Here is a 137,095-nt window from a genome sequence, read left to right on the forward strand (position 1 = left end):
GGAACCACAACAATACAAAATTTAGCAACTTCTACATTAAAATATCAGAAAGCTTAGATTATGCTATTCTGGAGTGCAAAAAAGCTAGGATTACAACCCAAAATCACCTGCCTAATAAAACTGAGTATAGACCTTCAGAGGGGAAAATGGACATTCAATGGAATAGAGGACTTTCAAGCATTTCTATTGAAAAGATCAGAGCTGAGTAGAAAATTTGACTTTCCAATACAAGTTTTGAGAAAAATATAAAAAGGTAAAGGAAAGAAAAATCATAAAGGATCTAATAAAATTAAACTGATTACATCCCTAGATGAGATGATATATGTAATTCATAAGAACTTTCTCATTCGACTTACATCAACTGTTGCTGAGTGAAATGAGCAGAACCAGAAGATCACTATACACTTCAACAACAATACTGTATGAGGATGTATTCTGATGGAAGTGGAAATCTTCAACATAGAGAAGATCCAACTCACTTCCAGTTGATCAATGATGGACAGAAATAACTACACCCAGAGAAGGAACACTGGGAAGTGAATGTAAATTGCTAGCACTACTGTCTATCTACCCAGGTTACTTATACCTTTGGAATCTAATACTTAACGTGCAACAAGAAAATTGGATTTACACACATATATTGTATCTAGGTTATACTGTAACACATGTAAAATGTATGAGATTGCCTGTCATCAGGGGGAGGGAGTGGAGGGAGGGAGGGGATAATTTGGAAAAATGAATAAAAAAAAAAATAAAAAATAAAAAAAAGAACTTTCTCATTCTTAGGGTGATTAAAAGGAGTATACATAAAGGGTACATGTATAATTGGATGATTATCTTAAAAAATAAATTAAGGGGTGATAAAGAGAAGTGCATTGGGGGAAAGGGAAAGAGAGCACCAGAATGGGATAAATTATCTCACATAAGAGAATTATGAAAGAGCTTTTACGGTAAAGGGGAAATTAGGAAATGTGGAGGAGGGATAGCACTTGAACCTTACTCTCACTGGAATTGGCTCAAAGAGGGAGTAACAAACATTCTCATTTAGGTATAGAAATCTATGTTACTCTGCAGGAAAATAGGGGGGAAAGGGGATGTGAGAAGTGGAGTTAGGTAAAAAGAAGGGAGGGTGGATTTGGGGAGGTTGTGATCAGAAGCCAAACATTTGAGGATGAATAGGGTAAACAGAAGAGTAGAATAATTAGGAGGTAGAGGAATAGAATAGAGGGAAATACAGTGAGTAATCATAACTGAAAAAAAAAAAAAAAAAACAAACTATGGCAAGTATCTTTGATAAAGGCCTCATTTCTCAAATATTTAGAGAATTGAGTCAAAGTTGTAAAAATAAGGGCTCTTCCCCAATTAATAAATGATCTATAAACAGACCCTTTTCAGACAAAGTTATCAAAGCTATCTATAGTCATATAAAAATGTTTTAAATTACTTTATTAGAGAATTGAAAATTAAAACAATTCTGAAGTACTTCCTCTTACCTATCAGATTGGCTAATATGACAGAGAAAGAAAATGTTGGAGAGGATGTGGAAAAAGTGACACACTAATTCTTGGTGGACTTGTGAACTGATTCAACCATTCTGGAAAGCAATTTGAAATTACGCACAAAGGGCTATAAAACCATACCTACTCTTCAGTTCAATAATACTACTGCTAGGTAAATAACCTGAAAGAGGTGTGTTTGTTTGTTTGTTTGTTTTAAGGAAAAGAACCTATATTTATAGCAGTTCTCTTTGTGGTGGCAAAGAATTAGAAATTGAAGGGATACCCATCAATTGGGGAATGGCTGAACAAGTTGTGGTATATGACTGCAATGGAATACTGTTTTGCTATAAGAAATGATGAGCAGGAAGACTTCAGAAAAACCTGAAAAGACTGACATGAACTTATGCAAAGTGAAATGAGAAGAACCAGGAGAATATTGTACAGAGTAACAACAATGTTGGAAGATGATCAGCTGGGAATGACTTAGCTGTTCTCAGCATTACAATGATCCAAGACAATTCCAAAGGACTTGTAATTTTTAAAAAATTATCTAAAAATATATATACACGCACACACACACACAGACACACACACACACACACACACACACACACACACACACACACACACCTCCAGAGAAGCAACTGATGGACTCTGAATGTAGATCATAGCATGCTTTTTAAACTTTTTATTTTTCTCTCCCCCCAATTTTCTTTCACAACATGACTAATAATAACATATTGCTATGTGTTTTGCATGACTGCACATAAATAACATATCAAATTGTTCATCTTCTCAATGAGGGAGAAGAGGGAAGGAAGGAGAGACTTTGCAACTTGAACTTAAAAAATTTGTTTTGACATGGAATGGCGAGAGTAATACTAATAATGATAATCTTTTCATTTCCTCTCAGACTCTTCATAGATAAGTTAAAATGTCCTATTTCCAGCCTCGCTTCTTGGGAACAACGGCTAGGCTGTCATTCCCAAAGTGCCAAAACCTTTGAAAGATTCAGCAAAAGTCTCTACCTTCTGTGTAGGAGCGACAGTGGAAGCTGGTGTGGAAGAAGGAAGAGAAGCTGTCTAGAAGGGGCCAGTCAGGAAACTACACAAAGTGGGTAAGTCAAGGCTGCTTCAACAAAGGAAACCTAGAAGGCGCTTCCCTGGCAAGAATGGCCAGGCTTGCTCCCCCCGGCCTCCCGGTGCCAGCCTCTCACTGTGCCCAAATCCATCACGACTTTGGCTGGATTCTTCGAGTTTTCTGTGTGCTCTTGGCCACTGACCCCATCACATCTTCATGGAGAAGAAAGTCCATCCTCTGAAACAGAAAAGGGTCTGATCTAGAAACCCTGAAGAAGAGAAGAGCCAGAGGGAATGTTGTAACTATTCCTTCAAGTATCTGAAGGAAGTACTGGGCTTATTCCTAAAGAACTGGATCAGGAAAATGAGCAGGAAAGGCTCCCTGATACCTGGAGCTGCCACAGAGTGGAACAATTTGCCTCAGAAGAGAGTGAGTTCCTTATTCTTGGAGGTGTGCAAGCAGAAACTGGCTCCTCATCTGGTAGGCCTGCTGTGGAAAGACTTCTGTTTCAGGTAAGTGTCCCTCCTGCCTCTGCTAGTCCAGGATTCAGTGATATTTAGAAGTAGTGGCTCTCCTTATGGCTTCACTTTCTAGGACTTCAGCTCTAGGGACTCATCCTCCAAAGTCTGGCTTGTGTGGCTGCCCTGGCCTCCAACATCATAGAGCACCTCCTGCCTCTGCTAGGAGGGAGTCCTGAGGACCTTCCCTTCAGCCAGGGCTCTTGTGGAGGACCAGCCTGAGGTCAAAGCCCTGCCTTTCTCCTGGCTCCCAGGCTGATTTAGCCCCTTTGATTTTAACCCTTTCCATCCTTCTGCTGCTGAGCTGCCAGTTCTAGGCCTCTCCCCTTTGTCTCCCCTCTCTTTGCTTGCGAACATCTGTCTCTTCTCAGAATGGGGAGTAGTGCTCAGGATTCCATCCCAGCAGCTGACTCACACTCCAAGATGAGAGAGACATCTCTCTCTTGGAATGCCCAGGACCCCGCAGCCTGGGCTCCTTTTCCCTAGACGAACACTTTCTGTGTGCTAGAAGGAGACCCCGCCTGAGGCTGGGCAAAGGCACAAAATAAAGGGAGCAAAGTCGTCAGCTTCTGTAGAACACCCCGGAGCTCTATTGCCAGCCATCCTCTGGGGTCTGAACCCTCCCCCTGCATCTCTCCCAGCCCCTGGGATCACACAGCTCTGTCATCAGACCACGTGTTCCTACCATCCCTCTCTTACCCTCATCACCTCCGTGCATCACTCCCCTCCCCTATTCCCCTATAACATCCCTCTCCACCACCTCCCATTGTTTGCAACCATATGCTTACCAAAGACCGGAGCAGGGGAAGAGAGCGCAGGACCCTAGTGGGATGAGATTTCAGCTGCCCATTGAGAAATGAACTCAGGAGATGAGCAGAGCTCTGGACCTGGAGTCAGAAAGTCAGAAGTTCAAATCCAGCTTCAAATGCTTGACACCTGTGTCACCTTGGGCAAGTCACCTCATCACAGCAGAGATACTATTCACACTGTCCTCGTAACCCTAAATATCTCTGGAAATGCCAGTCATTGTTATTATTAGCAACCCATCCAACAGAGATTACACACTCTGGGAAGAGCCTGGTGCCACAGCAGCCTGCCCTGATTTCTCAATCTATGGCCTGCATGGCCTTAACTGCCCAGTAACTGCCCTAGCTCAGGCCATCAACAGGCTGATCCAGACCACTAAGGCATGATGACAGCTGAGCCGTGAGTCCAGAGAGAAGCAGAAGACAGAAGATGGACAGCTCTGAAGGCAATGTGCTGGACAGCTCTGAAGGCAATGTGCTGTATTTATTATATAGACTTTCTTGAAATGGAAGTTTAGTGCTTTATATTTTGAATCCTCTCATGTTTTGCTGTGTATGTGATAGTGTTGTTTTTTTTTTTTTCTTTTCCTATTTTGCATTATTTGAGCTTAAAATTAATTAATTAAAAACCAAAAGATTATCTCATTTGATCCTCACACCAGTACTGGGATATAGGTGTTATTATTTCCACTTTACAGTTGTGGAAACTGAGGTAGAGAGTAAATGATCTGTCCAGGGTCACACAGCTAGGAAGTGTTGTGTCTGAGATCAGATTTGAACTCAGGTCCTCCTGACTTCCAAAGATTTTAAAAAGAAAAACATTCAGAAAAAACAGTTGACTGTGCCACAAACTTTTCCCAGCCACCCCAAGCTCCCACAGTGGAAAGCCACCTTCTCTCAGCTCCTCTCCCGATTGGGCGGCTCCATTCTGATTAGAAAACATTCAGTTTCCATTTTTGGTCCTAACATTTACCTGGCCGCAGAGGGCTCCATCCTCACTGGGCCTCCCTTCCTCCAGGCAGTGCATGGCAGGCCCAAGGAGGAGACTCTGAATCCAGCTCCTTGCTGCCCACCTTGCAGCTGGGCTGAATTTAGTGCTACAATTGTCTCTGTGGGTCTGGCTGTCTGCCGGGAAGCTGAGAAATGGCAGAGAGCCTGATCCCTCCTCTCCATCTTCCTGCTGTGCTGAAGGCAGAGCTACAATCGTCCCGAGGGGCCAAATACTGCAGCAGGACAAGGGTGGGCCCCCAGCCCCTACATGGTTACACTGCCGGAACCTCTGGGAGAAGCCTGGAGAAGTATGGACTGGTTGGCTGGAGCGTGTTCAACATGTTCTACTCGTCACAGACTGGCCAGCCAGCTGTCCAGAGAGATACTGACCAGGGGCTCCGGCTCTGACACAGATCAGCTCTGGCCAACTCGGAGAGGCCTATGGGGACACTTCCCCTCCAGATGTGCTCTCCCTCTCTGGTCGGTCTCTCTGTGTCACCCTTGTTCTCCCTCTCTGGTCTCTACATGTCACCCTTGCTCTCCCTCTCTGGTCTCTATATGTTATCCTTGCTCTCCCTCTCTCTGTCACTTCCTTCCCCCTCTGCTCCTCCCCCGCCCCACCCTGAGCCCACATTCCCTGACCTTTTCCTTGGGGAAAGAGTCTCACACACACAGCTACAGGAAGTGTTCCCAGGCTGGGCCTGGGCAGTCAGTTGTGACTGAGGAGTGAGTCAGATGGGCTGGGACTGTGGGGAAACCTTCAGTTCCTTCCTCTTAATCAAGGAGGCTTCTTAAAACAGGTGGAATTGAAGGAACTGTTTGGATGAGAGGGAGATGAAAGCAAAGGACGATCCAGGTGGGTGGGAAGAAGCTCCTCTCCAGGAATGAGGGCGGGCGGAGTGCCCGGGGCAGGAACTTGGGCTCAGTGCCTCCCGGAGATGTGGTTGGCAGCACTTCCCTGCTAAGCAGCTAATCTGGACGCCTGCCCAGGGGAGATGGCACCCGGGGACTCCTGCCCTCCTTGGAATTGACACTCGAGTGGCCAAAACATTCAGCTGGCCCAGGTGCCGCCATCCTTCCGGGTCTGGCCCTTCTGTCGCTCTCTGCCCAGACTGTCACCAAAGCCCCTTAAGCAAACCCCTCGCTCCCCCTGCCTCCAGTCCCCATTTTATTTCTCAGCTGTTACAGTTGTTTTTTCAAATCCTGCTCTGCCCGTGTCACTGGCACTGCCCATGTCACTCAACCAACTTCAGGCGCTCCACAGGACTTACTTCTAGGATCAAACACTAACCTTTCTAGTCAGAACCTGGTCCCAACCCAGCTCCCAAGGATCCTAAAAATTATTTGTCTTCACACTTTATAACCAAACCGACCCCCTTGTTGGTCCCTGTGTAAGACAGGAAAATTTCCTAACACTAAGTCCAGACCTACCTCTGTGCCATTTTTCCTCAGTTCCCCTCATCCCTCCCTCACCCTTTGCTCCTGATACTTCCAAACAACCTCTCCAAAGGACAGCCCTTCAAATGTTTGAGGATGGCGACTAAATCCCCTTTAAGGCCTTCCTTCTCCAGCTCCTTCCATTTTTGGCACCCCACTCTGGGTCACATCCATAACTGCTTCTCAGTTTCATGGACTAGTTTCCCAGAAGGCAGCTGACTGCTACTCTCAATATTCTAGGAATACTCCTGAGGGAAATGGAAGTTCCAAGCAGAAGCCCCTAGATGTGCTCTGTGTAGAAGACATTCTTTCCATCTCAAAACTTTTGACCAAGCTTTCTCTCTTCCTGGAATACCCCTTTTCCTCTCTTGAAATCCCCTACAGGAAGCCTTCTGAGGTAGCTGAGGGGCACAATGGATAGAGTGGGGGACCTGGAATTAGGAAGACATCCCAGACATTAACTGTGTAGCCCTGAGCAGGTCACTTCACCCTGCTTACCTCAGTTTCCTAATCTATAAAATGAGCCGGAGAAGGAAATGGCCAACCACTCCAGTGCCAAGAAAACCTGAAATGGGGTCAGTGAGACATCACTGCATAAAACCACAGGGAGCCTTAACTGATTTTCAACCCCACCCCCACCTCAAGCTGTTGGTGCCCCTTTCTACTAAATTACCTTGTATGTATTTTCTAAATCTTTTGTATCTATTTATAGAAAGCCTCCCGAAAGCCTGGTTTAAGACAGGAATAACTTCAATTCTATGGGAGAGAAAAACCAGGATGTAAAATACAAGAAAGGTAATGTGTCTGTTTTTGGTTATTTCACTTGAGAGACTTGAACCCAGTTACCAGAGACCATAACTCCCTTTTTCATTCTTTACCAAAAATCTTCCCCCAAACCCAAACTTCATGAGCTTTCTGAAAATTGACGGTTTTATAATTTCATAATCACTCTATGTCTTTCATTTTACAGCTCGTTTTTCCTCTCTCCAGCACTCTTTTGGATTTTGATGGGGCCCCTGGGCCTTCGGGTAAACCTATGTATGCACTTGTCTCATTTTAGTCTAAGTTCCCAAGCTGCCTCACTCAAATCCAATTCACCAGCAAGTCAAGCTATCACCCTTGTGATGTCATTGGTTCTCTTTGAGAAAGAAGAATGAACAAAATCAGCCGGTTAGGGATCTCCCCTTCTTCCTAGGGCCCTCCATCACCCACCACCCTCAGCTTTAAGGGTTTCTTCTTGCTTTTGCCTTTTTGAGTTTTGGGAGCACATGCTTGGTCAGGGCTTTCCCTCCATAGATCTTCAGAGGTACTAGGGGAGATGGCGATTGCTCCGGAATCCCTCCCCATCCCAATGCTTGTCCTCGCTCCCCTTTCTCTGGGGATTGTCTGAGGTCTGAGGCTTTAAGGAGTACCTCTGTGCAGGTGATTCTCCACTCTGTCCTTCAGAATCCTAAGCTCCTGCTGCACATGTTCACCTGCTGTCTGTTGACATCATTTGGAAGCTGGGCTGTCACCTTTGAGGCAAAATATTTGAAACTGATCTCATCATCTTCCCTGAAAAACTGGTTTCCAATCCTGAATTCCCTCCATCAGTGGGCCTTTCCTCACACACAAACCTAGTCAAACCCGCCAAGGCATCTTGGATCACCTTTGACTCACTGCACCCACTCCCTCTCTCTTTCCACACCCCCTTCCCGGTACACATCCACAAATCCAGCCAACTGAGAGGGTCTCAGAGTTGGAAGTGACCATTTCATTCAAAAGCCGCTTAGACAAGAGTCACTTGTACAGTGTCACCGACAGATGTCCAAGGATGGAGAACCCATCACCTTCCAAGGCAGCCCAGCCCATCTGGGGACAGCTCTCACTGCCAGGAAAATTTTCCTGACACAAAGTTCAAATCCACCTCTTTGTAATTTTTCCTCAGTCCTCCTCATCCCTCCCTCACCCCTTTGCTCCTGATATTTCCAAACAACCCCTCCTCGAGACAGCCCTTCAAATGTTTGAGGATGGCGACTAAATCCCTTTAGGACCTTCCTTCTCCAGGTTAAACGCTCCCAGCTCCTTCCATTTTTGGCACCCTCCCTCTGGGCCATGTCCACAACTGCTTCTCAGTTTCATGGACTAGCTTCCCAGAAGGCAGCTGACTGCTATCCTCAGTATTCTAGGAATACTCCTGAGGGAAATGGAAGTTCCTAGTAAAAGCCCCTACTCTGCTCTGTATTGATTAATCAGCCAGACACTATTAACTTTTAGAATGGGTATTATTTAAGCCGGAATAACAAAGATAGTTGTTTTGATTTTTTATGCAAACTTCTCCCTAAACTGAATATACATTCTATCCTTACATATACAAGTCCCCTAGGAAAGTAGGCTCAAACTTAATACAAGGGACAAAAAGAAAAGACAACTTTTTTTTTTTTTTTTCCCTTTCATGGATTCCTTAGTGGGAGATGGGGGATGGGGAAAGGATAAAGACTTTGAAATGGGAAGAATTAAATAGAAGAGATTGGACCTCTCTCACCTCTTGTTTGTAAATATTAAATTCCAAAGTGAGCGACAGCAAATAAGGCAAATAAACCCAGCCTCCTAGTTTTCTTCATGGGTCAGAGACACACGTAGCTTGCAAAGATCACTGTCCCGATAAGCAACAGTGTCAGGATCCCCGAGAAAGGTCGAGAGATCAGAAAGCCTGACAACTTTGGAAATTCCAATGAGTAGCAATTGTCAGAGCAGGAATGGTAGTGCTCACGCCAGGACAGCCCAAGGCCAGGAACTCCAGGATCTCTAGTACTCTGTTCCCAAAAGGTGTCTGAAAATCCAGCCTTCTGAAGCTCATTAGAAAAGAGATTTCGATCAGGATAAGACATCTGGAGACTCAGAGAGAGACAAAGAAAGGCCACTCCTCCCCCCAAAAAGTCAGGTAGGGGACATACTCTCAACATGGTACAAATCCCCTATTCAGGAACTGAAGCTGGAGAGAATAATAGTAAATCAAAGAAAACACTGACCCAGTATCAAAGAATACTGTAGATCTAGAAATCCCTAAAGAAAAGATACCAGTAATTGAGTCAGCTATAAGCAGAGACTCAAAAAAGAAAATTGATTTCTTCGGGAACTTCATGAAGACTTCGTTTCTTCTACTACCTGGAAGACATAAAACAAGAAACTGAAAAAATGAAATAAAAGCGCTAGGAGTAGGAATAGAAGGAGAATAACTTAGAAAAGAAAGTGGTAAACTTTACTCAACTAACTGACCCTCTGAAAACAAAAATAGAACAAAAGGAAACCAATGACTTCATGAAATGAGAAATAGTAGATAGAAGATAATGTAAGGTGTTTGGTATTAAAAAAAAAATAAATAAAAATTGACTAGCAAAAGAGATCGAGAGAGACTTTAAAGTAAAGCCATAAAAAAATAAGTTAAAGTTCTGGTGATCTGTTAACAGATCCAGTTCATCTACATCCCTCTCAAGATTTCAGGATATCCCAAGGGATTTGTGAATGACTTTTCCTCTACTGCCATTGGGTCAAATTCCTATCAATTGTGTTTCCCAACACTTAGGGCCTAAACCTTTCAGTTCCATTTAATCACTTGCCAGCCATTTTTTACATAGGAATATTTTTGTTTCATAGAACAAGAACAAAATAGAATTATTCCCAATACCTCTGGGGCACACACTCCCCTATGCCATTTTGGTCTTTGGGGAAGAACTGATTTAGCTCAGTTTCTAAGTAGCACTGATCCTATCTTGGGATGGGACATGGTTGCTAGGTGAGTCCTTCAGCTGTGCTGGAATCCTGAAGATCACTCAGAAAATCTCTAATTGTCCCCTTTACAGAACATAATAGAATTTCTCTGGGAGTCCCTATACCATAGGAATCCTTTGAAAGAACAATTTTTAACTGGGGCCTAGTACCAAAAGGCACTTGAAATTTCCTCATTGGCTCTCTCCCACTGAAAGGGCAATCCAAACAAATTTTCAAGAGTGAACAATAAGCTAGGTAGGCTCCATTTGTCAAAGAAGAAAATAGAGTCATATAAGCCCCTAACAGATGTAGAACTTCCCATAGGGATTGCGTATTTGGGGTTAATTACTGGGGGAAGGGGGTTTCCTAGACCAGGAGGCAAACCTTGTCCTAAAGACCGTTATTCCATAAGGATCTCATTAAATTAAGGGAAGCCTTCTAGACTTAACCAACATCCCTGTCTTCTCCAACATTTACAAGCCATGCATGATCAAAGAGTTCCGGTGAACAAAAGGATACACAAATATAACAGATATTAATATCTAAACATTCAACAAGCAAAAGTTTCCTCAAAGAAACTAGTCTGACTTGTAAAGGGAATACATGGGGAAAATGACCAATGAATTATAAGCTACAATTAAAAAGGGAAAAGTACTAATTTAGCTTTCATGGAGCTCCCCATTCTCATTTTGTTCTGGCAAACCTATAATGCTCCCTTTAAAAAACAAAAACAGGGGCAGCTAGGTGGTGCAGTGGATGGAGCACCAGCCTTGAAATCAGGAGAGACCTGAGTTCAAATGTGATCTCAGACACTTAACACTTCCTAGTTGTGTGAACCTGGGCAAGTCACTTAACCCCAATTGTCTCAGCAAAAATAAAATAAAAACCAAAAACAGTTCAGCTAAAAGCAACTGATGTCAGTCAATGAACATTTATTAAGTTATATGCCAGGCATTGTGCTAAATGCTTAGGAAAACAAAAAAAAAAATTCTGTTCTCAACTTTGCATTCATTCGATCATTTCTTAACAGAAAGGAATGAACCCCAACAGTGATCATTGCATTTAACCTAGTTTTTAGCCTCTGTTTCATTTTGTTCTGACAAACCCATAATGTTCCCTTTAAAAAACAAAAGCAGGGACATTGTCATTAATATATTGATATAAACCTACTTTCTGCCAAGTTACTTTCATTTGACAATCACCATATATATATATATATATATATAAAATCACTGTATGGTCCTCTGAATTCCCTTTCCTCTGAATCAATTCATATAACTCTTCTCATATTTCTCAGAATTCTTCATATGCACCATTACTTGGAGTGAAATTATATTCTATCACGTTCTCATTTCACAATCATTCCACTGTTCCCCAATCACTGGGCACAGTTTGGTCCAGTTATTTTGTTATTCTAAATAGTACTGCTATCCATGTTTTGGCATCTGTACCACCTTTATGTCTATGATTGACTTCCTTAGGGTATAAACTCAGTAGTGATATTGCAATATCAAAGGATATTAATGGGTGTGGTAACTTTTTTCACATAATAGTAAATTGTAAATTGTTTTCTAGAATGAAAAATATTCCAGAAAAATTCTAGATCAATTCACAATTTCCCCAAGGGCATTAATATCAGTTGTGTGCTGCTTAAAGATCTGCAAAGTGCTTTATAAATATGATCATTTGGTTCCAGCAACAACCCTGTTATTGTATCATTAGCCAAATTTAACAAAAGAGGGAACTGAGGCTGAGGTTATTTGACTTGCCCAAGTTAGTCAATACCTGAGGCAGGATTTCATCTCAGGCATTCCAGCCTTCAGGACCAATACTTTAATGTTAGTGTGCTAATCTTCCTCCAAGCCCCAAATAACAGTGACTTGTTCCCACTCCTTGCTATCTTTGCCAATTTGATGGCTGTGAGGTCAGTCCTCAAAGTTATTCTTACTTGCATTTACCTATTTGCTATTTGGAGTATTTTTTCATATGGTTGTTGATAGTTGGAATTTCTTCTTTTGAAAATTGTTCATATGACAGAAATAACTACACCCAGAGAAGGAACACTGGGAAGTGAATGTAAATTGTTAGCACTACTGTCTACCTACCCAGGTTACTTATACCTTCAGAATCTAATACTTAATGTGCAACAAGAAAATGGTATTTACACACATATATTGTATCTGTGTTATATTGTAACATATGTAAAATGTATGGGATTGCCTGTCATGGGGGGGGAGGGAGTGGAGGATAATTTGGAAAAATGAATACAAGGGATAATATTATTAAAAAAAATTACTCATGCATATATACTGTGGGAAAAAATTCTAAATAAAATTTTAAAAAAATTGTTCATATGACTGAACCCTCTCATCCTTTGTCTTGTGTTCTAGCCATGTCAATTTTTGTCAGTTCTCTATAAACTGTGGAAATCTGACTTTTATCAAAAATATCTGTTGAAAACATTCCCTTCACAACACTTTTATAAATTATCCTAGCTGCACAGATTTTGTTTGGGCCAATATGAATTCTCCCCTTCTCCCCCTATTAATGAAAGATAAGAGTTGTAAAAAATTCTCCTTTAGGTTGTTGTTGTTTTTAAATGTTTCGAGCTTTGATATTCAGTCCCTTTTTACCATTTGGTAGAGTTGAGAGACAGCAGGCATAGTGGATAGGGAGCTGCCTCAGAATTAGGAAGGACTGCATTCAAGTCTCACTTCTGACCCAAATTGGCTAAATGACTCTGGGCAGACCTTTAATCTCTCAGTGTCTCAAGTAACTCTCTATGATTACAAGTTGAAGAGTAGATGTCTATCTACAATTGCAGAAGGAGTCTCCTCATTAGGAACTCAAATCCTGGGTCTGGACCAAAATTCTTTTGAAACTTATTACGGTGTATGTTGTAATTAATGTGTTGGTATAAACCTACTTTCTGCCAAAGTGCCTTCTAGTGGTTCTTGTCAAATAACGAGTCCTTTCCCAGGAGTGTGTATTTTGGGGTGTTTAAAACCCTGGGCTTTTGAATTCCCTTTGTTCTCCTGTATTTGGTAAGATACATTTTAATAGGTGACATTTTAGAAACACCCGGCTTTGAGTCAGGAAGATATGATTTCAAAACCTGAAGAGGACACTTACTAGCTACATGACTCTGGGCAATTCCCTAAACCTCTTTAAGCGTCAGTTTTCTTGCTACAGAATGAGTATTTAATAAGAACAACTATCTCACAGGGTGATTGCAAGGATCAAATGATATGTGTTATTAAGTGCTATTCAAACCTTAAGGTTCTGTAGAAATGGCAGCTCTTACACTAGTAAGCCTCTTGTAATTGGTTAAAACAAGAACATTGGGAAGATGTGACTGCGGTAAGAGTAATTCATGCCAAAAAAAAAAATCGGCAAAGAGAGACGAGGTGAAATAGTGGCTAAAGAGCAGGTCCTTGTTTTAGGAAGGTGGATTCTTGTGTTTTATATGTTACTGGGAATATCAGCCTCAGTTCCCTCTTTTGTAAGATTTGGATAATGATACATCTACTCACAGGGTTGATCTTTGAGACAGAGTGGTTGCCTATCGGCTTTGGTAGAGGGAGTTTCCACACTGGGAGTGGAAATTACAGGTTTACACCAGTAAAATTATAGGTCGGGCCCAAAACAAAGAGGGAAACTTAAGGGTTGTGGCTGACTGCTGGCTTACTATGCTTCAATAGGCTCTATGGGTCAAGAGACCAAGGGAGGCCGATCCTTCCTCTGGCTTAGTCTAAAGCCTCATGTCCCTAGCCAGGGTGCTAACGGCCTTCACAACTCTGCTCAGACCGCACGTTCGGGACACGTCCAGATGCCGGCGCCTTATTTTAGGAGGCGCTCTGGCTTCCTGAGAAGTTGGCCAGGAGGCCCAGAGTCCTTGGGTTCGAGGGTTGGAAGGGACCTCGGAGTTATCTAGTTTAACCCACTTGGCAAAAGAAATCCCGGCTCCAGTGTACAAGAGGTTCTTCTGCTTTGAAGATTTTAAGGACTGGGAACTCATCGCCTCTCCAGGCAGCCTCAGAGACCCCTGGATGTTGGGAAGTTCGAGGCAGCCTCAGGGACCCCCGGGGAAGTTGGGAAGTTCGAGGCAGCCTCAGGGACCCCCCGGGAAGTTGGGAAGTTCTTAATAGACTGAAGCCTCTCCCCAGCTCCTGCTCCTGTCCCCGGGCCAGAGAAGCACAGGAGAGCCCTGTGAACGCTTAAGGCTAGCTCAGACTTAGAGTTAGCAGTTTGTTCTCCAGAGTGTGTTCCAAGCTAAACAAGTGCAGCTGCTCCCAAAGACCCCCTCCCCCAACCCCAGCCGTAACAGGGTCAGACATCCGAGTCTGATGAGAATAGCTCCGAATGTGGTTTGGGATTGGCCTTGACCTTGGAGATGTTTAAGATCACAGGCATCTTGGCCTTAGAACAGGAAGGGGCCTTGAAGGCCGTGGAGCCCACGGCTCTCGCAGTTCAGATGGAGAAACAGGCCCATGGAAGGTCCCAGTCGGGTGGGCCAGAGCCTGGAGCTAGGCGGCGGTGGGTGGGTGGAGCGCAGTAGGCTGGACCGAACCGTCGGGGCAGGGCCATTTCGGGGGGGGAAGGGGGGGCCGAGGGGTGCTCGGCTAAAGCTTCCGGGAGGGCGCAGTTCGTACCCCCTTCCCTTTTAGGCCCCTCCCCCGAGGCCGGGGAGGGCCGGGCCGAGCCGGGCTGGGCTGGGCCGGGCTGGCCGAGCTGAGCTGAGCTGAGCTGAGCTGAGCTGAGCTGAGCTGAGGCCCGCCCTCCTAGCCCTCCCAGTCCTCCCTGGCCTGCCAGGCCTCCAGGCCCGGGCCGGCCCAATCAGCGGCGCCCCCGCCCCTCGGGCCCGGCCTCGGCGCCCTCCCCCTGGGGTGACAGAAAGTCGGCGGCAGCTCCGGGAGCTGGAGGAGGCGGAGGAGGAAGTGGCGGCCGGGTTGGCCCTGGGACTGACCGACGGACGTCCTGACCGACCGACCGACGGACTCCCCTCGCTCTCGCCCTGGTTCTGGGCGCGCCCTCCTCCTACTCTCTCCGGCCTGGTCCTCCGGTAACTGGTCCGCCTCCGCCCCCCCCTCCCCGCCCCCGGTCCCTGCCAGTCCGGCCGTCCCACCGCCCGCCCCGCGGAGTTCTGCGCGCGCTCGCACGGCCCGGTGAGTTCCTGGGCCCGGGCGGGGCAGGCGGGGCTCGGGCTCCGGGCGCGGCTCGGCGGGAGGGCGGGGTTTTCCGTCTTGACCGGGATCGGGTCCCCTTTCCTTCCCCCTCCCCCGATCTGGTGACCCCCCCCCCTTCCCTGGAGCCCTCCTTCCCTCCCTTCCCCATTCTTTCCGTCCCGAGTCCCCTCTCCCCGGCCAGCCCGGGCCGGCCCGAGCCGGAAGGGGAGAGCGGAGGGGAGCAGGGGGAGGGGGCCCGAAGCTCGCTGCGCCGTGGGGGGGTGGGGTCGGGCAGCCTGGTTCCCCACTGGGAGCGGCCCTCGGCCTTCTCCAAACTCAGGTGGGGAGGAGCACGTGTGCGTGTGAGTGTGACCCTGGCCGTGACTGGCAGTGCCAGAGCGGGAGTGAGCCCGCCGGGGCCCGCGCTGCGGGCATGTGCAAGCGGACCGGGACCCGCCCCGAGGCCGCTGGGGACACCAACTTCCCCTTGGAAAGTGGTGCCCGCCCCCACTGCCGAGGCAAACTCTGGTTCGGCATTCTAGGCCTCCGGGACTCCCCGCAGGCCTCCCTGGGCCAGCTTGCTTTCTCCCTCTTCATACCGGGGGATGAGGGAAGAGGCAGAGAGGCTGGCTGCTGAAGGAGGGTGGTCTGGCAGTCTGCCAGGGAGCCCAGCCTAGGCACCCAGCCTCTGACTATCAGTTGACTGCCCACAAGTTTTACTTAAGTACCTGCAGCCGCTGCCTCCGGAGGACCCAGAAGGGGCTGAGCCCACCTGACCATCAGGCTGGGAGTCACCCTCCTCTCCCCTCATGGGGGTCAGGGGTGAGGCAGCTGGGGAGATGTTTGGGGCCTGCCCTGTTCTCCCACATATTGGGTGCCAGTGCTGGGGTGTGCAGGTCTGTGGGCTTCATTCATTCATTTGTTCATTCATGAGGGCGAGCATGGGTTCCTTTAGCGTGTCCTGTGTTCTGTGCCTGGCACTGTGCTGGGGTCCGCAGGGGGTGCAGTGGGAGGAGGGACCCCAGCAGCTGGGAGGATGGCCTAGCCTTTCCAGCTGGAGCTCTGGGGTCCATCCCCTGAGCGAGCTGAGCCTTGAAGGCAGTTCCCAGTAAGAGGTGGAAGTGCTAACAATGGCGTGGCCATAGTGGGTGGTGCAGTGGCTTAGATGAGGAAGCCCAAGGCCAGCATGCTAGAACTAAAGAGAAACACACAGTAAAGGGGGAGGCTGGAGCCATATTGTGAAAGACCTTTTGAAAGGGCTAAGTGAGGATCTGTCTAACTTGGCAATAGGGAGCCAGTGCAGGGCATATATCCCTACGTGTGTGTGTGCCTGGTGGAGGGAGGGGCAGAAAGGGGGTGACGTTACGATTTTCTGCATCGTTTATGGGTTCCCTGCATGTATCTGCAGCCCACTCGTGGCTCTACAGCCCACTCGTGACTCAATTTGTCTTTGTTCTGGGTATCTGGCCTGGCTGGTGGCCGGCCCAGGGTGACAGCCCTTCCTCTGACATTCCTGCCCGCTCGTTGGGACCCCTCCCTCCAGGCAGGGGCGATTTGGGGGCGGCTGCTCCCCTCCCCCTTACATGCCTCCTGCCACCCACTCAGAAGAGGGAGCTGCTCAGGGCAGGGGCCGGCTCAGGGGGCATCGGGAGGGTGTTGGCGCTCCCCGCCCGGACCGCGCTGGGCAGGGCTGCCCTGCGTCCCCCTCGCTGCTGGGCAGGGCTCTCGGTGTCTGTCGGGACTCGCGGCCCTTCCGGCCTGCCGGGCCCCCTTCAGGTGAGAGCCTGTCTGGCCAGTTGGGAATGGGGATGGGGAGGGGGCCGGGAGGCCTTTCCCAACCTGGCCACGCCCACCTGCTCCCCTGCACCCCGCCCACAGGCGGCTGACCTGTGGCCCGGATCCTCCCCGGACCCGCCCTGCGAGGGTGGAGGGCGGGGCCGCCGCCTGATCTAGTCAGACAGGTGCAGCTGCCGGCCGCCGGCACCTCAGAACGGCCGGGACAGCCAGGAGGTGCGGGAGAGCCCGGCCCGCGGGACGGGCTGGGGAAACCGGGGGGAGAAGGGCCCAGGCACCCGGGAGGCCCGGGAGCACAGCTCCGGCCCGGGGAAGCCGCTGGAGCCAGGGGAGGAAGGAGTCTTGGGAGGCGAGCAGAGAACCGAGGGGAGCCAGGGGGAGGAGGCGAGCAGAGAACCGGGGGGAGCCAGGGGGAGGAGAGGAGAGGACCGGGGGGAGGCGAGCAGAGAACCGGGGGGATCCAGGAGGAGGAGAGGCGAGGACAGAACCCGGGGTAAGGAGAGGAGGAGCCGGGGATAGGTGAGGAGGGAACCGGAGGGAGGCAAGAAGGGAAGCAAGGAGAGAATCAGAGGGAAGGAGAGGAGAGGAGGAAGCATGGGGGAAGGGAAGAGGGAGCCTGGGGGGGGGGGTGATTAAAGAAGAGCACTAGGAACCTTGCAGGGGGGAGGATGGGGACAGCAACACCCTATCTTGGCAGGAGAATGGGAAAAGTCCCCTGGAAAGGAACCCCTGGAGCGGCCCCCTGCGGTCTGTGCCCTGCTTGGGCTCTTGTGCGCTCTCCCTTCTCCCGTGTTCCTCAGATTTGCATCTCTCTCCTTCCCTCTCCCCAAGCTCCCTTGCCTCTGCTTCTTTTCCCCATCTCTCCCCCCTCCTTTCGTTTTGCACTTGGTTACCCCAGAGCACCTGGGTATCCATAGGCAGCTTGTTCACAGCCTTCCACCTATATAGGGTAGTGAGATGTCTGTGGACTCCGTCTGACCCTCCTAACTTTCCTTCCCAGAAGCCAATCCAGCCAGGATGGAGTCCTTAATGAACTTGTACCATGAGGTGATGAAGAGAGCAGGTGAGACTTGAGCCCCTTTGACCTCTCCCCTCTCCCCAAGCTTCCCTAGGTCCTGACGTTGTGCTTGTGTCTCCCCAGACCCCCGGCTCCAGGGCTACCCTCTGATGGACAGCCCGCTGCTCATGACCTCCATCCTCATTGGCTATGTCTACTTTGTGCTGTCCCTGGGGCCCAAGTTGATGGCCAATCGGAAGCCGTTCCAGCTTCGTGGCTTCATGGTCATATACAACTTCTCCCTGGTGGCTCTCTCCCTCTACATAGTCTATGAGGTGAGGGGAGGGCCTGGGATGGCACTTGGCCCTGCTGCCCACAGTAGCTCCAAAAGGGGTGTCTGCTGCTTGGTGAGAGACAGGCAAGCAGGAGTGGACAGGGCAGAGTCCCTGAGGGCCTTGGGTTGTCTGGGGGAAATGGGATCTGACCAGCTTCTCCCTCCACCCCCACCCCAGTTCCTGATGTCTGGCTGGCTGAGCACCTACACATGGCGTTGTGACCCTGTGGACTATTCCCAGAATCCCGAGGCCCTCCGGGTGAGTGATGGGTAGGGATGGAGCCGGGGAGCATTGGCTTGGGGAGCTGGAACTGGCCAGGGGCCTCACTGGCGACCTCCTTCCTTCCAACTTACAGATGGTTCGTGTGGCTTGGCTCTTTCTCTTCTCCAAGTTCATCGAGTTGATGGACACGGTGAGTGAGTGGGCTTGGGGGTGGCCAGGGGCAGGGCTGGGGGAAACCAGGCTGCAGTCCTGACCCTCAGCCCTTCCCCTTCAGGTAATCTTTATTCTTCGGAAGAAGGACGGCCAGGTGACTTTCTTGCATGTCTTCCATCACTCTGTGCTGCCCTGGAGCTGGTGGTGGGGCGTTAGGGTGGCCCCAGGTGAGGAGGGGATAGGACGGGCCATGGGGGCCGGGAGGCCGCTGGCTCTCTAGGAGCCAACATTGCATTCAGCTCTCTCTATTCTGATCTGCTTCCTACTTCACAGGAGGAATGGGCTCTTTCCACGCCATGGTGAACTCCTCCGTGCATGTGATCATGTACCTTTATTACGGACTGTCTGCTTTGGGCCCAGCCGCCCAGCCCTATCTCTGGTGGAAGAAGCACATGACAGCCATCCAGCTGGTGAGAAGCGGCCCCTTCCCCTCCTCCCCTTGCTCCTGCTCAGTCCCTTCCCTGTCTGAGCCCACCTTCTCGCCCTCCAGATCCAGTTTGTGCTGGTCTCGCTGCACATCTCTCAGTATTACTTCCTGCCCAGCTGTGACTACCAGTACCCTGTGATCATCCATCTCATCTGGATGTACGGGACCATCTTCTTTGTGCTCTTCTCCAACTTCTGGTACCAGTCCTATACCAAAGGCAAGCGGCTGCCAAAGGCTGCCCAGCAGAACGGAGTGCCCAAAGTCAAGGCGAACTGAGCCAGGCTGGCCTCACCCCGGCCCTCGCCCACCACCGAAGTGCCTCGGGGCTGCACTGAGGGCAGCCATTCCATTTGGGCTGGGGGTCTGCGGATCACGTCTCTGCTGGTGGGCCACAGGACCTGGCTAGAGCAGGGGCACGGACCCAGACCCTCCCCTCTTCCTTCGAGCTGGCACACAGGGACCACGACCACCCCCCTCCCTGTACCTTACCCCTAACCACAGGGGCTCCCTTGCCCTCTGCCACAGCACAGCCCTGGGGGTGGGGGGTGCAGCTTGAGCTGGACATGCCCCCTTCCCCCCCACCCTGGGCCAGCCTGTCTGGGGAAAGGGAGTACTCAGGGCTGGCCCCAACCACAGGCCTGCGGCCTTTTAACTTTTCTCACACTGAAGAGGTCAGCAATAATTTTCCCCTGGTCACCGGGGACTTGGTTCTCACCCCACATCTGCCCCACTCCAGGAGGGGCGGGAGGGGGGGGGCAGGGAGAACACGGCCCACAGGGGCTGCTCACTCACACGTGTCTTAATTAAAGTGACAGGAAACATCAGTGACTTGGCGGTGTGCTCTGTTCTGGTGAGCGGGTGCTCGGGGGGACGGGCGGGCCACCAGTGACCGAGCATGTCTCGGGCCAGTGTCTGAGGACCCTCCCCAAGGCCCTTAGGCCCTCTCAGGTGGGGTCTGTAGCAGATGCGAGAGGACAGACTGAGGCAGGGGGACAGATGTCTTTATTAGAAAAATAAAACCCAGTGGGTCAGGGTGGGGCAGAGGGAAAGCTGGGGCCAGCCTCAGCGGATGCCCTGGTGGATGATGCTGCTCTTGGCTGCACTTGCCTTCTCCCGCTCTCGCCGCTGCGCAGGGTCCAGCTCGAAGCAGCGCCACAGGCGCAGGGTCTCATCAGCAGCAGCCGAGGCCACGGTGCAGCCGTCAGGGCTCATGGTCAGGCTCAGGACCCGGGCCGTGTGACCTTTGAGCTCAGCCACCTTGGCCATGCTCGGGTACTTCCAGATGACCAGCTGGTTCTGGGCAAAGCCATGGCCAGAGATGAGTTCTTTATAGTGTGGGGACCAGAGGATGGCACACACCTGGGACTGGGCATCCACGGCACTGAGACACGCTCCCGAGCAGACATTCCAGATCCGGATGTGCCGGTCACTGGTGCCGCCTCCGGTGGCCAGCACATTGGACTGCCATGGACACCAGGCCACAGCCTAGTGGGGAAGGCGAAAGGGAAAACAGTCAGGAGCACGCCAGCCCCTTGGGGTCAGGCTGTCCTCACCTCTGGCTGCCTCAGCCTCTCACCTTGACTGCGCCCACATGCTGGGTGAAGGTCTGCAGGGGACCCCAGCCCCCATCACTGGGGGCACTGGGCCACACATTCACCAAGTTATCGTTGCCGCCACTGGCCAGATATCGGCCATCAGGGGACCAGCGAAGGCCGCACACTTCCTGGCTGTGTCCGCTCAGTGTGGCTACGTGGTGTTCAGCCACTCGAACGTCATGGTGGTGGACGTGGCCAGAGCGCGACCCACTGGGAAGAGAAGATGGCTAAGGGTGGGGCTCTAAGACCCTTGACTTCCTGGGGGAGACGGTTCCCCATCTGCCCAACAATGCTCCCCTCCCTTCCTGCAGAACCATGACAAGATGTCAGACAGGGAGTGAACTGAGGGGGCGGTGAGCCTTTGGGGGCCGGGCTCAAGTTCAAACCTGGAGAGGATGTAGCTGTTCCAGGCCAAGGCGCCCACCCGTGCTGAATGGCTGCTCATGTTCCGAAGCCGTTTCTGCTGCTGGACATCCCACAGCTGGGGAGGGAGGGAGGGAAAGAAGGTTTGGGAGTCAGACGTCCTCCTGCCTTGGATTGATGGTTCCTCCAGATCCCTGCTGGAGGGGTATGTGTGTGTGGGGGTATTTCAGAGGTGCTGCCTTGCAGGGGAGCCCTCACCTGAACCTCTGCACTGCTGGTCCCCACGGCCAGGTAGTTCCCCTCCTTGATCCAGGCCACAGAGGACACATAGTCCCCCGGCCGCTCTGTCTGCAGCAGCTGCAGGATCTCCCCAGAGCCCGCACTCCAAAGGTACACAGAGGTGTCCAGAGCCACAGCCAGGACATTGCCGCAGCTCCAGTCCATGAGGTTCAGGTCTGAAGCAGAGAACAGAGGGCAGCTGTATCCGGGGTTACCCAGCTCTCCTGGCCCCCCACCCCCAAAGCTCCTAGAGACCACTCACAATAGTCATTGCGAATCTCAGGGGCGTCTAGGATGCGGTCAGGAAGGGAGGGGATATAGCGGCAGGTCTTCTTCCTGCTGGACCCCGGGGTGGCCTTCTGACTGTACAGCACCCGAAGGCTGTTCTGATAGCCCTCAGGGGCATTCTGGGGCTTTCCGCTGAGTCGGAGGATCTTGGCTTCCTCCACATCAAAACCATTCAGATTCAAGGACCAGGCTTTCTGCTGCTCCTAAGGAGGGCAGGACTCAAAAGTCAGGAAGATGCCGGACTGGCTCTTTCACAAGCCAGGGCTCCCTTTTCCCCTCAGTCCCACCCAGCCCATACACATCACACACCTTCCTGGTGGGTGTGTGGTTGGTTGGCTGATTCTCCTTGCTCAGTAGGAAGCTGGCCACCTCCATCTGGGCTGTGCTTCGATGGGGGATATAGCGATCCCCGCCCGCCTTACTGGGGGTGCTTTGTGTCTTAGAACCCGATTTGCCTGAGAAGACAGAGGCTAGAAGGGTTGACTCCTGCCTGGACCCCTGGACCAGGTTCCCCAGGAGCACATCCCCTTCCCACCCCGCCTCCCCTCAGGCCCAGTCCCCGGCTGTCTTCACTCACCAGGAGTCCGGCCTGGCGTTCTCCCAGAACTGTGTGACCGGTTGGCTGTGCGCATTGGGGAAGGGGGGGGCCCGGGGGTCTCCTTGGCTTTGCGTTGCCATCGAGCAGGAGGCGCGTTGACAATGGATGTGTCCAGCTGGAGCAGGGAGTGCAGGTCATTCTCAAACACAAACTGAGCCATGGTGCTGGACCTGGAAGAGAGGAGCCGTCAGCCGTCACTCTGGGAAGTCCTGGGCCTTTGTGTATGGCACGGGAAGAATGAGGCCTGGATTAAAGTGACCACAAAGGGACAGGAAAGGGGCAGAGTGAATATGGTCAGAGATGATGGGATGGCAACCAAAAGCTGAAAATCACTAAGATTAATTTTAAAGGGATAAACGTCAAGTCCTAGAATTGGGTTCCAAAGAATCAACAAAAAGCACAGGGACAGGAAGCAAGAGACGCAGGCCAGAAACCAGCTCAGAGGGCTGTGGGAGACAGCAGAGCAAGGGAGGGCCCAAGGGTGGATTTTACCTCCTAAAGGAGGATTTGTCTATGGGAAGGGAAGGTTTCAGGCTTCTTCAAACTTGTTCTGAAAACTACAACTACCTCAGTAGAGCTGGTTTCCTTTGTAGGGCTCTCATACCCGCGTACATTTAAAAGGACGGAGGCCTCTCTTAGACAGAATGCCCAGGAGTCCGTTATCACACACACACAACATAACTCCTGGCTTTTCAGTTCACACAGGAACTGAGCACTGGGAGATTACAGCTGGGAACACAGCTCACAGGCACCCCTGAAGGCCAGGAAGCCTAGTGGACTGGCCCGCGCCGGGGCAGCCGGACCACAGCACACACCCCGAGCTGCTCCCGTAGCTCAAGCCCCCGCAGAGCTCCCGGCAGGTGCCCCGACAAGGAGGAGGAGACAGATCAGTGCAGTGGGGAGCACGGGGCCTGCAGTGGGGAAGCTCAGACCTTCCTAGCTGGTGACTTTGCCTCATTTGCCTCCGTTTTCTCCTGTAAAATGCTGAAGGGAATGGCAACCTCCTTTGCCAAGGAAACTCCCCAAAGGGTCGAGATCTGACTGACCAAATTCTCCCTGTCAAGGATAGGAAGTTCAGGACAGAAAGTGCAGAGGGAGCTCTGGATGAAGGGCAAGACCCAGAATTCAAAGACAAGTAACGAACAGTGGCCAAGAAACAGCTGGTGCAGGATGCGGGCAGGGCGGCCTGGCAGGGAGGCCGAGGTATCTAGGGCATCTGGGCCCTCAGAGAAGATGCTGGGGGCTGGAATGGGGGCGGGGAGAACAGCCAGTGCAAGGACTGACTCAGGAGGGGCAATAACAAAGGGGCAAAAGAGTCCAGGCCTGGGAAAATCAGCGGAGGGCGAAGGACCACGACTAAATAAATGTCCGAGGGGCCCCAGGACTTTAGCACAGTGAGGAACGGGCAGTGCCAGGAGCTTCCTGAGTGGGGGGTGAGGTTAGTCCAGCAGCTGGGGGAGGCCAGTAGGAGGCTGGGTCGGAAAGGATAGCTGGGGCCCACCCTCTGCACTCAGACCCTTCTGGCCCCCACTACCTCAGGCCGGGGGAAACTACTAGAACCTAAATAAGGCAGCACTTGAGATCTGCCACGGGGGAGGGGGCGCCCTCACTTTTCACTCCTTAGGGGGGCGCCCATCAGCTCCCTGGGCCATGGGAGCCCGCCGTGCATCTCAGAATGAGCTTGCCCGGGACAGAATGTGCTCTCCTCTCCCTGCGAGGAATCAGCCCAACTCATCCAGGCCTCTCCCCCCTCTCCACTTTCCGCCCCTGGGTCTCCCCAAAGATTTTCCTAAGCTGACAAGGGTGACAGTTTCCCTCTGGACCGGCCTGGCTGGGCTAGGCCCACACACAACCGTCCCAGGCTGGCCTTGGTCCAACCCCCTGCCAGCCCCGCCGGGCACCTCCTGGCTCCCGGCCCTCTCCATTCTCCCCCTCCCCCCTGGCGGTGAGGGGAGGTCTCCAGGGCTTGCCCCGTGTTTATATCCCCAAGCCCTCTCCTAACAACCGCCGCCCCCAGCTCCCCCGTGGTCAACCTCCACCCCTTCTCTCCCTCCCTTTCCGGAGCCCACGGGGAGAACCAGGCAACTGAGGCAACCAAGGCCAGAAGATGCGGGGGAGGAGCCTCTCGTCAGGCCTGCCCCTCCATGTCTGGGGCTCCCCCCGGGGCAATCCCCGCTCCCCGGACCCCCCTTCTAGCGTTTTTTGCTCGGACGCTGCCCCCCTCCCCCGCACGCCTCCCCTCGCCCCACGGCCATCCCCCAGGCCGGGCCCTGCGGGACTTGGCCCCCATTTCCCAGCAGGGTCCTCCGCGGACCCCGAGAAGCCCCTCAGTCTCCCCCCACTCCGAGCGGCGCCTTCCTTCCTCTCTCCAGCTGACACCGCAGCGGCTCCCACGGGCTCCACCATCCCCCACGATCACCTCGGAGCCGCTGCCCAGCAAGCCCTGACCTCTTTCTAACCCTGGCGCCCGCCGCCGCCCGCGGACCGCAGACAATCCGCCCTCAGTCCATGCCCGGGGCTTCACGCCGCTCCCTGGCTTCGGCTCCCCGGTTCCCGGACCGCTCATACCTCTGGCCGGTTTCACTTCGTACTGGACCAGCACCGCAGCCACCTCCTCCACTGGCCTCGCAGGCTGGGCGTTTCCGGCCGCCGCCATTTGAAGGCTCCCGCCGCGCTCCTATTGGCCGCTTCAAATCCAACGGCTGGGATCGCCTTTCTCCATTGGCTCCAGCACTCGGGGCGGGACTTCCTCCGAGACCCGCCTTCCTCGCGAGAGGCCAACCCCAGCTTGGTCGAGAGCACGATGAAGAGTGCTAGAGGCTGAGGCGCCGACGAGGGCGGGGCCTGGCCGGAGACTAAGGCCAGTGAGGGATGGGGGCTGAAATGAGGGCGGGGTCTTACGAGATAGAACCAATAAGGTTGAGGCTAAGGCGTAGACGGGGGCGGGGTCACATGGGGATGAGGCCAATGAAGAGCCGGATCTGAGGCAGAGGCGGAGCTCGGGCAGGTGTGTATGTCCACATGTGCATGCATCTAGGTCTCTGGGTGTGTATGTGTATTTTTCTCTATGTGTGCGCCCAAAGGAGGCCCAGGGGACCCCAAGAGGTGGGGCCAGAGGGCGGGGTCCCCACCGGCTCGGAGAGGAGCCTGGAACCCAGGGGGCCCCTTTAACTTTCTCCAGCCCTGTCTCTGCAGGCATTCGTCCTGCTGCCAGGTAAATCCGCAGGCCCAGCCTGAGTACTCCTAGGACGGGGAGCTCTTCCCCTCCCGTTTCAGCTCGGGCTCGGCGCCCGGCCGTTTCACTCGCGACATCCAGGCCGCCTTCCTGCCCTCCCTGGGGGACCGCATCCGAGGAGTCCCCCCTAGGGGAGGAAGGAGACCTCGAGGACCCGGGTTTCAGGCCTGCTTCTGACGTTGAGAATACCTCCTTTTCCTCAACTATAAAGGGAAGGAGTGGGACTGAGGCCTCCGGGGTCTCCGCCCGCTCTAACAGAGCTTCCCACGAGTCCCTTCCCGCTCGGAATTCCAGGGTCCTCAACCCCCCTCTTCCACCACGGAGACGCAGCTCCCAGCGCCGGGAGTTAGGGCAAAGTGAGCAGAAAACCACTCTGGAGAGCTCCGGCCGCAACTGACAGGGGGAGGGGCTGATCCTCCCGGGAGAAGGAAAGGAAGGGGCAGAGTGGGGGATTTGGGTTTTTTAGGTGGGTCCGGGGATTTCTTGGCAGGAAACTCCCCGGGCGGGTAGTCAACTACTCAGAAAGGAACAATCCTAGAGAATGCCTGAGGGAATGGAGGAAATCATTCATTAATGGATAAAAACAACGAAAAATGAAAAAGAAAAGAAAAGGAAAAAAAAAGTCTTTCCCCCCAACAAGCTCCACTTCCGGTGGAGCAGAAGACAGGGCACAGGAGTGGCGGAGGCGAGGGTCAGGCAGAAAGTTACTGGGAGACTGAGGCCCCGCGGCGCTGACCGATCTTGGCTCCAGAACTGGAGGGGGGAGGGAAGGACGATGGGCTGGAGATGGGGAGGAGGGCAGGGAGGGACTGAAGCCTGAGTGAGCAGTGATACGCCAGGAAGGGGATGACCGTTTGCCCAGAATCCTGCACTTGTCTCAGAGAGGAGCCTTGAGTCTGCCGTGTCCCACAGCCGCTTCTGTGGCCAAAGTAAAGGGAACCTTCCCACGAGGGCGCTGCCCAAGGGTGGCCCCAGTAGGTGGTGAGTTTCTTGTCACTGCTGCTCTTCCAGGGGAGGGGTCTTGGTGATGTTATACAGAGAGCCATGGAGATCCTGGAACTCTGCCTAGCAATGAGCAGAAGGAGGGAGTCCTCAAAAGTCAAGGCCAGATCTGGGGGCTGTGCCAGGAGGCGATAGACAAGCCGGGGGAGGGCCCAAGTCAGGGCCTGGTTGCAGGTGGAGTCTGGACTCGAATTTGTGGGTGAAGGGGGGTGGGAGATAACAGCACAAGATTTCTGAGTCAGGGCATAACATAATCCAACCTGGACTCAAGATTAACCCGTTAGCATCAGCAGCATTGTCTGGACCTATTTGGTATGATCCCCAGGCCCCTAGACTGAACTATTGACCCAAGATCTTGGGAGGAAGTGGAGAATCACAACACAGTCATAAGCCAATCAACAACAAGCATTTATTAAGTATCTACTATACTATGTACCAGGAACTGCTTAGCTCAGTGGAAAAACAAAGACAACAGACCTGACCTCAAGGAGCTTACATTCTAGGGGAGAGAGAACAATTGACTCCCCCTCCCCAACTCTGAGCAAACTAGATTGGTTCTCCCTTAAAAGATCTGAAAACATTCTGGAGGGTGACGGACTCATGGGCGGTGGTGGGCTTCGGTCCCTGGCACCTGCCCAAGAAGCTGACCTCCTGAAGCAGTATTTATCCTGGGTAAACAAACATCTTTCTCCCGCCACGGCTAAGGAAACTTCTTTTGTTAGCTGCTGGATGGAGTACAAGAATTTTACTACTTGCTCCTTGTGGTCTAAGCTAGCAAGGGATCAGCCTGGGTGAAGCCCAAGGACACCACAAATGACATAAGCAGCCAGGGCCTGCTCTGTGGGGGAGGACATCTGGGCTGAGAGCTAAAGGGAATCAGGGGGTTTGAAAGGTGGAAGTGAGGAGAGAGAACATTCTAGGCTTGGGGAGGTGGGCGGGGGATGGCTAATACAAAGACATGAAGTCCACAAAGAGAAGGGACCTTCTCAAGGAAGGAATGTCACCTAGCCTGGTGGAGAGCATGTCAAAGGAAGAACGACTAGGCTGTGGCAACTGATTCACTGGATATGAAAGGTGAGGAAAGGAGTCTGAGGTGACTGGGACCAGGAGGCTGATGGGTGACATGAGGAGGCTGGAGGGGGTGCTGAGAGGAGAGGGCCGCATACAGAGTGTGACGCTGGAGGGGACTGAATAGTGCACAAGACCTGAGAGATGGGCTGGAAAGCAAGCATAGAAATAGATGGTGTGAGCACACCGGCCACGTAGCCAGACCTCCCTTCAGCATCTGCCCCAGCTCTGAAAGCTTCCAGGTGGGAGGCAGGGTGGAGCTTGGGGGAATGGCCAGCTCTCTGTTGTCAGAGCCAACCACATTGGGCTCTGGCACCTTCAACATTGGCAGGAGATGAAAAACTTCTTCACCTTCCAAACTGCCCAGGAGACCAAAGGGAACCATGCCAGCCATCTCCAGGGACAGAAAGAGCTGACATGCTGATGAGGGGCTAGGTGCTTTCTCCTTAGCCTCATGGGGATGAATCCAAAGGGGAAGAAGCAAGCTGCAAAGACACTGACTGAGGAAGCTTGCCAACAGCTGCCTCCAAGAGGCACAGGCTGCCCTCCTTGTGAAGGTCTTCCACTAGAGACTGAATGGCAAACTATTGGATGCACCATGGCGCAATCACAGTAGAAGGTCCAGATACAGTGTTCTTTTGAAGGGTTTCCCTGCCCATGGGTCTCAGAAATTCAAGGATTCTTCTAATTCTCCCTGTTCCTCCACCTGACGTTTCAGGTTCTCTATCATCTGGCTTCCCCCTATTAGTCCACGAGCATGTGTTGAGGGAGGGCAACTCTGCCCTGAGTTAGCCTGGAAAGTCTGCTCTCCTCCCCATCCCCCTGAATTCTCCCTTCAACCTTGTTAGGCATCCCTGAGGTGCCCCTCGGGGGAGTGGGGTGGAAGGGGCTGAGATACTGCTAGTGGTTTTCTCATCATGGCTCTTGGGGGACTTAATTGAGACATGAGCAAGCTGGAGAGTGTCCATGTCAGCCTTCAGGGTCCTGCGCATGTGCACAGCCTTCCTGCCTCGGGTGTCCCTCTGTGCCTAGCCCAGTGCTGGGACCCCAGCAGGTGCTCAGGCCACAGGGAAAGGATTTGGCTTCCCCAAGGTCATCTGCCTAGAAGCCAGAACTGAAAGCTAGCTAGCTCTTCCTCATTCCTAGCCTGGTAGCTAGCTCCAACAAGAGAAGAGGCCTGTAGCTTTCGCCAAGAGCTGGGGGCAGCGCCTCTCTTGCCTGCCCTTGAGGGCCTCCCCCATAGTCATTTGGCAAAGCTGTGGACTCCTCTCTGCCGCCTGGCAGCAGGGGGCCCAGGCTAGGCCCTTCTCTCTGTGACAGTCCCAGGGGCCTGGCCATTCGTTCAACTACGTCCCTCTCTGCCCCTAGTGGAAGAAGCCCAAATGGTCATTCCAGGAAACCTTTATTGAGTGGCTGTGTACAATAGCTAAGGAGCCAGGTGAGTCACTGACGCCAGGGCTCCAGGTGAATGAGCTACGCCATAGGCCGAGGATATGCGGCTATTTCCAATTCTGTACAATGAAGGTGGCAGAGACTTTGGGAAAGATTCAATCCCTGGGTGCTGGGAGAGACCTCAAGTGCTTTGTGATAAAGGCTCCAGTCCCTAGGGTTGGTTACTCTGGGGATCAATGGCTACCCAGGCAAAGCTCAGGCCCAGGCTTGCTCAGGCTTCCATGACTAGGAAGTAAGGTTAGGGCTGGGTGCTGGGAGAGTGGGGTGCAGCTTGGCCCTAACTGTGCTCCATGGGGCTTAATTTGGGAGGGTAAACAGAGGCCTTAAGGTTTGTTCAGGAGGCAGGGAGGTGGGCAGGGCAAGGGCCCCACTCAGGAGGTCAGTAAGCTGAGCTTGGGCTCACTTGGGAAAGCAGTGGGGTGAGGGGGGTCACTGGCAGGTATTCGGGCCTGGGGGCTCTAGGGAATGGTACTTTGTCCAAGGGCTGGTGGCAGGGATTTGAGGTGGGGGGAGGCTGGGACAAGTGAGGCAGATAGGAGTAGTTGTCGATGTGGGTGGTGGGGTCAAGCTCAGAATGTGAAAGGGCTGGGGCTAAAGGTGGGGACCAGGAGGAGCCTGGGCAGCCAGCCTGCAGTAACACGGGGTAGTCCAATTGGGACTGGCCATCCACAGACTCAGAAAGGACCTCCAAGATGCTCGGTTCCTCCTCTTCAGTTATGGCTGGGGCCTTGGGCTAGGAGAGATGAGATCAGGGACTGTGAGAGGGGACGTAGACCTGATCAGGAAGCCCAGAGACAAGGGCATCACTCACCTGGCTCGTGGAGGTGGGAGGCTCAGTGAGGAAACTCCCAAGGACCCGATGCAGGTCAGGAAGTGGAGGCCACAGGGTCTGCCGCAGGGCCCTGCACAGGGAAAGAGGGGGGGGGGGGGAGACAAGCATTGCTGACAGTGCTGGGACTCTGTTAGGGTAAGCGAAAGGAGCAGTGGGGAGGGGGCTGCAGTGAGTATCCAAGGCCCTCCTACTGATGCCCACCTGGGCAAACAGCCTCTCACCAGGGCCTGCACATGATGTGGCCTGGTGTACTTCATTAAAAGCTTCAGAAGTTGCCCCTTTGGTGTGTTCTAGGAACAGGGTGTCCTGTCCCTCCTCTGTTAGTTGGCCTGGAGCCCACAGTCCTCTCAAGCACTTCCACAATCAGAAGTAGGGCAAGTCAGGGCAGGACTGCCTGGGCCAATGGCAGAACCAGGAACTAGGCCCATCTTAGAGGGTCATGGCCTTGTGGGACTAGGGCTAAGCAGTCTCTTAGTCCCTCGCCAACATGGAATTGCCCCCAGAAAGCAAGGGCTTACTTGAAGCTCCTGTCCCTCAAACCAAGATAGCAAGCTCTTCCAGATTTCAGGCAAGCCCTTCTGATCTAGCCCGAGATGTCTCGAGTCTCCCACCAAGCCCACCCAGCATCCAAGACAGGGGCCAGGTGGCAGATTCCCCAGGGAATCAGAGGGTATCTTAGATCCTTGGCTTCTCTGGCCATCAAATACTGGAAGCAGCCCTGTTAGCATCAAGGGAAGCTTCTAGAGAACAAAGAAAATGAAGGGGCAGCTTACCTTTCCCTTCTCAAAAACAGGAGGCAGATTGCCATTTTCCCTCGACATTCAGGCCTAAACTCCTCTTGGCCTAAGCTCCCATTGCTGCTGCTTCTATCCTCTGGGGCCAAGTTTGTCTTTCTCCCTCCCACAAAATCTTTTTCCCTAGTAGCTCAGGGACCTCATTCCTGGTGTCTTTTCCCAATTTCTTGGATGATCCTTGATGCCTGGATTCCAGGCCCTTTGCTTAGCCCTTCCTGTAGATACCCTCTTCTTTCTCAAAAGCTTTCTTAAACTCCTGAGCTCCTTGATGTGGGCCCATTCACTTAATTGGCTGCCACATCCCCGCTAATGCTCATGCTTGCCCTCTGAGATCATCTCCAATTTATCCTGTTGAAATCTTGTTGCTTCATACTTGTCTGCCTGTGGTCTCCCCCATTAAAACCTGAAATAGGTTTTGCCTTTATATTCCTGGGCCATCGTACAGTGCCCAGCAAACAGCAAGCAGTTATAAATGCTTATGGACTTGAGACTGTTGACTCAGATTGACCTCACAGTAGGCTAAAATAGTAATAGTGGTGGTGGTGGTAATGGTAGTCTTAGAACAAAGTGCTTTACCTAGGTTATCTTATTTAATCCTCATAATAACCTAGGTAGATGCTATCATTGGCCCATTTTACAGTAGACAATTGAGGCAGAGTTTGAAGTGCCCCCTATGAAGCCACATCTGAGAAGGGTCTGGGGGTTTGGCACTCTGATCCAGTGCCTCAGTGCACCTCCAAGCTGCTAGAGCTTTGTCAGACAAAGTCCTGTCTAACTCTGAGCCTTCCTCACCTTGTACTTGGGAGGCTGATTTTTGACCCCAAAGCAGATGTTGTATTTATCCCCCTGAGCAGTGAGCCAGTCCAATGTGGATTCTGACATCACTGTCCTGGTTGGAATTATTGCCATCACTGCTGCTCAGGCTACTCTCCGCCTACTTATATACATGTCCTCACCTTCCTTAGGATAGGGGTTCCTTGCTGGCAAGCATCCTGCTCATGCCCTCCTTAGAATGCTAGAAAAAAGCAGGGCCTGGCGCAGTTCACACATGATAAGTATTTGTTGACTGATGATACCCTTGATTCAAGTCATGGGTGAAAAAAAGAAAGGCGTCCTGCCCAGGGCCAGGCACAGAGCATTTATTCCTCCAACTGTCAACCACAAAGACAATTGCTTTCTGAGGGTGTCTGGCCACGCAAACTGTTCTGAATCCTTTTAACTGATGAATCCTATAGGAGTCTATTAAACTCTTCTCCCTTTTATCAAGTTTACATTTCTCCATCTTCTCCACAACAATGTTCAAAGGCCCTGCTTGGAAGCCTTTCTAGAATCTAGGTAAATACTATCTCCAAATCATCCCCATGTCCACCAGTCCAGTGACACCTCGAGAAACTGCTGAGTACTGGCCACCAAGCCTGGAAAGCACAGAAGTGGAGAAGTGGACCTCTGGTGCTGATTCGAAGGGGAAAATTCAGGAGAGAAAGGAAGTCAGGAAAGGGAAGCAGCAGCTTAAGAAGGTGCTTTAAAGATGAGCTTTGGATTCACTGGTCCTAATTTAAGCTTCCCTGTTCAGGAATGGAAAGCAACAGAATAAGACCAGCATCCTAATAAATTAAAGGGGGAAGCTGCCCTGCAGCTCAGACAACCTGTGTCCTGCACATGGGACATGCAGCTCCAAAACAAAAGGACCTTCCTTTGAAATCTAGTCCCATTTCCGACATCCTTGAATTAGTTATCTCCTTCTTCTGACCCTCAGTTGCTCTACTTTTAAGATAACTGGTTAGACTAATTGCCCTTTAAAGTCCCTTTCATGGCTGAATCTATGATCCCATGACCAGTATTTAGTATGAGTTATAAAGTAGTATCAGATCATATTTAGTGCAAACCAAAGTTTTTGCATGTAGGTGGAGTGTGCTGTTAAGTACCATATTATCAGGATTTGAGTTAATGGTTTTTAAAAAGCCCTTACTACCATCCAAGTCGGGAAAGGACACACAGGTGCAGAGTTTGTAACAACTCTTTTATGTTATTTATGTTTTTAAGTTATGGTCTATGGATGTAATGGAATATTATTGCTCTATAAGAAATGATGAAAGGCTGACTTCAGAAAAGCCTGGAAAGCCCTACATGAACTGATGCTGAATGAGGTAAGCAGAACCCGGAGAAAACCATTCACAGTGGCAACAAGACTAAGTGATGATCAACGGTGACAGACTTGGCTCTTCTCAGCAGTGAAATGATTCAAAGCAATCAATGGACTTGGATTGGAAAATGTCACCTGCCTCTAGAGAAAGAATTGTAGACACTGAACGTGGATCAACATGATTTTCACCCTTTTTTCCCCCTTTTCTTTTCTCATGGTTAATAAATAAGGGGAACAAGAGCTCTTACCAAAATGGACAAAAGGAAGACTATGTGAGGTGGAAACACTACAGGCACAAAAAAGAAACAGCTTGCTAAAGCGTTAAATGATGATGTAATCGAATGATATGAACATGGTTCTAAAATAGGGTATGATGTCAGAGAGGCTGAATCTTATAAAACATGCAGATGAAACAAGAAAAAGACAAAGTTGCAGTAGGCTTTTGTGGTTTTCAAACAACTACAAAGAACAGAAGTGTTACAATGATCAAATGGAGTATCTTTTAGCAATCTGGATTTAGGATTACAATCATCAATGCATTCCTTTTAGTACAGCAGCCATCCTGCAGACAAAAGCTTCAGATATATTTAAGGCAGGGAGAGAAAATGGAAATGAAGTCAATACTGAAGGAACTTTTATTGTGCTTGGCTGATTGCTTTGAAAATTGAGTTCAAATGTATAACCTATATCAAATCACTTATTGTCTCACGGTGGAAGAGAGAAAAATTGGAACTCAGAATTAAAAATGTGGAAAATTGTCTCTACATGTAACTGGGGAAATAAAATACTGTTTTAAAAAATTGAGCTCACTTGCATGTGGTAGCAAAATATTTTGATGTTTTGAAGAAGAAAATGAAGAGTGTGGAGATATATATATACATAAAATTTTTTTTTGGCTGAGGTAATTGAGTTGTGTGCCCAGGATCACACAACTAGGAAGTGTTAAGTGTCTAAGACCACATTTGAACTCAGATCCTTCTGACTTCAGGGCTGGTGCTCTATCCACTGTACCAACTAGCTTTTCCTGTGGATATACTTTTCAACAAAATTTTCAGGTGAATGAAACAGGCTTATTCCAAGAAAGGATACCTTCCAGAATTTCCATTTTTATGACATAAAAAACATTCCACCTGGATTTAAAGTGTCTAAGAACTGCCTAGCACTGTCGTTTATCAATACTGAAACCCTTTCACTCGATGAGAGGCGACAATCATTGATTACTTTAAGCACGAGTGGCTGAAGTTATTTCTAAAGTCTGCTTTTCAAGTTTATTTTAATGAAGCTGTTGAAAAATATTGCAAGGACAGTAAAAGCATTATTGATTTTAGAAAATGCTTTTTGTTATTGTGCTACATTGTTTATTATGTGAGAATGCGAGCATGCAAATTCATGAAATGTAGATAAAACGCTGTACACTCATTAGCATCCCTATGAAAACTTAAAGAGAAGACTTGGCAATTCACACTGCTAAAATATTTTAACTGGCAATACATATTCAACTTAGCATTGTAAACTTATCTAGAAATATGTGGCATATTACCTATATAGCTAAATTCAGGGATTAAAAGTTTCTTAAAATGTTGCTTCCTATAACTATTCTTTTTACTTTGTAATAAACCTGAATGAGAAATATATTTTTCTAATTCTTTGCTATTATGCTACATTAATACATTTATTTTTAAACAAATTTTCACTACTTTTCATCAGGCCCCAATATTTGGGGGCAGCTAGGTGGTACCAGAGATGGAGTGCTAGGCCTAGAGTCAGGAAGGCCCAAGTTCCAATATGAGAGACCTTACTTGCTGTGTGACCCTGAGCACTGTATTTGCCTCAGGTTCCTCATCTGAAAAATGAGCTGAAGAAGGAAATGGCAAACAATTCTAGTGTCCTGATGGGGTCCCTGTGACTTGGGATGAACTCTGCCAGGATGGAGAGAGTCCCTGGACCTTAAGATCTATTCAGGTGAGGAAACAGACAGCTCAAAGGGAAAGCATGGGGGGAAAGCACAGTCACACACTGGGAGAAAGCCCTGGAGTACTGGCTGGCAGGACTTTGTACAAAGGCCCAGGAAGAGGAAACGACCTGGTCTGATAGGGCAGAGGCAGGGTGGTGCAGTGGCTCCTGGCCATCAATGCTAGATTCCCTACCGGCCCCTCAAACTCAGCACGCCTCAAAGAGAACTTCTCTTTCCCAAATCCTGCTCCCTTCTGTCCCCCTCTCCATTATCCTCCCAGATTCCATGTTCACACCTTAGGTATGTTCTGCAATGACTCCCTAGCTTATTTTCCCCAGTAACCATGGAGCATCTTTTGGATCCAAAGCCTCTGTTCCAGTGGTACAGCTGCCACTTACCTTCCCAGTGGCCTTCCTGCCCGCCTCCTTTTTCTCCTTTCTTGCTCCTCCATTACCCAGCAGCTAACCTGATATTGCTAAAATTCAGCTCTGTCCCCATTACCCCTTACTAAAACTAATACCTTTTACCTCTGGGATAAAGAGCAAACTCTTTGGTTGGTTTTGAAAATCTTTCCCAACCTAGCCTTCTGTTATTTCCCTCCACACACTCTAATCTAGCTACCTTGGCTTTCCTCACACAACACTCCATTTTCCATCTCCAAGCTTTTGCCCAGGCTATGCCTGATACCTGGTATGCCTTCCCTTCTCATCTCCACCTCTTAGAATCCCTACTTTCCTTGAAAACTAAGCTCAAGCATCTTATCCTTCCCAGATCTGAGCCCCCAGTTCCCAAGTTTTTTGTGTCTGTTTGTCATTTTCATCACTGATCCTTTTGACAGTGTGGTGGAGGCTCTGGCCTCTTTCAAGAAGGCAGTACTATTTTTGAAATTAAGTACATAGGATCACAAAGGTATTGAAATACAAAACAAAACAAAAACAAGTTCTCGACCTCCCTATCATTAACTGAGAATCCTTGACCTATGATGTTTTTCTCTAAAGATACCTTGTGCCTGCTTGGTTTGTTTTTTTGCTTTGGACATTGCCAGGTACACAACAGGCATGTAATAAATGACAGCTTGATAGGGCCTGTGATTTCTCTGCTAAAAGCAATAATTTTGGAGGCTACCTGACTGGTGGTTCATCCTGGAGGAGATGGCAGAAATGAGGAGGAAGCCACATGGCCCCGCCTGTCCTGATCACAGGCCGGCCCTTCCTATGTGGGGTCCAGTGGGGATGAGGAGGTCTGGCTGGACAAAGGATAGCAAAGCCCAAAGCAGCCAAAGAGAGGAAGGCTGGGTTTCAAAAGCACAGGAAGTCTCTCCCAAACAATGGGGCACAACCTGGTTTATAGAGATCCCCTGGGGCCAGCACAGGGGTACAAAGAATCAAGCAGCAGGCCCTGCCCTCTGAGGCTCAGTCTGGGGCAAGGAGTGCAGGGGGAAGACCTAACACTTACAAGATACTTGGAGAAGGCAGCTTGGGCAGCAGGAATAGATGCGGGAACAGGGACCGAAAGATGCTAAGAAATGAAGGGGAGGAGGTGGCTCCTTCCAGGAACAGGAGACGCGTGGGCACAGAAAAGGGGGAAGTTACCAGCAGTCAATGGGCTGAGGAGGAGGAACGTTCCCAGGCTGGAAGGATGGGGGCAGCCAGACTGAGTAGTGGATCCTGGAGGCCCTGGGAAGCCCAGAAGCTTTTCAGAGAATGGGAGTGCTCAGACCTAAGCTTCAGCCAGCTAACTTGGGGGATGACTGGAGAGGAGAGGAGCCTGGAATATGGGGGAGCCAATTAGGAGGTTGTGACAATAGACCAGGCAAAGAGTAAGTCTGGTGGTGATAAGTCTGGTGGTGACTACCAGGAGATGATGAGGCCTGGGAAACCCTCGAAGCCCTCGCCTTGTACAGAGAGAGTTCTACCGCCCAGCGGGCTCCCACCTACCTTTCTGTCTCTATTTCACATTGTTCCCTGTCCATTGTTCCTGTTTGGCAAAATAAGGCTCCTTCTCCTCAACACCCCAACTTCAGCAAAGTGGCCTCCCTGGATCTCTCAGTATTTATTTGCTGAGGTACACCGTGACATTCTCTGCGGACCAAAGATACAGGATGGCTTTTGTCTGCATGGTCCTTAGCCGTTGGCCTCAGTGCCAAGAGCACCAAGAAGGATGGAGCATCTGGCAGCTAAGACTGCTCTAGATTCCTTCCAGGACCTAGGCCCCGAGTGGGCAAGAGAGCAACTGTCCAGACAATTAGCAAATAGAATTGTGGAGTGTCTGTCAGAGACCCAGGAGAGAGATGCAAAGGATTATTGTCTGCAGACCACAGCTGGATTGATTCCTGGGGAAATCAACAACTTACCCTGGGAAGCTAGGCCAATTCCTGGTGAAAGCAACAAGCAATGATTAAGCACCTACTATATACCAACCATAGTGCTTACTCTTTGAATCTAAACAAAAACCATCCCTGTCCCATTCTAATGGAGGTGAGAAGTCTTTATGGCTCATGGCGTAAAAATTGGACCTCAGAGCAAAAGAGATGGAGCTGTGTTCAAATGTTGCTTTGGCTATCCATTGGCTAGGGTAGGATGGGCTCTCATCAAGGGAGAGCACTGACCCCCTCTTTCCCCCTCCCCCAACTCTAGGATGGTGAATTGCTGAAAAGATGAGCCTTTCTTTACCAAGTAGTTGCCTATTCAGGACAATGACATCACAGGCCAGTCCTCTAGTTAAGAAGCAACACAGGCCAGCCTCCCCTTCATTTCACATCCAACTTTACTCCATCTGGCCCAAGGGAGACCTTCTCTCCATCCCTAGCTTCCTTTTACATAGAGTGTTAACTCCCAGAAGACATGATGTTTCCTCAGCACTTAGCACAATGCCAGACACATAGCGAGTGCGGAATAAATGTCTATACACACTCCTATACACATGGTACTCAGAGTAGATACCAGGAGAAGGCACAGGCAGCAGTTTGGGGGCCTCCTGAGATTGGAGCTGAATCCTGGAAGATGAAAGGAGGTACAAGCAGAGAGGGAAAACAGTGTAAATGTGGGTACAACCTGGGCAAGGGTACAGTCAGCCAGCATGTGAGAAACAGGGAGCCAAGCTGGGCCGAGTGGAGAGAGAGATCTTTGAATGCTCAACAAAAGGTTGATGTTGGATCCTCTGAACTTCTGGAGGTGGGGGGGAGGGTGAAGGAGATGTCCTGGGTTAGACCTGGCCTTGTGGAGGATCATTCCGGAGGTTGATTAGAAGGAACAGAACGGGGAATGAGAACATCAAGAAGACCTCAGGGGATGAGGTGGAAGCAGTGTCAGAGAGGGGTCAAATCAAGACTTGGGTCCGAGAGATGGGGTGAGAGAGAATGAGTTCCAAGAAGCCCACAAGAGACCGAGCATTTAAATGAGAGAGGGAGTCGGAAAGGGAGGAGCGTTTGGGGGAAGCTGATGAGTTCCGTGCCCACGGGACTTCCGGTTGGAGCTGTCCAGCTCCAGTCAGACATTAGAGGCCTGAGAAAACAGCAAGAAAGCCTGAGGCTGGATCCTAGCGGGCTTGTAATGGAGACTGGGCTCAGGAGGGAGGCAGGACTGGGTAGGTAGGCTTGGATCACCGAAGTGCCTTGTAATTGGCTAGAGTGAGGATGGGGGCTCCAAAGAGCCAGCCTAACCATCAGGAGCAGGTGGGACCATTAACCCTCCCCAGAGAGTTCTACGGCCAGCAGGGTGTCTAGTGAGCGGCACAAACCTTCCCTGGATCATGATCTTAAGAGCAAAAAGTAAGATTACAAAGGAAATAATTATCAAGATATTAAAAAAGAAAACAAACTCCGAGGAATCTAGGTTTATCTGACCATGACATTCTTGTCTCCACATCCACGGCTCCCTATTACTCCAGGAAAGCCTTTCAGCACCTGCTTTTTTCCTCCCGGGCACTATGGCACAGCCTCTGCCCTGCCTGCCCCACGTGCCTGGAACGCTTTCCGCCTCCCCTGGGCCCTTCAAGCCTCGAGGCTCGGCCCTGTGGGCCTCCAGGACACTGGGATCCGCCTCCCCAGCGGGGCTCCTCCCGCCGCTACTTTGTATCCATTTGTATCCAACAGTGGGGCGGGGAAAGGGTGGGAGAAGAGTGGCAAAGCACGCGCACGCGCCTGAGGGTGGGGCCTATACCTGAACCGCGCCGGGAAGAGGCGCCGCAACACGAGGCCCACGAGACCGCCGAAGCCCAGCGTCAGCACCGTGCTCGTCACCACGGAGACCCAGCCTGTCCGGGGGTCGCGGAGGTCAAAAAGACTGGGCCCAGAGCTCCGCCCTCTCCCTCATTGCGCAGACGCAGTCCCTGTCTCATCTCCCACCCCAGCCTCTCACCACTCTCGGGCGCCATCTCCACGAGCGCAGGCGCAGACCAGGCACTCCAAGGTCCGTGATAAGCGGGGCCGTCCCGCCGCGCGCGCAACTGGAGTCGGTATAGGGCCCCGGGGCGGAGCTCCAGGGTTTCTCCCAGCGCATCCCGCGGAGGCTCCAGCACCTGCATAGACCCAAGTGGAGGGGGCGGGGCCAAAGACCTTCTATGGCCTCTGATTGGTCTGCGTGTACGCTCGTCCATGGCGGGGGGAGGAGTTTGACACACCTGGATCCCGAACTACGAACTTACTGCTTACACTACCCCACGTCCCTTCCCCGTACGCGACTTTACACTCGCGCCCTCCCTGAGACAGTCACGTTGCCACACGCACTCCCACGCGCCAGCAACTCGCCGCACTCACACACCCCTTCCTCGCGTGAATGACCCTAGTGCACTTCCCTGGTTAACGCCCTACACTGACGCCTCCCGTAGCCTCCCCAGGACTGACCCGACACACTGACGGCGAGGGGGGGGGGAGGGAAGAGGGGCAGGGGCGCGCGAAGCCCTCACCTTCCAGGTCCCGTGGCTCTGAGCAGAGTAGCGGATCTGGTAGTGGGTCCTCCCCGGCAGCCAGGGCGCGGGGGCCCTCCAGGAGAGCTTGAGCTGCCCCCCGGGCCCGGCTGTCCAGTGCAGCTCTGGAGCGTCAACGAGCACTGGAGAGTCAGGAGAGGCGGCGCTCAGAGAGCGGGGGCCAGGGGACAGGGAAGGGTGCAAGGTTGGGAGGCGGAGGACGCCGCGGGGGAGTCTGGGAGAGGGGCCTGGTGTCAGGGCGCACTCTCACCGATCTGGTGCATCCAGAAGGGAGCGGCGAGGTACTGGCGGATGGCGCCGCTGTCGGAGGGGATCTCCACCAGGACGTGGATGGCGCTCCCATTTCGAGACTGGAAGTGGCAGAGGGAGAGCGGGGCCTCCTCGGGCGCGGGGTCCATCTCCTCACATTTCTGCCAGACTGGGCCCCTGTGGAGAAAGCCCCACCTCCCCCCACGGCCACGAGCCGGGCTAGGTGACCAGGTTCCTGGGCCCCGGGAGGATCATCAGGCTTCCCTAACCTTCCCCCTCCTGGCACTGGAGTCAGGCTGTCACCACCTTCATCTATCATACATGCGCATACATAATACACATACATACAGAGACATAAATGTATATATTATGTAAATGGAGGATCTGTCTGTCTGACCATGTTTCCTCTCCATTCACCAGCCATCACCCTGAGACTGAGACCTCGCGACTCCCACCTGGATGATTGCAAGTGTCCTAATTGGATCTTCCTAAAGCACAAGTCTAAGAGTCACCCCTTTCTCCCTCACAGAGTGCCTCCTACCACTTCCAGGATCAAATATGTCCTCGCTAAACTCTAACCCTTTCCAGTGTTACATTTTACTCCCTTCAGTGCACCTGCGATGCCGGCACTCTGCCTCCTTAACTTGGCGCTCCGCCCCCTCCCTATGCCCTGTCCTGGCTTGGTCTGCCCCACTCCTGGGATGGGCTGCCCCCTCATCTCCTTTTCCAGGCTCAGCTCTGGTCCTCGAGCCTCCCCCTCTCCGCGGACCTGCCATCTCCTCTGAGGCCCTTTTTGTACCGCTGCGGCTGTTTGCAGGAGAGCCCTCCGAGGGGAGAGGAGGATGCCAGGATGCAGCGTCCGTTATTGAGCTCCGCTTACAGGCTCGGGTGCCTCCAGAGAGGGCTCTAGAGCCCCCTCATCTCCTCCTCTGTGGATTTTTATGACAGTCTCTCTGGGCTCTCTTTCTATCTGCGCGCCTGCATGTTGTCCCCTCCAGCAGGAGGGCAGAGGTGTGTATCCCAGGTGTATCCCTGGCACACTGAATAAGAGCTAGTTAACGGCCCAAGGACAGAGAAAACTAGTCATTTCCCTTGGTGCAAGCCAATACTTAGGAACAATTATCACAAGGAATTTCAAGGATTTCCTTCTCTAAAATCTTTTTTAATAAATTCAAAGTCCAGGACAGCTAGGGGGCGAAGTGGATAGAGCCCCAGTCCTGAAGTCAGGAGGACCCGAGTTCAAACCTGGCCTCAGATACTTAACACTTCCTGGCTGTGTGACCCTGGGCAAGTCACTTAACCTCAATTGTCTCAGCAAAAATAAACAAACAAATAAACAAATGGACAGATAAATGAATGAATTCATAAACAAACAAACAAATAAATAAATTGGAAGTCCCAGGCTAGCAGTGTCTCTTCCAAGATCTATGACATTAGTGGAGAAGGGCCCCTCCCTACTACACCAACTCCAACTGAAGAACAAATGCAGCAAGACATTCTCTGGCTTAAGACCTTCTCTCTCTAGTCTATCCTCCACTGCCAAAGTGAATTCCCTAAAATGGGGTCTGACCACCTCATGATACCTTTCCAGCCTTTGAACGTACAGCTTCCCTCCATGCAGTCAATGCTCCAGCTCCACCTGCCTGCTTTGGGGTTCCTCACATGGGTCCCCCCCACCTTTGGACTGGGTCCCCCCCCACCTAGAGTGCAGTTTCCCCTCATCTGTTTCTTAGAATCCTTGTCTTTAAGACCCCACCCACGCTCTGGCTTCTCCATTTGAGACTTTTCCTGGTCCTGTGGCTTTTCCTCTGAGGTTACTTTGTATTTACTTTCTATCATGTCTTTTTGCGTGACTTATTCGTCTGTCCCATCAAACTGTGAACTCCCTGAAGGCAGGGATCATGTTTTTGGCATCCCCAGCACTCAGCCCAGTGCCTGACACAGCACAAATGCTTAATCAGTGCTTGGTGATTGATTGATTGCCCCTGCAGAGGAATGGTAGCTTTAGTTTGATGATGGTTTGGGTATAGATGGTGTCATCCATGTCACCAGAGCAACTCTGTGGCCTAGAGCTCTCCTCAGTCCAGACTGCCAGCTCTGCTGACTCAGCTCCTGCCTGCTTACCTGTCTCTAGGACAGCTTCCAGTTGTCCAGTGGTAGAAGTAGCCATAGGAGGCGGTGGGATGGGCTGGTCCTCGCCACTGGCATGTGATACGCTCCAGGTCCTGAGTAAAACACTGAAGCCCAATCTCCCCTGGACCAGGAGAGGAAAACTGTGCTGGGCCCCACCTGAACCTCTCTCCCTCCCTTCTCCCTATCCCTGCCCCCCCCACCAGTAACTTCTATTGCATTGTATGTGAGAGTGAATAGGGGGGAGGCTTCTGCTCTTCTCCCCATACCTGTTCCTTTACAAAATTAACCTGCCCTCCCCTGGTGACTCACTTGCATCCCGTGGCAGGGTGACGTTCACAGGAGATGACCACGGTCCCCAGAAACCCTTGAGAGAGATTCCATCAGGCTTGCTCCTGAGCTGGAGCCAATATGAGGTCCCAGGTTGAAATCCTGAGATGATACAACTTTCACCTATTAGATCTAGGGGCTGAAGAGGGAGGATCATTGAGTCAGAGACTCAGAGATTTTAGAATTCCTCTAGTCTATGCCTTCCTTCTCCTCCAAATAATGTCCCACCCACCATATCCTTATTATAACCTTGGCTTGGATAACTACCATAATGGGGAGCTTACTACTTTAGTGAAGGAGGCTATGTGGATGATTTTCCCCTCAAGACCAGCCTCCTGGGTACATCATCTCTCATTCGTGGAGGAGCTCTTATACTGAGTTCCTTTATCCTTCTGGCATATTGGAGGCTTATTAAGGGAAGGATTTGTGACTTATCCATAATGAAATTAGCCCAAAGTAGCCCCCGAGAAAGCTGATAATTCCTGGGCTATGTAAGACCTCAACCTCTAAGCTCTGAACACGGCATCTTGGGAATAGAGTAGGGAAAGAAAGCTTTGGGGATGGGGCACTAGGGAGCTTCATGGCCATTTCTGTTCATAATCAAAGGAAATGTTCTGGGCCTAGGGTGAGAGAAGATAGAGACAGAGAAAGCCAGATACTTACTTCTCTGGTGGCCCCAAGCTGCTCTGACCCAGCCCACTGTGATACTGTGGGTCCCCTGACAGTAGGTCCCTGGCTCATAAATCCTTTTCTGGAGGGTCCCTCGGTGGCAGGGTACTGCTGTATAGACTGACTCCCTGGAAGCCGAGTTGGAGTCTGATTGGGTCTGGGGGTTGCCGTGGCCTGGTGTGGCTGGGTGTGTGGCCACTTCCTGAATGGGCAGCACATGGGTGCTTGAAGCAACACTGTGACTGTGGGCTGAGCAGGGTGGCTGGGATCCAAAGGGCCATATTGAAGTTCATGCTGCATGAAGTCACTGATATCTGAGGGCTGTGCCTCCCATGTGACTTGCAGCTCCCCAGACTGACCAGAAGTCACTGCAGTGATGCTCTTAGGTGGTGCAGGCAGGCCTAGGGCAGAGGACCCAGCATCTCAGTGCTTCCCCAACCACTCCAAAGGCTTCTTCCCCACCCCAGACCACCATGAGCGCTCCCTAAACCACCTTAAAGGATTCTTTCAAAGGAGAGCAGACAGAGCTATCAGTAGAAGGCTGAAGAATAAAATACCCAATTCTGTGAAGAATGAGGACAGGATTGGGAAATGGCCTAGAGCCTTGTAAATCTAGAGCTTTAATTGAAAAGGGAGGGGAAGGGAGAAAATTAACCCACTGTCTCCAACAAGCCAGATACCACAGTAAGTAGCCACAATGTAGGAAAGGGAAAAGCAGTTTAGTCACTCAAATATTCACAAGAGACAACATCCAGGAAGGATGCTGGTAGGAATACACATGACCTTAGATGTCCATACCCAGAAAGGCACAAAGGTAAGGTAACAGATGGGGCGAACTAGTATCATGAAACTTGGTGGGATGAAATCCATGATAAGAATATAGATCAGGAAGGAGATACTTTATTAGAAAGACGTGGGGGGAGAGGCTGGGTGGGATTGAGCAGAAAGATGAAAAGTTCATGGTTGAAAGTCCAGGAGGAATGCACGAGGGAAGATGAATGGAGGCAGAAACTGAAGGGAAATTTTCACCAGACAGCTTGAATAGAAGCAGGAGAGAAAGTAAGGTTCAGAAAAGAGTTCATAAGACTGGAACAGAAACATGATATAATATAATGATAATACAATGGGAGATTTCAATGTATACAGGGAATCTCTCTTTCCAAAAACATAGAAGCTAATAACTTTGGGAGGGGAGGCAATTGCCCAAGGTCACACAGCTAGAGAAGCTAATTAAACTTCTTGATGGATTGATGGTAATTTCATCTTTCAAAATGTGAAAGCACTGATGTGAGTGGAGAGGAATTTACTCTTGAGGTAGAAATAATGAGAAATGTGAAGAAAAGTCATCAATGACTCTTAAAGTTTGTGAAAGAGGAGAGAACATCTGGGCATACCACAGATTTGGGGAAAGCATAGGGTTCATAGTGAAAGGGTTCAGAGAACTAAACTCCTACTGAGGAAATCAGTCCACTACTAGTTGGCAAGTCTAAAGAATTCATTAATAGGGACATCTAGGTGGCCCAGTGGATAGAGCACCAGCCCTGAAGTCAGGAGGACCTGAGTTCAAATTTGACCCTAGACACTTAACACTTCCTAGCTGTGTGACCCTGGGCAAGTCACTTAACCCCAATTGCCTCAGGAAAAAGCAAAAAGAAGAAGAAGAATTCATTAATAACTCTAGAGAGGAAGAAATAACTCTAGTGAAGGAGAAAAGTGAAAATATTTAAAAAGACCAATGTGGATATATGGGGAATTTATCAATCAACTCCATTTTGAAAAGATACATACAGAAAATGGAGACAAAGGAAGGAAGATGAAGAAAAAAAGACTGAAGTAGCCCTATAAGAACCATATTAAAAGAGTGAAAGCTCAAAACAAATTGAAATTGGCAAAGAAAGCTAAAGAAAAGGAGAAAATTGGAGGTGTCAGGTTTTTGTTTTAATTAAGTTTTGCTCTGTTGAGAAAGAGAAAATAATCAGAGAAGGGATAGAAGGGTTGATGATAAATGACAATCAAGAGAAGACTGAGGAGCTCAAGTCTAGTTTTACTTGTTTTTCCCTCTGCCAAAGATGATGACCTTTGCAATATAAAGGACAGAACTAAAGTAGTCACGTGAGATTTGAAATGGAAGAAAATTAAGGAGATAACTAGCGATTATTGTATTGCCCAGAGATTCAAGGTGTGGTCTGGATGCTGTCTCAGCAGAATGTAAGCTTCTCGAAAGCAGGGAGTTTGGGTGTTTGTCTTTGCATCCCTGATGCCTGGAACATTATAATAAGTCTCAAGGAATGTTTATTGAATTGAATTGGATGGGATTACCAATTCTCTGGTAGTAATATTTGAAAGATGCTGAATGGGAGAAATTCTGTATGACTGGAAAAGTGTAAATTTTTGGAAAAAGAAAGAGACTTTTTTTTTTTTTTTTTTTTTTTTGCAACATGGGTAATAAAGATATATGCTTTACATGATTTCATATATATTCGAATCTATATCATATTGCTTGTCTTCTCAATGGGCAGGAAAGGTGATCATTTCAAACAAGATTTAAAACAATATATAAAATTTTTTCTTAAATGTAACTGGGAAATATTTAATGATTGCTGATTAATGAATTAGGTACCAATTAATAAAAAATAATAAAAAATAAACATAAAATGTGCATATAACAAAATGTATACAAAATATGAAATTAATCCGATATCTATTTTTAAAAGAAAAAAGAACAAACTCCTTACAAGATTGAGGTCAGTACATGTGATTTCAATTCTTGGCAAAATTTTTTCATGAATTATTAATGAGGTGACCACTAGAAAAGGAAGCATTAATTACAAATAAACTGCCTAGCTTCCTAAAGAACAAGTCCTGCCAGTCTCACCTTATTTTCTCTCTTGATAGGGTTACTTGACTATTAGGTCCAGGGAATGGCATACATGTAATTTATCTAGATTTGTATTTGATAAAGCATCCCATGCTATTCTTTGGGGAAAAAAAATGAGATGCGGAAATAGAGGAGAGTACAATTAACTGGATTAGGAACTAGTTGAATGACTAGACTCCAAGAGCTGTCACCGATGGTTCAATGGCACCTTGGCAAATGTCTTCTGTGGAGTGGCTCAAAGATACATCCTTGACAATGGGGCTGCTAAAACTTTTTTTAGCAATAGCTTCTAAAGGCACAGAGGGCAGGCTCATTAATTTTGCAGTGGATGGAAAACTGGGAGAGTGAGAATTGCATCATGGAGAGCACCATAGTGTAGCTGAAAGAATTTTAGATTGCAGTCAGGAACATTTGGGTTCAAATCCTGCCTCCATCACATAAGAGAAGTGTGACGCTGAGCAAATTGCTGAATTCTTCTCAGCCACAGTAATACCTTCCTAACAGGGGAATGGTGATGATGATGTTAGCTGGCACATAACTATAACTGATATCTAACAATAACTAATGCTATAAAGATCGCAAAGCAATTTATAAAGATTTCATTTGATCCTCATAAGTACCTTGCCATAATGGTGCCAGATGAGGAAACTGAGGCAGCAGAAATTAAATGACTTGCCCAGTGTGACACAGCTATTAAGTGTCTGATGCATGACTTGAACATAGGTCTTCCTGGTTCAGGATCCAACAGGTTCCATGGGATATATGGGTGTGAAGTATTCTGAAGACCTGTAAGATCTATCTAAATGTGAGTGAGGAGGAAGAGAAAGAAAAAGAAGAGTTTTACAAAGGAAGAGGAGAAGGAGAAGGAAGAAGAAGAGAAAGAAGATCTTTATAAAGGAGGAGGAAGAGGAAAGGGAAAGAGAAAGAAGAAAAAAGGTAAGAAAAAAGGAAGAAAGAAAGAAAAAAGAAAGAGAAGAGAAGGAGAAAGAAGAAAAAGGAAAGAAAGAAGAAGAGAGAGAGAGAAAGAAAGAAAGAAAGAAAAGAAAGAAAGAAAGGAAAGAAAGAAAGAAAAGAAGAAAGAAGAAAGGAAAGGAAGGAAGGAAGGAAGGAAGGAAGGAAGGAAGGAAGGAAGGAAGGAAGGAAGGAAGGAAGGAAGGAAGGAAGGAAGGAAGGAAGGAAGGAAGGAAGGAAGGAAGGAAGGAAGGAAGGATGATGCTAGGGACCCAAAAGATCTGGACAGGCTCTTACTAGACATAAGCCTGATAAATAAGTTGCTTAATTTATCTGAGCTTCAGCAATGTCTTCTTTATAGGATTTTTGTGGCATCCTATGGGATGATTTCGTAAACTTTTGTAAAATTTAAATGTTATCTAAATGTCAGATTATTATAATTTTCCCCCCCTGAAGCTGGGATTAAGTGACTTGCCCAGAGTCACACAGCTAGGAAGTGTTAAGTGTCTGAGTTCAAATTTGAACTCGTGTCCTCCTGAATTTAGGGCTGGTGCTCTATTCACTGCGCCACCTAGCTGCCCCACAGGTTATTATTAATAATACAGAGTCAAGAGCCCAAGAGACCTGAAGAGACTAGAAGGGGTAGCTAAGTGATGCAGTAGATAGAGAGCTACACCTGGAGCTCAGGAAGCCCTAAGTTCAAATCCTGCCTCAGATACTTGCTAGTTGTCAGGCTCCCTCTTCTCCCATGTTCACCCCAAGTGCTCTTGATAAGTCACTTCACTTTTGTCTGCCTTAATTTTCTCATTTGTAAAATTAGGTGATAATTACATCTACTTCCTCGGGTTGTTGTAAGTATAAAATGAGAGAATATTTTTAAAGCACTTAGCAAAACTTAAAGCACTAAACAAGCTGGCAATGCTATTCTTTTTAGTCACATCTAATAAGATGAAATTCAGATGGCACAAATGTGTTCTAGGGTGAAATTTTCCAGGTATAAGATGAGTCCAGAGGCAAAGGGTTGGTATAGGTAGGCCAACCGAGACCTAAACATGCCGGGTACTGAGAGCCCCCTGAACACCTCCTCTGGAATGTGGAAGCCAGAAAAACTTCTGGGTTGCATTCAGAAGAGTAGGCCTCCTGCTCAGCTAATAGCCCCTCACCCTGTCTTGCTCAGATTCTACCTAGAAGGTAGTGTTCAGTTCTGGATGACTTGTTTTAAGGAACATGTTGACAAATAGTTGAAGGAACCTCAGATGGTTGCTGGGAGAAAATAAGGTTCCAGAGAGTGACCTTCAAGTATCTGAAGGACTTCCATGGAAGAGACTTGTTCTGCTTGAATAACCAGGAGTGGAGAAAAGGGAGAGTTGCAAAGAGAAGTTTAGGCTGAATGTCAGAAAAGAATAACAACTTCCTATCAGAATAATCCCCAAATGGAAAAGGACCTTCCCAGGAGATGATGGGCTCCCCTTTCTTGGAGGTCATTAAGCAAAGGTTGGCTGGTCACTGCTTGGTATGTTGGAGCAGGGGTTCTTTTTGGACTGTGCCATTGAGACCCCTTCTAGCTTTAAAATTCTGTGATTCTGAGTGAGGAAGGAGAGGACTAGGAGGAGAGAGAACAGGATCTGAGGGAAGAAGGCAGGACTGAGAGAGCAGCATACCAGGATTGGAGGGAGGGAGGGAGGAGGGTCAGAGCTGTATGGAGGGACAGGGCTGTTAGAACAGAGGAGGGTTAGGATTGTGGGAAGGGAGGAGGGACAGGGCTGTGTGGAGGGAGGAGGGTCAGAGCTGTATGGAGGAACAGGGCTGTTAGAACAGAGGAGGGTTAGGATTGTGGGAAGGGAGGAGGGACAGGGCTGTGTGGAGGGAGGAGGGTCAGAGCTGTATGGAGGAACAGGGCTGTTAGAACAGAGGAGGGTTAGGATTGTGGGAAGGGAGGAGGGACAGGGCTGTGTGGAGGGAGGAGGGACAAATCTGTGGGAAGGGAGGACTGGATTGTGAGGAGAAAGGAGCTTGTGGACTGGGGAGGAGGGAGGAGGGACCGGGCTGTGCCAGACGCCAGCTTTGAGCAGAGAGGGCCTCACCCACGTTTTCCAGGCTGAGCACTCGCTGGGTCCGGTTTCGGCGGTTGGCAGGGTCCCACACCCAGAGCGTCAGCTTGGCAAACAGGCGCATGCCCTCGGCGGGCTGGATTTGACAGACGTGGCGAAGCCCTCCGGTGGGCAGCGTCTGGGAGCTGAGTGCACACACTTGGGGCTCCTCCCTGCAGGCCGGGCACGGATCTAAGGGACTCCGGAGGCCTGTGCTCTCCCGGCGTGGGAACTGCCAGGGGAGAGGGTGCTGCCATCCCGCGCCCACCCCGCCTCGGGTTGCCCGGCTCCCCATACCCTCTCCCCCTCCCTCCTTCCGGCCTCCACTGGGGGTGGGGGAAGGAGGTGGAGAGCGGAGGGGCTCTACTTGGAGGAGAGGATGTGCCCCGCCCAGCCCCCTCCCTCCCCTCCCACTCCCCAGCCCGTCCTTTCCCCCTGTCCCCCCATTCCCTGGCGGTTGGGGCCGCCCGGGACTACATCTCTGCGTGGGACGCACGCACCCGGGGTAGGCGAAGAAAAGTTGGTAGGGCCCTCGGTGGTCCTGGCCACCCTCCTCTTCTTGCTTAGCCCGCTCCTCCTCCTCTACCTCGTCCCAGAAGCACGTGAGGTCCTCAAACTGCCTGGAGAAGCAGCGCAGCGGCTCGGGCTCTGCCGCCAGGAGCGAGGCGTCTGGGAAGGAGCCGAAGGCCGGCGGTCAGGGACATGCCAGCTCCGCCAGGGCCTGCCCGCCCTTCCCCAGGCTGGCCTGGCGAGGGTCACGGGGCTCCCGGCTGGATCCCGGGCCACGTGGGGGGGGGGAGGGGGTTGCCTGGGATGCGGCCGTGCCCGGACAGAGGCCCGGCTCCTTCCCGAGGGGGCACCGCTGCCGGAGGTTGAGTGGCTGCACAGGGCACCTCTACAGGTGACACAGCAGCGTTAGCCAGCTGCTGAGCTCCGGCCACCGGCTTCCGAGGAAGGGGGCAAAGGTGGGGAAGGCCCTAGCCCTCTGCTGGGCCCGGGAGTCGCGGGCTGATGGTACTGCAGCTAGACCCCCCTCCCCCCCAAGCTCCCCGGAGAGCTCTTTGGCGGCTTCTGGGTAGTCTGGGAGGCCTGTGGGCCTCTAAGCCACCCGGAATCTCCCATGGAGGCAGATCTCACTGGCCCTGCATCAGTTGAGGAGGGTCCCTGACTCGTGGGAAAACCCCCTTTTAAAAAGGGGACTAGGAATCTCCAGGATGGCAGAGGAAGCCAGAGGAAGCCAGAGCTGGGCAAGGGGAAGAACTGGGGGCTCTGCCCCCGCTCCCCCCACTGGCAGCTCATGCCCTGTCTAACTTGCCCCTAAGCATTTGTGTTATGTCTCTGCCAGTGGATTGTGAGCTCCTTGAGAGCTGGGTAGCAGTTGTCTTTTTCCTTTCTTTGCATCCCATCACTTAGAAGAGTGCCTGCACACAGTAGGTGCTTAATAAATGTTTACCAAGTAGACAGAGAAATTCAGTCTGGGGCAAGCCCTGTGGAGAGGATAACTGGAGACATCTAATCCTGCACCAAGCTTTCTCCAGTGTTTGTAGCCAGGATGCAAAGGACTAAGGGGGAGGGGACACCAGTGCCAGCCAGCTTTCTGGAGTAGGGGCAGCCCTGACCTTCCTAGAATAATAGATCTTGTCCAGAGATTGAATCAGGACACTCCTTTGTTAACAAACAAAACCCCTAGATGGCTCCCTATTGTTGTTCAGGCGGATGGAACTTTGCCACCCCGTGGACCATGACACATGGAATGCTGTCCACAGAGTTCTCTTGGCAAGGACACTGCAGTGAATTGCCATTGCCTTCTCCGGTGGATCAAGGCAAAAAGGTTAAGTGACTTGTCCAGGGTCACATCACTCGTGTCTGAGGTTGGAAGAATTGAACTCGGGTTTTCCTGATTCCAGGCCCAGGCCTCTAGTCACTGAGCCACCTACTGCCTCAAAAAGGCCAGGAAATGCCTGCAGGTCCTGGATCGTACCAGGATTCAAAAAACTGATAAGACAATATAAGAACAGAGAACTACTTAGATGTCAAAACAACTACTGACTTAAAGCAGGCTCCCTTTTACCTCCCACTTTAGATTCAAATTCCTTTGCCTGGCATTCGAGGCCTTCACTTCTGGAGTCAGTTTAATTTCCTGGCTTTGTCTCTCCTGGCCCTGAATAAAACATTCCTGTGAAACCTTGTCCTTTAACTTATTAATAATAATAATAGGGATATAAAAACGTAAAACAAATAATAATGTAGAGTAGTGATTTCATTGTCTAGGGTATTCCCAGATGAAGAGATTCCCGCTGCCAATAGAGCATGGCACTTCTGCCACCAGTGTTAGGTGACCTGTCCAAAGTTATCCTCTCATTAAGTGTCAGAGACAAACTCAGGCTTTATTGGCGTCAGGGCCAGCTCTCCAGCCCCCAGGCCCCACGATTGCCTCTCCTAGCTTACCCTTTAATCCTTAAGATTCATCCTGAAAGGCAGGGAATGTAAACATTATTGTCTTATTTTACAGTTAAGGAAACTGAGGTTTGAGAAAGGTGTCTGAGAGGCAGAGTGGAAGGAGCTCAGCTTTGCTCTTTGGCTGGATGACCTTGATTGGGGGCCTTTGTTTCCTCCTGTGGAAATGAAGGACTAGATGAACTTTGAGGTCCCTTGTTACCCTAAATCTTGTGTCTCTAAAGCTAGCTCCTCCTCTGCTATGCCCTGGGCATTTGAGGGGCAGCCTGGTGTAACAGCAGGACTGGAGGGACCTGGGTTCAAGTCTCCCATCTGATGCCTTCTGACTGTGTGACCCAAGGCAGCTGTGTCAGACTGCATGATTCGGAGAAGGGGCTAGCCCCCATTGGTAGGGAGAGGTCCTCACATGAGGGGACTTAGAGATCTGGCTCTCATCCTCTCCTCACTGTCCTGCCCTCTCGTCTCTCTGGGCCTGGGATGCTGTCCTCCCTTCCCTTTCCTCTGCTGAATTCCAACCCATTCAAAGCTCAGCTCCTGCCAGATGCCCCCTCCCAGGATGCCCTGTTCAGTCCCAGCTTCCCAGAGTTCTTGTTCCTATATTAGCCCTTCTTTGATGAATGGATATATTTTATGACTATAAATCTCCCCGAGTGTTCTGCACACAGTAGGCTGAATTCCTGGCTGAATATTCCTCACCTCCTCACCGATGCCCCCATCCTGCTTTCTCTCCCTCTCTGTAGGCTTCCTCTCCCCTTCCCCTTCCCCCCTTCTCCATATCTTTCCCTTTCCTCCCCTCATTCTCCCCTACCACCTTCTTATTCTCTCTTACTCTCCCCTTCACTTTCTTCCTTCTCCCTTTCCCCTTGTGTCCTTCTGCCTTTCCAATGTCCCCCTCATCTTTTCCCTTTCTTTTCCCCCCTTACCTTATGATGCCAGGCCTTTGGGAGGGGGGTTTTAGGCTCTGTCCCCTTACCTTCATTGCTGACCTGGGTGGCGTCCTGGCTGGGCAAGAGGAGGAGACGGCAGGTGACCAGGATGAACGCCCAGGCTGGCATCCCTTTGGGCATGTGGGCTGTGCGACCCTGGTCCTCCCCTCAGGAAGCTGGGCCCCAGCTCGCTCTCTACCCCAGGCCCACAGGTTCCTGTCAGATATGGCCCTACGTCCTGTCCCTTTCCCTTTCCCAGCCCCAGCCCCAGCTCTGGGCAGCCCAGGGGCCGGAGAGGAACTGATCCCTGACCACACTGGGGCCCCAGGCTCGGGGTCTGGGAGGAGGAAGTCTGGGGACCTGTGAGGGAAGGTGGTGTAGACTTGGAGAGGAAGGGGGTGGGCACTGGGATAGCTAGTTCTCCCCCCCTTCATCCCCAACTCTGTACTGTAGAGCCCACCCCCCACCCACAGCAGCTGTCCAGGGAGGTCCGGGTTAGCATTCGCCTTGCTCTTCTGTCCCATTCTCCAGGGGTAAATAATAGTAATAGCTAATATTTATATAGAACCTACTATGTGCCAGGCATGGCGCTAAGCACTTTTACAATTATTTGATCATTTGAGCCCCACAATAACCCATGGAGAGATGTGTTATAATTTTGTAGCTGACGAACCTGAGCTAGATAGAGGTTAAGTGCCTTGCCTAAAGTCACACTGCTAGGAATTATCTCTGGTCACATTTGAACTCAGATCTTCATGACTTCAAGCCCAGCCCTCTTTTTACTTCGCCATCTGCTGAGGGGATCCCGAACCCTCTTCCCAGATTTCCCTAATGCTGCTGGCCCAGATGGAGATGTTGGCTACCTACATGCCCTCTCCTGGTCACCTGTAACTGTCCCTGGAGGTCTTCAGGTTGTTGCCTGGGTCTTTCTTAGTCAGTCTTTTGCATGACATCCCTTCTCTGGCTCTTGCAAGCTGTGGAACTCTGGGCAAGTTACTTCCCACTTCAGAAGTACTGACCCAAATGAAATGGGCCTAATGATGATGTCTATGTTGAAGGGCAACTGGGAGATCCAAATGGGTCATTTTGGTGAAATCATTTGCAAACCTTGTTTCTCTAAAACATCTCCTGCATCTGCCTCCCCCTCTCTTTTTTGGGGGGGTTGGGGTGATGATGCATCAATTTATTTTTTTATTAAAGCTTTTTAATTTCAAAACATATGTATGGATAATTTTTCTTTTTAAAATTAATTTTATAATTATAATTATTTTTGACAGTACATATACATGGGTAATTTTTTACATTATCCCTTGCACTCCCTTCTGTTCCGAATTTTCCCTCCTTCCCTCCACCCCCTCCCTTAGATGGCAGGCAATCCCATACATGTTAAATGTGTTACAATATATCCTAGATACAATATATGTGTGCAGAACCGAATTTCTTGTTGCACAGGAAGAATTGGATTCAGAAGGCAAAAGTAATCTGGGAAGACAAAAGTGCGAACATATCCTTTGACCATTTATTTATCAATTAAAGACTGGTTTGAATTCTTATAAATTAGAGTCAGTTCTCTATATGTTTAAGAAATGAGGCCTTTATCAGAACCCTTGAATGTAAAAATGTTTTCCCAAGTTATTGCTTCCCTTCTAATCTTGTCTGCATTAGTTTTGTTTGTACAAAAACTTTTAACTTAATTTATCTATTTTGTGATCAATAATAAACTCCACTTCTTTGGGGACAGTTTCCTTCCTTCTCCACGGATCTGTGGGGTAAACTATCCTTTGTTCTAATTTGCTTATATTATCACTATATCTAAATCATGAACCCATTTCGACCTTATATCTTGGTGTATGGTGTTAAGTGTGGGTGAATGCCTAGTTTCTGCCATACTAATTTCCAATTTTCCCAGCAATTTTTGTCAAACATTGAGTTCTTATCCCAAAAGCTGGGGTCTTCGGGTTTGTCAAACACTAGATTATTAAAGTTATTGATTATTTTGTCCTTTGAACCTAACCAATTCCACTGATCAACTAGTCTATTTCTTAGCCAATACCAAATGGTTTTGGTGATCACTGCTTTATAATATAGTTTTAGGTCTGGCACAGCTAGGCCACCTTCACTGGCAATTTTTTCCATTAATTTCCTTGAAATTCCTGACTTTTTGTTCTTCCAAATGAACTCTGTTGTTATTTTTTCTAGCTCTGTAAAATAATTTCTTGGGAGTTTGATGGTATGGCACCGAATAAGTAGATTAGTTTAGGTAGTATTGTCATTATATTCGCTCGACCTACCCATGAGCACTTAATATTTTCCCAATCAGATCTGATTTCATTTGTGTGGAAAGCGGTTTGTAGTTTCCTATAGTTCCTGACTTTGCCTTGATCTGTCCCTTTTTCACTGGGCTACCACCTTCCTCATCTCTACCTGGCATTATTGTAATAGTCTTTTAGGGGGTCTCCCAGCTTCAGCGCCTCCTCCTTTCCATCTCCTTTCCATACTTGCCCAAGGGATTTTCCTAAAGCATGGGTCTGAACAGCTCTCCTGCTTGACATTTCAGTGGTTCCCTCTTACCCTTAGGATCCCGTCCACACCTGTCTGACTTCCTAGGCTTAGCCACATCACCTTCCTCCTTCTCCAAAATGTGATGGAGATCACACTGTTTTATTTCAGCCCAAATGGCCAACTTGCCCATCCCCCAAACTGGGACTCCATCTTCCATCTCTCTGCATTTCCACAGGTAGTCTTTCCTATGCCTGGCACATAGTAGGTGCTTAATAAATGTTGTACTTCTGTCCTCAGAATTCCCAGCATCCTTCAAGACTCATCTCCTATGCCCTCTCCTACCAGAAGCCTTCCTGGATTCTTTTAGCTGTCAATGTTCTTTCCTTTCTCCCTTAATTAGTATATGTCCATGTGGATGTGTTGTGTGTGTGTATGTGTGTGTGTGTGTGTGTGTAAAATGTACAAAAAACTACACATATTTTTATATTAAATAATCCCATCTTATATAAATGTAATACATAGTAAGCATATTAATTTTATATTAAATATCAATATGACATAAATAAAACATTTATGTATATGTGTATATCCATCCATACATATGTAAATCTGCATGCCTATGTGCACACACTTATACGATCTGGTGTGTGCAACTCTTGAGGGCGACATGATTGTTTTCCTTGTCTTTGTGAGCCCTTGGGCAGGACAGGCTGAGCTACTTGAGGCTGCTTGTATTGGATCGGGCTCTAATATGTCTCTGCTTCAGGATGGAAACCGCTCTCTCTGCTGGCCCTCAGTAGCAAAATCCAGGCTTTTCTTTCCGTCCTATCCTTTTGGACTCTGTGACTTTTGCTCCTTCCTCCTTTGTTCCCTCCCTTTCTCTTTTCTTCCTCTCTCTCTTCCTTCCCTCCTTCCCTTCTGTCCTCTCCTTCATCCTTTAATGATAGGCCTTCCTTCCTTCCATCTTTCATTCCTTTTCTCCCTCCTTCCCTTCCTCCAGGAACTGCTTCCATGTGGTTTTCTTCCTGCCTCCTCTGCCCACGGTATGTATCATCCTCAGGCTCCTTTGCAGGATCCTTGCCACGAATGACCTCTGTCCATCCTTACGGTGGGGTTCTCTCCTCCACTCCTCTGGACACGTTTTCTCACTTAGTCCACTCCTTTCCACAAGTTGTGACTCCCAACCCTTCTCCTGAGTTTGCTGTACCTTTAATGGCGGCCTGGATACCCCCAACTGGAAGTTCAGTTGGGAGCCCAAAATGTCTAAGAGGAAACTCCTGCCTTTTCTTCCAAGTTTCCCGCCCTACCCTCTTCACCAACCTCCCTTGGGTTTGCTATTTTGGAGTCCCCTTTGACTCCTCACTGCCTCTCCTAGCCATCCAATCAGCTGGGAGATCTTGACCATTCTGCCTCCAGAACATTGGTCTCCATCCTTAGCTTCCTCCCTAGTCCAGTCTCTCACTGCGTCTGTCTGGATCATAGTGACCATGTCCCAGTGGCCCCCAGATTTTCCATCCATCCTCCATGTGGCGGCTAAACTAAATTTTCCAACCTGATATAGAGGAGAATCATTACTGGGGAAGGTGATGGTGTGAAACAGGGCCCAGATTCAGGCCCCAGGTGATCCGGGATCTATCCTGGGATCATACCTGACTCATTTAACTGCCCTCCTCACCCCCAGTTTGCCTGAGGACACAGAAGAAATCCACCATAACAAGACTCCCACTTAACCAAATGTTTAATTGTCCCTATTTGCCCAAGAAGGGCAGAGGAGGGGGACAGGGGACAGGTATCTACAAGAGGGGGGAGGAGTAGCTACAGTGAGGGAAGATTGCTTGGGGTGGGGGGTGGGGGCAAGTAATAACTCAAAGGAGGAGGAGTGACTGTACTGGGGAGAAGGCTGGCGCAAGGATCCTCCCACCACTACCTGTACTCCATCTATACACTGGACTAAAAATATGATTCACTGAGGCTGGTCTGGTCTGAGAGCCCGGCAGGGCTCCCCCTTGCCGGAGGGGGTCAGCCTGTGTGTGTCCGTCCACCAGGGAGCCGTTGGACCAGCAGGGAGCATGGAGCCATCGGCTTTCAGGCCTCCTCTGCAGTAGCATCGATACCTGCGTAGGTGAAGTTTTCAAACAGCGCCATGTTCACGTAGGCCTGAGAGAGAAGGAGAGAGGGAGGTGGGGCATGAGAAGCCGCCCTCCGGGAGACATTCCTGCCGCCCCCCAGGAAGGCCCGGGCCACGGTCTGCATCCGCTAAAGGCCTGGGCTCCCTTCCAGCCCAGATTCCTTCATTCTGCCAAGGAGGCCCATCTGGGGATGGGACAGAGTCTAAGGAGAGAGCTGGAGAAAGATTAGCATTATGGGGAATCCTTATAATATTAATGAGGTAACTATTAACATAATTAAACGCCTGATAGCCTTCAACATAGACATTCACCGGTTGCTCACCAAGTCCTTGGGGACAAGATGGTAACACGGGGGGCTGGATGAGAAGACAGAAAGTCAGACAGAACTGAGGAAGCAGCTGTGACTGGGGGACGGGCTGAGGATTTCTGGGTCTGCGCCTGATCTGGTGCCGGTCAACTTTTATCAGGGCCTTGGCTGAAGGCCTGGAAAGGCTCATCGGGTGCACAGAAGGGTATGAGCTGGAGAGAGAGCTGACGCTCCAGAGGCAGAGCCAGATCCAAAGGTACTGACAGAGTCAGAGCCAGGATCCCAAGGTACTGACAGGCCTCGGAACCAAGCTGACTAAGGAGAGGAAGTGGCAAAAGAGAGGTTAGACAAAGGACTGAGCAGACAGAGCTGCTGCCCGGTACCAGATATCTGGGGGTGGGGGTGGGGGTGTGTGGATGGGGGTCGGGAGGGTTTCCCAATTTTGATGCAGGCGCGCACAGAATTTTATCATTTGAGAGCTGGAAGGGATGTCAGCAGCACTTGGTGCGACTTGTACATCAAAGAAAACTCCTGCACAGCCTACAGGCTTTGAGGATTTCTAAGGAGAGTTCACCACTTTTATGGGAGCCCCTTCCACGCTGGGACGGCTCTCAAGATTAGGGAGTTTTTCCTGACACTGCCTGAAGTGGGTTCCTTCTTTCTTCCTCCCTCTCTCCTTCCTTCTTTCCTTCCACTCTCCCTTCCCTCCCTCCTTCCCTTCTGTTTTCTCCTTCACCCTTTAATGATAGGCCTCCCTTCTTTTCCATTCTTCCTTCCCTCCCTTTTCTCTTCTTCATCCTTGAACAGACCTTCCTTTCTTCCTCTTCCTCTTCCTCCCCTACTCCTTCCTCCCTCCCTCCCTTCCTTCCTTCCTTCCACTCCTGTGGACTTACTACCCAGTGCCCCAGGTCCAAATCCTGGCTGTACCACTACTAGTAGATGACCTTGGACAAGTCACCCCCTCCCCCCAGCCCTTTTGTTCCTCTGTAGGATGAAGAAGCTGACTGAGGTTATCGCCTGACCCTTCTCAGGAGGTGGTCCTGTGAGAGGGATGGAGAACTAGGGGCTGCCCAGCTTCCCCCTTGAAGCTGCCACAGGGACAAGGGAGGGCCCTGAGACTGGGCCGCTCAGTGAACAGAGAGGCCGGCGCTGCTCTGAGCCTCAGTTGCTCAGCCCGGCTGGTACAGAATGGCAATGGGAGGTGGGTGGAGAGCCAGGTGGTCTTAAGGGCCCCATCTGCCTCTCTGTCATCCCCAGCACACACATCAGTAGAGGGGGAGTGGGTCAGACATTGCTTCTGAGAAGGTCCTGGAGTCAGTCAAGGAGGGGGAGGTAGGGGAGGCTCTGAGACCCCCAGCGGCCAGGATTCCATGGAGAAGGGGGTGCAGTGGGATAGCCTGGGTGGGCAGCAGGGGAGAACAGCTAAAGATAGGTCAGAACTGCTGCTGGGACTGCTGGTGAGCAGAGGTTCCAGAGCATTGTGAGTTCAAGGCCCCCATGGCTCTTCAGCTACTTCTCTGACTGGTCTTTCTCTGTTTCTGTAGACACCTTCCCCGTTCCTATAGTTCTTCAAAATCTGCAGAGCCCTTTTCCCATTTTACAGAGGAAAGAAACTGAGGCAGGCAGAGTGTGACTCGCCCAGTGTCCTGAGGCATGATTTGAACTCAGATTTTCCTGATTCCAAGTCAGCACTCTGCCTGATTTAACCCCTATCTGCCTCTTCTCTCCTTCGGCCCCTGACCTCAGGAGTCTAGCCCCGATTGTCCTGCTGAGTCCTAAAGTTCGGTACTAAATGGGATTCATTCCCCGCCCCCGCCCCAAGCCTGCCTCCCCTCCCAACGCCCCTAGTCCTGTCAGCAGCCCCACTGGGCCCTCATCTCTCCCTTTTCCCACAGTGGGGTCCCAGCTCTTGCTGAATTGCAGAATCACAGAGCTGGAAGAGACCTACGAAAGTCCGGGAGGTGGCAGCCCCTTCCCCAGTGGGCCCCAGCGGCCCCCTCTGCGCCACCCTTCTGGGCCAGAACCGCATTCTTCCCGTGACACTGGTCTGCTCATTCAGAATATCCATCAGAAACAGCAGCAGCTGCTGATCTGCCATTCAAGGCCTCCGTGAGCTCCAAGACCCAGACTAGTCGTCTCACCTTTTCTCACAGTTCTCCCCTTTGTCTATGGCTGTTGCTCTGCCGGCTGCTCTTGGGCTTTTTTCTCCCACCTCCAGCCCCAGGGCATCCCCATCTTGGCCTGGAACAGCTTCCAGCTCAGGAGGCACCTCCCCCCTCCCTGCTCTAACCATCTGCTCTCCTCTCCCTAAGCCATCAGGTCTTTCAACTGGAGCCAAGGGCCCGACTTCTGAGAGGAGCTGAAAAGCCCAGAGGTGACCGAGGAGGGCCCCAGCAGCCCCGGCTGCCATGATGCCAGAAATCACCTAACTTTCTCCTCCCCTTCTTGTGTTTTAGCCCCACTCTGTTCACTGGTTTCTATTCTGAGTTAAGACCCTCAGAGCTCCCCAGAGGGCTGTGGGCTCATGGGATGGAAGGGGAATGGGAGAGCCCAGAGCCCAGAACCTGGAACCTGCAGCCAGAGCCTGGAACCTGCAGCCAGAGCCTGGAACCTATAGCCAGAGCTTGGAACCTTCAGCCCAAAGCCTGGAATTTGCAGCCAGAGCCTGGAACCCACAGCCCAGAGCTGGGGCTTGTGACCTGTTCTCCAGGAGAAAGGGAGCCCAAGAAAGACAGGAGTGTAATAAAGCATCCTGGGCGTCTGGCAGCAAGGACAGGAAGCAGGCTGGGGTGAGGGGTGGTGCTGAAGGAGACAAAGGGGTTCCAGGTTCCCCTCCTGGGTCCGGCCCCAGGCTCTCACCTTCCTGGCCTCTAACATACGGCCCAGCTGTACAGAGATCTGCGCAAAGGGCGGCCTTTCGTAGGGACGATCCCTCCAACACTGGCGCATCAGCTCATACCTGCGGGGTGAAGGTCACCAGCCCTCAGACTGGGGGGCGTGGGACATGGCCCCCCCAGGATTGTGGAGTGCTTGTGTGAGGGGCATCTCTAAATGGCAGATGGGAGGTCCCTCAGATCTGGGGTGAGGGGGGTACCTCAGAGGGTTCCATTAACTCCCAGACCCAGGAGATGGGAGGTTAGAGGTCCTTGGGCCCTGGCAGGTGGGAGGTCCCTCAGTTCTGTGGATGGGGAACCACTAACCTCAAGCCCAGAGTGGACAGTGTGTGTGAGTGCGAGCCATCGCTGGCCCTGAGACTGGACAGTGAGTGGGAAGGCGTGGCCCCTCGGCCTGGGATGGGGGGAGCCTGGCTCAGTCTGAGGAACCAGAAGTTCCCGGACCCTCGAGTCCTGGACCATTTTCAGGCTCGGGAGCGGCCCAGCCCTGACTCAGCCATGGCCAGCACCCAGTCCAAAGGCCTGGGGCCTTGAGGGTGCGGGGAGATGGGGTGGGGCTTCACCTACACTTCGTCATCACAATTTCGGGGTTGCTCCATCCGGTAACCCTGAGGCAGCTTCTCGTAGAGCTCAGCACAAGTCATTCCGCAGTACGGCGTGCCCCCTGCAAGAAGAGGTCGGGCCCTGCAGTATCCCCCAGGCCAGTACTTTGGGGGGAGATCCAAGCAGGGGCCAGTTGAATGTCTGGGGCTCCCATGCTGGGGGGTGATACAGGGGCTGGAGATAGGTCTCCAAGGCAACAGGTTTGTTCTGGGGCCGGAGCGAGGGGGCTAGGGCGGTGATCCACCACAGGCTTTTGGGCCTGAGATGGGAGGGGGGCACATTAACGGGGGGGGAGCATTAATAGGAGGGGGGGTTTACCAAGGCTCACGATCTCCCAGAGCAGAACCCCGAAGGACCAACTGCAAGGACAAGACAGCAGCCTCGTTAAGCCTGGGTGAGGCAAGGTGGCCACACAAGGCTCGTCCCTGCCCTTTCCAGGACAGCAGCTGGGAACCACTGAGGGACAACAATGTCACAGTGTCCCAAAAGAACAATGGGCTGGGTGATGTCACAATGAGGCCTTCTCTCCTCCCGGCCTCTGGGCGAGGGAGGGGGGGCAGAGGGAGGGCGAGAATCCTGAGGAACCCCCCCTCCCCACCTCCTGGGGCAGCTCAGCACTCAGTCCCAGGGAGCGGCCAGCCTTCCCCAGCCCCCTGACCAGGCTCCCCCACTAGCCCCAAATGACCTCCCGCTTTTGACCCAGGATGTCTGCCAGGCTAAGGTCTGCTGAAGAAGCAAGGAGAAGGGACCGGGTCTATCCTCAGGGACTTCGGGCCCCCTAGGGCCCCCCTGGATCTCTATGCCCAGACCTGCCTGGGGCCCTTCCAGTCCCATCACGTCTCCCCTCTGGCATGCTCTCCCTGCCCCCTTCTCTCCTTACGCTCCCTCTGTGCCCTTTTTCCTCTCCCCCACCCCATCCCCCCTCTCCATCCCTCCCTTGTCACCCCTTTCTCTCCTCAGAGCCCGAGTCCTGGACCCACTTCTCCCCTGCCCTTCCTCACTCACACATCGCTCTTGGTGGTGTAGACGCTGTAGTTCAGAGACTCGATGGCCATCCAGCGCACAGGGAGCCGGCCCTGGGCCCGAGGAGAGACCAAAGGAGAGCGTCAGGACCCCCAAGGACAGAGGGAAGAGATGCATGTTGCGGGTACGAGGACTGGGGCAGTCCCAGGGACCCAGACTCACCATGGTCTTCTTCACGTAGACCTCCTCCCCCCGGGACAGGCCAAAGTCTGCAATCTTGGAGGCCAGATTCTCCCCCACGAGCACATTCCGGGCTGCCAGATCCCTGTGGATGAACTTTAGGGAAAAGAACACTGTGGGTCCAGGGAGAGGGCAGAGGGGCACAGGGCATGGGGGCATTGTGCCAGGTGTGAGAGGAGAGGGCACAGGGCATGGGGTTCACTTGCCCGTCTAGGAATGAGAACAGGGCCTTGTTTGGATTCTGATGGCACAGAATGAGTACAAATAGCAATCGTTTCTGTTTTGGCCAGAAACCACGTAAAAGAGGACATTCTTCATCTCATTTTCCCCTAGCCTTAATCGCTGATTGAGCACTGCCCCAGACAAACAGGCCTGGGAAAGACCTTAACTTAAATAGGCCAAGGGCTCCCGCTGCAGCCAGGACCAGCTCCTGTCTTTCTGATCTCTATGGGGCCACAGGAACTACATGGCTCTGGAGAGGAAACTGAGGCAGGTGCCCTTGCACAGCCCTCCCTCCCTCCACTCCAATTCACTAGCATGTCATGGTATCACATCCCCAATGTCATGGTCCTCTTTGAGAATGAAGGACAAACAATAACTTGTAAATAGTAGTTGCCCCACTGGGGACCCAACTAGTCATATGCTTACCTTCCTCCCTCCCTTCCTTCCTTCCTCCCTCCCTCTCTTTCCTTCCTTCCTTCCTTCCCTCCCTCCTTCCTTCCTTCCCTTCCTTCCTTCCTTCCTTCCTTCCTTCCTTCCTTCCTTCCTTCCTTCCTTCCTTCCTTCCTTCCTTCCTTCCTTCCTTCCTTCCTTCCTTCCTTCCTTCCTTCCCTCTCTCTCTTTCCTTCCTTCCTTCCTTCCCTCCCTCCTTCCTTCCTTCTATTTCTTCCTTCCTTCCTTCCTTCCTTCCTTCCTTCCTTCCTTCCTTCCTTCCTTCCTTCTTTCCTTCCTTCCTTCCTTCCTCCTCCCTCCTTCCCTCCCTCTCCCTCTGTCTATATAGAGAACAATACCCTTACCTACTGGTATTCTGTCCAAAGGAATATAAATTCTCCCTGCTGAAATCTACATGAAGGACAAATAACAATAGTCCACTCAGTGCAGAAGGGAAACTGAGGCAGGTGCCCTTGCACATGAAGGACAAATAACAATAGTACTCAGTGCAGTGCTTGATACTATTATTGATTCACTATTAATCTTACTTGATTTTCTTTTTTTCTTTTTTTTTTTTTTTTTTTATTCTTTACCCAGTGGCCAAAACTGTTAAAAGCACCGGTTTGTTGGACCTTGTTGTTCCTCTGCTCAAGAAATTTCAATGGCTCCCTATTGCTTCTAGAATAAATTGCCAGCCTGGCCTTTAAGACCATTGTCCACAATCTCTCCCCCCTTCCCCAAATTCGATTTTCCCTTATTCCCTTTCATAGAGTCTCAGCTCTAGTAGAAATGCAAAGCTTACTGAGTATTCTCCAAAGAGGAGACATTGCACGCCTCCTTTCCTCCATGTTTTTTAAAAGTTTCACAGACGTCCCGACCCTAGCTTCTCATAATCCTCACCTCCCTTTAAGGGCTCAGCTCAGATGCCCCATTGTCAGTGATACCCTCCCTCACCCCAGTCCTTGCCCCCACCTAGGACTCGGGCTCCCAGGATTTGTCTCGGAAATGGTGGCCAAGCCCTTCCCAGCCCCAACCCCATCAGAGTCTAAGTTCCCGGAGGGCAGCGACAGAATGAGCCTGGTCTGGATGAGATTTAGGGAGCTGGGAACGTTTGCCTGGCCAGAGGCTTAGGGGCTTTGACCCCCACCTGCTCACCCGAGCCAGGCAGGCTCAAAGGCTGTGCTAGGGAGCTCACCTGTGGCGTGATCCTGAACAGACTGATAGTGGAAGCTGATAGTGGAAGTTAGTGAAGGGAGCGGCCATTATTAGAGCTGAGGGAAGCCCGAACACAGAACCCTAGGACGTGAAACCCTTCTACATTTGGGCTTCTTCCGGAAGCAAAGATTGGGTATTGAGGAGAAGTTGGGCGGGCTGCCGGAGCGGCTACTCCCGGGCTTCCCAAATGGAGGAAAGAAATGTACCCAGAAGGAACTAAGGAGAAAAGGGGAGAAGTAGGAATATGCCCAGTGGAGGAAGAAAGGAAGAAGGGAAACTGAGTCACTGGAGACAAGAGTTAGGCAAGAGGTTTCCCCTGGGGAACTCAAGGAACTGGATCTTAAAAAGAGGAAGCTGCTTCCTGGGCATGTACACAGCAGGTACTTAATAAATGCTTGCCACTTGAGCTCCCCAGTTTCATCGCCTGGGGCGCCGTCCCCCTTCCCCCAGCCCCCCACGGGAAGCACCTGCTTCTCACTCAGGTACTGCATGCCCTTGGACACGTCACTGGCGAAGCGCAGGAGTTGTTGGGACGTGAGCGTGGAGGCCGTGCCGTGCTCATGTGCGAAGGCCGGGTCCGTCTCCAGCACTCGGCTCTTTCGAAGGAAGTCCAGCAGGTTCCCGTAAGGTGCATACTCTATGGCGATGTACAGGTATCCTGGGGAGGACGTGGGAGGAACGTCAGGTTGGGCGGTGGGCTCCGGCTCTGGGAGCATGGTGGGAAGGGGACTCACCTCGGTTCTCACAGGCTCCCAGCAGGTTGATAATATTCGGGTGATGTCCGAGCTTACACAGCACCTCCAGCTCTCCGGCAAAATCACGGTGGTCGTTCTCGGAGGCAAACTCTGGACCCAGCGGGAACCAGTATCAGAATTGAGGGGACCACTGGTGTCCCAGGATTAGGTTTGGGGTTGGGATGTAGCTTGGGCCTGGAGTGAGTTTGATTAAGGGATAGGATGGGGGGTGGGGGGGTCAGACACTAGGGCAGTCACAGGTCTACTGCAGCCGGGAGGTCAGAGGTCAGGGGATCAAGGTTTGGAGCCAGGGTAGGAGCTCAGGTTCGCTAAGTTCACGAGGGACACTGGGGCCTGAAGCTAGAACAGGGCTGGGACCTTTGAGCATCTTGACAGCCGCATTCATCTGGAGCCCATCCTTCTTGATCATGGCTCGAAGAACCTGGCCGAAGTTCCCCTCCCCAATGAGGTCCTCAAAGGTGATGTCTTCCCACTCCAGCACAGGGTAACTCAAAGGCTCCAGCTGAGGCTTTGGACGGCGGGTCAGGGTCAGAGTCCCAGAGCTGAACTGAAGAACTGTCTCTTCTCCCTTTGGGACAGAACAGACATCACTCACATGGCAGGAGAGGAACAGGGCAGCCATCAGCCTACACCCGGAGCCACTGTGAACAGCGGACACCATGGGCAGAGATAACTAAGACATGCTGCCAGCTCATGGCCCCCTCCCGGAGAGATCGGCCTGAGAATCCCCATCTAACGCCTGAGAGAGGGCAGAGCCCTTAGCTCTGAGGCAGCCAGACCTTCTCTGGCCCAGGACCTCCTTCCTGACTCCCAGCCTAAGCCGGCCTCCTTCCAGAGCCCCCCGTCACCCGCCACGCTGATTCCCCTTCCGTACGACAGTCCTTCAAAGACCCGGAGACGTCTCTCGTCGAGCGCCCACTCCATGAGGGCAGATGTGCCCAGTTCCTACAAATACCCTCGAGGGGAAGGACTCCGAGCCTTCCCCACGTGGACATCTGGACATCCCCAGGTCAGCAAGGGTCTTCCTCTGGACTGTGCTCCCGGAACTGAGCACAACACCCCATGCCTCAAGTTGATGTTTAACCAGGGCAGGACTGACCTGCTCCCTCTTTCTTCCTGAACCGAGGGCCTCTCAATGTCACTCCCTTTGCCTTCTTGGCCACCATCTCCCACTCATATCAATTCTCTCCACCCCCTGGGGAATTTTCAGCTTTGTGTCATCAGGGAGATTGATGGCTCTTCCACCTAAGCCTTTTATATGGATCTACATCCACGGCCAAAACGTTCCATGGGACAGGACCCAAGACAACCCGAGGGCAAGTCGCCATGTTGACTTGGGTTTATTGATGGCTTATTCTTTAAGTTCCACTGGTCCACTGATCTGGAATCTGCCTGATTGCCCTTATCTCTTGACAGAATAACAAGATACTTTATCAAGCCTTGCTAGAATACAGGTGAGATCCTATCTAGGCCATGCTCCCCATCTATCAGCCTGGGGCTGCTGCCAGGAAGGGAAATGTGGCTGGCCCAGCATGGTCGCTCATGGCAAGGCCTGGCTCTTCAGGTCCCTGCTTCTCTCTTGTAGGCAGCCCTTGGTTCAGAGCGGCCGGATGGCCTGTGAGGTCACCCGCCTCCTTGTCCCAGGGACACTGCCCAGCCACGGCCAGTATTTGGCAAAACATGGAAACCAGGCTTTCAAGGCTGGGGCTGCCGATCGGGCCCTTCTTGGCTTACTATCCCTCCCATCTCCAGCATCAAATGCAAATTTCTCTGTTTGGCATTTAACGTTCTTTACAGCTAGGCCCCTTCCTGCTTTTCCGGTTCTGTGCTTTCCTCCCCTCCCCCCCGCTCCACAGTCCAGCCCAGTCGGCCCTTCTGAACCTCACATGTGAACTCTGAAGGGGTTCCCCTGAAGCTGTCTTTGAGGGCACCCAAACCCCGGGCGCCTGGCATTCAAGGCCTTCCACAATCTATCGGTGCTCTTCTCCCCTACACCTCCTGGTCTGAAGGGACACAGAAGGAGCCCTATGATGAGAGGGACCCGCCAGGCTGGAGACAGACCTCGAGGGCTAAGACAAGTCTGGCCCAGCCTGGTACCAGGCTCCTCCGATACCCATGGACAGAGGAACAGAGCCCTGTGTGAAGGCGTGTGTTCATGTAGGACCCCCCCGGCCCTGAGGGCAGCAACGAGCCACACCAAAGGAGGGACCCCAACACACACAGACAACCCCTCCCTGCTGCATGGAGCCCCATCCTGGAGTCACGGAGCCCGGGCCACTGACCGAGCCTGACTGGTAGGTGAAGGTCCGTCTTCGATGGAGGCAGCTTTTGCGGATGCAGACCAGGGCCAGCAGCGCAGCCAGAATGGTGAGGCACGTGGCTGAAACGGAGCCCACGATGGCCAGCACCAGCTGTTGGTCCAGGCTGGGACTTGCTGTCCGGCTCTGCTGGGCGGGGCCCTCGCTCTCCAGTCCTGGGAAGGTGGCAAGGAGGAAGATGACCCGAGGCTAGCCAGGAGAATTCTGGGGAAGGTATCTTCCCCAGCTGTGGCTCCCCTTAGAGAAGGCCCCCTCACCATTACCCAGCGTCGTTTCCTCTACTACTTCACTCCAAGCTCCTGGGCCCTGAGCACTGGCCCGAACCCGGAAATGATAGCACGTGCTAGCGTTGAGGCTCTGGATGACGGTGCTCTCCTCGGTTCCTTCCGTGTCCACCCACAGGGGCTCCCCAGATCCTCCAACTGCCTGCAGCTCCACGATGTACTTGGCAATGGCTCCAACGTCCTCTGGACGTTGCCAGGTCAGCCGGATGGCTGAGTCTGACAGGGCCTCAGCCTGGAGCTGCCTTGGAGCTGGGGGTCCTAGGGGAGTCAGGGGGAAAGGGCAGTGAGGGACTGGTGCCCTCCGGCCTTCCCAAATCCCCCAGACCCCGGGCCCACCACCTCCCAGCTTCCTTGAAAACCCTCCCTTCCCCCACTTCCTGTACCAGTGGGGGGCAGGAGCACGCGTGTTGGTGGGGAAGCGGGGCCCAGGCGCGTGCAATGGTAGAGCCGCACTTCCAGTAAGTAGAAGGTGCCGGGCACAAGGCCATTCAGATTAGTGGAGCGTGCTTGGGCAGAGGTGATGTTCTTGCGCAGTTCATGACCCCGTTCTGGGTCCCGCAGGTGTAATAGGAAACCGTCTCCCACCAGGGGACCGGGCACGGCAGGCAAGGACCAGGTCACTCGGATCCGGTCTGGGGTCTCCACATGCCAGTCCTCCAGATGGGGCCGCAACTTGGGCTCTGCAGTCAGAGGTCAAGGGCCAAAGGAGGGAGGAAGGATCACAAACCATTCCTGGCTGTAGCCTTTATGGGTCAGGGGTCTGCCACACTAAGTATTGTCCCTTCCCCCAGGAATGGGCAGGAATCTCACCAAGGCAGTCAGTGGCCATGATGGAGGGTGACCCCCAGGCCCCCTCACCCCCCTCTCCTGGGCGACTCAACTGCACCAGAACACTGTACCCCGTCTGAGGTCGGAGGTTCATGAGGGTCACGTTCTCGCTGGGGTCCACTGCAGGAAGGGTAGACAAGCAAAGAGAAGGGAATACAGGAAGAAGAGGGAGGCTCCCATGGGGCACAGAGTGGATGAGGGAGAAATGGCCGTTAGCCACCCCAGAGCCTCCTTCCCCCCCCAAGCCTTCTCATTCTCCCTCTTTCCCTTCCCCTTTGCTCACTCACCCACAATTGTGGACCAGGCTGCAGAGCTATCCTGAGGCCGGTAGCGAAGGCGCACCGATGAGATGGGCCCATCCCCTGAGAACGGCACTAGTGGGGAGACCACGAGTTGGCGACTGAGGCGGGCCAGGAGCTTAGGAGGGGCCAGGGGCACCGGGGGAACTGGAAAGCGGAGGATATGCAATGAAGATCTGAGGTCCTCTGGGACTCTGCTGCATGTGCCCCAGGTGCAGGATCCAAGCCTGCCTCCCTGCAGACTGTTCATTGAATGCATGGAGTGGTACCGGGGCTGTGGGAAAAGCTCGGGACCCCACGCTCAGGGCGGAAGACTCAGGTCCTTCCTTCCAGGTGCTCCACAGCTCACATCCCTTGGGCCTCAGTTGGGTCAGATGCCCAGATCTCCTCCAGCTTTGGGTCCCCAGTTCTGTTAAACTCCTAAGACCATATGCAAGGGAGCTGTGGACTTCCCAAATAGTACAGTGCAGCTGGTGGAAAGAGGGCAGTATGACCATCAAGGACTTCTATAACTGAAAATCACCTTAAATGTTATTTTATCTGGTCTTCCTAAAGCACGACCTTTCCAATGACCTTCCAGCCCTTGCCTAAAGACCTCTGGTAGCTGGCACTCAGTGTCCTATGAAGCGGTCCTTTTCCCTCAGGGCAGCTCTCATCATTAAGGTTTTGTCTTCTAATATCAGACTTCAATCTCTTTCTTGAACTTCCACCCATTATTCTGCTTTCTGTCTCTGGGACCATGCAGAGCAAAAATTACTGACAAGGGAGGCAGGGAGGAAGCCAAAGGGCCTGCCTTCTGGTTCACTACAAAGGCATGATTTTTAATTTCAGCAGCAATCCTTTGAATGTTGTTAGGACTCTCCATTGCTGGTCCAAGCCTCCTCCTCCCCACTCCTCAGTAGGGAAGTAGTATCCTGGAGGCCACCCTCTTCCTACCTGGCACTCAGCCCAGGTCTCTGCCCCAGCTCCCTCCTCTCTTCCATTCTACAAGTCTCTCTTCATTGGCCCTTCCTGACCCATTTCTTCTCTGCTCCCATCTTTGAGGAAAAGGGGGTCACAGTCAGTCCTTCCTCAGTGGCTGTGCCCTGCCCTTCCGGTCTCCTCCAGAGGGTTGCTCTCTTCATGGTCCATCTCCCCATGTCCGACTGGCTCCTTTCCTGCCGCCCATCAATAAGCCTAGGTCTCTCTCCTCCTTAAACACCTATGATGGGACTCTGACATCTCCCCAAGATATTATCCTCTATCTCTCCACCCTTCCATGGACAAACTCCCCAGAATGGGGCATTGCCAGTCAATGTCTCCATTTCCTCCCTGCCCACCTTGACTTTCTGGCTTCCTAACTTCCTACCAGAAAGAAACCGCTCACTCCAAGGTCACTGCCAAGTTCAAGAGCCTCTTCCTGGTCTTGCTCTAAGAGTCCACACTAAACTGCCTCTTCTTAGCACACTGGCCCTCTCTTGCCCTCCTCTTTTTGTCAGATCATCCCAACTCTTCCAGTCAGTAGCCCGCTTCCTCCTGTCTCCCCAGGGCCCTGGTCTAGGTCCCCTTTTCTGTCTCCATCCTCTTTCTCATGATTTCCCATGGCTCAATCCTCTCTCTCGAAAGGCTTTTTAGGTCTCAACTGCCTCGCCCTGTCTTTCTGCTCTTGAGTACCTGGGGACAGTCTCTACCTAGATGTCTGCTTGGCTCTTCAAATTCATCGGGCTCAAATGAAACTCATATTGCTCTCAAATTGAATCCTCTTCCATGCTTCCCTATGGCTAGAGTTATGGGCTTGACCAGGTCACACGTCTGGTCAAAAATCTTCAGTAGCTCCCTACTGCCTTAAGAAAAAATATAGGGGCAGCTAGATGGCAAGATGAATGGGCTACCAGCTCAGAAGTTATGAGGATCTGAGTTCAAATCTAGCCTCAGACCCTGGGCAAGTAACTTAGCCCCAATTGTCTCCAAATAAAATAAAATACAAATATCATAGCCTGGCATTCAGAGCCCTCCCACACCCAGTTCCCATCTAGCTTTCCAGTGGTATGCCATAATTTTGTTAATCTATATTCCCATCAAACTTGCTTGCAAGCTATTTCCTGTCCAGGTGTCTCATTTCTATGACTTGACAGGAAGATATCCAAGTATGGATCATGCTCTGTCCTCACCATCATTTCCCAGAATCCTTAGTTTCCTACAAAGCTCAACCCATGAACTCCAAGCTGGTTAAGTCTTTGTAGATCTCAGGGTCTTTTGGCTTATCTAGGAGAAAATTCTGCCCCTTCAGGAGAATAGGAGCTCCCTGTGACCTTGTAGGCATGGCACCCGGCACAAAGGAAGCACTTAAGGCCTGAATGCCGGCTTCCATACAGCCCAGGGCAGAGGACATCTGCCTCCAGATGCCCTACATCACAAGAGCTTCTCTGGCTCCCTTCACACACTGATGATGCCTCTTGAACTGCAGACTAGTGAGACCCTCAGATTTTCTTCAAAATGATTGCTTTCCAACCATCCCCATTCTGCACATTTGGTAAGCAAGCCTTCTGAGCCCTCATCTAAAGCTTGGAGGGGGAGAACAATGAGGAGGCAAATGCAACTGTCCCTGTGGAGCCCAGGACAGTAGCTGAGGGAAATAAACAGCATTTTTATATCACTTTAAGGTCTATGATGCATTTTACAAACATTATCTCATTTGACGCTCACAGAAACCGTAATAGGCAGGTGCTATTATTATCCCCATTTTACAGATGAATGAATAAAGGTAAGCAGGGTTAAATGAATGTCTAAGGTCATAGAGCTAATAATGGTGATATTTAACTAGCATTTCCATAGCTCCCTCTATGTGCCAGGCACTGTGTTTAGGACTCTATAATCATTTCAACTTTAGGAGGTAGATGGTATTACTATTCTCATTTTATAATTGAGGAAACTGAGGTGGGACAGATTTCAGTGACTTTTCCAGGGCTACTTATCTACTGTCTGAGGATGGATCTGAAGAGCTCGGCAAGCCATCCCCTGCACCTCTGAGCTATCTGAATGGAGAAGGAGGTGTGTGGGATAAAACACCCCCTCCATCCCCCTCCCATAATAAAAAACCACATGACAGATTTAAAGAGATGCTGTGAACCCAGAACCAAGAACAGCTGGGAGGGACGGAGAACGCGAAGGAGAGGGACAACTCTGCTTTTGAGTCTGGGTACCCCGAGATAAAGAGAAGGAACTTGGGCAAAGGAGAAGTTTTGGGGAGCAGATGGTTAGTTGTTTGGGGTTGGATGAGTCTGAGCGACCAGATGTGTTGGCTGTGGGATCCTGGGTAAATCACTTAATATCTTTCCTGTCTCAGTTTCCCCCACTATAATATATTATGCACATAATATAATATATATATTCCCAGAAATGGGAAGATGCAAAGTTTTTAGCATAGTGATAGTAGCAAGATTAGAAGGTAATTAAGCATTAGAAAACACAATGAGCACTTAATAAATGCCTGTTCTCAGCTAGAAATGGGAAAACCTTGGGAGAAATCTGAGAGTGATCCTTCAAAGGGAGGAGGTCAGGAATAGCTAAAGACCTGGGGGTCTCCATCAGACAGATAATACTGGGAGGCCAAGTGACAGATAAAAGTTGAGGAGAAAGCCTTGAGCGGTGGGAGGGGGTGATCCTGTATAGGAGGATTAGAAGAACTGGAAAGAGAAATCAGGGGGAGAGACAAAGAAAGACAGAAGGAGGAGGAGGAAGAGGAGGAGGAGGAGGAAGAGAGAGGGACAGAAGGAAAGTCGGGCGAGACAGAGACACACAGAGAGAAAGAAATGGAGAGCCAGAGAGCCAGAGACAGAAAGTACTGAGGAGGGCATCTTATGGGCATCTTAGCAGAGATGAGACTGGAGGAAGGCTCCTGGCTTTGTTGCCTTCTCTGTTATTTTGTTGCTGTTTTTCAATCATATCTGATTCTTTGTAACCCCTTTAGATTCTCTTGGCAGAGGTATTGGAATCATTTGCCATTTCCTTCTCCAGAGCATTTTACAGATGAGGAAACTGACGCAAGCAGGGTTAAGTGACTTGCCCAGGGTCACACAGCTAGGAAATGTCTGACATCATATTGAACTCAGGACTTCCCAACTCTGGACTCAGTACTCTATCTGCTGCGCCATCTAGTGGCCCCCCTAGGTAGATATCATTACCTACCTAATGATATCTAAAACAACTTTCTGTAGAGTGGGATCAGAGCTTAAAACATGAGAAAAATACAGGTCAGGGCAAGGAACCAAATTCGACCTAGTGATATCACTGACGTTTGGAAGAAATCCTTGACTGGATTGGAGGGTGTGCCGTATTCAAAAGACACAAAGGGCAAAGGGAATTAATTATAAACTAAGATAGAGTAGTCATCTAAGCAAAGGCAGAACTAAGGGGGGAAGAGTAAGAACATTTGGGTGAAGGTCACAGGGGAGAAGATGAAAAGCCTGCTGATTATCTAGTTGGAAAAGGAAATCGAGGAGGAATCTGGGAAACATCAGGAACCTCGGGAGGCGGGCCAGAGCTGGGTTCTGTGACAGGACAAAGGATCCCCTGGAACAGGAGAAAAGGACTTTGGGAGGCTGACTGATGCATTCCAGAACTGAGGAGATTACAGTGTTTGTGTCTATGGAGAAAATAATCTAGAAGGAGAGGATATAAGCTGGAGGTGGATGGGATAATCTCTGACAAAAGGGAGAAGGCAGAACTGCTCTAATCTCATTTCTCTTTTCTCTGCAAAGCAAAAGGATTTTTAGATTGCAAGAGCCCAGCAAATGTGATTAAAAAGCTAAGAAAGGCAATGATAAGAGACCTTAGGGCTGGCTTGATGATGTTAAGACCCCCCCCTCTCCCCGGGCGCAGGGGAATGACACCTGTGTGTCTCCAAGTGGCAGGGGCCTGAAGAGCCCCTCTCCTGGAGGAGGGGCCACAGCACTGGAGAAGGGCAAAGGTCCGGATTTTTAGGAAAGGGACTGAATGTAAGTTCTGATTCTGGGAAACATTTTAGAATGGCTCCTTAAAGAGGTTCATAGGTATCTAGAAAAGGAAGCCGTGATCACAAAAAGCCAGCCTCACTTCAGCAAGGGCTGGTCATGCTCAAATCAGCCCATTTGCTTTTTTTGATCAAGGTCACTAAAGTGGCGGATCAGGATGGACTAAATATAGCATCTTTTCCACAAAGATGGCGACAAGGGGAAAAGAGGAAAATGAGGGGTTGGACGGGATGGCTGGGTATTAAGGTGGTGCCATAGTGCATACAGTGCCTGGCCTGGAATCTGGAGTTCAAAGGTAGCCTTAGTTACCAGCTGTGTGACCCTGGGCAAGTCACTTAACCCCGTTTGCCTCAGTTTTCTTGTTTGCAAAATGATCTGGAGAAAGAAATGGCAGTATCTTTGCCAGGGTCACCCAACAAAGCTCCTTTCAGCTCTGGATCCCTAAGGACAAGATTTTAATACAATCGGTATAGTATAGTATAGTATTGTATAGTACTGTGATACAGATTCAAAGCTGAAAGGCTGGGTTTAAAGAGTAATAATAATAATAATATAATTTTTTTGCTGAGGCAACTGCGGTTAAGTGACAGGGTCTCACAGCTAGGAACTGTTAGTGTCTGAGGCCACATTTGAACTCGGGTCCTCCTGCCTTGTGCTCCATCCACTGCTGCCCCCTAGCTGCCCCTGGGTACCACAATTTGAAGAGATGTTGATAAGCGGGTTATTGGCCAGAGGAAGACAATTGGGCCCAAGGACCTGGACTCTGACTAGAAAAGAGATTATTCCAGAGGATGTGAGAACTTTTCACTTAGGTTAAGGGCTGTCCAGGGGGAGACCCTCGCTCTGTCTGTCTCAAGGACAGCGCAGCACCCTCTCCAGAATGATGGGGGAGAGCTTAGGGATGAAGGGAAGGTGCTGTGGAAGGAAAGTCCCAAACCCAGTGGATGTGGCCTTCTTCCTGTTCTCTCCTGGCTCTATTCCTGCACCCCAGGCTTCTCGATCTCATTCTCCCTTCCCATCCCCCAGACACTCCCGCATCTCTAACCTTTGATGTTGACCTTGAAGCGCCTGCTGTCCTGACCGCCAGATGTAGACACTCGACACTCCCACAGGCCATTGTCCGTGAGGCTCACAGGCGGCACCTGGAACTCAGAAGTAGTCTTGTCCACCTCCATGATGGCCTTGGATGGCTGCGGGGGGTCGATGGGAGTTTGGTTAATGCGTAAGCAGAGTCTGACATGGACATCTCCTCCTTTTATAGATGAGGAACTGAGGCCCAGGAAAAAGAAATGACCGACCCAAACTCACGTGGGCAGTGCACGTCCTGAGTGGAGTTGGGTCCCCCGCCCCCAGAACCCTCTCAGGTTACCCCCTGCCCATGGTTCAGAAGATCAGTGGATGGGGTCAAGTGGGCCGGCCGTGAAGACAGTGGGTAAGGTGAGAGGTCATTAGGAGTGCTGACCATGAAGACAGTGCCGTCGGGCCTTCGCAGCTCCATGCTGCCCCGTACAGGGGGTGGATTCCCTGTGGCTGCACAGCTGACCACGGGTGTGGCCCCCATGTTGAAGTCCAGCTCTGAGGCCATATTCACGATTTCTGGGATTCGGTCTGGGAGCAGTGGAGGTACTTGTGGATGTGCGCACACGCATGTGTATGTAGCCGCTCAAGGACACGTATATGGGAAAATGTGCCAGGAGGCGGCAAATGCCCGTCCTGAGACTGGCCCGGGCTGAACCAGGTCAGTTCTCTGCCCTGTAGTCATGCCTGGAACCACCCTTGCCGCCACATCCCCCAAGGGCCCTTCCTTGCTCTGCCCTCCCTTCCCCGGTCCCTTGGTTCTCCTCCCCAGTCCTCCCACTCCCTGCAACATAAGCCTCTCCCAAACCTGATCTTTCGCAGTGCTCCCCATGCCATCCTGAGGGACAGACACAGCCACTAAAGCGGTCACAGGTGCCTCCATTCTGGCATCGACACTGCAGGTAACAGGAGGCCCCAAACCAGCCCGGGGCACAGGCTAAGGGGACAGAGAGGGCACAAGTTGGGGGACAGAGAGACTTCTGAGGGGACAGAGGGAAGAAGAGAGGGTCCCAGCTGGGGGCAGAGGGTCTCACACATGCTAGAGGGTTTCCTGTATTGCCCCTAAGGTAAGCTCCCTTGCTCCCTGCTAATACATCGTCTCGACCCTTTTAATCTGCCTAACACCCCTGCACAGACTGGCTTCTCAGCCTTGGTCCTGCTCTTCCCAGCGCATGGCCTGCAGCAACCTGTGAGGGCAAAGGGCAGGGGAAGGCCATCGGCCAGCAACATGGGCTTGTCAGGAGTCACCTACCTTCGTGGCACTGGTCGCCCCCCCAACCAGCCCCGCAGGAGCAGCCATAGGGGTCTGGGAGGCAGAAGGTGAGTCCTCGGCAGCCGGATGTGCCTGGACATTGCTGCTGGCAGCCTTGCCCAAACCGGCCCTCCCTGCAGGCTGGGAGAGGCAAGAGTAAGTCTGCTGCCCCAGGAAACGCTCTCAGAACCTCCTGGGACTTGGTCCCGGGGTCTCCCTGGAACATTTGGGGACCTGGATCTCTTGCTCCTGCCCTGGGCTCACATGATAGCCCCTTCCCTTAGCCCCCAGGAGCCCTGAGTACAGACCCCAGCCCTCCAGAATCCCTGTCACCCTGCTCCATGTGGGTCCCTTACCCTGCTCGCAGCGGGTGCCTGTGAAGCCGGGGGGGCATACACACTCGCCATTTTGGTCATGGCAAACGCCACCATGCAGGCAGCTGGGGCAGTCCTTGGTGCAGCCTGGCCCCCATCGCCCTGCGCTGCAGCCTGAGGGAGAGAAGTCACCGCCTGCCCTGCCTCCCGCCCCCAGACCCGTGCACATCAGCTTCCTCCTCCCCAGCCCTCCCCCAGCTGCCCCATTCCTGGCAGCTCTGACCTCGCACAATGACCCTGAAGAAGGCGCTGGCCAGGGGGTTGCCCTGCATGTAGGTGGCGCTGTAGATGCCCCCGCCAGAGGCCCGCAGGTTCGGAAGTACCATCCTGAATCGCCCATCCTGGGCCTCCTGCCAGTGCAGGGTATAGAAGTAGGAGCCTGGGGAGGGGGGAGGAAGAGGAGGACAGCCGTGGTATTGGGCCACTGTTTGAGTCCTTCACTCTGGCCAACTCCCTTAGCCCCAGGAGCAGGGGAGGCCTCTGGGGGTGCATTTGAAAAGGCCGGGGAGATTCCCAAGCTGGAGGAAGCCAGAGGGGACCCCGGACCACCTCTAGGCACACTGTAGCCCTGCCCACAGAAGGAGCTGCCTGGCCTGGGGAACCCTGGGGCAGGGGGCCCACGGGTGGCCTTGGCATTCTAGGCCTTCCAGACAGGTTGGTCTAATCCACCAGCCAAGGGAGGAAGGGCGGAAGAAAAAGTTTATTCTGAAGTCCCTGGGCAGCCTCCCCCCCCTCCCCCCCCCGGGGATCAGCCTGGCTCAGCCAGCTCCCCAGGGCAGAGGGTGGAAGGCAGCCTGGGCCAGAGGCCCTGACTCAGGGAGCAACAATAAGAGCTAGCTCCTGCAGTCAATGAGAAGTGGGAGGTGAGGTGGGGTGAGCTGCTCCCAGCATCCCACAGCCCGGGCACAAGCATTGAGGGGTCTTCACAACTGTAGGCCCCAGGATTATCGAGCAGAACTCAGACCTATGGAACTGGGGGGATTGAGGGGGGGTGGGTGGGGTACTTTCAGGTCAGTGAGAAAACAGGTGTGGACACGGGGGAGAGGGTGGCCCCACAGAGCTGAATGTGAGCAGGGAAGGGGCACCAGGAGGTAAATGGGAAAGGCTGTGACTGCGCCGTCCGAACTGTCCCAACCAGGGCTCAAGACACTGGAAGCACTCACAGGCTGGGCCAATGGAATGGAACGGACCCTGTTTGGCTCTCTGAGGCTCAGCTGTCCTACAGCCAAGTCAGGAGATGCCTCTCTGTCTCTGAATCTCTCTGTCTCTCTCCCTCTCTCCCCCCTCTCTTTCTCAGAGTTTCTTTGTCTCTGTCCTTCTCTCTCACTTAGTTTTCAACATTTACTTTTTTCCTGAGGCAATGGGGGTTAAGTGACTTGCCCAGGGTCACACAGCCAGGGAGTGTTACCTGTCTGAGATCACATTTGAACTCAGGTTCCCCGACTTCAGGGCTGGTGCTCTATCCACTGCACCACTTAGCTGCCCCTCAACATTCACTTTTACAAGATTTTGATTTCCAATTTTTTCCCTCCGTCCCCCTCCCCAAGATGGTGAGCAATGCAGGACAAAGTGGCGGATGAGTGTCGGGCCAGCCTTCGCAGGCTGCACAGGAGCCGTGAGCCAGCAGGATGCGGCACTGGAGCCTGCTTCCCTTGCTGGTGGCTGGGAGCCCTGCCCATCTCTCTGGCAGCCTCAGGCAGACCACCGGCCATCCCAGGCCCTGCCCCTCCCCTGCTCTGACCATCTCCAGCTGTTTGGGGCCGCTGTGCCCAGCTCTTCAACCTCTCTCAGCCCTGGCTCTCTTGGGTCACTGGGAAGCTGACAAGGCCAGACAGGGCCCTCTCCCACATGGCCGCTGCTCCCGGAAAAAGGAAACTGTCCTCTGGCCCACTGACCGCTTCCTTTTCCACCCCCAAGCCCTGGGGTTCCTGTTGCCTGGGCCTACACCTTTTTTTTTTTTTTTTTTTTTTTTTTTAAATAACACACTAGGCCTTCTCTTCTGCTTTCTTGCTCCCCCTCCCCTAGTCCCCCAGATCTGAGCGAGGGGCCCCCAAGACCCGATTCACAGAGGGTCAGGTCCTTCAGTGGGAGCTGCTCACATGGCGAGTGGGGGAAGTGGAGATGAGGATAGGGTCCAGCTTCTGGCCCGGAGAGGAAGCCTGGGCACTCCCAACTCTGGGACAAGGAAGGAGGAGCGGGCTTGGAGGAAGGTACATATGTAGGGGGCTATGGAGACATCCGCACTCAGCTAACAAGTGGGGTAGGAGGGAGGGTGCCAGAGTGCACGGAGTACCGGGCCTGGCATCAGGAGGACTCAACTTCCCCTCTGACACGTGTGACTCTGAGCAGGTCATTTTACCCTGTTTGACTCAGTTTCCTTATTTGTAAAAAAAAAAAAAAAAAAGAGATTATACCACCTATCTTCCAAGAATATTGTGAGGATAAAATGAGATAATATAGATAATATTCAATGTAAATTGTTATTAGCAGGGAGGAAAAAAAGGTATATATAGCAGGGAGTGATTAAAAAAAAAGCCATGGAGAGGCAGCTAGGTGGCGCAGTGGTTAGAACATCACCCCTGAAGTCAGGAGGACCTGAGTTCAAATCTGCTCTTAGATATGTCCTAGCTGTGTGACCCTGGGCAAGTCACTTAACCCCAATTGCCTCAGGAAAAAAAAAAATCCCTGGGGCCCTTCTTGCTCTCCCTCTACCCATCCCTCTTCCTGGGCTGCGGAGCTTTGCTGACTCCCTCTGTGCAGGTCTGAAATTCTCAGCTTCACCACCGTTGGCCATCCCCGTAACCTTTTTTGCATTGTTCTCCTCCCCCATCCTCAGCACCCACTCCCGGCTTCTCTTCCTCAGGCCCTCCTCCTGCTCTCCCCTGCCTCCCCTCCCACTTTTCTCTCCCCTCTATCCTGCTTCACTCGGCGGTTTCATCAGTCCCATGAATTCGATCATCTCTTTGCAGATGAGTCCAGATTCAACCTCTCTCCCAACCTTGGACATCTTGAGCCGGATATTCCACAGACGTCTTGAACTAGGCCCGAACAGGAGTAACTGTCACCTTTCTTGGTTCTTCTTTCTCCCTAACTTCCCTATTATTGTGGAGGTCATCGTTTTCCCAGGCCCTAAACTAGGGAGCATCCTCCCAGATCCAATCAGGTGTCAGCTGCCATTTTTCTGTTCTGTATTTCTGTATTTCCTTTGTTTCTGTCCTTGTTACATTTCTGGCCCAGGCCCCCTTCTCTACCAAAGCTGCCATTCGGGTCCAGGTCCTTATCACCTCACCTCTGGACTATTGCCCTAAACTGCTGCTGTCTCTGCCAAAAGTAGTTCTCCATTCTAAAGTCAGCTGTCAGACTGACCCTCCCAAAATGCAGACCTCTTATCTTTAGGCTCTGATCATCCCCCTTCCAGGGGCCTCTAGGACCTTGGCCAAGCTCTCAGCCCTTTGATTTTCTCCTTCCTCATGTGCCTAGAAATGTGCCCTAGGTCATGGGACCCCTTTCTACCACACTTTGATGCTGATGTTCAAGAGAAGCTGAGTTCTCTAAGAGTTACTGAGGAGTGACCTAGGACTAGACAAAGCTTGCTTCCAGCAGAGCAGGGCAGGAGATAGCACGGGGGGTGCGGTACATCTGGGTTTTAGCAAGGCTGACCCAAGGCCTCCTTGTGGACAAGCTGGGCAGGTGGGGCCTGGAAGACAGCACTGTTCAGGGGAGTGAGTGAGGAGAAGTCATTGGGTGTCTGGTGGAGGGTCCTGGGGGTGGGAGTCCCAGGCTACGTAGTGTGCTCGAAGGGACTCGAATAATGCTCCCTTGTCCAGTCTGCAGAGCACATGAGGCTGGGAAGGAGCGACCGGACTCACAGAGTCTGGACCCAACAGAGGTCTGCTCCCTCTGTCTGCATCTACAAGATCCCTGGGAGGAGTGGAGGGTCTGTGGAGGGAGGGGACCATTCAGGGCTGAGCATTAGGGGGACAGGTCCTGGGGAGCTGCGATTCTGGTATGCTCAAGGGCATGGGAGAAAAGGCTGCACATGGGAGAAAAGGCGGGAGAAAAGGTTGCACATGGGAGAAAAGGGGCTACACATGGGCTTCAATTCTCAGAGAAGCGAGAACAGAATGAGGGGTGTGTGAGTTTGTGAATGTGTGAGTGTGTACATGTGTGTTCATGTGTTTACATGTGTGTGTTGCTTGATTATTTCAGCTGTGTCCAACTCTTCAGGACCCCATTTGGGTTTTCCAGACAACGACACTGGCAGGGTTTGCCATTTGTTTCTCCAGCTTCTTTTACAGGAGAGATTAAGGCAAACAGGTAAGTGGCTCGCTCCACCGTGAGCAAGAGCTGGATTTGAACTCAGGAAGATGACCTGAATCCAGGCCTGGTGCTCTGCCAACTATGGTGCCACCTAGCAGTCTTAAGGGTGTGTGCTCATGCTTCTGCCCGTGAGTTTGTGTGCATTGGGCGTGTATAGGTGTGTGTATCTGTGTGCATGTGCATACGCTTGTGCACCTAGGTGGTATGTGCATGTGTGTGGCACACACTGTGACGTGTGCAGGTGGGTGACAGGCAGCATGCACATGTTTGGTTTGTGCGTGCAGGAGGTGTGGCTGGGAGTGCATGTGTGTCATGTATGTGCTGGGCATGTGCATGCATGGAGCATGTGTATTTGGTGTATGCATGCACGGAGCGAGGGTGTATTGTGCAGTTTATGCATGTATGTATTAGGTTGTGCATGTGGGGGCATTATGGTACACTGTGTGCACATGCAGGAGGTGTGGCTGGGTGTGCATCTGCGCTACATGTGTATTTTGTATGTGCATGCATGAGGTACTGTGGGTATATTGTGCATGTGCATGCCTGGGGTGTGGCTGGGTGTGCATTATATGCATGCATATATGTATTAGGCTGCACATTCATGGATATGTAGGTGCAGTGTATGCTTGGTATGTGCATGTGTGAGACATGGCTGGGTGTGCATGCATGTTATATACATGTATTTTATATGTGCACACTGGTAGAAGGCATTCCCAAGAAGCTGCTCTGGCTGATGCAGGACTGTGTCCCAAGGCACCGAGGGGGAAGGACAATGGCCCAGGCAGTGAGCTTCAGAGGGGGCCTGGTGTCTTTCTGACCACCACACTCTGCTGCTTGTGACAAGATCTGATGGCTGTCTCACGGCCCCCGCCAGCTACTTGGGCAGATGCCAGTCCTCTCACCAGCCCTGCTTTGTGGGTAAGACTGTGAGGCTCAGGCAGGTACCCAGAGGCTGGGAGGTGGAGCTGGGCCTCCACCCAAGGCCAAAGGCCCGGGACTGGTGAAGCCGGAGTGAAGCAGGGGTGGTGGTGGTGGTGGGGGAGATGGGGAATGGGGAGGTCCAAACATGAGGTGAAAGTAAGGGCAAAGGCCGTGGGCAACTGGGGCACAGGCTGGGTGGGCTGGGTTGTTGCTATGGCGGCCCCGCAGAGGAGGCAGTGTGCTCATGGCCTGAGTCTGGCCTGTTCTGGGAGGTTGTCCAGAGGCACAGGTGAGGAGGGATTGGAAAGGAAGACTGGTTTCTGAGAGATGGGGGCAGAGAGGATGTCTCAAAGTGGCAAAGGGGGCAAGAGGCTTCCCATCCTTCCTCTCAGCTGTGCGCATGTGCGTGTGCGTGTGATTGTGTATGTGATTGTGTATATGCATGTATGATATTGTGTGTATGCATTTGTGATTGTGTGCGTATGTGTTTGTGATTGTGTGTGCATGTGTGATGTGTGACTGTGTGTGTGACTGTGTGTGCATGTATGTGTGAGTGTGTGAGTTCATGTGCGTGTCTGTGTCTGAGAGTGTATGTATGTGTGCATGTGTGTGTGAGTGTGTGCGCTGAAGCCGGGTCAGGCTCCTAGAACAGCCCACCCTGACAAATCTCCTCCTCAGCACCTGGCTCAGAATCCTTTTCCTCTGCAACCCTCCGCACTCAGCAGGGCCAGCCCCAGTGCCACCTCCCCTATGAAGCCATTCCTGATTGCCCCACTGGGACTCCTCCTCCCCCTCTCCTCTCAGCCTGGCAAGCCTGTGATGGCAACTCGGCTCTCCTCAAACCCTTTTCTGGAGGCTGGTGACCTGAATCCAGTTCCTGTTCAATGATGAGCTGATTGATGTATCCCCCAGCCCCCTTCCCATCCCACCTCAGTGCCCAGCAGATGACAAGGGTCAGGAAGAATCTGCTGGGGCAACTGCCTGCTCTCCAGGTGTCCCCAAGCAAGCGCCTAAGTGTGGGGAGCCCTGCCCTCGGGGAACCGTCTCTCCAGCTTGGCTGAAAGGGAACACAGCTGGACAGGGCAAAGGATACCCACTGTGGAGGGCCTTGGATGCCGGGCCACAATTAGCCCCACTAGGGAGCTCCTGAGAGGGTGAACACTCTGGAACGTCTGCCTGGGAGGGCCGTGGTGTGTCTATGCGGGCAGGGAGGGCTCAGACTCACCGTTACTCTTCCAGATCACATCTTCTTGTTTTTCCATGTGGATTCGCGCAGACAGCACAGCTGTGTCACCCACATTCACGGTGTGAGTCACCTTGTCTGGGAGCAGGTGGGCTGGGAGCCCAGAAGGAGGTCAGGGGGCAGGTGAGGCCGGTGTCGGCCCCAAGCCCCCGTTTCGCCCCTCTCCACGCTTCCCGTCCCGGCTTACCCCCAGGACTATTGTGTACGTAGATCACACGTGTGCGCCGGGACCCGCTTCCACCGATGCAGGAAAATATGCCAACCAGGTCAGAGGGCTGGGAGAAGCCCCGGAGGGTGATGTGGCGTGATCCATTTCTTGTAGAGTGGAAGGGCTGGCGAGGTGGGAAAGCCCGAACGATTCGGTCATCCTTTTCCAGAAGCAGGGGAGGGTCGCGCACATCTAGGTCCCTGTCTGCCCCAGATTCTCCAGACACACAGGTCAGAAAAAAGCGCTGGGGGTCTGTGAGGCGAAGGTCCGCCAGCAGCGTGAGGTCCATAGCTGCCCCTGGGATTGGAGAGAGGAGACTGACCCCCAATCCCGCCCTAGGGGCCCACTACCTACATCTGCCAGTCCCTTCCTGGCCACATCCAACCCTAACCTCGGCCTCTCCGCCTCGGGCCCGGTTGGACACCAGACCCCATGATCCCCCTTGACCCAGTGCCATCCTCAGCTTCTGGGTACCCAGCCACAGCTGAGCCCATGGGGGGCAAAAATAGCCTTGAGGTTTGGCGCTGGAGGCACAACTTACCAACTTGGAAGCTGAGAAGGAAGAGGAGGAGGAGGAGGAGGAGGAGGAGAGGGCCGCCTTGGCCCATGGCCCAGGGATGCTGGGGCCAGGCCCCTCAGGGCGGCTAGCGTGCCGCCCCACGATTTGCTTCTGGATTCGCGGCCTCTGGCCAGGTCCCCTGCGGTCACAGTGGGTTTCCGTGCTGGTCCAGGTTTCTGCCCATTAGTGTGGAGGGTCCACAGGACCGTGTGGGGAGAGTGCGAGCGCTGTTTGTATCAGTGAGCGTCCAGGCCTGGCAGTGAGCGTGTGCCCATGGGTGTTTGCAGCTCCCGTGCGTGTCCTTCCGCTGGTGTCGGGCTCGGTGTGTCCACAGAGCCCCAGGAGGAAATGAGCCAGCGGGGCTGGGGGTGGTAGTGCTGTGTGGGGGGGTGAGGGGCGGGGGAGGGAGGTTGGGAAGGGAGGGTCTGGAAGCTCCAGATCTGGGCTTCCCTTCCTTTCTCAGGATCCCTCCGTGCCCCCCATAGCTTGAGGGAAGGGGGTTATTTCCCCGGCTGCTTAGGACAACTGGGGGGGACCCCCAAGGCAGGGGGCACCATGGTGCCCCCCCTCCTCTGGCTCGCCACCCTGCCCCCTCCTAGCCCTCAGGCAGGAAAAGGAGGAAACAGGCTGGGCTTCCGACCATTCAGGCGGAGGGAAAGGGGCAGGGGCTAGGGCAGCGAGGGGGGAGGAGGGCCATTGTTCTGGCCCCGGAGGGGGCGGGCAGTCCTAGGAGAGCCCGCCCCCTGCGCCTAAGGGGGACGCACGGGGCATTCCTGCCAGGGGCCCCTCTCTCAGGTTGGCAGATCCCCCTCCCCCCGCTCATGGACACAGACACGCCGGGAACACGGGAGGGGGTCACTAAGCATGGGTCCAATAAAGAGAAATCGGCAGCCTCCTTCTAGGGGCTCTGCTGACGAACCCATCGTCTACGGGCCGGCTCACTGCCCCGGGAGGCGTGCGCCCCGCCGAGAGATGGGGGATTCTCGGCCCCGCCCACTTGTTTGTGCCCCGCCCCCGAGCCAGGTAGGTCCCTCCCCCTGAGCAGGTAGGCCCCGCTCCTCCGGGCCAGGTACGTCCCGCCCCTTCAGACGGAGTACGCCGGGGCCCCTGCCCCTGCCCGTTGGCCCGGAAGCCCGGTTCAGGAGCCGCAGGTACGGCTGCCCGGCGGAGGGAAGGAGAGCCGGCTGCTCTTTGGCTCGGGAGGGTGAGGAGCCCGAGTGCGGACCCGGGAGTGAGTGGGTCCTCGGGGGCCGGGCGCTCGTGTTTGTGTGTGCAGCGGGCTTCGCCCCGGCGGGGAGGGGCTGTCAGTGTGCGCCGGGGGTGGGTCCCCGGGGTAGGGAGTGAGTTAGGGAATAGGGACTCCGGGGGGCGTCGGCGTGGTCCTTGTGGGTGCTTCGCGGCAGGTGCGCGGTGGGTGGTGCAAGCGTGGGGGCGGCGGGGCCCGGGCGGGTTGGGGGGGGCACCGTGCGCAGTGACTCCGCTGGGGGTGGGGCTCCCTCGGCACTGACAGCTTTGGGCTCCTATAGTTAGAAATAAGACGCTCCTAAGCTCTTCCCCCGGCACCTGCGGATTCCCGGCCCTCTCCCGGCATCCCCCAGACGGCCGCCTTTGTGTTTGTACCTCCTTGTGTCTCCAGTGTGATTGGGCAGTGTGTGTGCACAGCACGCTGTGGGACTGGAAAGGACCCAGAGCTTGTTTTGGATCTTCCAGAGCCCTTGGAGATTCTCTCCAATGTCTGTTTGTCTGGGGGGGGGGGGGGGAGGGAGGGCTGAGCCCCCACTAAAGACTCTCAGGTTCAGAATTCAGTGGAACGACAACTGTGTTCCAGATGGGTTCTGGGGGGGGCAAAGGGGCCCTGCCATCCCTCCCTTCATCTCTTCCCTAATTCTTCCCAGCATCCCGCTCTGTACTACCCAAAAAATCCTTTATGGGCTTTCTACCATACCAGGTGTGGGGTTACAATGACAAGAACAAGTAGCTGATGAGCTTATATTCCATTTGGGGTACAAATAGGGAACTAGCAGATGGCTGGAGGAGGAAGGGAGTGCTATTGAAGGGGTGGGGATCAAGAAGGACTTCCTGTAGAAGGTGGCACCTGAGATAAGCACTGAAGGAAGGGTTCCTAAGAGACAGAGGTGAGGAGGGAGGGACAGCTGCTGTACATTAAAAGTACAGAGGGAGGAAGTGGAAAACTAAGACAAGGAAAAAAGTAGACCAATGTGATTGTAAGATGTGGTGATGTGTGATAACCATGGAAAAGCTGGCTAGACTGCAAAGGGCTTTAAATGACATTTTCCCCCACTTGGAGACAATAGGGAGCCAGTGAAGTTTCATGAGTAGTGGAATTATATCTGTGCCTTAGGAAGATGATGTCAGCTGTGTGAAGGAGTTGGAGAAGGAGAGTTGTGGATGCAAGGAGAGTGATTGAAGTTATAATAATAGCTAGCATTTAACATAAGACTTTGATGTTGTCAAGTGCTTTGCCTCTTTTAACTCATTGGATCCTCACAAGAACCTAGTGGGTTTACTGAAATAGTCAATGAACATTTATTAAGTACCTTTTGTGTGCCAGACACTGCTAAGCAGGATACAAAGGAAGGTTAAACACAGCTCCGGCTCTCCTAATGAAGGAGAAAACAGGCAAAAACTTATGTATAAACAAGCTACATGCAGGATAAATTGGAGATAAATCAGCTAAGGGAAGGCACCAGCATTAAGGGGAATAGGAAAAGCTCCTGTAGAGTGTGGAGTTTTAGCTGAGACTTGAACAAGCCACAGTTGAAGAGGAAAAAAGTTTCAGTTATGGAATGCAACATGAAAATGGGGAGGAGGAGGAGCAAGCAAGCCAGAGTCCCTGGATCAAAAAGAACATGATGAGGAGGGGGTGGAGATAAGGAGTGAGAAGGTGGGAAGAAATTAGGATCCAGAGGACTCTACTAGCTAAACAGGATTTTATACTTGATCTGGAGGTAATAGGAAACCACTGGAACTGATTGAATGGAGTGTGAGTGTGTGTGAGATACTCAGACTTTCACTTTAGAAGAGCATCTTGATAGCTGAGTGTAGGATGGAATGGAATAGAGAGAGATTTGGGGCAGGGAGAACCTCCAGGAGGCTATTCCCGTGATCTGGGGGGGAGATATTGAGGGACTGCACCACTCCAGAGGGGTGAAACAAAGATGTTACAAAGGTAAAACTGATAGGTCTTTCAGCAAGGATGACTCCTAGGTTTTGAGCCTGGGTGACTGGAAAGATTGTGATACCCTTGATGGGAATAGGGAATTTAAGGAAAAGTGAGCATTTGGTTAAGGGGAAGGCAAAGAGTTCACTATTGAACATGATAAGTGTAAGGTATCTGAGAAAATGATGTTTCAAATAAATGTCCAATAGGCAGTTGATGTGAGCGTGGAGGTCAGGAGAGAGGTTAGGACTGGACAAATAAATCTGAAAATCATCTACATAGAGATGATGGAGTTTATTGAGAGGAGACAGAATCTGTTCCAGGGCATAACCGTGAAGAACACAAACAATTAATGGTCTTGATCCTGGATTAAGTTCCAGGAAAAGGAATAGAGAAGGAACAGTCAGCCAGGTCGAGGAAGAACCCAGAAAGAACCATATCATAAAAGAGAGAAGAGGGTATTAAGGAGAAGATGGCCACCATTGGCACCAAAGGCTACAAGTAAGGTCAAAAAGGATGAGGATTGAGCAAAGGTTTTTATGAGAGCATTGCTAACTTTGGAGGGAGCATCTATAGTTGAAGGATGAGATCTAAAACCAAACTGTAGAGTGGTAAGAAGAGAATGAGAAGATGAGAAGTAATTTAATTACTTAATTAAATATTTCCCTTTTGATAACACAGCCTCTCTGAATTCCCTTTCCAGCACTGATTATACTTTTACTCATTCCCCCAGTTCATAAATTAGTGGAAAAATCAGAATATTCCTATTTATTACCACTGCCAGCTTCTTCCTCTGCCACCATCGCAGGTAGCCCTGTTTGAGATTTATTGGGCTTCTAGCTATCTATCACCCTATCAAAATCCTGGCAATCACTGCCTGTCGACCTCTAGACTTCCTTTCTTCCTCAGAGTTCAATCCCTAGCTCACAATCTTTCTTTCTTCCTTAGCATCTGCCTTCATACTAGGTGACTTCAACATACATATTGAGACCCCTCAAAGTAATTTTTCAAGTAATTTAACCACAAAAGGAAAAAAAAGACATAGAAGGATAACTAGAAAGGATGGGTGATCAAATGAGAGTTTTTTGAGTATGGGGGAGTCATGTGCATTTATGTCTGCAATATGGAAACAACCAGGAGACAGGGAGAGATTGAAGATAAGTGAAAGAATAGGAATGACAGAGAGGGAAACCTGCTGAAGAAGATGGGATGGAATGGGATTCCTTGTGTTTAGTAGAAGATTTTGCCATGTGAGATAGATGAAGGCAGGAATAATGGTAGAAGGCATTTGAAAAGGAAGGAGAAGAAGGAAACAAGCATTTATTAAGCACAATAACATGTAGCTAGTAAGTGTCTGAGTCTGGATTTGAACTAAGGGCTTCCCAACTCTAGTCCTGACATCTGTCCCCTGAGCCACTTGCCTCAGGGGTGATTGAGATAAAGAGAAAGGTGTTATTGAATGGTCTGAAACTTTTTTTCAGTGAAATATGAGGCCAGGTTCCGAGCTGGGAGGATGGGGGCAGGAGCAACTTTCTGGGAGATTTAAAGGGGGATTAAAAGGTTTGGAAGAGCCACTGTAGAGGATAGGATAGACAATTGATTAGGAAGGTGGGAAAGGATTGCCTTGCCACAGTGAGAGCCCAGTGGAGTTATGTGACATAAATTTCTAGCGGACCCTGTCAGTAGAGTTTTGTGATTTTTTTTCTTCAGTTTGGTTCAGCAGAATGTGGATAGAGGTGGTTAGCAGTAGGTGATGGGAATAATTAAAGCTTGGCAAGACAAGTTTGATGACAGGGTAAGAGAGAGTAGGGTTAATCTGATTCCCTAGGGGCCTCAATATGGAGAAGAAAGAGTGTAGCTAGTGTGGGGGTGATGGTCTGGAACAGATTGGATTGGAGGAGACGGACAACAAAGAACAAGATTTGGAGTTGCAAGGCTTTAGGGAGAGATGGAATGACAACAGACTGTGATGAGATAAAGGAATTTCAGAACTCATTACATGGAGGTGATGCATTTACAAGGGATGGCAACATTGAGGCTATGACCTTTGCTGGTGGCTGAGATGGGGTGGAGGAAAAGGCCAAGTGAAATCAGTAAGTTGAGCCTTTGGGAGAAAGATTTTGAGGGGTCTCAATATATATGTTGAAGTCACCTAGTATGAAGGCAGGTGCTAAGGAAGAATGAAAGTTTGTGAGCTGGGGATTGAACTCTGAGGAAGAAAGGAGGTCTAGAGGTCGACAGGCAGTGATTGCCAGGATTTTGATAGGGTGATAGATAGCTAGAGGCTGAATAAACTTCAAACAGGGCTACCTGCGATGGTGGCAGAGGAAGAAGCTGGCAGTGGTAATAAATAGGAATATTCTGATTTTTCCACTAATTTATGAACTGGGGGAATGAGTAAAAGTATAATCAGTGCTGGAAAGAGAATTCAGAGAGGCTGTGTTATCAAAAGGGAAATAGATCTCAATGAGAGATCAAAGAGTGGGAAAGGGGGGCAGCTAGGTGGCGCAGTGGATAGAGCACCAGCCTTGAATTCAGGAGGACCCGAGTTCAAATGTGGTCTCAGACACTTAACACTTCCTAGCTGTGTGACCCTGGGCAAGTCACTTAACCCCAGCCTCAGGGGAGGGGGTGGAAGTGGGAAAGGAACAGAGTTGATGAAAGCAAATTTGTTACTTATAAAGCAGGCATTTCAGAGGGCACAGTGGGAGGCACAGACTGCTCTTAGAGTGGGAATTGTCAGGTGAAGCTAATTGGGGTGAGAATAAGGGATTAGGCAGAGGAGGGCAGAGAATGGTATTTGAATGATGAGAGCAGAGAGTTTGGAATCACTGGCATGGGGAAGATATGATTCAGAGTGGGGCAGTTGGTTAATCATGTGATGAGGATTTGAATAGTAGAAAAGCGGGAACAGATGAGAATCTATGGAGGTAGAACAGATTTATTGCCTATGTATGTGTGCTTTTATGCATGCATGTGTGTGTGTGTGTGTGTGTGTGTGTGTGTGTGTGTGTGTGTGTGTGTAGTACTGCTGAGGGAGTGTGAGCAGTCGAGGATGAGGTGGGAAATATGGGGGATGAAAACAGAGACAAGGAGTTTAAGGGAAGGTTCCTATTCTTTCCAGATTCTGATCTGGACCTCTTCCTTCTCTCCCTCTAGATTCTTCAGGCCTGAAGATTCAGTTTCTTCCCTAGTTCTTGTAACTCCCTCCAGGCTGAGGGTCAAAGGGATACCTGAGTTCTGTGGCCTCCTAAGATCCAGTGAAGGAAGGAGGCAGCCTCAGGACCATGACAGAAGCAAACACCAGTGAGTGCAGTTACGGGAGTGGCAGGGGGCTGTAGGTACCACTGCCAGATTCGTCCTTTGTTTCCTGGGGTTACCACCCCTATTCTGCAGTGGTCATGGGATCTGAGAGGAGCTGGAGAGCAAGCAGATCCCTTATCAGAGGCTTAATATTGTCTGGTTTTCCTGCGCTGGCCTCCCTTAATTCTCCTTAGCTTGGTCTGGACCATAGCCCTTTCTCTGATGCCTTTCTTCATTTTTTCTCTCTGCCCTTGTTGACTTTTCCTTTTGGCAGATCTCCCCTACTGCCCAAGGTCCAATGCTGGCCCATTTCTGGGGGATGCTTTTCAGTCTGTGTTTTTGTCTCTGCAGCAAGTCCAGAGTCCTTAATCACCTCTGCTGAACCAGAGGCAGGGACAGGGGCTGGGACCACTGCCTGGCCTGCTCTGGTAGGGGTGATCATCGCAGCCGTACTGCTCTCTCTCCTTATCGCTTTGGCTGCCAAGTGCCACGTCTGCCACCAGCACCGCGCCAGCTATGGACACCGTCCACTCGCTGGGTCAGGGAAGATTGTTACTTTTGGGCTACCACCCGATGATGATAAGGATGATGACGGCTTCATTGAGGACAACTATATCCAGCCAGAGGCTGAGGAGTCAAGGCCAGGAATCAGCGAGGGTCCATATTCCCTCTGAGTCAAGCCCCTTTCTCACTGCTACTTCTCTTCCCTTTGCCGTTTTCAGAGTTCCCCAATAAACTCAGACCTAAAGACTGTGTAGACCGTTCTGCCCTGTTATGGTTGAGGGGGGTGGAAGGGTATGAGAAAGAGGGGCACAGCGGATACCAATATAATACAATACAGGCAGGTGTGTTGGAGGCACAACAGACAGAGGGAATGGTGAATAGAACAGGGTCAGGGGCCCCTTCATCACAACACTGGTAGCAATGGCCTCCCTGAAGTTCTGAAAACATCCTTCATCATTCTTTCCCTCTACCCTAGCCCTGGCCAGAGGGGTAATACTTCTCTTCAGAGCCTCAGAGAATGGAAGGGTCTCTGTTCGCTGCTCTTTGTGTCCAGCCCAGATTCCTGGGTCTCATCCACAAAAGGAGAGATCTCTGTCATGAGAGAGTCAAGTCTGGAATCCATTGGGATGATGAGTTTACAATGTAACTTGTAACTTTAATTACATTAGTTACTAATGTAGGTAGTGATCAAAGAACCATTGATTTAGAGCTGAAGGGACCTGGGAGTCAGAACCAACCTTCACAGCTGAGGAAACTGATCTAGTTACCTGGCTACTAAGTATCAGAGGCAGAACTGGAATCCAGGCTCCAATCTGCCCCTGGCTTGTTAGGTGAGATCCTTGCCAAGACCTTGTTGCTCTTCAGCTCTGCTAAGACTCATTGACAGCCCACTTCTCTCCATCCAGGGAGCCTGGCCACTGCTCCGGACTGTTGAAGTGGGAATCCTTTTTTGGCACGGCTTGGGTGGCTGCTGGTCTCTTATAGCTCTGAGCTTCAGGAGTCGGGCCCTCCCTTTTCTGGGTTTTTTTGGTCATAGTTTCTCTAAGCACTCATGAATCGTATCTTTAAGATGTCCAAATTTTTCCCCAGGACATAAAGGGCAGCTCTCTGGCCCAGATTTGGGAAACTCAATCTCTTCCTATTTAAAAGAATAGGGACCAGTCCTCCAATGCCTTTCCCATTCTGGAGGGCTTTCTTTTCTTTAAAATTTTTTTCTTAATTAAAATATTTTTATATATATGTATTTTTCTTGGAGGGCTTTCAAAGGTACTGGCAGTGATTTCAACTCCCAAGGATAGACTTCAGGGCCAAGCACTGAGTTATTCTGTTTTGTTTTGTACTTTCCAGATCAAAAATCCAGCAGAGAAACCAGAAGTAAAAATAGGGCTGGGAAGCTCTAAAATTTCCCTTTTTGTTAGTTGATATCATCCCATCCCCCTACAGAAGTGGGGAAAAAAAAGCAATTAAGGGCGGCCTCAGGGCAGAGGCAGCTGGCATCTCACTGCTCTCAGGGTGTCCTCCGTACCTACAGGTGAGGAGGAGAGTTGCTGGACACCGTGTCCCTGGACTCTGAGTCCCCGGCTCAGGCTCTCTAAGGGGCTATGTATGGGTACAGAAGGTCGTGAACCATCCCACACTGTGCCAGTAAAATCTAGTATTCCGGCCCACCTCTAGGATGGAGGAGGTGGGATAGGTTCCAGGGCTGGTGCAGCCTCCTGTGGAAGGAGCCCTACTTTGTGCTGGGCTTGAAAGATGAGGGGGAAGGCAAAAAGGCACAGGACTTGGGCCCTCTGTGGTGCGACCTGTTCCTTCACAGCCAGCCTCAATCTTGACATGACTCTTATAGGACCAGGCCGGGCTACAAGACTTACCCTCCACTCCTCACTGTCTTCTCTAAAACATGGTAAGCTCTGCCATGGGATGGAGGCCGCCTGTGTTCCTGAAGGCTACGCTGGCAGAAGGTGAGCTCCCAGAAGTCCTGCTAGTCCAGGAAGGCTTCTGAGAAACAGCTCAGCTGCATCTGAGGAACATGATGATCTATTTCAAGTGTAGGGAGAGCCGATACAGGGGACATCACGGGCTGCTGAAGTGCCTGCATCGGCTCTAGCTTCTGAATATGTGCTTTTATGAGCTGAGTTAGCTTCAGAGCTCCCTGTGCATCCTCATGCTTCTTTAGAGAGCTCCTCTGCCTTCCCTCATCAGAACCATTTGTGCTGAAACTCTCAGAAGGTCCTTCTTTTTTTTTTTTTTTTTTTTTTTTTTTAATTTTTGTATTCATTTTTCCAAATTACCCCCCTCCCTCTATTCCCTCCCCCCGATGACAGGCAATCCCATACATTTTACATGTGTTACAATATAGTCTAGGTACAATACATGTGTGTGAATATCATTTTCTTGTTGCACAATAAACATTAGAATCCGAAGGTACATGCAACCTGGGCAGACAGATATTAGTGCTAACAATTTACATTCACTTCCTAGTGTTCCTTCTCTGGGTGTAGTTGTTTCTGTCCATCATTGATCAACTGGAAGTGAGTTGGATCTTCTTTATGTTGAAGATTTCCACTTCCATCAGAATACATCCTCATACAGTATTGTTGTTGAAGTGTACAGCAATCTTCTGGTTCTGTTCATTTCACTCAGCATCAGTTGACCTAAGTCTCTCCAGGCCTCTCTGTATTCCTCCTGCTGGTCATTTCTTACAGAGCAATAATATTCCATAACCTTCATATACCACAATTTACCCAACCATTCTCCAACTGATGGACATCCATTCAGAAGGTCCTTCTTGATAGCTTCCCTTCAGCAAACTCCTCCCTGTAGAACTTGAGACAGGAAGATCCTTCCTCTCTGCCATGAAATTTACCCTTCCTAAGCCGAGGGTGTTTATCAGATAACTGGGTTTTTTTCTGTACCTCTCTATTAGCAATCTTAAGGACAGAGGACTTCCTTTCTCTCAGTCTTCTTATCCCTTCTCCCTCAGCATCTAGTCACAAGAAATCAGCACCAGGAAGGACCACAATAGCAGGGCCCTCATCATGTCTTCTACTTTGTGAAGAATGAAGTGGACTTTAAGGCAAGTCCGACCCTACCAGCTGTTTTGCTTGAGACCGAGAGAAAGCTACAGGGTGGCTTGTGCCCTCAAGGCTCCTAAGAGGCAGCCCCTAGCACAATCTATCCTTATTGCTTAGGGTTAAGGTTTTGGAGAAGTAATGGGGGTTCCTTTTGTGGGAGGGTTGGATTAAATAATGATTGAGGTCCCATTTACCTCTCACATCCTCTGATGCTGTAATTGATTGAGAATGTTTTTCTAGGGAAAAAAAGAAAAGGAAGAGAATAAGCATTTATGCAGTGCCTGATGTATGCTAGATATTATATTAGGTGCCTTTTAAAAGTTATTATTTCATTCTCACAACAACTCTGAGAGGAATGTACTATTATTATAGCCATACAATTGAGGAAACTGAGGCAGAGGTTAAATGTCTTGCCCAAAGTCACACACTTAATAACATGTCCAAAGCTGTATTTCAACTGGTCTTCCTGATTCCAGGCCTTATTTCTGGTAAATTTATTTATTTTTTAATACACATTGCTTTATGAATCATATTGGAAGAGAAAAATCAGAGAAAAAGAGAAAAACCATGAGAGAGAAAAAAAAATCAGAAAAAAGAAGTGAACATAGCATGTGTTGATTTACATTCAGTCTCCTTAGTTCTTTTTTCTGGATGCAGATGATGTTTTCTATCCCAAGCCTATCGGGATTTCCTTGGATCACTGAATTACTGAGAAGAACCAAGTAGTACATGGTTGATCATCAAATATTCTTGCTGTTATTGTGTACAATGTATTCCTGGTTCTGCTTGTTTTGTACAGCATCAGTTCATGTAAATGTCTCCTGGGCCTTTTTAAAAATCAGTTTGTTCATTTTTTATAGAACAATGATATTCCATCACCTTCATAAACTACACTTTGTTCAGCCATTCCCCAACAGATGGGCATCCACTCACTTTCCAATTCTTTGCTATCACAAAAATTGCTGCTACACTTTTGACACGTGGGTCCTTTCCCCTTTTTTTTGATCTCCTTGGGATACAGACCCAGTACTGGCACTGCTGGGTCAAAGGGTATGCACAGTTTGATAGCCTTTTGGGCATTGGTCTCCAGAATAATTGGATCATTTCACAACTCCACCAACAATGCATCAGTGTCCCAGTTTTCCCACATCCCCTCCAACATTTATCCTTATCTTTTCCTGTCACCTTAGCCAATCTGAGAGGTGTGAGGTGGTACCTCAGAGTTGTCTTAATTTGCATTTCTCTAATCAATAGTGATTTGGAGCATTTTGTCACATAACTATAGAAGACTTTTATTTCATCATCTGAAAATTAACTGTTCATATCCTTTGGCTGTTCCAAAGAGCTGGTCTGATCCTGAAAATAATCCCTCCCAGCCTCCGAGATGCCTGGGAAGTGCTCTTGGCCACTCTCGGCTTAAGATTTCTCATTACCTTTGTTTAGCTTCAGTTCAGCTCAGCAAATGTACCAGGGCACTGAAGATCCAAAGACACTCACAGAACTGCTTTTGTTTGATCCCTAAGAACAGAACTAGGAAACCTGGAGAGACCTGCAGAGGCAGATTTCAGCTCAATGTCAGGAGCTACTTTCTAATGAGAGGCTAATTGGCCCAGCCTGCATGGTGCTGATCTTCCCTATCCCTGAAGGTCTGTTAACTGAGGCTGCTGGCCACTGATACAGACAGAGAGGATTCTTGTTCAGGTTTGGGTTGGACTCAATGGCCTCACAGCTGCCATCCAGGTTGGAGGTTTAGGATTCCATAATTCAGCCTTGCCACAGGAAGCTAACGTTCCAAGTGCCATATCCTATCCATTTCCTGACCCAATTCCATGCCATGCCTAGGAAGTAGAGGCTGTGGGTTTCCTTGGAAGCATTTCTTTATGAAGGCCCCTCTATCCAGCACTCTGGATGAACACAGATTCACTCTAAGCTTGGATGCATGTCACCAGACCGTGCCCTAAAGGCTCATGTGAAGTCAAAATCTGTCTCCTGAAATTCTCTCTACCCGTCATGTCCATCTTTGTTGCCCCGCTGTTGCCCGCTGTTGCTAATCCATGTGATTAGCTTGTGATAGCTAATGTGATATGCCCTCCAAACACTCGTAAATTCTTCCAAATCTAGGCCAGATCTAATCAGATAAAACTTAGTAGAGAAGAAGCTTCCCCGTATTAAAAACATTAACCACCCTTGTGCAAGGCAGGGGATTAGACAATAGTTCACATGAAAACAGTCTGGGGGCTTTCCATGGCCTACAAGCTCAGTATGAGTCGGCAGGGTCCTGTGGTAGCCAATAGGGCATGTGGAAGTTAGGGATGCATTCAGTTTCATTCAAACTTCTTAAAGGTCTCAAAGAGGACCATGACATCAGGGAGCCAATACCATGACATGCAAGTGAATTGGCTTGGATCGGGCCTAAATGGTACAATAGCTCCTACCCTCAATTTAGTAAATTAAATAGCTCTTCCTCTCGAGGGAGCGTATGCTCTGCTGCAGGGGGAGGGAAGGGAGCAGAGTCTAATATTTTGGAAACAAAATGTCTTCAGAGAGGAATAAAATCTTCCCCTTCCCCTGGGGGGTGAGTGGGTTCACTTTTGGCCCCCATGTTTTCAGAAGGCTGTTGGCCAACTGAAAGAAACTCTGAAAGTGTTTGCAAAAGGGAGATGAAGGGATTGGGTCTGTTTGGTCTAGAGAAAAGAAAACTCAGATGGGGCATTAGATTTGGCTCCAAGTATTTGACGTGTTGTCCTGTGGAAGAGGGACCGGCCATTGAGCAATGAAAGGATGGGGGGAGAGGAGGGATAGAGCCTAGTTAAGGACAACTTTCCCACAATGAGAACTGGCCTAGAGTGAAAGGGGCTCTCTCGAAAGCCTGATGGCTTCAAGCAGCCAAGGCTGAGCTAGGGCTGAATCAAGTCAAGTCAACAAGAACTGATGGCTGCCCTCTAGATCCACTGTGCTATGTGCTAGGGAGACAAGGAAAGGGGAAAAAAGTCTTTTCCCTCAAGGAACTCACAGTCCAGTGGGGGAGACAACATGCAAACAATTGAAAAAGCAAGATTTAGGTAGGCAAGCTAGGGATGATTTCAGAGGGAAAGCACCTGCAGTGGGGAGATAGGAAATGGGTTCTTGTAATCTGGGACACCAAGGAAGCCAGGAAAGCTAGAAATAGATGGAGATGAAAAGGGAGAACATTCTAGATATGGAGGAAAGCTGGTAAAAATTCCTAGAATCCGGGATGGAGTGCTTTGTGCCAGAAACAACAAGGAGACCAAAGTCATTGCATTGCAGAATTGATGAGAATTGTCATGAAGGGCTCAGATCAAAAAGGAAAAAATGAGAAAGAAAATGAAATGCAAGCAAACAATGACAAAAAAAAAAAAAAGAGTGAAAATGCTAGGTTGTGAACCACACTCAATTCCCACAGTCCTCACTCTGGGTGTGATGGGGGTTGAGGTCCCTTTAAGATTCCTCTCTGACTGCCCATGGCTGACCTTGATTCACAAATCCTGGTCAAAAGCACCCTTTTGAATATCCAGGCCCAGCTCCACTATCAGCTCAGCTTCCCCCAGCCCTCACCTGATCTGAGCTAACTGAAAAGCCGCCAAGAACTTGGGGGTACCGCCCATCTTCTTTTAGGTATAAAAGAGGCGAGCTGGAGCCCTCTCTTTACAGGAGCCCTCCCAGCCAGCACATGGTATCCTTCCAGCCATGTAAGGGTTCTTGCCCTCCCAGCGGCCATCTCTGGCCCCAGCGTCTTTTTAACTGAGCTTTACTTCCAAATTTCTACAATAAATCTTTTATTTATCGATCTAGGTTTCGGGCCTGTAAATTCATTTACAAGGGACACTGCGCCTCATGGGATTATCTTACTATCTATGAGCCAGCAAACGGGGTTCCCTCTTTCCTTTCCCTCATTAGGTACAGATGGTGTCTCCATCACAAGATCATTGGAACTGGACTGAATCATCTCATTGCTGAAGAGCGGGGTCCTTCAGAATTGATCATCATATAATCTTGCTGTTGCCGTATACAATGTCTGGTTCTGCTCACTTCCCTCAGCATCAGCTCCTGTAGGTCTCTCCAGGCCTCTCTGAAATTATCCTCCTGATCATTTCTTACAGAACAATATCATTCCATAATATTCATATACCACAATTTATTCAGCCATTCTCCCACTGATGGGCATCCGATCAGTTTCCATTTCTGGCCACTACAAAAAGGGCTGCCACAAACATTGTTGCCCATGTTTCCCTCCTTTAAGAATTCTTTGGGATACAGGCCCAGTAGAGACACTGCTGGATCAAAGGTCTTGCACAGTTTGACAGATCTTTGGGCATGGTTCCAAATTGCTCTCCAGAACAGTTGGATCAGTTCACAACTCCACGAATAAATAAAACAGGGTTTTTAAAGAGTCATTAAATTAGCAATTAAGAGCTGCTTGATTAAGGAAGTAAAGCATTAGGAGGGCAGTGACAGGAAGGGAAATGGAGGTGCTTTCTAAAGCAGGCTTCTGAAGGAGTCAGCCCCTCTGCAGGAGAGCTGTGGGATCCTGGCTACCAGCTCTGGATGGATCACAGTGCTGCACAAGGGCATTCTGGTTCAGAGTCGGAGGGGGGGCACTAGCCCAGGGTTGTTTTTAAGCCAAAGCTTTATCTTGTCAAATCTAGCGGGCTAAATAGCTAGGAGTACTAATGACAATCAGAGTCAAGGGGAATAAAGCTGATACACGTCATTCTGGTTCTGAGCCATGGACGGAATAGCAAGGCTGCTACAAACAGAATTTTTTTTTAACACAGTAGCTGAGCCAGGGGGTCTGGGAAAACCCACTTTGTCAAAATAGCAACTTTGTTGCCTGGGTTTGAGGAACAGGTTACAGGCAAGCTCAGCAAGTCTAAGCGTACTTATGTTCGTAATTTCAGAAAATGTTCATGTCAGTCAGTTTTAGAGGCTAGACTGGGGCTCAGGTTAGGGTCCAGCATGTCCACTACAAAGAGGGGGGATTTTTAAGATGGGAGGCTTGGGTGTGTTTGTAGGCAGCATGGATGTAGCCAGGAGGCAGGGATTGAGTGGAAGACTTCATAGGGTGGGTCTTTGACTTCATGGTGTGTGTATGTATGTGTGAGTGAGTGTGTGTGTGTGTGTGTGTGTGTGTGTGTGTGTGTGTGAGAGACGCTTGGTCAGACACAGAGTTAACATCCCAGACTTCCCGTCGGTTAGCTTTGGACCACTGTGTCTCTGCCCTTTGTTCCTTGAGCTCCTAAGGAAAATTGCTTTTGGGGAAATTCCACTGGTTCTCCCAGAGCCCAGGAGAAGGCCCCACACGGACCTAGAAGGGCTTGGTGCCCTTGGAGGGAAGTGAGCACAGGGAGCTGGGGGCAGGGCTAGGCCGAGAGGCCCAGGAAACAGGGGGGGAGAGAGAAGGCTGTGGACATTGACCCCATGCTGGCTGGGCGGCACCTTCCACAGCTTGGCCTTTCTGACTTTCCTGGAGGATAGAGACTGCTGTGGGGGAAGGGACGGGACCTGGCCCCTCAGCTCAGCTCCTGGGCCTACCTGGTCCTGGAGTTGGAGCTAATCCCAGACACCCCCCAAGCACAGGAAACTTACGAAGCTCCACAATCCCAGTCTTGGGGGGCTGGTAGGATCTCAGACATTCAGTCTGAGAGGGCTTGGAACGCCCTCCCAATGATCCCCACCTTTGCCTGGAGGCCAGAATCCAAACCCCTTAACTGAGGAAGCCCTTCTCAGCCTGGCCAGAGGCCACCTTTCCACGCGGTCCTCCCTGTTCGAACTTGCCATTTTGTTCCACTGGTTGAGTCTGTGTCTTACCTCCACTCCTTTGCATTAGCTGGCCCCAGAGCTGGATGGCATTTCTTACTCCTAGAAATTTAGCTTCCTTTAAGACTTACTCAGATGCAATTCCTAGAGGAAATCTGGAAATCTTAACCTTTCCACCCCTTCTCTAACCCATCGCCCTCTCTCCAAATTCTACGGCTCTCCCAATGGTCAGATCTTTGCACTGTCGCTCAGACCCACCGTCCTGGCCCACTGGAATAGCCATTGGTGGCTCTTTCCCCACTCCAGTCCATGTCCATTCATTCACAAAAGTGACTTTCCTAAAACAGTTCTGAGCATGTTATCTCCCTGTTGAATAAACTCCAGTGGCTCCCTATTTCCTCCAGGAAAAAATACAAGCAGTGCTAGCATTTAAAATCCTTCATAAGCAGCTTCTTCCCACCTTTCCAGATTCATTATACTTCTCTGCGATTATTTCAGCATCCAGAAACATAAGCCTCCTTGCTGTTCCTGGAAGAAGACCTACTACAGAACGCTCTCTTTGTGCCCACATCGTCTCCCAGAATCCTTGGTTTCTGTCAAGAACCAGTTCAAAGCTCACCTTTCCCTGCCCTCCCTCCACTAAAAGTGCCTCCCCTTCAAAACTAGCTGCATATGTGGATATGGTGTTCTCCCCTCTCCCATCTGAGCATGAGACTCTCTTGCACTGGTATCCCCAGGTTTCAGCACAATGCTGGGTACACAGGAGCTGCAGGGAGGCAGAATAAACATTTCTAGCCTCTTCTCCCTCCCCCTCTCCAAAAGAGACTTTTATTCCAGCTAGGAAAGGCAATAGGAATTGGGGCAGGAGGATACCCCTCTGCTGTCCTCAGAGACAAAATATCTGCTCCTGTAAATATTATTAGACTAGGAGATATGATCAAGTTCAAACTAATTTTGGATTGCTTTGCTTTGGGGGAAGGAGGAACCCCAAGCTCTATAACCACGACTTGATGCCAACCAAATATTAGTTCCATAAGAACTAATTAGCCAAGAGAACCCATTTGGCCAAGTAATAACAGACAGAAATTAGAGAAGGTATACACGAGACAATATAGAATGAAGAAGTTCCACTTTTAGGACTAAGTTAGTTCAGTTCAACCAAGGGGAAGAGGTCTAGAACTCATTCAGAAAAAGCTCCCCGAAACCTCTAGTGAGCAAATCGGGAATAGGGACATGATGGAGACCACTGGATCTTCTTGGTCTTCTGATCCTCTTTTCCTTCAGCAACCTGAAGCTGGAAAGTCAACTAGTTAGATGCTCAGAGAAGACGCTCGCTTGGAGAATCCCAGAGGGGGACTGTCTGAGACCGGAAGCTTTTCCTCTGGACAACTGCCCACCTGCTGTCACACAGGCCAGGGAATCCACCTCCATCAATTCTCAAGGGGCTTTGATTCGGGGGTCCATTAATAAATGTTTATTGGATTGGATTCTATTCAGCTTTCAGTCAAAGGTCTCCAGTTTATAATAAAAGCATCTACACATATCATACGTCTAGGCTGGCAAGCAAAGGAGAATACTCCTTTCTTTACTAATGAGGAAACTGAGGCAGAAAAAAGTCTAGTGGATTGCTCATGATCATATGTCTGCTAAGTGCCAGGGAAGAATCTGAAACCAGGGATTTCCTGGCTTCTTTGTCACATGGCTAAGTGGTGTAGCAGATAACAGTCTTGGAGCAGAAAGATCTGAGTTCAAATTCATAATCTTGGGCAAGTCACTAAATCTCTTTCTCAGCCTTAGTTTCCTCATCTATAAAATGGAGATAATAATAGCACCTTATTCCTCAGAGCTTTTGGGAGGAAAATATTTGGTTTTGTAAATGTTAAATAGCTTTGTGTAGGGCAGCTAGGTGGCGCAGTGGATAGAGCACTCCTGAAGTCAGGAGGACCCGAGTTCAAATATGATCTCAGATACTTAACACTTCCTAGCTGTGTGACCTTGGGCAAGCCACTTAACCCCAATTTCCTCAACCAAAAAAAAATAAAAATAAAAAACTAAATAGCTATGTGTATATATTTTTATATATTATATATTGTAATTATCATTGTATTATTATAATATATATTATATAATATATTATAACATGATATATTATCTATTATCTATTTATTTTTATCTATTATATTTATATATATATACACATACATACATATGTACATATAATCTCTAAATAATTATTTTTAATTATTATGTTGCCCTAGATTAGAAAGATGCCATTTGAGGCAGCCCCTTTACTGTTCAATAACTCCCATGCTTAGAAAGGTTTTCCTGACATCAAACTTAAACTGACCTCCAAAAATATGGTCTAATTGTGACTAGATTTGCTTCCTGGGAGGTTGGTTTCTCCTCAGAAGAGCTCTTCAAATATGGGAAGACAACCTGGGTCTCCTGAGAATTCTCAGGCTGCACAACCTTGAACCAAACCTCAGACAGAAAATCTGAAAGTTTCCCACCATTCTGGTTCCCCTCTGGATACTTCCTAATGAGAGCTTCTCAGGACTGAGCACAATTGCCCTGATGGGGTCTAACTGGAGCAGAGGGCCATTCACCTGCTTAGTCCCAAAGCCTCTGCCTTTATCCAGCCTGTGTCTGTTTTTATTCAGCTGCCTCCTATCTGGTCCACCAAACCCCCAGTTTCTTCTGTCGTCCTCCTCCCTTCTCCAGGAGCATTGCCATGGAGAGCTCCCCCATCTCAGAGCTTCTTTTGGCTTTGAAAGATGCTTTCTTCCATCATGAAACCCCATGGTCCAGATGAAGAGAATGTGTGGGAAACCAGAAATGGGGCAGGCAGAGCAGAATGGATCCCTTGTTCTTGCAGTGGGGGATCCTGCCTGGAGATGGGGAATCAGGGGCAGGGGACAGGAGAGGGGAGCAGACCAGACCTGGGGTGGCTATGCCAATCCGGTTCCCATCACCTGCCCACGCCTTTCCCTGAATGTTGTTCTGGAAAAACACTAACCTTTATTTCTCCTTCTACTGATGGAAGGGGAGGGGCACCCATCATAGCCACAGTGGCCTGAAAGTGGAGGGTTGTTCCTTTAACTGCTCATTCATACTCCTATTTTACTTGAGACCGCTACTAAAATGTTCACCATTTACAAAAGTTTGATCTCAGCCAATAAATACATGGTTGGAGATTGAGATGGCGGACGTAACCCACGAAGGACAGATTTTTACTTAGCTCAGGCTGAGAAGGGGGCAGAGCCAACTAGAGAGTTAATTATTGCAGCTAATGATACCTGAGATCCCCATGCCCCAGACTGAAATTGACCTCTAGAGAGATGAAATAAGCCTCTAGCAATGAGACTGGATGCTTGCTGTGTTTATTCAGGTAATCACCACCCTGAGTAGCAACAAGTCAACTCCCACTTGACTACAACTACACTTATTGTCCCATTTCCTTCTAAATTAATTATTTAATTTTATTGATCTTTTATCATCTTCATTTACAAATCCAGCCCTTCCTCCTCCTCTCCCCAGACTACAATCTCATGTAACAAAGAATAAAGGTCAAAAAATTGTTTAGTAAAAGTGACTGAGCATACTGAGTCATGCGGTGTCCCATCCTCATAACCCTGATTTATGCACAGACAAGTATCAGTTGTGTTTTTGCATTTCTTCTACAGGACCAACCAGTTATGGGTTGCAACCTCTCACTTTTCTAAATTTCTGATTGTTCTTTTCATTTATATTGTTGTAGGCACTGCATATATTATTTTCTGGTTCTGATTACATCAGTCAGTCAGTTAAACTAATATTTATTAAATATCGGTTATATTCTAAGAACAGGGGTTACAAAACAACAAAAAAAGTCCCTGCCCTCAAGGAACTTACAGTCTAAAGGAAGAAACAAAATGCAAACAACTGTACAAAGGAGATATAGATAGGATAAATTGCTGGTCATCCACAGAGGAAAGATTCTAGAATTGTGGAAGGCAGGATTTTATTTGGGAGTTGATGGAAACCAGGGAAATCAGGAGATGGAAATGAAGAGAATGAGCATTTCAGGCACGGGAGACAGTGAAAACTACGGAAGTAAAGAAATAAGAATGTTGTTGTTAAGCTACAGCAAGAAGGCCAGTGTACCTGGATCAAAGGATATGTGTAGGAAAATAAGGCTTCAGGAGACTGGAAGGATAGGAAGGAGAATGGTTATGAAGGGATTTTATATTTGATCTTGAGGGTAATAGGAAGCCACTAGTATAGGGTAGTGATGGGGGTCAGAACTATGCTTTAGGAAGGTTACTTTGACAACTGAGTGGAGAAAGTATTAACACAGGGGAGACGAGCCAGGGAGACCCACCTACAGCCATTACAATAGTCTAGGGATGAGGTGACAAGGGCTTGCACCAGAATGGTGACAGAGGAGAGAGATGTCGCAAAGGCAGAAATGACAGGACTAGGCAACAGACTGGCTATAGGGAAGGAGAGGAGTCAAGGCTTACATCGAGGTTTTGAAGCTAGGAATTGGGAAAATGATGGTGCCATACATAGAACAAGGAAAGTCAGGAAGAGGGGAAGGTTTGTGGGGAAAGATGATGAAATCTGGACAGGTTGAGTTTCAGGTGTCTACAAAACACAGCTTGAAACATCCGAAGGGCAATTGGAGATGTGAGACTAGAGGTCAAAAGAAAAATTAGGGTTATACAAAGAGATATGAGAAGCATCTACATAGAGATAATTGAGACTGTGAGAGCGAATGAGATCCCCAAGTAAAATAATTTAGAGAAATCCCTACAAGTTTTCCCAGGCTTCTTTGAATTCTTCAAGCTCATAATTTCTCAGTCCAGCAAGATTCCATTATGTCCATTTACTCTAATTTGTTTAGCTATTCTCCAATAGATGGGAATCTACTTTACAATTCGTTGCTCCTCCATAAATGTGCTACCAATATTTTAATATCTGTGGGGTCTTTCTTTTTGTCTTTGATCTTGAAGTATGTGTCTAGTAGAGTGATCTATGGGTCAACAGTACCTATGGACATTTTAGCCCCCCTTTTTTTGCATGATTCCAAAATTCTTTCCCAAATGGTTGAACCAGTCCAGAGTTCCAGCATTAGGACATTAGTGTGTCTGTCTTTCCACAGCCTTTCCAGCACTGACCACTTCTTGGTCAATCTGCCAGTTTTCTGGGTATGAGGTAAAGCCTTAGAGGTATTTATTTGCATTTCTCTTATTAGTGATTTGGGGTTTTGCTCATATGGTTATCAATAGTTTGTAATTCTAAAAAAATCAAAAATAATTTGTAATTCTTTCGAGAACTGTTGGTTCATATTAATTGAAACATATCCATTCCCATAAACCTCTCTCCACTCCCCCCCCCCTAAAAAAAAAAACCCAACAAAAAACTATTGTCTGGCCAAGTTTCCTAAGACTAAAGACTTCATGTATAATTCTATTAAATTTCATCTAATTTGAGTCAGTTTGATGCCATAACCAAATAATATATATTTCGATCCCAACTCTTTCATTCAATGTGTTAACTACTCCTTTCAGCTTTGTGGCATCTGAAAATATGAGCAGGCCATCTCTATCTTATCTAAGTCGTGGATAAAATGTGAAATAGCACAATCCCTGGGACACTCTTCTGGACACTTTCTTTCATGTTGATATTAACTCATTAAAGAATGACTCACTGGGTCAAGTTATTGGATAATAGTAATATCTAACATTTTAACAATGTTTTAAGGTTGACAAAGCCTAGTCTTGTTTGATCCTTACAACAGCTCTGCCAAGAAGGAGCTATTACTATTATTCTTATATCAAAGATGAAGAAATGAAGTGACTTTTTTAGGATCACATAACTAAAACTCAGGACCTCCAGAGTTTGTCTGGCTACTTCTCCGCTTGAACATATATATATATATATGTAGCCTAGCTTGCTTCTCTCTTGTCTGCAATAAATGAGAAGTCTCAAAGTCCTAGAGACTTCAGACACCCTAGAAGTATGACGTACTGCACAAGTCTCAATCTATGTCAGAGATCCCTAAGGTACTGGAGGCCTTGAAGAATCTGGGGACACCAGAGATCTCAGAGATGGACCTAACTGCCACCTTGGTTAGACCCACGACTGATCTTTGGGGTTAGTTCTGGGAGGTAGGTTAGGAAGGGCTTTGCTAAGCCCCTGGCAGGGGAGCAGCCAGGCCAGTCTCTGCCCAGGCTTGGATGGAGGGCCAGAGGATGCTTAGACTGCCATGTACTAAGTCCTACAGATGATGCTGCTGAATGCCTACTCATTGCCTCCTTTGATCTTCACAATTTCATAATCCTGTGGGATGAGTGGGACAGATACCTGAGAGATAAAGACCCAGGGGCTCTGAAGTCACACAGTTTGTGTCAAAGATGGCATATCTCCTGCAGAAGAGAAAGCTATTCACGTCTTCAAGCATGGGAAAAGTTTTCATGGCATTAATTTATATTATGCTGCTTGGTCCCAGAGGACACAATTATTAGCTTTAAAAAAATCTGCAGCTAATTAATGTTAGCAGTATGGGGGGGGTGGAAAGAGGGTTCATTCTGGGACCTGATCCCACCTCCCACATTTGCTCCCGGTGTGTTCCTGGGCATGCTCTTTCCCTCTCTGAGACCTCAGTGTTCTCGTCTCTGACACCTCAAAGCTCCACTTCACAGCTGTGTTACCTCAGACTCTACCAAGCTCTAGGTTTGTACTTCTTCAATGGGCTCCCTGTGAAACGGCCCAACTCACCCAGCGCCAAGGCTGTGGGCACCTCCTGAACCTCCCTAGGGCCAGAACTGGGTCTGATTTAAAAAGTGCATGGGGGTTCTTCAGAGTTGTGGACTACACTGTACGGTGGTGGCCAGCACCTTTATTTGGGAACCTGATCTGAGATGAGGGGTTAAGGGGATCACGGGAAAAGGATCCCTAAGCTGGGAGAGTCACAGAATCTAAGCTGAGGAAGTTGGAAGGGAATTTCTGAGCTGGAGGGTCCTTGACTTGGGTTAAGGGTCAGGAGGAGGATTTTTGAGCTGGGATGGGAAGGAGAAAGGAAATCCTTGAGATGGGATGGGGGCCATAGGAAGGAGTCTCTGAGCTGTGATGGGGGTTAACAAGCATTTATTAAGTACTTATTGTGTGCAGGTACTCTGCTAAATGCTCTACAAACCTCTCTTTTGGCATGGAGTATTTTCTGCCTGGCTGCTTCTAGGGGACAGGTGGAAGGAGGGAAAGTTAGTGCTCGTCAAGAAGGATGGAGTTGTGACGAGTAGGAAAGGGACAGCAAGCCAGATGGGGGTGGGGGTGGGGGGGAGGTTCTGATCCCAATAACACCTGTGTCCAAGCAGGACTGCATTCCACAAACCACACCTAAGCCCAACCTGTTAGTGACGGCAGAAGGTGGGAGCACAGGGAAGGGGCCGAAGGAGGATCCTGGCGGTGGGAGTCCTGGAGATCAGAGAAGGAGGCAGCGGGTGGTGGAGGCTGGAGGGCAGAGACAAGTGAGCGGCAGCCAGAAGACGGTTCTTGCAGCTTGCCAGGGAGGGGGCAGCGTGGAGGGCAGAGGCCACTAGTTGGACCCAAAGGCCACTAGTCGGGCCCAGAGGCCACCAGTGAAAGTCAAAGGGGCTTCGGCGGCTTCCAGGGCTCAGTCAGAGGAGGTTGGCGACACTGGGGGTGGTTGGCAGCCGTCCAGAGATGCTGAAGATGCTGCTGCCCCTCAGTCCCCGGCCCCGACCTGAGCCTGCGGCAGTGGGAAGGAGGCAGCGGCCTCCGATGCCCGCTTGATACAGCAGCACTCCCAACAGCAGGAGGGCCCCCACGACGCCCAGGACAATGCCTGCAGTTAGCATGGTGGCCAGGGGCCGGGCCGGGCTGGGGCTGGGCCCGGGGCTGGTGGCGGGGGAAGCCGCCAGGCTGATCAGCACTAGGCCGCTGACCAGCAGCACCAGGCCGCTGACCAGCACCACGAGACTGTCTGCTCCTCCCCCGCTGCGCAGCAGGGCCACGTGCTGGGGCTGCCGGATACAGTTCATGTCCTGCACGGCAGAACCCAGGAGCTGCTTCACCAGCACCATCAGGGCCAGCAGGCAGAGCACGGTGCCCATGGCCAGGCGCCACTCGCCTGAGCGGCTACTGGTGGAGTAGAGCAGGGCCACCCCGCCGGCCCCACAGCCGGCCACCAGCCCCACGGCCACGGAGAAGCATAGGGCCGCGCGCCGGGGCTCCTGGGACCACCACAGCTCCACATACTCCTCCAGCGCATCTGGGGCTCCCGCCACACTCCCAGGCAGGGGCAGCCCCTGCTGCGGCAGGCCGGGGGCCGCTTCCAAGTGGGCCATCTGCTGCCCCGCAGCTGCAGCCACCTCAGAGCTAGAAAGGACTGGTAGGGGCCCAGGGAGTCCGGGGAGACTTAGGGGGTTCAGGGACTTAGCTCATGGCTGCCTTCATGGCTGCCTCCACGGCTGGCCTAGACCCTCCACAGTCTGTAGCAGAGCCATTGTCACCTAGGAAGACAGAGACATACATGAGATCCGGGCTTGAGGCTCCTGAGAGGACCCACTTCCCCCAGATTCTCACTCCTGGGAAGGTCTCTGCCTTCTCTGCTCGCCATCCCTTCCCTGGCCCCTTTGAGATACCCCCTCCCCCAACAATGCCCCTGCCTCCTCCTCCCCTTCCATCCTCCCCGAGCCCCTTTCCCACCTTCCAGGATTCTGGCGTTCTGGCTCCTTCATGTTAAGCCCGTGGGGCTTCTCTCTGGACAGCTCCAAAGCTAGGCTCTCAGCAGTGTCCCCAGCAGTGCCTGGAACAAAGGCCCATTGAGCCTCAGGCCACTCCCATGACCTCAGCTGCCTCTTGTCACCACCAGCTCCACGGGGCTGCGGTGTAACCCTTCAGCACCCAAGCAGCTGGAACCCAGCGCTGCCCCTGGCGCTCCCTCGCCCAAAGGAAGGGGCATCTCTGAGTGTCACAGTTCTGGCTAATTACAGGCACTTGCTGGCAGTTACATTCAGGCCTGAGCCCCTCATGCCGCCCGGGACCTGGCAATTAGAGGCACAAGAGCTCCGGATCAATAAGGAATGGAGCTAGACGCCCAAATCCATGAGAGGCTCTTCCCTAGAAAGATGCATTCAGAAAGTTCTGATACACAAACAAACCTGGCTTCATGTCAGGCTCCTTCCTCTAATCCAGGGGATCACAAACTTTGGCATGTCAAGATCCCTTTACACTCTTAAAAACCTGATATCCCCACCCCCAGAGCTTTTATCTATGTGGCTTATATCTGTTATCTATTGCTATTTGTTATATTCAAAATAAAAATCTTGCTATTATTACAAAAAGGGTTTTGATTTCATAGACATTGAAAGGAAAGGATTTAAGGATATCCAGGGACCCCCAACCACACTTAGAGAACAACTTCTTCTTTTCTGCCATTCACTGAGATCTTGTTCCTCACCAAGACATGGCCTCCCTGGCCATCCTCTCTAGAACTGGCTGCATCTTTTCTCACACTTTCCACGTCCATGGGGAAATCAAAACTGTCTCTGCCCACTGCCCCTTCCAGACCCCTCACTTTTGTTGCCATGATTCAGAAACCTCTCCTCCTTCGAGGTTCATGCTAGCCAGAATTGCCACTCGATCCATATCCTAATATGTATCTACCAGTTCCCAAACCATATTCTCCTCTTGCATGAGGAATTTGGTTCCTGACCACCCTGCCCTCAAGTACTAGGAGACTTCAATATACACACCGATGTTCCCCCAAATGCCCTCAGCAGATGCCCATCTTTTGGGGAATGGCTCAATAAACTGAGGCGTGTATTTATGATGAAATATTATTATTCTGTGGGAAATGATGAGCAGGATGCTCTCAGGAAAAAAAAACCAAACCTCCTTGATCTCAAGCAAAGAGAAATGTACTAAATACAAAGTAATAGCAATGTTCTGGGATGATCAGTTGTGAACGACTTTGCTATTTTCCATAGTGTGATCATCCATGACTACTCTAAAGAACTTAGGATGAAAAATCCTATCCAAACCCAGAAGGAACTGATTGTATCTGAATCTCTCTCTCTCTCTCTCTCTCTCTCTCTCTCTCTCTCTCTCTCTCTCTCTCTCTCTCTCTCTCTCTCTCTCTCTCTCTCTCTACTCTCTCTCTCTCGTCTTCTCTCTCTGTCTCTCTCTCTGTCTCTGTCTCTCTCTCTGCTCTCTCTCTCTTCTCTCTCTCTCTCTTCTCTCTCTCTTCTCTCTCTGTCTCTCTCTTTCTCTCTCTCTCTCTCTCTCTGTCTCTCTCTGTCTCTTTCTGTCTCTCTCTCTCTCTGTCTCTCTCTGTCTCTCTCTCTCATTTTTATTTTCATTAGGGTGGGAGATCTATGTTTTTTTCACAACTTAATTTTTATGTAAATGCTTTGCATAACTTCACAAGTGGTTTCTTAATTGTGGATGAGGATAACATAGACCTCAAAAATTTTAGAAAAAGATGTAAATTTTTTGTTTTGAATGTAATGGGGGGGAAATTTTTCAAATAAATAAAGATCATCAATGCCTTCACCTCCCAGTTCCCCAATCTCATCAATTACCATGATTCTCTACCCTACCTCCATGCCTCTACCCTATACAAACCTGGGGATAATTTCTTTTTTCATCTTACTGTCCCCCACAAGTGCTCACAAAATCTGGAAATCCTCTATATGATCCTAACCTCCCATCATTCCATTTTTTCTTCTGCCTTAGCCCTTGACATCTAGTCTGCTCACTATCGCCTCCCTTCCCTAGGCATCTCTCTTGCTATTGCTTCCCTTTCCTCTCTTTCAATCTTGATCTTGGAGCTGACTGGTTCACCTTCATATTATTCTCTATCCTCACATCCCTTGTTCTTTAATTTCCATGAGATATAAGGAAGTCACCAGACTGTAATGATTGAGTCCACTATAAATCTGTTAGCTAATCTTAACTATGCCCTTACCATAGCAAGGCAATCCTTTGATTCTTGCTGTGTTCTTTCCTTTGTCCTCTCTCCACAATGGCTGTTTCTGACTTTCTCTTCTCTCTTTCACTTCTCAACTGAAAACAGTACTTCATCTCTTTATTGAGAAAATCGAGACCATTCATCTTAAGGCACCTCTTCTCCCACTTTCCTCATCTTCCACCTCCCTGACATATTCTCCTTACCAGCTCTTCCTTCACTCCAGTACCTGAAAAATGGTCCTTTTTGAATATAAAACTATGCATATCCTTTGACTCAGCAATATCAATATTAGATCTATATCCCAAAGATATTAAGGAGAGGGAAAAGGACCCTATGTACAAAATTATTTTGTGGTGGCAAAAAATTGGAAACCAAGGGCATACTTGTCTATTGGGGAATGGCTGACCAAGTTGTAGCATATGGTTTTGATGGAATCCATGTGTAAGAAATGGAGAGGTTTTCAGAAAAACCTGGGGAGATCTATATGAGCTGATACAGAGTGAAATGAGCAGAACCAAGAGAATAGTGTATACAGTGCCAGCAATAGCATAAAGAAAATCTGCTTTGACAGACTTCGCTAATCTTAAATACAATTATCCAGCCAACCCCAAAGACTTATGATGAAAAATGCTATCAACTTCCAGAGACAGAACAGATGACCTCTGAATGCAGATGGACACATTTAAAAAGTTTATTTTTATTGCTTTTTTGCCAGATGACTTGTGGAAATGTTTTATATAACTTCATATGTTTAATGGGAATCACATTTCTTGCCTTCTTAATGGAAAATTAAAAAAAAAAGAAGCAACTTTTCTCTTTGTCAAGTCAGACCCCTCTACAAGCATAATAATCCTGCTCCATTCAATCTAATCTTCAATCTCCCATGTCTCTTGGCTATGTCTTTGCTTCCTGTATATTTATCTCTCCCCTAAATTGGAAAAAAAATCAAAAACATATTTGATCCTACCATTCCCTCAAGCTATATTTCTTCTTCCTTTCACAAAATCTCAGAAAAAGCTGTCTATACTTGTCACTTCCTTTCCTCTCACTCATTTCTCAGACTTTTCCAACCTGGCTTACAATCTCAGCATTCAACCCAAACTGCTCTCTTCAGAATTACCAGTAAGGGATGGAAGGAGCAGCAAGGCATTTTGGGCTGTGACTTCCCCAGAGTCACACAGTTAATAAGCATTAAGTGTCCGAGGCCAGATTTGAACTCAGGAGCTCCTGACTTTAGGGCCAGAGCTGTATCCACTGCCCCTGTGATTTTTCTTAATGGGCAAATTGAATGGCCTTTTCTCAGTCTTCATCCTCCTTGTCCTCTCTGCAGCCTTTGACACATGATAACCTTTTCCTCTCCTATGTGGATTCTTAGAACCCTGCCCTCTCCTTGCTTGCCTTCAACCAGACTGACCATTCCCCAGTCTCCCTAGCCAGATCTCCATTTACATCACACTCCTTCCTTGTGGATGTCCCCCAAAGCTCTGTCTTGAGCCCTTGCTTCTCACTACACTTTTACTGTTGATTACCAATTATCGTCTCTAGGAAGTAGACTCCCAGATCTAGATATATCTGGTCCTAGGTTCTCCTGAGCATCAGTTCCTTGTCATTAACTGGCCATTTTCAACATCTTGGACTGGATGTCCCATATATGCATCAAATCCAACATGTCCAAAACCAGAACTTATTATTGTCCCTGCCATGATTCTTAGAACGAAGGTAGTCCACCGAGACCTCATGCTGTGGTAACATGGGGCCATTAACAATGATTTATGCTTTAACCCTAGCCAGCCAACTAGGTCTATATCCATTTGATTGTACTATCAATTTGTCCAGGGCTTCTTGAAGTCTTTTCACTCAGCCCCTTTTCACCCTGAGAAATTTTTATGTGATCCAGGGTATATAGGTATATGAAATAGGTATAAAATCAAACATTTGCTGATAATAAGTCATAATTTTGTGACCCCCATATTCAGTTATGAGATCCCAGGTAGAGTCGTGACCTGCAATTTCACAAGCTGAGATCTAGCCCATAACTCTCCATCTTCTCCACAAGAATATCATGAGACATCCCATCAAAAACTTTGCTAATATGTAAATAAACACCACAGCCCTCCCTCCATCTAGTATTGCAGTAACCATGTTGGAAAAGGGACAGAGATGAGTGTGGCCCAATTTGTTCCTCCATCTCTTTAGTGATCTTTTCAGAATTTTTTTCCAATGGAATTCTCTTTTCTGTTGGAAAATTTCCCACCATCTTCCCAATCCCCCAGGCTCATGACCTCAGGGTCATTTTGATTCCTTTCTGGTTTATTTCATATATACTGGATGTGAAAGAACAAACTCCGTGAATATGCAATTGATGTCCAAGATGATTAAGGAGATAGTGAGAGAACTCTCAGCTACCCTGGATGAATGTCAGGTTCAGAGCTACATCCTTGGATCCCCAAAGAGATGGAAGAAGGGATGTTTAAGCCACTATCAGTGATCTTTGAAAAATCATGGGAAATGGAATGGAGGTGACAAGATTGGAAACAGGTAAATGTCCTGCTCTTTTAAAAACTTTATACACAATAATTATTTGTCCTTCCCACTTCCCCTCTTCACAAATAAGCAAAGAAAAACCCAATCAGAACAAAAATGCTTGGTTCAGCAAAACAAGTCTGTATATTGGTCATGTCCAAACACGTGAGTCTCATTTTGAGAGCATCACCTCATGACGTGGGTAGTGTTCATCAGCTTTAGTCCTCCAGCATAATGGTTTATCATTGTGCTGATTAGACTCCTAAAGTCATTTAAGCTAAGTTCTTCCTTATAGTACTGCTATTTTTGCATAAATTATCCTCCTACTTCTGATAACTTTACTCTGCATCCATTTATAAAAGTCTTTTCAGTTTCTTCTGAAATTGTCCATTTGGTCATTTCCTTTTCTTTCTCTTTTTTGTTTTGCTGAGGCAATTGGGGTTAAGTGACTTGCCCAGGGTCACACAGTTAGGAGTGTTAAGTATCTGAGGTCAAATTTGAACTCAGATCCTCCTGACTTCAAGGCTGGTGCTCTATCCACTGTGCCACTTGGCTGCCCCCATTTGGTCATTTCTTAAAGCCAAATTATACCTCATTACACCATCACACCATGAGAGATGGACGTTCCCTTTAGCTTCCAGTTGTATAGGTTGTAAATTTTTTGCGCCTCTGAGTCTTTTTCCTCTTTTGAATGAAGGTTTCTATTGCTCGACCAGAGGACATGGAAATGTCCTGCTTTTCAAGAAAAGAAGCAGCGAGCAGTCTACAAACTATAGGCCAGTGGCTTGACTTGAATTTTAAAAATCATTCAAAAGATGGCTGCCCAGTTTGGGGCACACTCATCTTGCCTTTCCTGACACGGTAACTTCAGTACTAGTAGAAGGGAATGCTCTGCAATTGACTTAGTTATTAGCAAAGCTTTTGATGAAATGTCGGATGATATTCTTTTTTATTAAAGCTTTTTATTTTTAAAACATTTGCATGGAAAAATTTCCAACATTGACTCTCAAAAAACCTTGTGTTCCAAATTTCCTCCCCTAGATGGCGGGCAATCCAAAAGGTGTTAAGCATGTTAAAATAGATGTTGTCCTCTGCTATTCTTGTGGGGAAGATGGAGAGATACAGATTAACTGATAATGCAATCAGATGGATATGGAGTTTGTTGGATAGCCAGGTTCAAAGAGAAGGTAAGCGCTAACGGTTCCATGTTGCCAAGGCAGGATGGACCCCGCCAGGGATCTCTGCTCGGCTCTGTGCTGTATTTTTTTAATCAGTGATTTGGATAAAAGCAGAGAGAGCGTGCTCAGCAAATTTACAGGAGACTCAGGATTGAGAGAGACAGACAGACAGACTTAGTAAGAAAGGTGCAAATTGTCCCCCAAGGCCTTTGAGGGAGGGAGACATCAATCCTGTTCTGTTTGCCTCCGAGAGCCAGGAACCATGACGGGGGCAAAAGCTGAGGATGGCAGAGGCCTAATAATGAGATCTGGCTGTCCCGGCGTAAAGGAGACTGCCAGGAGAGTTTCCCTTCTTTGGGGGGGGGGATTTGGACAAGCCCCTTTCTGCTTATAGCCCCCAGTCACCTATAAAACATATACAACACAATGTTTGGCATTTTAAGTCACGCAGACCACATCCTAGACCCCAGAGCCACGCCGGCTCTCTTGCTCTTCTTTCACTATCTGTGCTTATGAACTGGCTGTTTTCCCCATGTCGGCTCCCCCAATACAAATCCAGATGGCCTCCCAGGAAGCCTTTCCTGAGCCTCCCAGGTCCAGGTCTTCCATCTTACCCCACACAATTACTCTTTACTTTGCTGTCTCAGACTTGGCCAAAGCCTTAAGAGCTGTTCTTCTGATAGGCTGCTAGAGAATGGAGTCTGGGTAGGTGCCTAATAAATGCTTGTTGATTGGTGGGTAAGGAAGGGAGCCATGTCTACAGTAACAGAGGAAGAGAAAGTCCAAGTGGCCACTAAGTGGCCAAGACTCCTGACCTGTGTCTCATGGCAATGGGGCGGGGGGCCACAGGAAAGGGGGGAGTGTTCCAGTTCTGAGAGATGTATTCTGGACCCTCCTCCCCTGGGTAACTTGGCAGAAATCTGACTTGCTTATTAAGGGATGGCTTTGGATCATCTGGAAGAGAGTGTTTGTTGCTTGGGTGGTTGAAGAGGAAGCAGATCCCATCATCTTCTCCCCCCTCAGTCCCGTGCTCAGGTCAGGGTGGTGTGACTTAGATGGGGCCTGGATAAGCCAAGAGCGCCATTAAACAGGGGGATCTGTAAAACCGGAGCCCTCTTTTTCTTTCTTTGCATCTCCAGCCCTTCCCATAACTCCCTGTATATAGTAGGTGCCAAATCAATGTCTACTGACTGACTTGCTGTCCAGAGGATGGCCGCCAGGATGGGGATGGCTTGGAGCCCTGGCAGGAGGCTGGGGGGAAAAATCTGGGAATGTTTAGGCTGGAGAAGGTTCAGGGGGACACCAGTGCCTCTTTAGGAGCACGGAGGAGTCCCCAGTGGAGGAGGGAAGCGGGCAGAATCAGGAGTCTTTGGGAAGTGCTCCAGGAGGCCAGATGAGGTTAAATGTCAGAAAAAACCCCCAGTGACAGCTGTCCCAGACTGGAGGGGACCTTCATCTGAGAAGGCGTGGCCGGAGCCTCTGGACAGAGCCCTTGGGTGCCAGGGCCAGGCCAGAGCAGCGTGTCCTTCAGAGGCTCGGGCCTTTTGTCCCTAGGCAGCCCACACACGTCACCCCTCCAGACCTGGAAGGTGGCCAGTGCAGGGAAGCCTCTGACATCGTTATTTGGCGGGCCCAACAGGGCCAGCTCAGGGGAGAAGTGGGGGCGGGGCCTATGCTGGCTTCCTGCTCGCCTCCCCCCCCCCACCCTGAGTCTGGGAGCCCAAGGGGACCCAGGCTGAGAACTGACCTGTGGGCAGAGGTGCGGGTCCATGGGGTCCAAGGACGGCAGCGGAGAAGGAGGGAGCCAAAACCCCGAGGAGAATTCAGACAGGAGATTACCTGTTTGCCGGCCCCAGGTGAGCTGGGAAGGAGGCCGGGCAAGCAGCAGGTTAGCCCTTCCTGTCCCTGGGCCTTGCTCTGGATTGGCTGCAGCTGCTCTGCCTGCCCGCCTCCTGCCCTCCCAGTAGGACCTGGGCAGGGACATTCCCCGGCTGGGTAGGGCTTACTGGAAACTGGATCCCTCTTAGTCAGGGCCAACCTGCCTTGGAAGGAGGAGGAGGAAGAGGAGGAGGAGGAGGGGGAGGATGATGATGAGGAGGAGGTGGTACAGGATGCAAGTGGAGCAGAAGGAATGCTGCCTGGCCACCTGCTCCTCCTGAGCCCTCTGAAACAGCCCTTCACTGCCCCCATCACAAGCCTCTCTCTAACCCCCACATCCACTGACTGACCTCTCTAACTGCCCCCGGCTAATGCCCCCTGAGCCAGCAGGGCCCTCCCAGTACAGCCCCAGGTGTTTTAACTGCCCCCATCACAAGCATCTACCGGATCCCCACACTCACCTTGCAGAAATCTCCTGGTATCTCCATGGCTCTCTAACAGCCCCCGGGCCAATGCCCCCCAGATCCTGCCCTCCCAGGTGTTCTCACTGTCCTCAAACTCCCACCTCAAGCCCCAGGCCCTCTCACTGCTTACCTGCCATTCCTCCCCTCTTTGGTGCCTTCAATCCAGAGCTCCTGACTGAGCCCCCAGACCCCCCCATTGGGCCCAGTGGGGCCTCAGCTCTTCCCTGGGCTCCGTCCCTTCGGGCTGTTTAAATCTGACGGTTGGGGAGTGTCTCAGGTCTCATGGGGTGCCCAGCGCAGTGGTTTGGTTTGGGATTTTGCTCTGAGCCAAAATATCCTGATGGAAGAGAAGGGTCTGAATTCTGCCAAGTCCTGAGGTTTCTGTCCATTCACTTCCACCCATGGAGCGTTTGTTTAACCCTGCAACAGTCCTTACCCGCATGGATGCCACTTGTATACAGACAAATCCTTCCCCGGAGATTTAGGTGGGAGCCCCCAGGCCGAGGCAGGGTTCAAGGCCAGGCCTTCTGAGAAGCAGACCCGAGGGGGCAGGCAAAGGCACAGTCTGTCCATGAAGGAATCATCGTGTTCAGGGAACACGCAGGGCCACATTAGCTGAGCTCACAAGTGTGTGACAAAGACTTTAGGTTCAGATACTATCCTAAGTTCTGGGGATATAAAGAAAGGCAAAACCATATTCCCTGACCTCAAATAGCTCACAGTCTAATCAAAATGCAGATGTCCAGTAGAAAGTGTGAGCCTAGAGCTCCAAAGAGAAGAGGCTGGGAACATAGATCTGGGGGCATCCCAGAGAGCTCGTGGGCGAAGGAGACATCATCAAGTGAAAGGGTACAGCAAGGCAGAGCATGAGCTAGGAAAAAAGACAGACCGACTTGATAGGTCAGAGAACCAGGAGGAGCAACATCATGGAGGCCAAGGGAATGGGAGGAGTATAGACAGCCATCTGAAAAGCTGGAGGTCAGACGGAATGATGACTGAAGAAATGCTGTTGATTGAGGTGGTTGAGCTCATGGTGACCCAGAAGTGAGCACTCCTATGCAGGGGTAGAGCTGGAAGCTCAATTGGAGGAACGTGAGAAATGAGTTTGAGGGAAGGAAATGAGGCTTGGCAAAGCTTCCTAGGAGTTTGGGTGAAAGGGACAATCTTTTTCTGTAAAACTGTGGAGACTGAATGTGAATTAAAACATAGCATTTTTACCTTTTTTAGTTTGCTTTTCCTTTTTGGTGGTATTTCCCTTTTTGTACTGATTTTTTCTTGCACAACATGACAAATGTGGATGTTTAAAAGAGTGTACATGTATATAACCAAATTCTCAGAGAACTACAGCTATATCAGATTGTTGTCTTGGGGGGGAGGTAAGGAGGGAGCAAAAAAATTGGAAAATTTCATTTAAAATTTGTTTTCTTAATATTTTCCCTAGTTACATTTAAAACTATATTTTTATATTTTTAAAATTTTTGAGTTCCAGATTTTCTCCCTTATCCCAACCCCATTAAGAAACCACATGTGTTTGCCTGCCTGCATTTTGGATTTCCTTCACAGGCTAATTGTCCACTATTTCAAAGTCTGATTCTTTTTGTTCAGCAAAACAACTGTTTGGTCATGTATACATATATTGTATTTAACTTATACTCTAACATATTTAACATGTATTGGTCAACCTGCTATCTGGGGGGTGGGGAAGAAGGGGAAAAACTGGAACAAAAAGCTTGGCAAAGGTCAATGCTGTAAAATTAACCATGCATAGATCTTGTAAATAAAAAACTATATATATAAAAAGAAACCACATGTGAAGTTACACAAAATATTTTCATAAAAGTCATATGAAAAAAACCCGTAGATCTCCCATACTAATAAAAATCCTCCCAAGAAAAATAGAGAAGAAAAAGAGAGAGAGACAGAGAGAGAGAGAGAGAGAGACAGAGAGAGAGAGAGAGACAGAGAGACAGAGAGAGACAGAGAGAGAGAGAGAGAGAGACAGAGAGGGAGAGAGAGAGACAGAGACACAGAGAGAGACAGAGAGAGAGACAGAGACACAGAGAGAGACAGAGAGGGAGAGAGAGAGACAGAGACACAGAGAGAGACAGAGAGAGAGAGGAGATATGCTTCAATCTGTATTCAGACACAATCAATTTCTTCTCTGGATATGGATAAGATTTTTCATCATAAGTTCTTCAGAGTTGTGAATCATTGTATCGCTGAGAATAGCAAAGTAATTTATAACTGGTCGCCTCAGAACATTGCTATTACTTTGTATACAATACATTTCACTTTCCTTTAGTTCATGGAGGACTTTACAGGGTTTTTTTTTTCCTGATGGCATCTTGCTCATCATTTTCCACAGAACAACAATATTCCATGACAATCACATGCCACAATTTACTCAGCCATTCCCCAGTTGATGGGCATTCCCTCAATTGGAACACTAAGTCTTACAAAAATGAATGTTGAAAACTATCTTTGCATGTATTTGGAAAAAACAAAATACTATCTTTAGCATCTTTTACATTTTCTTAATAGTATTTTATTTTTTCCAAATACATGCAAAGAGTTTTCAACATTCACCTTTTGCAGAACTTTGTGTTCCAAATTGTTCTCTGTCTTTCCCAAAATAGCAAATAACCTGATATAGGTTAAATGTGAAATTCTTCTAAATATAAAATAAAATACTATTGATAAGAAAAAAAAAAGTCAGTCATGGAGAAGGAAAGGCTTCTGGGTAGTGGTGAGAGCTCAGTTGAGATTCAATTTTCCATATGTCCCACATCTAGTCAGTCATCAAGGTCACATGGCTTTCTCTAGGAGTGTGTTGTAGGGAGGAGAGAACGCGTATTGCAGAGTGGATCAAAAGTCAGAACCCTACAATATGTTGTTTACAGGAAACACATTTAAAACAGGGTGATACATACAGAGTAAAGGTAAAAGTCTGGAGCAAAATCTATTATGCTTCAGGTGAAATCAAAAAAGCAGGGGTAGCCATCCTCAGATCAAGGAAAAGCAAAAATTGATCTAATTAAAAGAGATAAGGAAACTATATCCTGCTAAAGGGAAGCATAGACAATGAAGCCATATCAATACTAAACATATAGTTAGTAATTAAGTAATTAAGGCTTGGGCTTGGCAGGAGGATCAAGGACTGAAGGATTCAAAGGGTGCTGAAATAGGCAGACAGAAGTGAAGGGAATGGACAGAGAGGTACAGGGTGAGGAAGAACACTTTAAAAACCCCAACAGAATAAAGGATATAATAAAAGATGAACTCACAGAGATTGGGAGAGGAGACAGAAAGATAGGTTAGAGTGTGGGGGTGAGGTGGGGAGCACCCTGGGGTCAGTTGGGTGCCACAGTGGCTGTGTAGACTTGGACTCAGAGTTAGGAAGATGAGTTGAAAACCAATCTCAGAAGTTTCTTAGCCTTGTAATATTGGACAAGTTTTGACATTTGATGACTTCAGTTTTATTTGTATTAAAAAGCAGCCTTGAGGGGCTCTATCTCTACCTCTAGGGGATATTTTGATGACCAAATAAAGTGCTTGAAAGTTTACACATGCTATTGAATGCTATTGTTATTGTTGTTGGTGTAGCTTATAAGCTCAAAGGGACTGTCTGGGAGTGACTGAGAAGAGGAAATCCACCACCTCCTTCTGATCCAGGACCTGAATGGATACTCAGTGCTACAGAGGGTGAGAAGTGGGAACAGCAGCATGGGGAGAGCCTCAGTCTGTCCTAGATGCTTGGAGTGGCCATGTCCTGCTGCACACACTCACTAGCACCCGACCTGCTGGACAGCGACACCTCTCCCTTCCCTCATTTCCTACAAGCCCGTCTCCATCATCCTGATCTCTACCTGGCCACTGGCCCCAGCTGGTTTTGGAGGAGGAAGTGAGGCTGGTGGCTCTGCCCAATGCCCCCTCACTTAAATGCCTGAAGTGCGTGGCAGTGGTCGCTTCTCCCTGGCATTGTACTCTGCTTATCGTACAGGTCGTACCCTCTTTTTTCCAAGAAGAATGTAAGCTCCTTGAGGACAGGGATTCTTTGTACTCCAAGAGCCAACACAAAGTTGGCACCTGGTAAATACAAAATCATTTGCAAAAGTGGTAAAGAGGCAACTTTTAGCACGTGCATCTTTCTGCCAGTGAAAGCCATCCTTAAGAAGGAGCTGCCTAAACAAGCTCATATGATGATCAATTCTGATGGACTCAGCTCTTCTCAACAATGAGATGATTCAGGCCAGTTCCAATGATTTTATGATGAGTCATCTACACCAGAGAAAGGTCTGTGGGAACTGAGTGTGGATTCCAACATATTTTTACTTTTATTTGCTTGAATTTTCTACTTTTTCTTCCTTTTTGATCAATTTTTCTTGTGCAGCAAGATAATTGTATAAATATGTATTTGTATTATGTATTGGATTTTACATTTTTTTCCATGTTTAACTTGCCCTCTAGGGGAGAGGTGGAGGGAAGGGGAGGGAATTGGAACACAAGGTTTTGCAAGGGTCAATAGTGAACAATTATCCTTGCACATATTTTGAAAATGAAAAGCTTCAATTAAAAAAATAAAGCTGCTTAGGGAGATGGTTTTCCTTTCACTGAAGGTTTTCTAGCAGAGGCAGGATGACCATGGGAAGGGACCATTGAGACCCCCTCCCCCTTTCCCCAATCCTGTTTTACAATGGAAGACCAGACAGATCCAAGTGGATGGCCGCGTGGGCAGGTGGCGCCAGAGCAGAGATTCTGGCCTTCAGTGCAGGGCAAGTTCTATTGTACCAGGATGTGTCTACCACATGGTCAGAGGTGATAAATAGGGGATTGGTATTTGGATGTGGTTTGGACTCCATGTCTCCAAGGCCTTTTTACACCCAAGACTCCGTGATCTTGCCTCTGTCTGGACTGCTGATCTAGAGGTGGAACTTGAGCTGAATCTCATAGGAAAACATTTCAGGTTGAGGACTTGGGATGGACTTTCCCTAGGAAGGGAGACAGTGTGGGCTGAGGGAGGGCTCTAGTCAAGCACCCAGGATAGAGAGCCTCATTTGGGGGACAGGAGTCTGAGAGGACGCTCCAGTTCTACTCCCAATGAAGCAGGAAGGTGGGGATCTTGAATACAGCGGGTTGGGGTCGAGAGGGCTCCAGTCCTCAGAGAGAGCACAGGCTGGGAATCTTGGATGGAGGGTCGAATGGTGGGGGCTGGGCTGGTTGAAGTGAATCCAGCAGGGGAAGAGAGAGAGCTCTGGGGCTCCACCGAAAAGCCCAGGAGGGCTGGAGCCTCATGGGTGCCCAGCCATGACTGAGGAGGCTGGCATTATTCACTTCCAGGGAACAAGAGGAAAAGTGTGGTCACTCTTTCCATTTGTCTCCTTTCCTTGCTTGCCTGAATTTGTCAGGAGGGGAAGTGGGGAAGGAGATGGTGCCCACCTCTGCAGGGAGCAAGGAGATGGGCAAGGTCCGAAGCCCCGCTCTGCCTCCCTCTGGCCCCTGGCCCAACAACTGAACGGTCAATGGTTGAAGGCAGACACTTCCTTTATTCTCCCCCTTGCCTTCTCCCCGGGGCTCAGGAAACAGGACCCGGCTTGAGCGGGTCTTCAGACCAGCCAGGGACAGAGAGGACAGAGGCCTCTTCCTCCAGGCCTCCAAGCGGCGATCTTGAATCTGCTTCCTGGTCAGGAGGCTCAGTTGCTCCCATTCTCAATACTCCGGTCACTCTCTAAGGAGGGGAGCCTCCCCGGGGGGTGAATCCCCGGAATTTGATCCTGCTCTTGGATATGATCCCGCAGGCGCCGGATCTCTAGCCGCTGCATCTCTATGATCCGCTCCGTTTCTTCTTCCTCATTCAGTCTCAAAATCCCAGCAGTGGAGGGCTTCTCCACACTGGGTGCTATGAGAGGCAAAAAGAAAGGAAAAGATCTGGCTCTGTAAGCCATGGGTCCTCCCACGTTCTTGGAAAAGGATTTGAGACAAGTCTGATAACCTCACACCTAGAAATGAGCCCACGGACCTAGAACAGGAAACCCTAAGGGCCAGAGGCCTGGAATATTAGACAAAGGAGTGAGGCTGGGGGAGGGGAGTCTAGAAATTAAACCCAGGAATGAGACTGGGGTAGGAGGTGATCTAGAACGTGAGACACAGTAATACAATTCATGGACATCAGGCAAAAGGGCCAGACCGGAAGATCCCAAAATCAGACGCAGGAATGAGACGGGCTGTGTGGGGAGTCTGGAGCCCAAGATGCAACAATAAAACTCAGACAGATGTGTGTGCACTTGTGTAGGCCATGTGTCCACGTGTACAGATGTGTGCCCATGTGTGCATGTGCACGTGTCTGTGTGTGTGCCCACAGGAGCCGGGCAGGGCCTCCAGCAGAGGAGGCACTCTCTCCATTTCCTGTCCAGCTTGGCCTCCTTCGTTCCTGGGGGATGCTGGCTTGGGGAGGGGGGGGGGGGGCGGGACTGCCGCCGGCTCGGGGCGCAGGCAGGGGGCGCTGCTGCTCAGTCAGCCCGGTACCTGGCTCGGAGACCTCCGAGTGCCGAAGCTTCTTGGTGAGCCTCAGAGCCGACTCGAGGTCGTGCACCTGGGCTCGCGTGATCTTCAACTCTCTTCGCAGCTCGTTTATCTCCTTGATCAAGCTCACGTTTTCCTGCAGAAAAAAGGGAGAGTGAGCGCGCGGTCCTGGCCTGGAGGACCGGAGGCATTCCCAAGGCAGAGGGTAACGGAACATCCGGCGGGCTTTTCCCTGGGCAGGAGAGGAGATGGGTGAGCCTGGGGGTAGGGGGGTCAGGGCGGCGTGGCCCAGGGGAAGCAACCGGCGGGACCTGCCCCCCATCTGTCTGCCCCGGTGGAGGGGGGCGGGCCGGCCTCCGAAGGCGGGTGCAGCCTCGGGGACTCAGGCTTCGGCCGGCCTCTGCTCGCTCCTGGAGGGGTCCCCAGCGCGCCGGGTCCGAGGGCGGGGCTACCTGCATGATGCGCACGTTGTCGGAGCGGTGCAGCTCATTCTCCTTGACCACCTTCTTCTTGAGCGTGGCCAGGTTCCTCTCCAGGTGCTCTCTCTGCCGGATGTACTCCTGCTGCAGGTCTGTGTCCACGCCCACGATCTCCACCTGTGGGGGCGGGAGGAGCAGGCCAGGTGGGCGGGGCTGGGCCGCGGGGCGCGGGGCAGGCGGGGAGGGCTCCCACTCACCATGTCTGCCTGCTGCACGTACTTGTCGAAGAGCGCACGGATCTTCTCCTTCAGCTGCCGCGGCTCCTGGATGAAGCCCACACAGTTGTGCAGGTCGATCTTAAACCGCTTCACCAGGGCCTCCATGTCCCGCTCCTGGAAGCAGAGCTCCTGCTTAGAAGTGAGCCAGGGCCAAGGGGCAGGGGCCAAGGGGCAGAGGCCAAGGGTCGTCAGCCAAGGGTGGTCCTGGGCTCCAGCCAGGGCTGAGGACCCCCTGCCCCTGCTGGCTTGGAGCCTGACACCGGGAGACCGCCACGACGCCAGCTGAGAGGCCGTTTCCCAGTCACAGTCGGTGCCTCCCTCAACAAGGCATTGGGGCAGGTCCTGAGAGGGAGACCCAGCAGCCCAGCCCCTGCTGCTGCCCTCCTCTTTGATCTTCAGGGACAGAGAAGCACTTGGTTGCCCCCTCCTCAGCAGAGCCCGTGGGTGGAGCCTCTGCCCTGCTGGCTCTGAGCCCGCCCTGCTCCCAAACAAACAGCCCCAGACTCTGTCAGACTCCACCCGTGGGTTTGAGGCTTGGCCCAGACCTTGATCCCTTCCCTCTCCCCCAGCTCCCCACACCTCCCTGCACCTGCCCACACCAGGACAGCTCTGCTGCTCGGGAAGGTTCTCTTGGACACTCACAGGGGTCTGGCCCACTGAGGCCAAGCGAAATGGCTTTTGTGGACAGCGAGAAGCCCATCCTTCAATCCGATGGCGCTCCCGGACTCAGCCGATTTACCTTCTGCCGCTCCCGGCGCATCTCCTGGTCCGTAGCTTTGAGCTTCTGCCACAGCTCCGTGATGTTCAATTCCAGTTGTGTGTTCTGCTTATGGAATCGCTCTAGCTCTGCCTCCATCTGCAGAGGAGAAAGGAAGGAGAAAGCCAGGTGCCCGTGTGGAACCCCACTGCCCTCAGATGTTCCTCCATTCCTTGTCCCCATTGGAACTAAGTGGTTACAAACAGTGCAAATGAGGAAACATTTATCAAGCGCCTACTGTGTGCTTGGCACTGTTCTAGCTATGAGAAATAAAAGTGAGTCCATACCCTCAAGCCTACATGAAGAATGCATATGTACTTAGGAAAACATATAGTTATTTCTGGGGGGTGGGCACTAGCAAGCAGGGTATCAGGAGGAATCATCCCAGGGGATTCAAGAAAAGGAAAGACGGGAGTACACCGCAGGCATCTGGGATAGCCTGAGCAAAGGCACGGTGATGGGAGATGGAGGGCTGCCATGTGGGTGAGAGATAGTAGCGGGCCAGTCTAGCTGAAGGATCGAATGTGTGAAGGGGAGTTTGTGCTTTAATCCAGAGCAAGAGGAGCTTCTTTTAGAAACAATTTCTTTTTAAAAAAAAGATTCTGAAAAACATAAAAAGATTCTGACCTGCTCCTTCCTCCTCCTTCCAATGTACATTTCTATCCAGAGGGCGGAATGCAGAGGGAGACTGTCTAAGGCAGGGGCTCCCCACTGCGCCTGGGCTGGCAGCACAGGAGCTGCTCTGCTTTCAGCCAGGGCTCATTTTCCTCTTCTTGGGAAGCCGGGTGCCTCCCAGGGTGCATCCCATTAATGCCAGACTTAGTGAGAACACTCAATATAGGCAGCCCTAACGCTGCCCAATCCAGAGCACCCCCTGCTTCCACCTCCCTGGTGTCTGAACATGCCATCTTGCCCACTGGCTGAACTACATGCTTTAGAAAGGCCCAAATGTGTTCTCAGTGCCCCGCTTTACTTTCCCAATCCCACTCACATTTGCCTTCATTTCAGGGCCCTTATTCTTAAACCCCTGTAATCCAATGGTACTGGGCTCCTGGCCATTGGTGCAGTCTAACACTCCATCTCCCATCTTTGGGCCTTTGGACTGGCCATGCCCCTACCTGAAATGCCCTCCCGCTTCCTCTCTGTGCCTCTCCTATCATCTACTTCTACTACTACTACTACTAGAGCCCTTCTCCCCCCTTACTTTCATTTATCGGTATAGATCCCATAGCTCCCGTTTGCATGTTGTTTTTCTGACTAGGTGAGCTCTGTGAGGGCAGGGACTGTTGTTTTTAACCTCAGTGCTTAGCACAGTGTCTGGTACACGATAGGTGCTTAATAAATGCTTGTTGAGGAATTTCCAAAGCTGTCCTGCTTGTGTATTTTTCTGAACTTTCTTCTCTCCCCAATAAAAACCAGAAAAAAAAATCCCTTATAACAAATTTGCATAGTCGAACCAAACACATTTGCAGGGAAGCCAAGTCCAAACAGGTCTGTCTCTTTCTGCCCTCTGCCCAGAGCTAAGTTCAATGCTTCATCACAGGTCCTGCGGAAATAGGGCTATTTGTTCATGATGTTCACCAGGTTCCTAAGTCTTCCCAAGTTGTTTTCTGGTGGTGTTATTTCAGTATACATCCTTCTCCTGGCTCTGCTCCCTCCACCTGGGGTGGAGGGGGGGCATAGGAAAGAATCCCTCAGGAGCTCCCTGGCCAAAGAACCAGGATTAGAAAAAAAGAATCGTCTGGTTGGACACTGTGGCTATAGCCTCCTCAAGCATCCAAGGGGCTTTGAGAAGACAGGTTACATTTGTTCTTCATGACCCCAGGAGACTAGAGCAGCAGGAGTCAGGGAGGCACAATCTGCACCGAGATCTGGAGAAGCTTCAGAGGAGTGCCAGCTTGCCGTGGTTGTGGAGGAGGATAGACTGGGCCTGGACAAGGCCTTCAAAGGCAGGCTGGATGAGCTCTGGGACAGCTGGAGAGAACCTTCCCCTTCGGGACAGGGGAACAAGGACAAGGACCTTGGCACTCCAAGTAACAGGACAGGTTCCCAAGCTAAGAAGGGCTACAGTGAATAAGCCTGGCTCAGCTGCTCTGGATCAATCCAAGACCCCTGGCCCAGCTTAAGACTTACTGGATGCCAAAAGAATTGGCCCATTATAGACTAAGCTATGGGAGAGATTGTATAAATGGAAGAGGAATCACAAGATCTGTTTGGGTTTTTTTAAAAAGGAAAATACTAATCATAGATTTGCAAAGCACTTTATACATCCTATTTCATCAGTCCTGGAGATTGGTGCTCCTATTGTCTCCATTTTGCAGATAGGGAACCTGAGGCTGGGGTGGCAACTTGCTTGAGTCACACAGCTACTAAGTGTCTAAGGCAGAATTTGAACTAGGTCCTTCTTGACTGCAAGTCCAGTCAATACCAGAATCTGTAAGCTCTAAGACAGTGAACTTGACTTTGATTCTTTCTTCAAAACATTCTAGAACACTTCCCTGAAGGGCCGGTTGGCTGAGCACCCAGAAAGGGCTGATTACTGAAGGCCGGCTGCCTTCGGCCTCATTTCTCATTCTGAGGGCAGTGCCAGGCCAGCAGATGAGGACGATGCTGGAGGTATGGCCAGCACAAAGCTGTGGGTCACAGTGGAGCAGACACTGATGCACTGAGCCGGATGGAGAGCAGGTGGGCCGTGGAGGCTCCAGGACTCGGCTGCCCTGGGCTGCTCTTTATCACTGGCTCACTGAGGCCCAGGTGGCCCCCTCTTCACAGTCCTCAGGGCAGGAAACCACAGGAATAACTGGGCCCAAGCCAATGATGTGAAGGATAAGCTGGGAATGATCAGGAGGAAGGGGGCACAGGCTGGTGGCAGGGCCCGGCCCAATCTAAGACAAAATGGGACAGGAAAAAATGCATCTTGCGTTTGGTTATGGCTGCAGCCCTCTGCACTCTGTCCTGGTCATGGCTCCTCCAGAGTCCAAGCGGCAGCCGGGAGCATCTGGGAACAGAAGACCGGAGTTCAAGTCTAGCTTCAGATGTTTAGAATCTAGGTGATCTTAGGCCAGACACTTCCCTTGTCGGCCTCTGCTTCCTCATCTGTAAGATCCTTGCTGGGAAGATGATGAGACTAGTGCATGCCCCCAGGGCTGCTGGGAGGATCAAATGCAGTCCTATCTGTGAGATGCTCAGCCATCCTTAGAAAGTAGGATCCATGCAACCACAAGGACTGTCACTTAGAAAGTAGGATCCATGCAACCACAAGGACTGTCACTCATGCAACAAACACAAGGACTTGTTCTGTTTGGCCCCAGGACAGAACCAGGACCAGGGGAATAGAACTCCAGGGCCAGGGGAGCAGGAGGAGGGGCTGCCTCAGAAGGGCCCAGCTCGCCTCCCTTGGAAGTCTACAAGCCTAGAATGGCAGGGATGGCTCTCGGGCAGCACATGTAGGACTCTGGCCCTTCCCAGAGGGTCCTCTTACATTCCTGGCCTCCAGAAGGGGCTTGCAGCAGGGGAAAACACCACCATGCTGCTTCCAGAGCATTCCGGCAAGCCCGGAGTCCTGGGCTTGGCCAGGGCGGCTTATGTTTGTGTCCGTGCCTGGGATCTGGACAGAGCCGGGGGCTCTCGCGACTGTACCCAAACAGGGTGGGCTGGCTCCCAAAGGATCTCCAGAGGTTCAAGCCTTGGGCTGGACCTCAGGAAGTGGCAAATCCAGAGTTTTATAGAGTAAGAACTAAAGTCCCGAGAGTAAAACATTAGCTCCCCAAATGCAGGATGGGGGAAGCCTGGTGTCTTGAGAAAGATCTAAGGGTCTGAGTGGCCTGCAAGCTCAGAGGACCACTCTGGGAACGTGCTGGCCTCTTGAACCTTGTCTTCAGTCTGAAGAGAGTGCAGAGAGGGCTCCCAGCCGCCCCGCAGAAGAGAAGGGCCCCTGGAGTATGTGGGGCCCTGCTGGGCTGTCTTGGGAGATGGAGCTGGTCCTCCTTGAAGACTTCTTCACTGCTTCTTCTCCTCAGAGGCCAGAGTCTGGGCCAGGGAATGTGTGGCTATGTCCAAGGTCACTCAGGCCATGGGTGTGTGGGAGTGGGAATGCTGGGGCCTCCAGACAGGGTCTGGAACAGTCACGTGGCCACCACTGGGGCTGAAAACCTTTCCTGAAACAGACTTGTTGTACAGAGCAGCCCAGTGGTTCTGGGGGCTGTGTGGAGAGGAGGGAGGCATGTCCCGCGTGGCCCCTCAGACGGGACCCCCAGTCACTGCTTCGGCTCGAGAACCTCTCCAGGCCCTTCCTACAAAGGCTCTGGATGTCCAGGGTTCAAATCTGGAACAAAGCCCCTTCTCCCAGACTCTGTCTGGCCACCAATGGGCCCCGAGGCTGTACCTGAAGGAAATCCCGGGGTCCCTCCAGCCAAAGTGCCCAGGTTCTCCCCAGGATCTGGGGGCTGAGGGCAGGGATGGGGGCAGAGCTCCTCCCTGCCCCCCCCCTCTGTTTTCCCAGCGTCTGCCTGCCTACAGCTGGCCCAGGCAGAGGGAGGGGGTAGAGAAGGAAGTGGGGAGGGACTTCTGAGGGGGCTGGACGGCTGACGAGGGGGGTGGGGCTGCCCACCTCCTGGATCTGCTCCTTCATGGCTTTGATCTCGTTCTCCCGAGGCTCGATCTGCTTCTTCAGTTCCTTAATCTTGTAGTCCAGCACAAACTTGAATTTCTCCAGCTCCTGGTTCTTTTTCTTCAGGTCATAGATTCTCCTCTCCTAAGAAAAGGCAAAGGGGTCACAGGGCCACACTTCAGGATTTGGGGAGAGAGCAACCCCCTCCCTATGCTGGCTGGGGCCCATGAAACCCTGTGGACTTGGACACCGAGGGGAGGGGCCCTGAGCCGGGCAGGCGGTGTGGACACCGAGGGGAGCCGCCCTGCAGGACGCCATGGTCACAATGACTGGTCCCTGCGCCCCATGGGATCAGAGGCAGCTCCCACTCACCCCCCTTTGCCAGGCTGTGTCTGGGGCCATGTCCTGGGGGTCAGCCTGTCACCTTGTCCTGGATGGTCTCGTCTCTCTCCTGGATCTCCCGCTTGAGGCCTTGGATATCCTTCTCCAGAGCCTTGATGACCCCTTGGAGTTTCGCCTGCTCGCCCTTCAGGGCCTCGATGTCCGTGTTCCGCTCCTCGATCTCCTTCTGCAGGCTGCTGAACTGGAACCCGCCCCCAGCGGACGGTGGGTGACCCACGCCCCTTGGCGTCCCGCAGCCAGCCTCCCCGTGCCTCCCTCAGAGGGACGGTCCCAGGGCCTCGGGAGAACTCTGACCGGAGCACGAGGGAGGAAGAGGAGGGGCGGGTCCTCAGAGGAGCTGACCGCCCGGGAGGCTGGCCATGGCGGGCCAGCGCAGCCACGCTCATTACCAGCTGTGGAGCAGCTCCACCCCGGAGGCCCAGGGACTGCGGCCTGCCTCACTGGAGGACAAGTCCCACTGCTGGGTCCTCATGGCACCGATGGATCCGTCCGTCAGGCCGGCCCCGGGCGGGTGGCCGATCTAGACGCGGGCAGCCACCTTCCAGGAGGAGCGGGAGGGGGCCGGGCCAGACCACCTCGAGGCCCCGGACTTTGGCGCTGGGCCCCGGCTTTCAGGAGGGGGAAGGGCAAAGCAAAAGGCCTGGAAATCCAGACCAAAGGAGGCGGGGGAGGGTGAGGAGAGCTGGGCAGGGAGCGCGAGGGCTGTGTGCGCGTGCATGTGTGTATGCGTGCCGCCCGATCCGCTCGCCCGAGCAGAACCTCGGGGTGGGGGAAATTTAAGTTTGCCTTTGCTTGGTGCTTCCTCGCACAGACCCCCGGGTCGTGAATCAACGTTTGTAGAAGGAGCGGGTGGGAAACCCTTCGGGGTCCTCCCAGGGGCGGGGACAGAGGGGGCGGCCGTCCTCTCCCGGCCCGGGCCGGGCAGCTCCCCTCCCCCCGCCGCCCTCTCCCCCCTCCCCCCGCAGGGGGCCCTCACCTTCTTGCGCATGATGCCCGTTTCTCCTTTGAGGCGTAAGTTGGCCTCCTTCTCCTCTCGGAGTCTCTTCTCGTACTTGGTTTTGATATCCTGGATCTCTCGGTCTTCATCTTCCTCGATCTGCTTCTTGGTCTCTTCAAACTCTCGCATTTGCTGTCGGGCGTCATCTTGGGCCTGGCTCGGGACGGCGGGGGAGGGCGCAGGGGTCAGCCCCCTGGCCCGGCTCCCTCCGCGTGCGCCTCGAGACGGGCTAAGGGCCCCCTCCCTCCGCGTGCGCCTCGAGACGGGCTAAGGGCCGGGGAGGGGGGGAGGGGGGCTTGGGTTGTGGGGGCGTGCTACCAGAGATGCTGTGGAACGGGGGCTCGGGCCTCTGCTCCCTAAGGCGCTCCCGAGTTCTTCAGGTTCATGGAGACCTGACAGAAAGCCTACTGGGCTCATGTGAAGGGGAGAGGAGGCCACCAGGATTCCCCTCCCCCGCCCCCGCCAGCCCCAGGGCACCTCTTCCAGCAGGCTGGCTTTCTCGTGGAGCTTGGCCTCGTAGTACTCGGTGAGCTCCTCCAGGGCCTGGCTCTTGGTCTCCTCGTTGTCGCGGAGCTGCTTCTCATATTCCTCCTGCATCCGCTGGGACTTGAGCTGCAGCTCCTGGTACTTCTCATACTCCAGCAGCAGCTTCTGATTGTTACAACACTCTAGGAAGCGGGAGGGGAGCCTCTGAGAACTGAGGTTCTGGGGGCCTGGGGCCTCCTCCCAAGGGGGAGCCCGAGAGCGAGGCGGGGGCTGCAGCACTGCTGCCGTGGGCAAAGCACTGTGCTCCACGCAGAAACAAGGGCGGGCTTACCCCCCCCCCCCAAGGCCCGTAGGGACAGAGCAGAACGGACAAGGAGAAAGGCTGGAGAGCAACCCAGGACCCACCTATAGCCTTTAGCTGGAGATGCGGGAGGAGCCAGAGATTGGAAATAAGTGGGGACCTAGAATTCCAGGCTTGGGGAATGTCTGGAAGAGGGTCATGAAGTGGACCCTCGGGGAGAGGAAGAGGAAGAAGGCTCGGCAAGACCCTGGGAGCTTTTGAAAAAAATGAATCTTTGTGATAGTCTACCTCTTCGATCTGTGGAGAAGGAAGGAATTTATGGCCAAAGAACTAGAGAACATTATGAAATTTTGATTAGATTAAATTCTATTAAAAACCTTTTGCACAAACAAAACCAATGCAGCCAAGATGAATAGAGAAGCAGAAAATTGGATGTTAAAAAATTATATCCAAGGGTTCTGATCAAGTCCTTATTTCTAAAATATATAGAGAATGGGATGCAAATTTATAAGAATACCAGCCATTCTTTCATTAATAAATGGTTAAAGGATATGAACAATTTTCAGACAAAGAAATTAAAGCCATTTCTAGTAATATGAAAAAATGCTCTGAATCACTATTAGAGAAATGCAAATTAAGACAACTTTGAAGTACCACTTCAAATCTCTCAGGTTGGTTAAGATAAAGAAAAAGATATGATAAATGTTGGAGGGGATGTGGGAAACTGGGACACTTAAAATATTACTGGTGGAGTTGTGAACTGATCCAGCCATTCTGGAGAGCAATTTGGAACTATGCCCAAAGAACCATCAAACTGTGCTTCCCCTTTGATCCAGCAGCGTCTCTACTGGGCTTATATCCCAAAGAGAGATTAAAGGAGGGAAAGGAACCTGCATGTGCCAAAATGTGTGTGGCAGCCCTCTTTGTAGTGGCCAGAAACCGGAAACTATGTGGATGCCCATCAGTTGGAGAATGGCTGAATAAACTGTGGTATATGAATATTATGGAATATCATTGTTCTGTAAGAAATGATCAGCAGGAAGATTTCAGAAAAGCCTGAAGAGACTGACATGAACTAATTCTAAGTGAAGTGAGCAGAACCACAAGAACACTGTACACAGCAGCAAAAAGATTACGTGATGATCAAGTCTGATGGACATCTTTTCATCAGTGTGGTCAATTCCAATGACTTTGATGGAGAGAGTCAGAAAGAGGAAAGTAGAGACTGAATGGGGATCATCTTTTCTATTGTTTGCTTGCTTTTCTTTCTTTCTCATTTTTTTCCTCTTTGACTTGATTTTTTTTATGAAGCAAGATATGTATGGATAAATTAAATGTTGGTAATTGTTGTCTAGGAGAGGGGGAAAGAAGGGAGAAAATTTGGAACACAAGGCTTTTCAGGGGTGAATGTTAACTATCTTTGCATTTATTTTGAAGATAAAAAGTTATTAAAAAAGAAAAGCAAATAAAATAAAACGAATCTTTGTTTCTTAGATGCAGCTGGATCTGGGTCAGTGCCTCAGGCACCATGCAAATGTATGGAGAGGCAAGAGAACAGAGTGAGAGAAGGCTGGCAGCCCCATGAGGACAGACGGCCTCCCGAGAGACCTCCTGGCTTGGACTTGTCCATGCATCTCACACAAGGGAGTGGAGTTGAGTTCATGTAACACCATCTGGCCAGTGAATGGGAGGATGTGGCAGTTCCGAGTCTCCTTTCAAAGTCACTGTGCTGTCCTTGCTGATAGGAACCTAGGATCTGTCACCAAATCTGATGAGTAAGGTCCATGGCACTGGTTCCCTTCATAGCTGCCCATCCCAAGCAAGGCAAGAGCTGATAAGGGCCCTGACTCCAGCACCAGGTACAAACACGTTGGACACCTGCCTAGCAATGGAGTGCCCCCAAGGAGGACAGCAGGAACATCTCTATGGTGTCTTGCAAATGGAATCCAAAAAGCTTGCAAAGGAAGGATGGAGAAGTAACAACACTGAATACGTCACCAAACTGGGTCTTCCTGCACCAGCGGAAGAAGAGGGAGGGGAGCTGAGACACCTCAAAGGTCACAGGAGCTGGAATCCTACAAAGGCCAGCAGTCAGGAAGTCACAACCTCAGATCCGTGCTCAGAAATGCCCAAAATTGGGGACCCAGGTCCCCAATGCAGGGAGGCAAGATAGATCTCACAGGTGTCTCTAAGACTCAATGAGACAAAACGGAAATCGCTTTGTATTTAGCTTTCCATCCCCAGCATTAGCACAGCCCTCAACACATAGTGTTTAATGCTTGCTGAACTGATCAAGGCCTCTGGACATTTCAAAGAAACAAGGGACTGAGATGGAGTTAGTCAGCAAGCATTTATGAAGCACCTCCTGTATATGTACTCACTGGGCTAAGGCCTGAGGAAACATGGAGAGGAAAAAGCAGGGGCTGTCCTCAAGGAGACAACAGAAACCTAAGCTGGTGTGACAGGTAGGACTGGGGCTGGCGGGGCCCTCAGCTGACCTGACCAGAACTGAAGGACTCCCTCCCACCCCAGGGTCACCCAGGGTAACAGCCAGGGGAACTGCCTTGTTTGAGAGTCCCCCCTTCCACTCCCCACCTGCTAAAGGGAGGCAACTGTCTGATCCCCCAGCCACATTTCCCATGTCAGCATCAGCTGTATACACACTGCCCTTCCAAGTCCAAAGTCTCTAAGAAATAAAGCACGAGGCTCATGTTTGGCTGTGGCCCCCTGTGGGGGAGCCAAGTTGTCAAGTTCTAATCCTGCTCCCAGCCTGAACTTCAGGGGATTTGTGGAAAGAAGCAGAGAGTCTTTCAGAGCTGAAGGTGAAGGGCACCAGAGGCTGCCAGGGATGGCTGCCAGGGGATGAGCTGGCACAGGGGACTCAAGGACGCCTGGGCTGGGGGGAGAGCCTGATGGGCACCTCTGTGCAGGGGCAGCCCCAAGAGACTCACAGGGACCCATGCTCTCCCTCCCCCAGAGGCAAGGGAGGAAAGGGGACTCCTCTCTGGGCAAGTTTTAGTGTCTGCCCTCTCTGCTCACTTCCACTTCTAAACTGTTAGCCCCTGGAGGCATCTGAATGATGAGGGGTGTGTGGGTGTGAGAGAGACATACACAGAGAGAAAGAGACAGACAGAAAGACAGGGAGACAGAGAGAGAGTGGCAAGGAGATGGGGAAGCAATGAGACCCAGACCCGAACTGACTGACAGCTGAGCGTAGGGGCCAGAGTTCCAGAGGAGGCTGCTAGGAGCAAGATGGCGAGGGGGTGAATCTGTGAGCCTAGGCTGTGGGGAGGGGGTGGTGAGAGGAAGGGGAGTCGAGGCTGCTGGGGCCCCTCCCCACAAAGCCCAGGTAACCCTCTGTCCCAGCGCAGGGGGAGCCCTCCTCATGTCCCCAAGGCGCCGTCCCCTCACCAATGTCCTGTAATTCCCGGCTCTGCTTCTCCAAGAGATCCTCTACATAGTTATTGTGGGAGGCCTCCTGTTTCTCCTTCTCTGTTCTCAGAACCTGAAACCCAAGCAAAGTTTTGGGATTTCCTTCCTGTTTTTACCTATTTCTCTGGAACTTCCCCCAATCACCGAAGGCCAGAATTTGGAGGTCAATTTCTCTTGAAGACCATCCAGCCTTTCCTGGGGACACTGCCTAGGACAATCATGGAGAGAGGGCTCTCCCGGCTCTGGGGTAGTAACAGGGCTCACTTTTCTAGAGCACACTGGTCTAGCAAGCCTGCGATGTGGGTACCATTATTATTGTTGTTTTAATTCTTTTTTTCTTTTCTTTTCTCAATTGCATGCAACAAAATTTTAAACACTTTTAAAATTTTTGAGTCCCATCTGCTCTCTTTCTCCCTCCTGCTCCCCCCAAACTCTGGGAGGACAAGCAATTTAATATAGATTATACATGTGAAGCCACGCAAAATATATTTCTATATTAGTCATGTTGCAAAATAAAACAGATCAAAAAACTGTAACCAAACCAAATCCCCAAACTACAAAAACCTAGCAAGAAAATGAAGAAAGTACAAAGAGTCTGCTTGGATTTGCATTCGGACTGCATCAGTTCTTTCACTGGAGGTGAGAATAACCAAGTCATTGCCAGCTGTTCATCACACCCAAGGTACCATAGTACACCCATCTGCAATGATCTTCTGGTTCTGCTCACTTTACTCTGCATCAGCTCATGTAAGTCTTTATGGGTTTTTCTGAGAGCATCCTGATCATCATTTATTGTAACAGAATAATACTCTGTGTCTGGGCTACTCCAAGGTGCTGCTCCCAAGAGCTTGGCCCCCAACCCTCCCTCTCCCTTTCCGTGGTATACAGTACGTGATTAATAAGTGCCCAGCCTGCTCCAGAGTTAGTGTATAGGGGCTCTCGATGCCCTCATGTTCTCCAGCCCTTCCTCCATTCCCACCCTTATTCCATCTCATCTGGCTCAAGGACTGAAGCCTTCCCTGCCCAGGGAGGCTGGATGGTGGCCACCACAACTGCCCCAAGCGCAGACAGACCTGGTTCTTTGTCTTCAGGGACTCCATCTCCTGGATGAACTTGTCCGTCAGCTCCTTGATCTTCTCTGTGTAATTCATGTCCTTCAGCCGGAGTTGGTACTCATTCTCCATCTTGAGCTCTTCCACTCGAGTCTTCAGCTCCAGCATGATCTGGGCCTGTGGAGGGAGAGCGCAGCCTTGGGCCGGACCTGAGGATTGCCCCGTATGTGGGGGTAGCCCCTCCCTGAGGGGAGGGCCCCGTCTTGTGTCAGGAGTCTCCCCCCAGCACCAGGGCACCCAACACTGTGGCTATGCTGAAGACCTGGAGTGGCTGGCGAGCCCTCTGGGCAAGGGCCCTGCGGACCTACTTCCCTCCTCCTTCTCCCCTACACCTGACTTATCTGAAGCTGCTTTCCAGTCCCTCTCAGAGCCAGCGAGGCCCTGGTACCCGGCAGGTGCTCGGCAGGGGCAGTACGGCCCTGAAAGCCCAGAACCTCGTACTCTGTACATATGTAGGCCTCTGTGACCAGGTGTGGAAGGGAGCCAGAGCAGAGGGCCGCCCTAGTCAGATGGGACTTTTCAGAGATTCCCGCCCATTTCCCACATTTTGCCGCAAGTTTCTGGTTCACTGACAGGGACACGGTGCCTTTGTCCCAGCTCCAGCCCAGCCCCCACAGGGTGGCCCCTGCTATGTCACAGACCCCTGGCTGCCCAGGCGGGGGACAAGCCTCTTGGTCCAAGGGAATCTCTCCGGGCTTGCTTGCCTCAAAGCGGCCCATTCTCTTTATTTAATGCCCCTGACCTTTTCCTATGAGGGGCTTCCTTAATTTTCACTTCTCTCTGGGCCTGAGGATCTTGGAACTTTCAGAAGAGGCACTCAGGCTCTTCCAAGACACATACTCACTATATGTGAATATGTGTATATATGGCTGACTGTGTGTGTGTGTGTGTGTGTGTGTGTGTACAAATAGATGTCACTTTCATAAATCTAAACAAACAGTGAACTTGCTCGGATTTGTGGGGTTGGGGTAAATGTCCAACAACCACTGAGCTACGGGCTCTCCCAAGCCAGCCAATCTGGCTCCCGGATGCCCGTCTGTGTGGGGGGGCCGGCGCCCACAGAACGGGCTGTGTTGGCTCTATGCCCCCCAATGTGGAGACCCTCCCGTGCCTTCCTGCAGTGGGATGGGGCAGGAATCGGCCAGGAGCGAGCACCATGGACAGGCTCAGTCCCAGCCCTCACCTTCTCTTCCATGTCTGTCTTGGTGACCAGCACCTCCTCAGCAAAGCCCACTTCCCGCTCCCTCTTGACACCCCGGCCATCCTTGTCAAAGACTTTCCAGGTGATGAGGCAGCCATCATCAGCGCTTGTCAGCAGGAACTGGTCATCAAATGTAATGGTCATCTACAGAAGGAAGGAGTGGGAATGAAGGGGCCAAGAGGATCAGGGCTACAGTGGGGCCCCAGTCAGAGGCCCAGTCCGTGCCTCTGGTGGCTTCTGAACAAAGCTGTTCCCCACTATGGGGCCTTCCTGACTGGCTGTCCAGTAGCTTCATCTAGGCTGAGATGCTCTAAGGACAGGGGAGGGGGCAGGACCAGCAGCACCA

General features: G+C 50.5%; 7 protein-coding genes and 2 long non-coding RNA genes across 21 annotated transcripts in view; 2 read left to right on the forward strand and 7 right to left on the reverse strand.

Moving 5' to 3' along the window:
- Positions 1-2,179: 2,179 nt before the first annotated feature.
- On the reverse strand, positions 2,180-7,817 carry LOC141541762 (uncharacterized). 2 transcript variants are annotated; one of them, XR_012481893.1, is made up of 3 exons: positions 7,743-7,817; positions 3,886-3,984; positions 2,180-2,816 (listed from the first exon to the last, which is right to left on the reverse strand). It is a non-coding gene; the product is annotated as an uncharacterized LOC141541762 (long non-coding RNA). The 2 variants fall into 2 exon arrangements; XR_012481894.1 differs by lacking the exon at positions 7,743-7,817 and adding an exon at positions 4,877-5,435.
- A 1,033-nt stretch (positions 7,818-8,850) lies between these two features.
- LOC141540515 (uncharacterized) lies at positions 8,851-10,122 on the reverse strand. The gene is made up of 2 exons (XR_012481561.1): positions 9,998-10,122; positions 8,851-9,477 (listed from the first exon to the last, which is right to left on the reverse strand). It is a non-coding gene; the product is annotated as an uncharacterized LOC141540515 (long non-coding RNA).
- Positions 10,123-14,774: 4,652 nt separating this feature from the next.
- Positions 14,775-20,057, forward strand: ELOVL1 (ELOVL fatty acid elongase 1). Of its 2 annotated transcripts, none has more exons than XM_074266193.1 (8): positions 14,775-15,245; positions 18,040-18,102; positions 18,181-18,371; positions 18,549-18,629; positions 18,727-18,783; positions 18,868-18,973; positions 19,080-19,216; positions 19,297-20,057. In XM_074266193.1, exons 2-8 carry the CDS (start codon positions 18,057-18,059, stop codon positions 19,507-19,509), a joined length of 831 nt encoding a protein of 276 aa, XP_074122294.1. In that variant the 5' UTR covers positions 14,775-15,245; positions 18,040-18,056; the 3' UTR covers positions 19,510-20,057. The 2 variants fall into 2 exon arrangements, with proteins under 2 accessions (XP_074122294.1, XP_074122295.1); XM_074266194.1 differs by lacking the exon at positions 14,775-15,245 and adding an exon at positions 17,233-17,255.
- A 160-nt stretch (positions 20,058-20,217) lies between these two features.
- CDC20 (cell division cycle 20) lies at positions 20,218-25,242 on the reverse strand. 3 transcript variants are annotated; one of them, XM_074266190.1, is made up of 8 exons: positions 24,925-25,242; positions 22,336-22,526; positions 22,068-22,213; positions 21,733-21,961; positions 21,450-21,646; positions 21,215-21,309; positions 20,810-21,038; positions 20,218-20,718 (listed from the first exon to the last, which is right to left on the reverse strand). In XM_074266190.1, exons 2-8 carry the CDS (start codon positions 22,514-22,516, stop codon positions 20,296-20,298), a joined length of 1,500 nt encoding a protein of 499 aa, XP_074122291.1. In that variant the 5' UTR covers positions 22,517-22,526; positions 24,925-25,242; the 3' UTR covers positions 20,218-20,295. The 3 variants fall into 3 exon arrangements, with proteins under 3 accessions (XP_074122291.1, XP_074122292.1, XP_074122293.1); XM_074266191.1 differs by having other exon boundaries at positions 24,805-24,932; XM_074266192.1 differs by lacking the exon at positions 24,925-25,242 and having other exon boundaries at positions 22,336-22,550.
- Positions 25,243-26,980: 1,738 nt separating this feature from the next.
- MPL (MPL proto-oncogene, thrombopoietin receptor) lies at positions 26,981-52,717 on the reverse strand. 3 transcript variants are annotated; one of them, XM_074266187.1, is made up of 12 exons: positions 52,490-52,704; positions 49,646-49,728; positions 49,054-49,291; positions 43,135-43,541; positions 42,454-42,610; positions 42,136-42,265; positions 40,013-40,206; positions 39,742-39,884; positions 39,195-39,354; positions 38,997-39,090; positions 29,925-30,015; positions 26,981-29,846 (listed from the first exon to the last, which is right to left on the reverse strand). In XM_074266187.1, exons 1-12 carry the CDS (start codon positions 52,581-52,583, stop codon positions 29,493-29,495), a joined length of 2,145 nt encoding a protein of 714 aa, XP_074122288.1. In that variant the 5' UTR covers positions 52,584-52,704; the 3' UTR covers positions 26,981-29,492. The 3 variants fall into 3 exon arrangements, with proteins under 3 accessions (XP_074122288.1, XP_074122287.1, XP_074122290.1); XM_074266186.1 differs by having other exon boundaries at positions 49,054-49,232; positions 49,560-49,728; XM_074266189.1 differs by lacking the exon at positions 38,997-39,090 and having other exon boundaries at positions 49,054-49,232; positions 49,560-49,728; positions 52,490-52,717.
- Positions 52,718-56,664: 3,947 nt separating this feature from the next.
- On the reverse strand, positions 56,665-83,966 carry TIE1 (tyrosine kinase with immunoglobulin like and EGF like domains 1). Of its 2 annotated transcripts, none has more exons than XM_074266196.1 (23): positions 83,358-83,966; positions 82,796-83,113; positions 82,591-82,701; positions 76,348-76,503; positions 76,107-76,238; positions 75,751-75,891; positions 75,307-75,435; positions 74,884-75,029; positions 74,467-74,611; positions 68,419-68,577; positions 68,114-68,251; positions 67,687-67,983; positions 67,283-67,561; positions 66,984-67,174; positions 65,059-65,269; positions 64,681-64,791; positions 64,414-64,604; positions 62,063-62,176; positions 61,883-61,953; positions 61,196-61,236; positions 60,842-60,938; positions 60,240-60,339; positions 56,665-57,101 (listed from the first exon to the last, which is right to left on the reverse strand). In XM_074266196.1, the coding sequence occupies exons 1-23, from the start codon at positions 83,422-83,424 to the stop codon at positions 57,030-57,032; spliced, it is 3,417 nt and encodes a 1,138-aa protein (XP_074122297.1). In that variant the 5' UTR covers positions 83,425-83,966; the 3' UTR covers positions 56,665-57,029. The 2 variants fall into 2 exon arrangements, with proteins under 2 accessions (XP_074122297.1, XP_074122296.1); XM_074266195.1 differs by having other exon boundaries at positions 67,277-67,561.
- A 431-nt stretch (positions 83,967-84,397) lies between these two features.
- Positions 84,398-90,614, forward strand: C4H1orf210 (chromosome 4 C1orf210 homolog). 3 transcript variants are annotated; one of them, XM_074266198.1, is made up of 3 exons: positions 84,398-84,526; positions 89,716-89,862; positions 90,211-90,614. In XM_074266198.1, exons 2-3 carry the CDS (start codon positions 89,844-89,846, stop codon positions 90,531-90,533), a joined length of 342 nt encoding a protein of 113 aa, XP_074122299.1. In that variant the 5' UTR covers positions 84,398-84,526; positions 89,716-89,843; the 3' UTR covers positions 90,534-90,614. The 3 variants fall into 3 exon arrangements, with proteins under 3 accessions (XP_074122299.1, XP_074122301.1, XP_074122300.1); XM_074266200.1 differs by having other exon boundaries at positions 84,451-84,579; XM_074266199.1 differs by having other exon boundaries at positions 84,489-84,606.
- Positions 90,615-102,577: 11,963 nt separating this feature from the next.
- Positions 102,578-115,847, reverse strand: TMEM125 (transmembrane protein 125). Its single transcript, XM_074266201.1, has 3 exons — positions 115,642-115,847; positions 107,928-108,027; positions 102,578-107,731 (listed from the first exon to the last, which is right to left on the reverse strand). Exon 3 carries the CDS (start codon positions 107,564-107,566, stop codon positions 106,877-106,879), a length of 690 nt encoding a protein of 229 aa, XP_074122302.1. The 5' UTR covers positions 107,567-107,731; positions 107,928-108,027; positions 115,642-115,847; the 3' UTR covers positions 102,578-106,876.
- Positions 115,848-121,759: 5,912 nt separating this feature from the next.
- The window catches only part of CFAP57 (cilia and flagella associated protein 57), a 46,185-nt gene continuing 30,849 nt past the window's right edge, over positions 121,760-137,095 (reverse strand). The window contains exons 12-23 of one of the 4 annotated variants that reach the window (XM_074266202.1): positions 136,732-136,893; positions 135,510-135,665; positions 134,416-134,509; positions 130,695-130,885; positions 130,197-130,370; positions 129,243-129,401; positions 128,819-128,962; positions 124,192-124,308; positions 123,432-123,566; positions 123,208-123,351; positions 122,759-122,891; positions 121,760-122,132 (exon numbers count right to left, since the gene is read on the reverse strand). In XM_074266202.1, coding sequence (XP_074122303.1) covers positions 121,927-122,132; positions 122,759-122,891; positions 123,208-123,351; positions 123,432-123,566; positions 124,192-124,308; positions 128,819-128,962; positions 129,243-129,401; positions 130,197-130,370; positions 130,695-130,885; positions 134,416-134,509; positions 135,510-135,665; positions 136,732-136,893 — 1,815 coding nt within the window. In that variant the 3' untranslated portion in view covers positions 121,760-121,926. Of the gene's footprint in view, positions 122,133-122,758; positions 122,892-123,207; positions 123,352-123,431; positions 123,567-124,191; positions 124,309-128,818; positions 128,963-129,190; positions 129,402-130,196; positions 130,371-130,694; positions 130,886-134,415; positions 134,510-135,509; positions 135,666-136,731; positions 136,894-137,095 lie in introns of those variants that run through there. The other 3 variants (XR_012481896.1, XR_012481895.1, XM_074266203.1) reach the window with 3 other exon arrangements.

Source organism: Sminthopsis crassicaudata, chromosome 4 (genome assembly GCF_048593235.1).
Source record: "Sminthopsis crassicaudata isolate SCR6 chromosome 4, ASM4859323v1, whole genome shotgun sequence".
Taxonomy (NCBI): Eukaryota; Metazoa; Chordata; class Mammalia; order Dasyuromorphia; family Dasyuridae; genus Sminthopsis; species Sminthopsis crassicaudata.

Coding starts and splice junctions, on each gene's coding strand:
- ELOVL1 (XM_074266193.1), top strand. CDS start 18,057: ATGGAGTCCTTAATGAACTTGTACCATGAGGTGATGAAGAGAGCAG. Junction 18,372..18,548: donor CCCTCTACATAGTCTATGAG/GTGAGGGGAGGG, acceptor CCCCCACCCCAG/TTCCTGATGTCTGGCTGGCT. Junction 19,217..19,296: donor ACATGACAGCCATCCAGCTG/GTGAGAAGCGGC, acceptor CTCGCCCTCCAG/ATCCAGTTTGTGCTGGTCTC.
- CDC20 (XM_074266190.1), bottom strand. CDS start 22,516: ATGGCTCAGTTTGTGTTTGAGAATGACCTGCACTCCCTGCTCCAGCTG. Junction 22,214..22,335: donor AACGCCAGGCCGGACTCCTG/GTGAGTGAAGAC, acceptor CTGTCTTCTCAG/GCAAATCGGGTTCTAAGACA. Junction 20,719..20,809: donor AGCATGTGGGCGCAGTCAAG/GTGAGAGGCTGA, acceptor CTTCCCCACTAG/GCTGTGGCCTGGTGTCCATG.
- MPL (XM_074266186.1), bottom strand. CDS start 52,583: ATGCCCAAAGGGATGCCAGCCTGGGCGTTCATCCTGGTCACCTGCCGT. Junction 39,091..39,194: donor GGAGATGGCGCCCGAGAGTG/GTGAGAGGCTGG, acceptor ACCCCCGGACAG/GCTGGGTCTCCGTGGTGACG. Junction 30,016..38,996: donor CTCTTCCCGGCGCGGTTCAG/GTATAGGCCCCA, acceptor TTCCCTGTGCAG/GGCCCTGCGGCAGACCCTGT.
- TIE1 (XM_074266195.1), bottom strand. CDS start 83,424: ATGGGCCAAGGCGGCCCTCTCCTCCTCCTCCTCCTCCTCCTCCTCTTC. Junction 75,892..76,106: donor AGGCACCCGCTGCGAGCAGG/GTAAGGGACCCA, acceptor TGCCTCTCCCAG/CCTGCAGGGAGGGCCGGTTT. Junction 67,562..67,686: donor CGTGCTCCTGCCCCCCACTG/GTACAGGAAGTG, acceptor TGACTCCCCTAG/GACCCCCAGCTCCAAGGCAG.
- TMEM125 (XM_074266201.1), bottom strand. CDS start 107,566: ATGGCCCACTTGGAAGCGGCCCCCGGCCTGCCGCAGCAGGGGCTGCCC.